At 42.2% G+C, this 117,502-nt stretch overlaps 2 protein-coding genes across 2 annotated transcripts; one reads left to right on the top strand and one right to left on the bottom strand.

Annotated features, from left to right (window-relative positions):
• Positions 1–8,204: 8,204 nt before the first annotated feature.
• On the top strand, positions 8,205–10,753 carry LOC311179790 (exonuclease 1-like; the record flags this gene model as incomplete). The annotated part of the gene is given in 2 exon segments (XM_084247295.1): positions 8,205–10,387; positions 10,391–10,753. Coding segments are annotated over 2 exon segments (2,484 nt in total). The 5' UTR covers positions 8,205–8,266.
• Positions 10,754–43,026: 32,273 nt separating this feature from the next.
• LOC311180155 (collagen alpha-4(VI) chain-like) lies at positions 43,027–117,176 on the bottom strand (the record flags this gene model as incomplete). The annotated part of the gene is made up of 32 exons (XM_084247815.1): positions 43,027–43,269; positions 48,517–48,613; positions 50,185–50,868; positions 52,235–52,325; positions 61,748–62,241; positions 62,327–62,338; positions 63,827–63,863; positions 65,114–65,149; positions 66,272–66,334; positions 67,642–67,704; positions 67,808–67,843; positions 70,060–70,110; positions 71,864–71,926; positions 72,783–72,845; positions 74,244–74,306; positions 83,839–83,904; positions 84,231–84,293; positions 85,680–85,733; positions 87,070–87,114; positions 88,420–88,446; positions 89,428–89,499; positions 92,224–92,277; positions 96,430–96,575; positions 98,588–98,666; positions 99,847–100,181; positions 102,246–102,800; positions 103,156–103,701; positions 104,324–104,947; positions 108,288–108,893; positions 110,084–110,671; positions 111,648–112,250; positions 117,101–117,176. 32 exons carry the CDS (start codon positions 117,174–117,176, stop codon positions 43,059–43,061), a joined length of 6,603 nt encoding a protein of 2,200 aa, XP_084103941.1. The 3' UTR covers positions 43,027–43,058.
• Between the last annotated feature and the right edge of the window lie 326 nt (positions 117,177–117,502).

Here is a 117,502-nt window from a genome sequence, read left to right as displayed (position 1 = left end):
TCATCTATATTAGTTGAATGCCAACTGTCTGAGTCTTAAAATTAATTTAATATATACAATAGTATGTTAATACAAAGTAAAATCTGAAGCCCAGGCTAAAATATCCCCATCATCGTATAAGACTGAAGGAGCCAATGGTAAATTTGTGATTTTATACACAACAAGTAGATGATTATTAATTTTTCCCTTAATGCTGCAGTAGCAGAATTACCAACAACCAACACTGGAGCTGGAGGACAACATTCTCAGCACTGGACCTGCTGGGTTTCCCTGAGGCCCCTGCATTTTATTCCTGACACACTGAGCAGATGCTACTGAAGCCTTTGGAACAGTATACTGTCTGGAAGTATTTTTCCTTTAAAACCTCTTTTTATTCTCTTTGTTCTCTTTACGAAGCCTGGAGTAAAGGTAATATGAATACTGGCAACTGAATGTTTTCTTTAAAATTTTGAACTGAAATAATTAACACTCCCCATTAATAAATGGTCATGAAATGTAAAGAATTCAAAAATAAACCTTTTTTCTTAAAAGGCTCATAGTGTAGGTAGAAGTAACTTTAAGTAAAATCCAGATAATCTCATTTACTATCATGACAGTCAGCCGACTTTCCCTAAAAAGATTTCTGAGACACTAAGCATTCTGAGCTTTGTCTCCAGCAAAAATACCCAGCTGGGCCCTTGCAAAAACAACCACAGAAAATATGTAAACAAATGAGCGGGGCTGAGACTACATTAGGGCCTCTGTGGGTCCTGCAGATTTTTTGCCTTATGGGTGCTTCCACTATAATAACATAAATTTTAATGTTTTAATGTAACTTTAGATACTTTATTTTTTTCTATTAGAAAATATAATACTTTTATGGGGCCCTGGATATTACATTTTTCTCATTTCACTTTTTATTATAACTTGGGTGTTACATTTTGATTCCTCCATACATGCCCATGTTCCACTCACCCTCCACAAAACCACTCCTGCCAATAGCCAATTGACTTCCCTCCCCCATTTCCTCTACCCCTCCCCCCACAGCCTCTGGTAACTGGTGCATTTTTTCATTAAGTCCAGGATTTGCTTTTGCTACATTTTGCCTGTATATGTGGTTTTGGTTATTTATATTCCACAAATAAGTGAAATCATCTGATAGTTGTCTTTCACTCATATTTCTTCTTCCATGAGGAAAAAAATTAGTATTTTTGATCCTAAAAGTTTAAGTTTTTTCTTCTGATTTTTAAAGAAATAAAAGCATTTTATGACTCCCTAAAAGTACTGTAGGCCCATGGCACAGTGTCTGCAGTGCCTGGGGTTGGGTTGGCCCCGTGTGGCTGTGTTCCAATAAAACTTTATTTCGCAGCAGGCTGCTAACTCTGCTCTAATCAACTGTACAAATTTAGTGTTACAACTTTATTATTCTGCCTGGTGTTATTTTTAAAATTAAAAAAATGTTCGCCAATGAAAAATACACAAAAGGCTGATGACCCAGCAGAAAAATGGGTCTTTTTGCACTATAATTATGCCGCTATTACTGAAAAAACTAAGTGGAAATAAGGCTGTCCAAAAACCTGTAGCCTCTCTGACTGCAAAAGTGATGTTGTTTCCATTACACTCACTGCCTTGATCAAGCTCCCATCTCACTATTCTGGGCTTTTCATGTCTTTTATTATCGCACAAGGTAAGAATTTGTGAAGAAGAAACAGCTAAGGGAGCACTCCCAAAGTGTCACCTGGCACCATCAAATAATGTGGAATTTTACAGTGACCTTTCAGAGACTAAGTCTTGAACTACTGTCTCCTGAGAGTGACTTGAAGGATAAGAATTCAAACAGGTCAGCGGAATCTAGGGAGGTACCACTGGGGGTTGACAAAAATGCTGGCAACTGCCACATACACCACCAGCTAGCCCCTTCCTGTAAGACAGGCATGCATCTTATTTGTATCATCTTAAGTATCAGTTTTACCTAATGCCCACAGCCTCCTCCTAAACACCTGCTCAGAGAGAACCTGGCTTGAAATCCTATGGGACTGATATGGGCATCCTCAAAGAAAAATGCAATGCCATGAAAAGCACACATCTCGAGTGAATTCCTGCCCTCCATGTCATTGCTAGAAGGTTACGAGTAAGTGTTCAGGTTTAAAAATTCTTCCCATTTGGAGGGTGATGTGAACTTCAAGTAGGAAAATCACGATATAAAGTCCCACAGAAACAAGGTATTTGTGGTAAATCACGCAGTTCAGTATAAAAGGATGCTGAGCTGGTCCTCTCTGAATACTTATGAACAAACTCTGTGCAGCTAACATCAACATGGGGATATTTACAGTGTCAAACTTTATTTCCAGAAGCTTATAACATTCCTAGCAACAGCTCCCAGTCTTACGAACAATTCCAAAGTTGTTTTCAAATAGAAGTTAGTCTTTACAATCCATGAATAAGTCTTTCAGACGTTCTAACTTAAAGCATGACTACATAATTAAATATATAATCACTATGTTAAGTAATTTCCTGCTTTAACCTATTAATAAAGATTTGGGCCTCCCTGGTGGTGCAAGGGGTTAAGCACAGCACTGTGCAGCTGTCTGCAGCCCCCTGGCTGACCAGGGAGCTACCCACATGGCACAGCAGACCTCTCTTGTCTCGCCTACTGCTCCCCTCAGCAGTGTATTTCAGTCTGTCTGCCTGTTCTGTTCCCCACTCTGTCTCTGGTGAATCCTCTCACCCTGTCCCCGGCTGTACCTCTGGCTTTTACTCCAGTTCTTGTATGCATAAATAAATAAATCTTTAAAAAAAATTCAATGTTGTAACCATACAATAGGTAGGCAACTCTGAGGAGATACTCTGGAATAATACTGGCATCATTCAAAAACATATATCCTGTATTCACCCATGAAGAGGGGGAGAAACTAAGAAATATTTAAGAGATCTGTTTCAAAATCTCAGAATGTGTCAGTAGTGGATTTAATGAGTCAGCAGAATTGATATTTAAGTTAAATGACTGAAGGAAAAGAAGAATAAACCCCCCAGCAAATACACACACACACACACACACACCCCTAAACCATTCATAGAACCTCCATCATCAAATATTTCACCAGTGAGGTTCTCAGCAGTGATGAAGGGCCTGCCCCATAGCAGGCATTTCCAGAACCTTGGGGACAGGTACAGCATAATTTGGGTCTACACAGCATCCCTATTTGTTTCTAAGCGGCTTTCCCATAGCAACCGATTTCTTCTCAGAATTTGTATGAGGTAGCTAGCTCTGGCACTTGACTATTTAGAGAAAATAACAAATTGTCTTTCTCACTTTGATTTAGAAGAAATCTCCAGATCCCTATTTATTCTACTTGTAAAATACATCATGTAAGCTTTAATACAAAGCTCAAAAAATGTCTAGCCAATGTGAATTCTGCTTAAGGATTTTTTTTCAGAACTCACAAAGAAAATACTTATTCAAAATAACTAATCAGGGCCTCCCTGGTGGTGCAAGGGGTTAAAGTCTCAGCACTATGACGATATCACCAGCCACTGTAGCATGAGTTCAATCCCTGGCCAGGGAGCTGACCCATATGGTGCAGCAGCCCTCTCCTGTCTCGCCCGCTGCTCACCTCAGCAGTGTATTTCAGTCAATCCACCTGTTCTGCTCCCTACTCTGTCTCTGGTGAATCCTCTTTCTCCCCGGCAACTCTGGCCTACACGCAGTTTTTGTATGCATAAATAAATAAAAATAAATCTTTTTTTAAAAAAAAGAGAAACAAAATACCTAATCAGATATTCTGGGTTAAAAAAATAACAAAAATTAACTTTAGAAGGAGTACTTAAATACCAAAACCAAAATAATCATGAGGTATGAACACCACACCAGTGACAAAGATCCTGGTTAAAGACATAATATACTGCCAGTCTAGAGATGATAAAAATATCTTACTCTCTCCTTTGCTTTGAAAGAACCTTGCGTAGAGCCTTCCACTGAGTAGAAATTCAGAAATGTTTTTAAAGCCATGAACGCTGCTTTGGGAAAAAATAAAGATCACAATTCACAGTTCGAAACAGAATCACATTTTCTACAATCCAGAGTGTTTCAACAGCCTTACATCTTCATATGCCCCAGTATTGAATGCATTATGACTCATTGTCTATGAATCCACAATTGTTTTTCAGGGGGTAGGGGGTTTCTACATGGGGTGAGGGGAGCAAATCTTAGACTAAATGACTTCTAAGGTGAAAGTTCTTAAACTTTTGCTATATCAGAATCTCCTGAAGGACTTGTTAGAACACAGCTTCCTGTGCCCTATTCCCAGAGATTCTGTTTCTGTAGGTCTAGGATGGGACCCATGAATTTGTACTTTTTTTTTAGTTGAAGTAACACTGGTTTATAACATTATATAGATGTCAGGTGCCTAGTCTTATAAACATCTGAATATAGTACCTTATGTTCACTACCAGAATTTTAACTTCCACCCATCACTATAAAGTTGACCCCTTTTAACCCCTGCGCTCCGGCAACCACTATTTTGTTATTATAATATAAAAGTTTGTTGACTCTTATCATTCATTTGTTTATCTCATGAGTGAAAATTATATGGTGTTTGTCTTTCTCTACCTGACTTATTAAATAAAGCACCCTCTAGTTCTATCTGTACTGTAGCACATGACAGGATTTCATGTTTTTACTATTTTCTGATAGCTGAGTGTTATTCCATCACGAGTATATACCACATCTCAGTCATTATAGAAAACATTATGGTGGTTCTTCAAAACAATTAAGACTACAAATACCACATGATCCAGCTATGCCCCTCCTGGGTGTTTATCTGAAGAATATAAAACACTAACTGGAAGAGATGCCTGCACCCTCATGTTCACGGCAACAGTATTCACAACAGGCAGGAGCGGGAAACAACCCAGTGCCGGCGCACAGGTAAGTGGGTGAACTGACAGTGCTAGCAAGGTCAGGGGACAGAGATGCTGCTGGTCCTTGGACCACACCTTCCAACAGCACTGCTGTCACATCCTTTCCAATTCTAAGTTTAGCTTTGAAGAAATCTGACTCAAGCATTTACAAAATTCCTTCAAGTCTAGGGTTTTAGGGCACCCTGTGGATACAAAATCATTGGAAGGGGAAAGTCCAAGTCACATCTACATATCTGCCCTCAGACCTCCGGTCTGGATCCCCTGCACCCCACACTCACCAAACGAAACTTCCCGGGAACATGGGGACATTCACAGCCCTGGAACTGTCCACCTGCCCTGAGGGCTGCAGCCAGCACCTGCGGAGCAGCTGGAGATGCAGGAAGCTGAGGTCCTGCCACGCAGCTGGAGGTGGGTGCCCAGCCAGTGCGAACGGGCTGGCCCTGGGTGCTTCTTTTAAGCCACGCTGACCAGTGACCCTGGCCTGGCTCTCCCCCAGGGGCTGGAGCTTTTAACTATTGATGAGTTTTCATGTGTGTCCAGAGATGCTCCAGCTGCCCTGCTGGCTTTGTCCACAGCGTCCAGCCCTGGGTTTGGGGGAGGCCGACAGCTGCGGAAAGAACTTGAGAAGCAGTTTCTCAGAAACCCAAGGCAACCCTTATCTGTCTGCAGCTGACTGAGGTCACGGCTGCTATTTGGACTGAGGACTGATTCCAAACTTTACTCAGCGTTTTCCTCAGAGTCACCCTGCAGAGAACCAGAGGTTCCCAAAGAGGGGAAATGTCTTGGGAGAAACTGGGGGGAAGGGGGAGAGCGAGAACCCATGCTAAGCCTGTGCTAAAGGTAGCCGTTCTCTCCAGCAGCGTCCAGGAGGGGCAGGATGGGAAATGAAGCAGGCAACGAAAAGGAAGCTCTGACTCCACATTACGGAGATCTTGAGCGGCACCGTCTATTCACAGCTGAGTGACTTTTTAAAAAAATGTCTGTTTTTCATCGACATGGCTCAGAGTTGAGATATTAGGTGTCAGCATGGTCCCACCTCTTGTAATTGAATTCAGTCTCGGTGTGCTGCTTCCGCCACCAGCTTCTCCAAGCTGTGGTGAAGAGACACCGTCATGACTCACATGATGAACATTTATTAAAAGGCCAGAGGAGACACGAGACAAGAGCACACCCTTGCTCAGCAAGGACCTCTGCACGCCAGGTCTCCCTCTTCAGGAACAGCTTCCGAAGCTGATTAGAAAGTCTCCAAGGAAGTCTCAGAAGGAATGGGGTTGGAAGGATAGAGAGAAGGAAGCTGACTGAGGGCTGTCAGGACTTTTTCCCTTTACTATTATCTCTTTAACAATGAAAACACAAACATGCGTGACCTAAGAACAGGTTTCCTTTTTGTTTTTCATTAATAAGGGGGAAAACAGCTGTCTCAGAAGAGAGTGTATCTGCGCCAGGTCAAATGTGTCCCAGACTTCTGGAATCTACTTAAGCACAATCAGGACACCATATGTTCTCAACAGAACATCCTGAAATCCTGGATTTGAGCAATTTTGTTCAATCGTGGAAGCAGTCTCAGCCTGGACCACCGGGATCAGAGCCCCCAAACCTGCCTCACCTGACCTCTCCCCCAACATTTTTCTATTGTGTTTTTCGCTGCCAAACATGATTCTCCTCAAGAGTCCCCTGAGAAGTGTAATGAGAATCACCAACACAAGAGGCTGTGCTCTTTGTGTACCACCACCAGCATATTTCTAGAACATTTATCAGGAAAAAAAAAAATACTGCAGATGTGAAAGAATATTTTCCCCAATTGAGATGTACCCTCACCTGTAGGGTGACACATCCTTTGTGGGAATGTATCTCAGATCCAATCCAGGTTTTAAGGGACAACAGTGGTCCCTTATAACAATAACCACTAGCCACCAAGTGAAAACAAGTGATGTTAAAGGCTGGAGGTAAAAAGGCTGGAGTCTCGGGGCAAAATATACTTCCAGGTGTCTGAGGCAGCTTTGTATATGCTGTGTCCACACATCTCAGAGTGCAAAGAAGCACTAAGTGAGACATTCTTCCCCAACCATGAGTAATAGCCCAAGGGAGGGAAGGAGGCCTAAGTCACTTCAGGAGAAGGCTGGGGCTCTTTCTTCACAATTAATGAGGTAATATTCAAGTAGAGTGGGAGTCAAAAGGAAGTTGAGTTTTCTGGAAAATGTTACTATGGGAAACTTTTTACTCGCCACACAATTACAATCTAGATTTTATAATATGATATAAAAGTGGCCCAGAGGATCAATAATCTTTTCCACAGAATTCAGTACACTCTTTCTTCTACTTGTAAAACTGAAGAAAATTTTCCCCCAAAGAAACTATAATTCAAAATCTGTCCTCTATGAGGAACTGCATTTATTCTAAGTATACATTAATTGGAGTCTTAAGGTAAACATGTGAAGGGAAGTCTCAAATCACCAAATTCTCAGTTTCCTACCACAGGAAATAACCTAACTGGATTTATTTTACATTTATCTAACTTTGGTTTCACTGTCTTCTCCAGGAAAAAAATATGTACTAAAGAAACCAGGAAATCAGAATTTCAAAATTGTGGAAAGAACACTAACCCAACATACACAATGTGAGTTTTCTGCAGCTGTTTTAAAAAAGGAGATAACATTAGATGAGATAGAAAATTGTGTTTTATTCTGTGCACCTTAATCCCCACTACGAAATATTGATGGTATTTCCAAAAATGTGAAACCCACACAGCCAGAAATATGGGAGATGATTTAAATAAACATGATACTGTCTCCTCACTGCTATCAGAATTAGCAAAAGAAGCAGGGAGGACAGAAACACCAAGTGACTCAACACCTCTGTTAAAAAAGGTTAAAAAGATTAATAGAAGCTCCAGCTATCCTGCGTAAATTGAAATGTCCGGCCCTGCGCGCCCGGCTGCAGCCCGGCTGTGTTCTGCGTCGCCGGCCGCAGATGCTCTGAGTGGGGCGCGTTGGGCACGCGTTTCGGAGCACCCGCCTGCTAGACGGCTCCCCGCGGAGGAGGCACCCGTTTGTGGGACCCAGTTTTTCCAAAGTGAGCAGTGTCTACGTGAATACGCTCTCCGACCTTGCAAGTGTCGACACATAAAATCTCACCTTAATGCTGTGCAGGCACAGGGGAAGGGGTCATCAGGAATGAGCTCGCGGGCCCCCCCTGCACCTGCCTGTGAAGCAGAGGCGTGAAGGGAAATTGCTGCAGTTTCCAGGAGCGCGAACAAGTGGAATACAGTCACTGAATGTGTTGAGAATCTATGAATTTCTGAAAATTGCAAACTGCTGGAGTAAAGCAACAGAGCTTGGATACAGTAGTAACAGGTTAACTTGGCATAATGGGAATACAAGGATTGCTGCAATTTATCAAAGAAGCTTCTGAACCCATCCACGTGAGGAAGTATAAAGGACAAGTAGTAGCTGTAGATACATATTGCTGGCTTCACAAAGGAGCTATTGCTTGTGCTGAAAAACTAGCTAAAGGTGAACCTACCGATAGGTATGTAGGATTTTGTATGAAATTTGTAAATATGTTACTATCTCATGGGATCAAGCCTATTCTCGTATTTGATGGATGTACTTTACCTTCTAAAAAGGAAGTGGAGAAGTCTAGAAGACAAAGGCGAGAAACCAATCTTCTTAAGGGAAAGCAGCTTCTTCGTGAGGGGAAAGTCTCAGAAGCCAGAGAATGTTTTACCCGTTCTGTCAATATCACACATGCGATGGCCCACAAAGTTATTAAAGCTGCTCGGGCACAAGGAGTAGATTGTCTTGTGGCTCCATATGAAGCAGATGCGCAGTTGGCCTATCTTAACAAAGCTGGCATTGTACAAGCTATAATTACAGAAGATTCTGATCTCCTCGCTTTTGGCTGTAAAAGGGTGATTTTAAAAATGGATCAGTTTGGAAATGGACTAGAAATTGATCAGGCTCGGCTTGGAATGTGCAGACAGCTTGGGGATGTGTTCACAGAAGAGAAGTTCCGTTATATGTGCATTCTCTCAGGCTGTGACTATCTCTCATCACTGCGTGGGATAGGATTAGCAAAGGCCTGCAAGGTTCTAAGACTAGCCAATAACCCAGATATTGTAAAGGTTATCAAGAAAATCGGACATTATCTGAAAATGAATATAACAGTACCAGAAGATTACATCAAAGGGTTTATTCGGGCTAACAATACCTTCCTTTATCAGCTAGTTTTTGATCCCATCCAAAGAAAACTTATCCCTCTGAATGCCTATGAAGATGACATTGATCCAGAAACACTAAGCTATGCTGGGCAGTATGCTGATGATTCTATAGCTCTTCAGATAGCACTTGGAAATAAAGATATAAATACTTTTGAACAGATCGATGACTACAATCCAGACACTGTTATGCTTACCCAATCAAGGCATCATAGTTGGAATGACAAAACAGATCAAAAGTCATCTAATGTTAATAGCATTTGGCATAGGAATTATTGCCCTAGACATGAACTGGATATTATTTCAGATGCTACAAGGTCAAGAAAAAATCCAAGTACCCTGGGCATTGAACAAGTGACTAGTACTAAAGGGTTAAATCTTCCAAGGAAGTCATCAATTGTAAAAAGACCAAGAAATGAAGAACTTTCAGAAGATGATCTGCTGAGTCAATATTCTCCTTCATTTACTAAGAAGGCCAAAAAAAATAGTAGTGAAGGTAATAAATCATTGAACTCTTCTGAAGTGTTCATGCCTGACCTGATAAATGGAACTACTAATAAAAAAAACATAAGCACACCATCTACGACAAGAAATAAATTTGCAACATTTTTACAGAGAAAAAATGAAGCAAGTGGTACAGTTGTGGTTCCAGGGACCAGAAGCAGGTTTTTTTGCAGTTCTCCAGACTCTGCAGACTGTGCATCAAAGGAAACAAGCAGTCAGCCTCTAAATGAAACTGCTGTCACAGATAAAGTGACCAATCTGAATGAATCAGGTTGCTTAAATGATAAGCTAATTGATACAAATGTAGCACATAATTTAACTGATCAGATTCCAGATGATATAAGTGGGGTTACTAATGAAGAGTCTCAGTCTTTGAAGACCAGCAGATTCACAAGGACCATTTCACCACCCACTTTGGGGACACTAAGAAGTTGTTTTAGTTGGTCTGGGAATCTTGGAGATATTTCAAGAACTTCAAAATCCTCTCCAAGCACAACCCTGCAGCATTTCCGTAGAAAGAGTGATTCCCCCACCTTGCTGCCTGAGCATAAGATGTCTGATGTATCCCAGTCAAAGAGTGATGAGTCATCTGATGAATTTTATCACTTACATGAAGTGGATTGTTCTTTACAATCTCAAGAAAGCCTAAATACATCAAATCTTTCCCAGTGTTCTAATAAAGATTCAGATTCAGAGGAGTCTGATTGCAATTTTAAATCACTTAGTGATCAAGATAATCAGAAATCCAAGCTACATTCATCTCATTTTTAAAAAAAGGACATACTTCTAAGGAAGAAGATTCCTGAGCTGTATAAATCAAGTTCTCTGGACAGTCTTTCTACAACCAAGATAAAACCTCTAGTACCTGCCAGAGTCAGTGGACTGAGTAAGAAGCCCGTCAACATCCAGAAGAGAAATCATCATGATATTGAGAACAAGCCAGGATTGCAGATAAAAACCAATGAGCTCTGGAAAAATTTTGGATTCAAAAAAAATTCAGAAAAACTTCCTTCTTGTAAGAAGCCAGAACCCCTGTCACCAGTCAAAGATAATATTCAACTGACTCCAGAAACAGATGAGAATATATTTAACAAATCTGAGTGTATGCATGTTCAGAGAGCAATATTTCAATAAATGCAGTCTACTGCTTATTATAAGAGAAAAAAAAGATTAATAGAAAGTAGTGTTAACTAGTCAACATACTCTCTTGTCCCTGTATTAAAAATTATGGACTCTAATACTTGAGTCCATACTCTGTTTATGTTAAGCCCTATTGAGAACAAGCAAAAGGAACTTACCTATTTGCTCCTGGAAACACCCACTGCTAAGAGACAAGACTGTATCTATCCAAAATAGCTTACTTGTTGCTATGAGCCAACTTGTTCAGTAAGACTTACTTCAGTGCCTTCATCTCCTGGCATCACCAACTCTGCCCAAACTCAACCAGTTCTCTGGCTGGCAAACCCTGGTAAAATTCACCCAATCCAAGACCTAAACCTTATCAACAACCTGCCCTGACTTTCCTTTTGACATACTACCAATACTCTGTCAATATGGTGGTCCTGGGCCTCCCCTGGTGGCACAGCGGTTGAGCGCTGGCCGCAGCCTCTACAGAGCCAGTTCGATCCCCGGCTGCCAGTGAGGGTCCCACATGGCACACAGATCTCGCCTGCTGCGCTGGCTGCCCCGCTCAACAGTGTATTTCGTCAGTCTGCCTGTTCTACTCCCCGCTCTAGCTCTGGTGAATTCTCTCACCCTCCCACACTTCTGATTGTACCCAGTGCTTGTGTAAATAAATAAATAAATCTTTAAAAAAAAATACGGTATTCCTCTTTATGGCAATACATCGAATTAACTGTCTTTGCTTGATCTACAGGTTTTTCTGGTAGGCTCCTGGGGGGCTCGGCACTTGACAAGCACACCATTATCAAAGCTTGTTATTTCGGGCCTCCCCTGGTGGTGCAGGCGGTTGAGCGCCTCGCTGTGAAACTGTCTGCAGCCTCTGCAATGCCGGTTCGATCCCAGCTGGCCAGTGAAGGCAGACCTCTCCTGTCACACCCACTGCTCCCCTCAGCAGTGTATTTTGTCAGTCTGCCTGTTCTGGTCCCCACTCTGTCTCTGGTGAATCCTCTCACCCTCCCATGCATCTAGCCTGTACCCCGGTTCTTGTATAAATAAATAAATAAATCTTTTAAAAAGAAAAAAAAAAGCTTTTTATTTCATGCTATGGCATCACAGAGGGTGCTGAAGTGTGCCTGGGGAAAGCAGAGTCAATAAAGGCTTGATGAGAAAGTGACATAAGAGAAAGAGTCCTGAGTTCAGCTGTGGAATGCTGTGGAACACTGGGGAACCATGTTTTATTAGGTTCCTCCTCCACAAAGAACCATTAAAAACAGATATCCCAAGAATTTCTGGTAGAATGAGTGGCAAACTTCTATCTTTCTAGGCATCAAGAAAATCTCACATATGTCAAAGGAATATGAAAAGAAATCATGTGTCCTGGATGAGAGGGGAAATCTGAGGTAACAGAATGAGGCAAATATGAAGGTAACAGAAAAGGGGTCCCCAGGGCAGGCAGAAATCTACAACCTTCAAGCATGACCTCTGATCCACCTAGCAAAGATGATGGCAATGAGCCTTCCCAAATAGGCAAAAACCAATCTCAGTTTTGTTTCTTCATTTTGATTTCACAATTTTCAATAAAGAGCTAACCACAGAAAATGTCAGAATGCCTCAGATCTTGCTTAATAGATGGAACCACGGGAGGTAAGCACACACCACATGCAAGACACAACAGCCACTGCTGAGTGAGGGTGCAAGGTCCCAGAATGTCACACTCCCAGAGAGGATTTAGGGGGTAGGTCAAATTCCATTCATTTTTTTTTTTAAATAGAGGCATGCTTATTTATTTATTTATTTGTTTGTTTGTTTGTTTATACAAGCACTGGGTACAGTCAGAAGCGCAGGAGGGTGAGAGAATTCACCAGAGCCAGAGCGGGGAGCAGAGCAGGCAGAAGGACCAAAGTACACTGCTGAGGGGAGCAGCGGGCGGCAGGAGAGGTCTGCGCGCCATGTGGGACCCTCCTCCGGTGGCGGGGAAGCAGTCGAGGGATCAAACCGGTGCCGCAGACGCTGGGCAGCTTCGCAACCCAGCGCTCAACCGCTGCACCACCGGGGAGGCCCAAATTCCATTCATTTTTTCAAAAAAAAAAAATGCTCTCCCCAAAGCCAATCCTGTTGGGTTATTAAACAGGTAACATTAGAAATAGCAGGGTCAATTTACCTGTACAGTAAATTTTAGCAGAACTGCTGTACCTTGGTGAATTCTAGGTAAACCTCAGTTTTCCTGCTTTCATTTTGTCAGGTTATTGGGATTTCAAGATCTTGATCACATTTTTTTCTAATCATTTAACAAAATCAATTGTGGCTTTTAAAAGTACATATGAAGAGGCCCCAGCAAAGGCATACTGGATCAGAATTCCTGTGGTTGATGGCAGGAATGTGGGTACTTTAAAGATCCAGAGTTGCTTCTTTTGACCAGGCAGCTTTGAACACCTCTATTAAAAAGAAATGATTCACACATCTGAATGCATAATACCCTGATTACAAGCTGTGACACCTATTCACTTTGCCCTAGTTATAAGTAGAATTTTATATTGACCTAAATTTACAAGTTCTCCATCCACCCTTCCTAATAACCAGGTATGGATGAGCCAAATTCTTAAACATGGTTACTGAAAGGAATAAAGCCACAGCAAATTAAGGTGTTTTATGGCATATGTGGTAACCATTAAGACATGATATTCCTGCCCATATATAGCGGAGTGAGGAACAGAGGAGTAAAATACGTAGACAAATAACAGTAACACACTCAGCAGAAAGAAGATAATGGTTGCCAGAGGGAATAGGGAAAAGGGTGGAAGGGGTAGGGGGCAGAGGCAGATGGAGTATAGGCATGGGTGGATTGGTGGAGGCAATTAAAAAAAAATACAACAGTAATACATTACCATATAACTTGACAGAGTAAATATCAAAGTTCTATAAGATTCTAATAAAAGAAGCTAGTCTTACACTTATAGAAACAAGACTTAAGTATAGAGATAACCCAAGGTCAGGTCTCTAAAGTTCCATGCAGAAATTCACCAGGTGGGGCCTCCCCGGTGGCGCAGCAGTTGAGCGCTGGGTTGCAAAGCTGCCCGCAGCCTCTCCAGCACCGGTTTGATCCCCGGCTGCTCCCTGGCCACCAGCGGAGGGTCCCACATGGCGCACAGACCTCTTCTGCGGCCCGCTGCTCCCCTCAGCAGTGTACTTTGGTCCTTCTGCCTGTTCTGCTCCCCGCTCTGGCTCTGGTGAATTCTCTCACCCTCCCTCGCTTCTGACTGTACCCAGTGCTTGTATAAATAAATAAATAAATCTTTAAAAAAAAAAAAAGAAATTCACCAGGTGGAGGAAGAAAGATTTATGGAAAGGCTGATAAAGCACCCAAGTCTTACCATAGTAATTTAGGATGGGCAAATGATTTCACTTTTCTGGTTCTCAGTATCATTCTTCATAAGACTAGGTAATTCCAACCACAGGATTAATTGCTCTACTCATGAAAATTCAATATATGAATAAAGCTGGAAATAAAAATTGTCAAAGCCTACTGGCCAGATCTCTGTGTTGTCTACTCCTCAACTATCTCCCTTATGTTTCCATTTGTATACTTATTAACACCCTTCATTTCAGCATATGCTTACAATAAATTCAATTTCACGCATTTTCAGATTTGTCAGCAATGAAATCTGAAGTCAAATATTTCCATTTTGTAAAAGTGCCTTATATGAACACCATGTTTATCATAGCATTATTTACAATAATCAAGATGTGGAAACAACCTAGGTGCCCATCAACAGATGAGTGGGTAAAGATGTGTTCAAGACACACAATGAAATACTACTCAGCTATAAAAAAGATGAAATCCTGCCACTTGCAACAACATGGATGGATGGACCTACAGGGTATTATACTTAATAATCAGCAAGCAAGTAAAAAAAGAGAAAAACAAACACCATATGTATACAAACATGTGTGTGGTATTTACAGAAACCAAACCAACAGAAGAAATAAATAAAACAAAAATAGCCTCTTAAACTATAAGACCAACAAGTAGCTATAAGTAGGGAAAGGAGCAGAGGATGGGTCAATCAGGTAAAAGAGGTGAGTTGTTTTTTTTTTTAAAGATTTATTTATGCAAGCTCTGGGTACAGTCTGAAGTGTGGGAGGGTGAGAAAATTCGCCAGAGCCAGAGCCGGGAACAGAACAGGCAGACTGATGAAGAAATACACTGCTGAGGGGAGCAGTGGGCAAAACAGGAGAGGTCTGCACGCCATGTGGGACCCTCGCCAATGGACGGGGATCGAACCAGGGCTGCAGAGGCTGCAAGCAGCTTTGAAGGCCAGCGCTCAACTGCCTGCGCCACCAGGGGAGGCCCAAAAGAGGTCAGTTTTATGGTGAAGGACAGAACCGGAATTTTAGGTGTGAACTTAATATAGTATATACATATGTTGATTTACAATGATGCACGCCTAAGTACATAATGTCCAATAAAAAAATTAAGTGCCTTATTCTCATTAGCTGTGCATGTCCACAGTCTGGCAGTAGGAGTTGCATGAAAGGACTATAATTTCTAACCATTACACAGGTATTAATAGCGGTGTCTCTTATTTTAAAATAGGAAATTAACATATCTAGAGTTTGTGTTCTGTATTTTTTACTACGCGCACAAAGTTTAATGCAGGATTATCTCTCTCACTATCAGATCCTCCACCAATCTCCACACTCCAGAAGTCAAGGGTTGTCTTTTTCTTGCTCAATGCTGTAGGGACATTGAGAACTGGGACCCAGAGAACTGCCTAGCTCAGGCACTATCCCAGGTGTAGACTGGCCCAGCCTTTGCCTGGATGCGAAACCATCTCATCAACTGCAGGTTCCTGCTGGAGCCTATACCCTCGCCCACCAGGAGGAGCTGGGGCACTGCTCAGAAAGGATTCCCCTGGGAATAATGTAGTAATTAAAGACTGTATTCCTGGTCAGGGATATTTGGCTGAATATATATTTCTAAGCCAATTAAAAGACTGTAAAATTGCTCTCTATCTTCTATAAAATGGGCTTATTAGCGTGTTGCTTTGATGACACGGGAGAAGACCTAATGTTGTATAAAATGGGCTCACAGTACATGACGATGTAATGTCATGCAATTCTGCTTTAAAACGCATAAATTGCATATACTTAATGTTTAACAATAAACATTAAGCTTTTAATAAAAAAAAAAGGCTATGAAAAGGGCAACGTGGCTTTCACTTACGGGCCACGTCCTCGAGGCGGGGAAGGGGGCAGGATCCCTGGGCCTGACAAGTCGTGGCCGCTTTGGGGACCTAGAACTTGGGGTCTGACCCCAACTGTGCGAAGATGTGGCCTAACACAGAGGGAGGAAGTGGCCTCTGCCCTCCAAGTGAGGTGGCTCAGCTGCGGAGACCCCTCCACACGCGCTCCTGCCTCAAGGACCGGGGCTTTTCGCACATCTGGGAGCCTCACCTCCACGTGCCATTCCCGCGCGCCCGGGGTCCTTAAGGGCTTAGGCCCTTCATCCTCCGCGTCCTAGGCCTGGTCTCACCCCGGAGGGAGACCCGGTGCGAAGCAGGCCTGAGCCCGCGACGTCCAGGGCAGCTGCGCGCTCACAACCCTCGGTCCTAGGACCATCTTCGCACCTGGCATGGATCCCTCTGCTGGGCACGATGAGCCGGCGCAACGTCATGCGGAAGCGCCCGCCAGCCAGGGCGAGTCGCTCCTCCCACAAGGCCTAGCGCCTCTCCGCCACAAGGCCTAGCGCCGCCCCTCCCACAAGGCCTAGCACCGCCCCTCCCACAAGGCCTAGCGCCGCCCCTCCCACAAGGCCTAGCACCGCCCCTCCCACAAGGCCTAGCGCAGACCCGGGCGCCATGCACGCACCTGTGGCGTATTCGCTGCAGCCGACCAAAGCGTCGTCGTCGCAGGCCTGTGACCTGAGGCCGGGGCACGTGGGGAATGTCCCGGCAGGAAGTGTCGCTGGGAAAAGTCAACAAGGTCTGCGGAATTAGGGTAGGGAGAAGACCTGCCGGCTTTAGCTGGAAGCCAAAGTGGAGCAGAGGAACAAGGGATGTTTTATTTATTTCAAGTCTGTATGGGGCCTCCCCGGTGGTGCAGCAGTTTGAGTGCAGCGCTGCGAAGCTGTCCGCAGCCTCTGCAGCGCAGGTTCGATTCCCGGCTGGCCAGGGAGAGGCCCACATGGCGCAGCAGACCTCTCCTGTCTCATCCTCTGATGGCCTCAGCAGTGTATTTTGGTCAGTCTGCCTGTTCTGTTCCCTGCTCTGTCTCTGGTGAATCTTCTCAGCCCCCCACATCTTTGGCCTGTACCCCAGCTCTTGTATGCATAAATAAATAAATCTTTAAAAAAATAAATAAAGTTAGTGTGGCCCAAGGGAGCAGGGCTTAGTATGGCATGCCCCTAGCGTGGGACACCCTCCACCCTGGGCAGCCTGCGAGGTTCCTGCAGCAGCCATCACGGTTTCCTGCTTTGCGGGCCACAGATTTCAGCACAATTTTCTTAGTGTCTGGTGCGAGCCATGCTATTCATGCTGTCTGACAAAGGTCTAGGCATGGAGAAGATTTCTGAAAAGTCAGAAAACTCCATAGCTGGCTCCTGCTACTTCATTTCTGGCAGTTATCAAAACCATGGAAATCTTCTCTAAGCTTCAAAATAACAAAATGAGTGCAATGAGTGCTGGCATTAGTGCCAGTAATGCACACTTCAGTAGTTTGAGAAAAGCACTTTCTAACATGAAACGATTCCTGATAATTCTCTACGTCCTCCAATTTATAATTCTGTTACTATGAGTAAGAGTTCGTTAGAAAGCCACGCTTGATAAAGCTCTTGGAATTGAGCACAGCAAAAGTCCCCCACAAGAGAAAGCCCCTGAGGTGACCCGGGAGGCAAAATGGTCTGAGAAAAACACACCACATACTGTTCCCATGGCATCGGGACCCCTTGGTTCTACATAAGAAATAGAAGGTCTCCCTCGATTTTACAATGCCTGCTTAGCTTTGTTTTAGTTACCTAGCTTGACTGCGTAAATTACTGTTGTGGGTAGCACCTGTTTCTATTTTCTGAATAACATACATCACCTAAGGAAATAATGTAACCAAGCAACCAAGTTAATCATAGACTGGGAAAATTAAAAAAAGGGCTGTGCACTGATTGATGATCAAAAATAAGTTCTGAAACAATGTAAAAGTGAAAATCACATGATTGCCTGATGTGATGATCTAATAAAAAATTTCTGATGTATAAATAAAGGCCTGCTGAGACCCTGAGCAGGAGATACTTGCACCCTTTCAAGTGTCTGTGTCTCTTCATTTCCTCATCCCCTCATCCCTCCACTTCACTGATGCCATCTCGTCCTTGCAGGGACCCTGACACGACATTTTGCTGGAGCCGGCCTCCAGCAAGTGTCCTCTTTTACACTGTTTCCTTTTTGAAACTGTTTATAGTGCTTCTTGTCAAAATTAAGTACCACATTTGTGTTGATTAAAAACCCGTAAGATCTCAGAGAGCCTCTCAGTGGTTACTGCTTCTACTCTTCCTCTCTCAGCATGATTAACTGTCCATCCTCCCCCTATCTTGCTTGAAAAATATTTTCTCATGAATGGACTGGGCTGTGGTTTTTCTCCTTAGCCAGAGAATATTCTGGCTACTTTTCTCGTTAGGAAATTTCTCCCAGTCTCTGGACCTTCATGCGTTTTCCCTTCTATTTGCTAGTATATGTATTTGTTGGTTGGCCTTTTTTTTTTTTTTTTTTGAGATTTCTATCATTCCTAGGGTTTTTGTGTAAAAGATACTGCACCACAGCTCATTCTGTTACAGGGCAGGGAGAGGGGCACCCCAGACCCCGCAAACATGCCTGCTCTAAATAGGTTTTGTCATCCTCTGCATCAACACAAAACATGAGACTTTAATGAAAAGGAATTTTAACACAATTAGGAAACAATACGGGAAAGGCAAAGAATTTAGCTTCTAAATCAAGCACCCAAAGTCACCCGTCCCCTCATGGGTAAAAGTCCACCCAAGCTGGATTGCCCAGAGCAAGGCCCCAAAGCCTGCCAAAAGTCTAAAGCATCCTCCAATGGGGACCCAGAGAAAAGGATCAGAAACAACCAGACAAGTCTAGGAGGAAAAGAGCAAAATCAAAATCAAGACAAAAACCGCCATTGTCACCTCCCCACGAGTCTCTCACCCACGTGTGTCAACCAGTCTGCAACCAAACGGCAAGCCTAGCTTCTTTACATGTCTCTCGGCTCCATGTGCCTCCTCCAGGTCTCCTTCTCACTCTCTCCACCCTGCTTCTTTCCTTCCCCAGGCTTCTCTCCAGCTTCTTCTCTACCCAGATCAGCTCCACCCTCCCTTGGGTGGGGCAGGGAACCTGGAACCTCCCCCTTCCCTGTGGACCACCCTGTTACAATACCACCATCTTGAAATGGTTTCCATTATATGAAAACTCTAACTGCTACTTCTACCTTTGAAAATATCCTGAGTTTTTATTATTGATGCCTTGCAAATAAATACTGGTCTGGACGGCAAGAATCTAAAGAAACCCATATAGACCTAAAGGAAATCAAATATACAACTTAGAAGAAATGCCATATGCTCTTGAGTTGTTTTTTTTCTTCTCATTTTACTTGGTTCTCTTGGGAAACTTCTTCCCTCCTTGATTTATTGAGTCATTCAAATTTATGTTTACATATCTGAATTCTCAATTATTCATTACTGAACTATCAAACATCTGTGAGGCAAAAGCATAACAATTCTGTAAACATGTCCTTAAAGAATAATGAAAAATTTCAAATCCTCAATGTTAATTCTACTTTATACATCCAATTACAGCTTCATACACTAGCAAAGTATCTGGATTTGGAACTCACTGTAATTATTCCAGCTGCATACACCTGAAAATTCTACATTTTGCTGCATTCATTCCTAAAAGGAAAACAATGTCACTGATTAAGGCAAGAAGCAATTGGAAAGAGACACAAAGCAGATGAATCTTGGTGTTTCGACCATCACATGAGCCTACATGATGTCTTCAGTCTGGTGAGTAGGACTTTTTTGTTATTACTATTGTTAGAAAAGAGCTTTAGAATGATTCCAAATGTTTCCCAAACCTAAATGTGTAAGAAATAAAACACAAATGAAATTTATGTTCACCTCATCTGAAATTCCTATGATTCTAACCCATATGCCAATCCTCTCCCAAACTTGGGAGACAATTTATAAAATTTAAAAGAAGGAAGAAAAGTTTAGCAATCAGAGTCAAAGCTTAGGTTTGCATTTCAAACAGGTAAAGTCCTCTTGAGTTCAGTTTCAATTTTTAACAGCCCAGGGAAGCAATTTTGAAATACTGCTTTACAAGATGAAGAACAGAATTCTCTGCTGAGCAGGTGCATCTCAGCCATCACCCACACTAAACAAGGGAGGGCTAGTTAAAGAAAACGACACCTGATTCTGTTTACACAGTGAGAAACTCAAGAGTATTTTGACTGTGCCAATAACATCTCTTCAGAGGAAGATCACATAATACAAAATGTTCATTCGCTGTGTTCATGTGAGGTTCAATAATAAGGTAATCTTCTTGCCATACTATGCTCGTAATTTTCAGGAACCTTCTGATTTTCACAGTAAAACAATAGGGTAAATTATTCATGAATCAAGACAAATCAGGGTCTATTAACTGAACAAACAAGATATAATTTTATGGGTACTCAGAAAAGCTCCATTGCACCTGAATTTTCCTCAAACTAGTGTCAGAAACTTTAGCTCTCACATATGTGAATGATGTTTCATGTTAGTCAGTATCTTAAAAGTGCTTATCAGGTCTTCGGCAATGCTACCTAACGTCAAGAACCTTGTTGCCATGGGGTAAGCATTTTATTTATTTCGTTTTGATTCCACTGAATTCAGCATAGATATAGCTCAAACTTTTCACACCAATCAATCTCTTATTCCCCAATAGGCCATCAACTGTCAATTGAATAGACAATAGTAGCAGATGATATTGTTTCCCTAATTGACATTCCTCACCACTCTTCACAGTGTGGTTCCGTTGTCTGCTGTCTCTGTGTGGCAATATACCCAGTAAACTGACCCTAATCTCAGCTCAGTTTAAGTCATCATGTAATCCTATCCCACTTTCTGGAGGAGATGTGGCCGCCTTCTGAAAGTTGAGTTAAAACTCAATAGCAAAACCAAATGTTTGTTGCTCTGAACATGGAGGTTGTGGGGATTGCTTGTTACACAGCACTATCACAGAAAGAAAAGCTGTTTGGTATGTTGGGTTAATTCCTTCTTTAAGCTCTTAGAATGTTAATTTTCTTTATTACTGGCTTTGTAATTGGTCTTATTTTTTAGGCATCTTTTGGTGTTCATAATAACTAATATTTACCAAATATGTTTTAGAAAATTTAAATATTGTACATCAATTGATTATCCCCCCAAAGCTTTTTGGGCATTTGTATTTTCATAAACTGGTGTGGTTTAAAAAGTTAGGCCATTCTTCCAAGTGGCCTAAGTAGTTAATGACAGAAGAGGCTTCAAATCCAGAACTGTCTCTGTCATAGAGAGAGACTTTAAGCCAGTCATACTCTGCCTTAGTCAAATCTAAGCTCTTTGATGCAAATGTGAAGTCTTGTTTATTTATGTGTTTTAAAATTCTGTCTCCACCCACATCATATGTCCAATTGGAACTAGCAGAGAACCTAATCCAAGAAAATTGTGTATTTAATCATAGGAAGGAAAGAGCAGAATTCTGGTTACTATAAGTCGAAGGATCTTTGGAGTCATGATGAATGACATGCTTGGTGTAGATTTTTTTGAGCAAGTTATTTTTCTTTCTTTCTTTTTTTTTTTTCTTGTGGGACCCTCACCAGTGGCCAGGGATCGAACTGGCGCTGCAGCTCACAACCCAGCACTCAACCACTGCACCACCAGGGGAGACCCAGCAAGTTATTTCTTGAACACTTCTTTTCTCCAAAGAATGGAGAAAGATTTTTCTCCAGCTAAGGAATCAGCAACTGACATCATCAGAGAAGGGCATGTACGTCCCATGATCCTCCATCATCCTTGGGAATTATTCAGGACCCCTATGTCACTGCCAACAGTCTTGCTGATGATGGATTTAGAGAGCATGAATTCTCGACAAGGAGATTGACATTGCTTCATTTAAAGGAAAAAGAAATTATGTCAGCCTTTACCCTAACCCATAGTCAAGCAGATTTAGATCTCTTTCTGGAATTAGGTGTCTTTGTTCAAAATACTAATAGTACAAGTCAAAGAGTATTAACTCAGGAGGGCATCAAAGGATAATGTCACCCAATTAAGAAGTTTTACCATCTAAAGAGCTTTACTCTTTTGGAGGAAGGTACTAAGAACCATTTTATTCACCAACTGTAGCACACACAAGAGTTTATCCTCAGGATCTGTGTCTTCCATCCACAGAAAAATTGCAAATTTAAATTTTATTTTAGTGCAAATTATTCACAAAATGTAGAAGAGAAAAGAAAATGTAATTCAAAAGCTCTCTCTCCCCCTCCTCTTCAACCTCTCTTTTTTTAATCCCTACTGTAATGGCACAGCTTGTAGGTTAAATAACCTGTGTAGGTCCGTAGGAATGGATAAATAAAAGCATCACCAACACACACTTTTTAAAAAAGGATTTCATAAAATTCATTTTCAATAAAACCTAATGCTGGGGCCTCCCTGGTGGCGCAGCAGTTGAGCGCTGGGTTGCGAAGCTGCCCGTGGCCTCTGTGGCACCGGTTCCATCCCCGGCTGCTCCCTGGCCACCGGAGGAGGGTCCCACATGGCGCGCAGACCTCTCCTGCCGCCGGCTGCTCCCCTCAGCAGTGTACTTTGGTCCTTCTGCCTGTGCTGCTCCCCGCTCTCGCTCTGGTGAACTCTCTCACCCTCCCGCGCTTCTGACTGTACCCAGTGCATGTATAAACAAAACAAATAAATAAATAAAACATGCCTCTATAAAAAAAAAAAAACCTAACGCTGGAATATAAATTTGCTAAGTATATTAGTATATTTATCAAGAACAAGCAGCAATCCTCTCAATGATGAAAAATTAAAGACATTCCCTTATAGACAGAAAAAAACCCCACAAGAATGTCTTCTTCCACCATATTAATGCCTAAGAAATTTATGAATATTTTCTCTAATGCTGTTCCTTATGTTTTCACTCTCTAGCAGTACTCAAAGAGCAAGAGTTCTTTATTTTGATAAAGACTAATTTATCAAATTTGTTTATAGATTGTTTATGGTATTCTAAGAATTCTTTGCCTCTCCCAAGAGCACTAAGATTTTCTCCTGTTTCCTTCTAGATTTATGGTTTTAGGCTCTACATTTAGATCTGTTATCTATTATATTGGTTATTACATATTACTTGAAAGATGAATCAAAATTTATATTTTGCATAGGGATATCCAAATATTTCAGTACAAGTTGTCAAAAAGACTATTCTTTCTCCAATGCGTTGCCTTTCCACCCATGTCAAAACCAATTGACCATATATATGCTGGTCTAGTACTGGAATCTTGATATTCCACTGATTTCATTATCTTTATGCCAATACTACACTGCCTTGATTTTTGTAACTTTACACTAAATCTTGGAAGTCAGGTAGTGTAAGTTCTCCAACCTTTTCTTTTCAAAGTTGTTTTGGCTATTTGAGATACTTTGCATTTCCACATATACTTTGTCAATTTCCACAAAAAAAAAAGTTACTAGAATCTTTATTGGAATTCTGCTAAATCTATAAATCAATCTGGAGAAAATTGGAATCTTAAAAAAATAGTGAATCTTTGATCTATGAACACAACTATCACTGTTGAGAGCTTTCATTTGTCTTCGCAAAGTTTTGTAGCTTTCTGTACATGTCTCCCACATCTTTTGTCAGATTTGTCCCTAAGTGGTTCATAATTACAGAAGTCTGTAAATTACATTTTTTAGTTCAGTTTCCATTTGTTATTTGAGGCATAATTTACATATTGACATATAATCTACCTAAAATTCACAAAATTTACATGTGCAATTTGAAATTTTAAAATGAACAGCTGTGTGAACATCACCAACACAGAATATCACCAACCCTTCAAATGTTCCCTCATCTCCCTTTGTAGCCCCACACCCTTGTCTCAGGCTTTTCAAGAACCACTGATTTGTTTTCTATCATTACAGTTTTATTTTGCATAGAATATGATGTAAATTTAATCAGGTAGATGAGGCTTCAGTGTCTGGTTTATTTACTGGCTTTTGGGATTCAGTGATGCTGATAGATGAGTATTTTATTCCATTATACCTGAAAAGTATAGATTACAACAATTATTCATTTCCCTGTTGTTAAACACTTGAGTTATTCCCTCTTTTGGGTCATTATGAATAAAGCTGCAACAAAGATTTGTGTACAAGTCTGCATGGACATATGCTTTTGTTTCTCTTGGGTAAGAGAATGGACTCTGGACTCCACCAGTTATTTTATCAGTGAAAAGTTAGTATTTTATCAGTGCTAGCTAGGTTACTGAAAAGACAAAATGTAAACACTATCAGACTTCCTACCAGATTCAAATGCAAGAAGCTTAGAAGGAGCCCTCCTATCCTAACAAGAAAAAAGCACTCAAAGCTGAAAAATTAACAACTTTTTCGGGCTAAGGTGAAGACACAAGGGCAAACTGTTGCCTCCATGATGACAGAGACATATGTGGGGATATAGAAAGCTGTGGCTTATCTAAGCTGAAGAGACCCACAAGCAGAAACTACCCAGGGAGCAGATGCTGAGGTAGGAGAAGCTGAACTGAGATAGGAGAAACTGAATTGGGGCATCTCAGTGTACAGTTAAAAACTCCAGGGGCCCCTGTCCCCAAAATATTGATGACCAATAACCAGAGAACCCCTGTGTGGGAAGCTGCTGGAAAAATTACCCTGTCATTTTCTAATGGCCTGTGTCTTCCTTATGTATTAGGAAATTTTGGATGTGAAGTATGCTATTACAGAAAATGCTGTGTTTATGGGTTTCCAAAATATTTGGGCAGTGAAGATGACAACAGAGCTCTGGCTAAGTAGTGTGCATCATTAGTCTCCTTAGATAAAACAAATTATCAGAAAATCTCCAAGGACAAGATGAAAACACTAATAAATACGGTAGATAGAATCTGACTACATTAATAATCACTTTGAGTATCAATGATCTAAATGTACCAATTAAAGAGAAATTGTCAGAGAGGATCAAAAAACAAGACCCAAACATATACTGTCTACAAGTAACCCAGTTTAAATATAAAGGCATATACAAATTAAAATTAAAGGGGATGTAGCAAGTCCCTTCATGCCTACAGCCAGCCCCCAGTGCCAGCACTGGTCTCACTGTCACCGGCGACATGGGGCCAAGCTCCTAAAGCTGTAAGTGCAGAATCAACAGTTCAGCAGGGAACACACCCAAGTTAATTTTACAAAGCCAGCATTATCCTCTTACAAAAGCCAAATAAGGACATTTCAAGAGAAGAAAACTACAGCTCCATATCCCTGATGATAGATTCAAAAAGTTTCAGTAAATACTGACAGCATTCAACAGTGCACTACAGGATTGTGCCCCAAGGTCCATGGGACACAGGGATGGTTCAACATCTGCAAATCAGTAAGTGTGATTAATGAAATAATATTTAAAAATAAGTAATAATATAAAATCCCAGGACTAGCTAGTCTCTGGATACCTGCCTGATATGGTAGAAGGAACAGTGCAGCAAGAATAAATATATTTTAACATATGACACAACAATTGAGTCTTATTAATATCAACCTTAGGGCCTCCCTGGTGGTGCAGCAGGTTGAGCGCTGCCCTGTCAAGCTGTCCGCAGCCTCTGCAACACGGGTTCAACTCCCGGCTGGCCAGGGAAAAACCCACATGGCGTGGCAGACCTCTCCTGCCTCCCCTTCTGCTCCCCCAGCAGTGTCTTTGGTCTGCCTGCCTGTTCTGCTACCCGCTCTGTCTCTGGTGAATTCTCTCACCCTCCCGCGCGTCTGACTTGTACCCCAGTTCTTGTATAAATAAATAAATCTTTTTTTTAATAGAGGCATTTTTTAATTTATTTATTCATTTGGTTGTTTGTTTTGTTTTGTTTATACAAGCACTGGGTACAGTCAGAAGCGCGGGAGGGTGAGAGAATTCACCAGAGCCAGAGCGGGGAGCAGAGCAGGCAGAAGGACCGAAGTACACTGCTGAGGGGAGTAGCGGGCGGCAGAGGAGGTCTCCGTGCCATGTGGGTCCCTCCTCCGGTGGCTGGGGAGCAGTCGGGGATCGAACTGGAGCCGCAGAGGCCACGGGCAGCTTCGCAACCCAGCGCTCAACCGCTGTGCCACTGGGGAGGCCCAATAAATAAATCTTTTAAAAAATAAATAATATCAACCTCATTAATTCAGAGTTAACGATACATCATGAATGTTTTAAAGGAAAAAAAAATGTTCTCTGGAACATTCTATTCGTATATATTTCTCATTATGATAATTCTTACCTACTCATTAAGACTGACTCAAGTGATCTTTATTAGGGTATGTTGTTGGTTCAGACAGTGATGTAAGTTTCACTTCATTTTCATTTTAGAAATTCACCAAAGATGGTTCATTTCTTCCTTACATACACCATTTATTACTATCATGGAATTTTTAAAAATGCAGGAACAGTAAGTACAATACTATCTTTAAGACACGCGCTGGATGAAATATGTTTATAGTGTTAACTGGTTATCTTTACTTTTTTTAAATAAATTTTTTTATATTCCCCATACAATTGCAACCCCCTTATTTTGACCCCAATCCCTCCCCTCCCCGCCCCCCCACCCCCCATAGAGTGTCTCTGGTTAATAGTTGTTTGTTGATTTTGATTTTCACTTTCTTATAGTTATTCATTTTCCTGGTCCCTTATTTAAGTTTTCTAGATTCCTGCTATAAGTGAGACCATCCGGTATTTTTCTTTCTGGCTTATTTCGCTGAGCATGATCCCTTCCAGCTCCATCCATGTTGCTGCAAATTGCATGTGTTTATCTTTTTTGAATGCTGAGTAATATTCCATGGAGTATATGGACCACATCTTCTTGATCCAGTCATCTATTTTTGGGCATTTGGGTTGTTTCCAAAGCTTAGCTATTGTAAACAGTGCTGCTATAAACATAGGGGTGCGGGTGCTCTTTGGAATGGATGTTTCTGTGTCCTTTGGGTAAATACCTAGGAGTGGAATTGCTGGATCATATGGAAGCTCTATGTTTAGTAGGTCCAGAAATCTCCACACAGCTCTCCACAGTGGTTGGACCAGTTTTCACTCCCACCAGCAGTGCAGGAGAGTTCCTTTTTCTCCACATCCTCGCCAACATTTGTTGTTGCTAGTTTTTTTAATATGTGCCATTCTCACTGGTGTGAGATGGTATCTCATGGTAGTTTTGATTTGCATTTCCCTGATGACAAGTGAAGTTGAACATTTTTTCATATGCCTGTTGGCCATTTGCATTTCCTCTTCAGAGAAGTTTCTTTATAGCTCTTCTGCCCATTTTTTGACAGGATTATTTTCTTTGTGTTGAGTCTCATCAGCTCTTTGCAGATTTTTGTGATCAGTCCTTTATCATTAGTGTTGTGTGCAAAAATGTTCTCCCAGTCGGTGGGGTTTCTCTTTGTTTTTGTTATTGTCTTTTTTGCTGTGCAGAAGCTCTTTAATTTGATGTAGTCCCAGCTGTTGATCTTTGCCTTCACTATCACTGCTTTGGGTGATGTGTCTGTAAAGATGTCTTTGATGTGCATATCATGTAGTGTTTCGCCTATATTTCCTTCTATGTATTTTATGGTTTCAGGTCTTATGTCTAGTTCTTTAATCCATTTTGAGTTGGTTTTTATGTATGGTGTGAGGTAGTAGTCAAGCTTCATTCTTTTGCATGTAGTGACCCTAACTGGTTATCTTTAAACCATATAATATAGTGGTTAAGAAGATGAGATCTGAAATCAGATAGCCTGGTTCACATTCTCGCCCCTGTACTTATTAGCTGTGTGATATCAAACAATTCCTGTTCCTTAGCTATAAATTAGAGGTTTTGTCAGTATATACCTTAAGAGTATTCAATGAGTTAATAAATGTAAAATTCTTAGTACAGAAACCTATATAAAGTAACACTTGTGGGGCCTCCCCGGTGGCGCAGCGGTTGAGCGCTGGGTTGCGTGCGAAGCTGCCCGTGGCCTCTGTGGCACCAGTTCGATCCCCGGCTGCTCCCCGGCCACCGGAGGAGGGTCCCACATGGCGTGCAGACCTCTCCTGCTGCCCGCTGCTCCCCTCAGCAGTGTACTTCGGTCCTTCTGCCTGCTCTGCTCCCCACTCTGGCTCTGGTGAATTCTCTCACCCTCCCGCACTTCTGACTATACCCAGTGCATGTATAAACAAACAAACAAATTAATAAATAAAAACATGCCTCTATAAAAAATATTAAAAAAAAATAAAGTAACACTTGTGGAAAAAACATTTTTATTTGCTTGTTTATACATGCTATATCTCTACACAATGAGCTAGTAAAAGTGGTTGCTTGTGAGGAACATGGGGAGACTTTTAACACTGTAAATAAGCCTTTATTCCTTTTTTGGTCCATGTAAGTTTATATCTTTTAAAAAATTAATTTGAGAATATATGTAGATTATAGATTTAAATTATATTTTAACTAAATTATAAATTCACAAGATCACTCATGAATTAGAGAGGCTAAATGCTTTAACAGACCCAAACTCAATGGAAATTCATATATTGTTCAAATGTCCCAAGGTACTATATCATTCTTTCTTGCGTTCACCCAGCCCTTCCCATACCTTTGTAAAAAGTCCTTTTATTAAACTCTCTTCAAATTGCCCAATTTGAGGGGCCTCTCTGGTGGTGCAAGGACTTAAGCACAGCACAGTGAAAATATCCCCAGTCAGGGAGCTGCCCACATGGCGCAGCAGACCTCCCCTGTCTCGCCCACTGCTCCCCTCAGCAGTGTATTTCGGTCAGTCTGCCTGTTCTGCTCCCCACTCTCCCTCTGGTGAATTCTCTCACGGCGCCACCCTCCCCGCACCTCTGGCCTATACCCCAGTTCTTGTATGCATAAATCAATCAATCTTTTAAAAAAATTGCCCAGTTTGAAAAAAAAATGCCAAGTTTGAGTGTGCCATCTAAGACTAAGAAGTATGGTTTCTGTCACCTTGAAGGGTAATGGATGAGCCCAATCAGATGAGTTTTGTTTTCTTTTTAACCATTGCTTTCACTCCATCTCGTGGGCATGATCCACCCCACAGGATCTCTGCTAATTGAAAGGACATATACAAAATAAAATAAAATAGAATAATTAAAAAAAAATAAAGTCCTTCATCCATAAGAAAAAAATAAGAGGCATTCTGAGAAGTTATAGTATGTGAAGCTTTTCATAATGCATGATCCATGCAATCATATACATTTGCATGGTCTAAAATTTAAGCAGAATTGCGTATTGGCAAGATCTGTGGCGCAGATTCTAGAGTTCACAATTTAGTCTTATAGTTTTTGCTCTATAATAATAAATTTGTTTCTTGCATTTAAAAAAAAAAAGGACACATACAGCCTTTTGGCTTTTCTATGATCTATGGGTTTTCCCAGCTGTTTTAAGTGTATAACATTGAGCAATCACTTAGAAAATGCTAAGATTAAAGAAGATCGGGCCTCCCCGGTGGCGCAGCGGTTGAGCGCTGGGTTGCGAAGCCTCCAGCGGCCTCTGCGGCGCCGGTTCGATCCCTGGCTGCTCCCCGGCCACCGGAGGAGGGTCCCACATGGTGCGCAGACCTCTCCTGCCACCTGCTCTCCCCTCAGCAGTGTACTTTGGTCCTTCTGCCTGCTCTGCTCCCCGCTGGCTCTGGTGAATTCTCTCACCCTCCCGTGCTTCTGACTGTACCCAGTGCATGTATAAACAAACAAAACAAACAAACAAATAAATAAATAAATAAATAAAACATGCCTCTAAAAAAAAAAAAAGATTAAAGAAGATCAAGATTTTTTTAATGTCTGACATGCTTCCATGATTATCAAGGCAGTACTAAGACACTGTGTGATACGTTCACATATAATACATACTTTGTGTGATACATTTTATATTGTTATTGGTACAGAATAAAAATTCTGAAAGACCTTTTGTTTGGTCAAGAAAAAGCCAAAACTAGCAAGCTGACCACAGATATGAGGCATACTTCAAGTGGCATGGGAGCGGGTGGGGGGCGTGGACAGGGAGGTCAAAACAGGGAAGAGAAGAACACAAGCAAATGTGGTGATAGTTCAAGGGTGATACAGTGGCAGAACTATGGGCACTACACCTGAAGGGAGAAACCAATTACTGTACCAAAATGAACAGCAACATAAGAAAATTAAATTTTAAAAGATGCTGAAAGAGCTATGTGAGTGATTTTTAAAAGCACTAAAGTTGACACTTTGGAAGAGATAGGGAACAGCTGCAAGTTCAACTGGGGAAGATATATCTCTGCAGTATCTAAACTCATGGTGTTTATTTGTCTACGGTTAAATGCTTTTAGTGAGAGAACTTAGAAATGCCAATAGCATGTTGTTGAATATGAGCTGTCAGGAAAGTTCTGTTAAGTTAAGGCTGCAGGCTAAGCTATAATGTAAGCTATAGTAAATCTGCAAATACTGTTTATCTTAGTGAGCAGTATTTTTTTAAAGATTTATTTATTCATGCATACAAGAACTGGGGTACAGGCCAGATGTGCGGAGGGGGTGGTGAGAGGATTCACCAGAGACAGAGCGGGGAACAGAACAGGCAGACTGACTGAAACACACTGCTGAGGGGAGTAGCAGGCGAGGCAGGAGAGGTCTGCCACGCCATGTGGGTCACTCCCTGGCTGGCCAGGATCGAACCCGCGCTGCAGAGGCTGCGGACAGCTTCACAGCACTGCGCTCAACCACCTGCACCACCAGGGAGGCTCCATGTGAATAGTTATTAATATTTTGTGGTAAGTGATTTCATAAACAGACACATTGGGGCAAAACAACACAACGTGCTTGGAGGGGTAGAGGGCCAACTATTCAGTTGGCAGGCTCTGGAGTTAGGATTTTATCAAATACACTGAGAAATCATAGACAGGCTTGGGCAGGAAAATGACATAGATTCATGCACATCTGAAGCAGAATCGCGTACCTGCTTTGTGATAACTAAATGGAGAGCACAGAAGCAGAGAAACCAGACTGGAGACTGTTGCCGTGGTCCAGATAAGATGCGCCGGACACTCAGACTAGAGTGGTGACCAAAACCTTCTATAATTTGACAATGAAACTACTTTGATTGGCAATAGATCTATGTGGGTTATGCAAGGAAGAAAAGTATTAGAGCTGACCCCTAGCTTTCTGGCTTGAGCTCCTGGGCGGACTTCACGGGATTTGTGGGATGAAAAAAAATGAAGTTGTTTATTCATCAAAACCCTAATAAATTTCTCAGAAAGTTGATGTTCGTAATTGTTTTGTAATTATATTTTGTTTCCCTAAACAAAAATCATGATCTCTTCAAGTATCAAAGTTTGCACATACTTGGAAAACAGTGTTAAGTAGCAGATGTCAGCAGGCCAGATCAAAATAGGAGAGGCCAAGACCTCTGACTCAAAAGAAAAATATGAGAAATTAAGGAGGACAAGATCTGCACTGGCTAATGGAGCACGAACTACTCTAGCTGTTTTCTGCCAAACCAAAGTTAGGGAAAAGAGACCAAATGCCATGCTTGTACAGGTTTAAATAGTCCAGGGTTAAGGTAAGGAACCATAATTCCTGTCCTCTTGGTCAAATGAAAATTGATCTTTAAATGGAACTCTACTCTAGAAAGAGAAAAGAGAACTTCCCCACCGTCTTTTGGTCCCGAAAAACCTTTTATGAGATCATTCCAATATCCAGCAATACCACTTAACTCAGCTTAGTAGTTTATAATCCAACTATTGTCTCCCTATTCTGGCCTCAAAATCTGGAAAACCGGAGTGATTGTCCTTGTGACAATAATTTTAAATTAACATTCTTAATAACTAATGGAGCCCAAAGATCAATGTCCCCACATGGAGTCTCAGTTTTTGTTCTTTGCTGTGTCTGAACCATCCAAAAGCAACACCAGCTGCATTTCCTAAACAAAATTCACTCACATTAAAAGCAATGCATTTTGCCAAAGATTTTTTGCACTGGGGATAGAATAGGACTTACACCACACAGCAAACTTACACCACACAGCAAACTAATAAAATTTTTCATTAGATATTATCCTAAAGCACTTGTTCTCTTGCCAGCCACTCTGGCTTTCCTTAGCATTTTCCCTGAAAGGTGGTCCATTTCTCTGTTACCCTGGAATCTGAATCCCCTTTACTGAACTTTTTTCTCTCTGAAGTATAAACCACAACCTATCACAGCTGTTAACAAATGGAGAGCTCCCCATTTTTTCCTCACCATTTGACACATTATTAAAGCTCATAGGTTGTGTTTGGCTTGGTTACACATATACACACAAGCCATCCTTCCATGCAGCCATAGGGACTCTTTTCTCACCACTGATTCTCAGAACCAAGAGCAGGACCTCGTGTGGTAGTCACAAGAATGAGAGCAGATGAGCTCAGGGATGCTTGTGAATTGATAATGAAAACCACAGAGGGCTGACCAGAAAGACAGCAGACACAAAAATGAATTGAGTCACCATTTTCTCAAGTCTCCAAGAATGATACAAAGGAAATAGACACAAAGGAAAGATGTTAATTCGTGGATGTAGAGGGTGCATCTGTGGTTCTCAACGTCAGTGAAGATTAAAACTACTCAAAGGGCTCATTAAAACACAGAATGCTGGAACCCACTCCTCCGATTTCTGATCAGAAGGTGTAGGGTAGAGCCTGAAAATCAGCATTTTTAACAAGTTCTCAGCTACTTCTTACTGTCTGGGATCACATTTAACATTCTTAATGACTAATGGACCCCAAAGATCAATGTCCCCACATGGAGTCTGTTTTTGTTCTTTGCTGTGTCTGCACTATCCAAAATCAACACCAGTTGTATTAGGGGTTAATTTCTTGGAGAATTCTGGTAGGCAAATGGATTAAATTTTGTGTGGTTTCTCCTCTACCCTCCCAGTGTTCTGACTCATGAATTCAGGGCTGTCTTTTCTGTTTTGAAGTTTATCACTGTGGCATTTAGAACCATGATGAAATGTTAAGCAGGACTCAGGAGTCTTCAGACCTTGTTTGTGGAACTTGCTACTTTCTTCTTTCTGCCAAAGTGCATTTAGCAAAGTAAATTTATCACAGTAGTACAGATGATTCATATTTGAAAATAAAATGACTTTGAAATACAGCCAGCTTTTATCCATTTCCCCATGTGTATACTGGGTTTTTTTTTGTTTTTGTTTTTGTTTTAAAGATTTATTTATTTATTTATACAAGCACTGGGTACAGTCAGAAGTGCGGGAGGGTGAGAGAATTCACCGGAGCCAGAGCGGGGAGCAGAGCAGGCAGAAGGACCGAAGTATATTGCTGAGGGGAGCAGTGGGCACGGCAGGAAAGGTCTGTGCGTCATGTGGGACCCTCGCCGGCGGCCAGGGAGCAGCCGGGGATCGAACTGGCGCTGCAGAGGCTGCGGGCAGCTTCACAACCCAGTGCTCAACTGCTGTGCCACTGGGGAGGCCCTGTATACCAGTTTTTTAATAAACCTCCAAATTATAGTCAAGGAACACATCAGGCATCACAACACAATTGCACACGGGACACTTTTTCTGCCGTGTGAGGCAGGAAAAGGAGATGAGGAATATACAAATACTTCCATCGATGAGGTAGCATCTTAATGGTACTAGCGAAAAATGCTATGTGAGTCTGTAAGACCAAGTAAAAATTTCAAACTAGAAAAAAAATTCCTCAGTACAAAAAAAAGGAAACTCCCCCACCTCCTTTTTATTAAAGCATTTATTTTAGAAACCTAGTAATTGTAAATTCTTTTTCTGCCATTTTGAGAAATGGAAATCTTTAGAAAAGCTAAATAAACCTGTCAGTTTTACGACCTGAAAATGTTTTTTTCAAGGATCTCGGAGCCAACTCTGATAAGTAATCACCAAGGAAGAGAGACCCCTCTCTCCCAGTTTCCATGGAAGGGGAAAACAGTAACTTGGCAGGGCACACCGACTCCAAGTTACAAAACTACCTTTTGTGGTAGAGAAAGGAGAAGTTTTTCATTTGGATCAGGGCAGCTAGCAAACAAATGGCAACCCCAATAATTAAGTGAATTTAGGGTGAACTACATATGACAAATGTCTTCTGACTTGAGGACTAGTTATCATTTATCTTCAAAACAGGTATGTAATGGACTATCTCTGCTTGGCTACAAAAGATTGCGGGTGCATATCACAGTCTGGTGAATGCTTATTCAATAGGAACACGGTTTTCTTTCCTGTGTGTCATGGAGAGGAATGTCTGCCTGGGCAGGAAAGTCAACTCTTAATTAAACATCCCTTGAAGAAAATAACATTTCCTAAATAACATTTCCAAAATAACAAGGTTATCAACTGATGTCTGAATGGAAAGCCTAGAAGACAGGGTAAGATGTTGATTGAGAAAAAGAGGGAAGAGGGCATTTCAGACATAAAATTATGAGCCATGCAAGAAAGTGAGGAAGAGTGGGCAAGTCAATTTTGCTGGAGTGGAGGATTGTGCAGCTATTTAGCAAGAGGCTCAGGGAGTGTCATGAGTTCAATGCCAAAGCATTTGTCTTATCTCTGTGCTTATAATCATAGCACAAATGATTAGCAGAACTCTCCAAAGCAGCGACGTGTCAAGTGATGATAAATGACTCAATACAAACTTTATCAAAATTAAAGCAAGCTATTTTTTTGGTGGAAATGGCCTGACTTGGGATTTTATGTGGAAGGCTAAGCAATCTTTAAAGATCCTTAAAGATCCTTAAAGATTTTAATATAGATAATTTAGTTGACAAAATTCTGCTCTCTACCTACTATGTGCCAAGTACTGAGCTAAGCACTGAAGAAATGGAAATAATAAAAGAGAAATGGTGTCTGCATTTGGAAAGCTTACAGTCTAGCAGGTAGGTGCGGGTGTAACACTTGTGACCTCTATTAAGTCTTTTTTATTGTGTCAGGCTTGGAGCACTTACCCAACTTCCAAAGTCAGCATTATTATACAGGTATTTCCCCACTTTTCGAAAGTTATCATCACCACACTTCACTTTTATGAAAGGCCTACAGTAGTACAGGTGTACTACTGTATACACTGTATACACTGAAGTTTTGTACAACCAAGAGTCGGTGCCATTTTTCCTGTTACTCAAGAGTCTCTGTGTCATTTTGGTTATTCTTGCAACATGTCAAACTTTTTCATTTTTATCTGTTAAGGTGATATGAGATCAGTGATCTTTGATCTGTCACTGTAATTGTTTGGGGCTGCACACCCATATAAAACAGCAAATTTAGTGTGGTTTAATTTTTTTAGGATCTGTAGTCGATTGTCCTTCCTTTATTCCTGATACTGGTGACTTGTGCTCTCTTCCTCTTTCCTCCATCAGTCTAGCTAGAAGTTTGTCAATTTTGGTCTCTAGAGAACCAGCTTTTATCCTTTTTAATTCTCTCTCTAGTCTCTAACATTATTTATTTTCTTCTCTTTGTAATTTCCTTCCTTTTATTTACATTGTTTACTCTTCTTTTCCTGATTCTTAATGTAGGTTGTTAGTCCTGGATTTTAAATCTTTCTTCTTTTCTGAGTTCTTACATATCTCAGCTGTCTCTGACTTTTGAACACTGGTATAATTTGACAGTGTAGAATTTGGGGGTCATTTTCTTTTGCCCTTGATACACTGTCAAGATATCACTCCATTGTCTTTGGGTATCAAATGTTGGGGGGTAGTAATCTGAAGTCTGCCTAATGTTTTCATATTTATATATAATTTTACTTTCCAACCTAGGTACTCATGATTTTTTTCTTCCTCCTTTGATACTGAAAATTTTGCCAGGATATTCCCAGAGTCTGCTTTGTTAATTTTAACAAGGACAAAAACAGCCTTTCTATTTCTAAATTGTTAACCACTACCACGTCCTTAAAGTTTACTGAAGGAAAAAAAAATCTCCAAAACTCTTATCTCTTTCCCACATTTTTCATCTTCCTGGTCATTTGCGTTTCTTTATTTTCCCTTGTATTCTGGAAATGTTCCACACTTGTTTTTCTGCCTTCTACTGTCCCGCTATAATAACACTGTCATATTTTTGGATTCCTTTGCATTATTTCCATCTGTCATAATATTCAGACCTTTAAGTGTGCTGCAGAAGCCAATACACTGCATTTTTGCCTTCACCACAACTTCTTCCTTCAGGTACCCACCATCATGTTGTGGAGACTTTCTTTCCTTTTCATCTTTTAAGAAGAAAGCCAGCCACTGTACTCTAAAATGGTGCTCTGATCTTTCTGTGTGAGAAGAAAAAAATCTGATGTTTATTCTTTTGAATCTTTAGGAAAGCAATGCCTTGCCCCTGTGTGGCATTATCTTTCTAGAATACTTTTCCATCTACTTACTCTCAATAGAGGGTGATTACCCTGAATTGGACAACAGTCGAAAGTCCTTAGTGACTTTCACTGTCATCTCAGGTGCTGGCAGCCTCCTCACCTCAGACCTAGATGTGCATGTCAGGAAAGCTTGGACAGTCAGGATTCAATTAGCAAAGCCTAACAGCATTCACTCAGCATGAATCCACTGGCCTGAGACTGCTCTCTTGATCTGACAGTTGGCAATCTTTAATTCGAAGTCAGATGTTTACAGCATCTGTTTCAGGGAACTAGATTATATGGAGCATTAAGCCTTAAGTGAGCACTGCTCCCAGAATTTTTCCTAGCTCTGCAACTGTTTGATGAGTTTCTTTAAGGACAAATAATCCTAAAACATGTGAACCTCTGCCCACCTTCTCCTGCGTGTTGTTGCTAGGAGTTTTAATCTCTAAACAAATAGAAAAAGAAAGGATTCTGGGTTTTGAAATGAGGTTCACTGTTTTTTAATCAGTGACTCCTGTATCCCAGATTTAGGAATGGATCCTCCTCCCTCAATTCTTTGAGGGGCTCTGAACTGTTTATTTTCAGAAGATGGACAAGGAAATGAATGACCTACGATGATGCTCCTTGATCACGCCAGCTCTGATGTCTCTTATCTTAATTTCCCAGGATGCTTGCTAGTTTTATCTTTTTGTTTATTTGGATTTTTAAGGCTATTTTAATAAGATTTTAGAAGGAAAAATAACAGGTCTGACTGGCCAGTCTGTCACCATAGCAACCAGAGCCCTCTGTAATGGTCTTCTGAATACAGTGCTTATTTGGCATGATTCTGTTGATGACTGTGTCACTGGTAAAAATAAAGTCATCAATGTGAAAAATTTTCTAACTCAAAGACTCTTCCACCAAGGCTGGATAATAACACTAATTCTACTACTTAGCTGTTAAAAAAAAAGATTAACTTGCCATTTGTGACAACGTGGACAGAAATGGGGGAATAACGCTAAGTGAGTAAGTCAGAAGGAGAAACACAAATGCCAGATGACTTCAATTAAATATGTGGAATAGAGAAACAAAACAAAGGGTCAAAACCAATTTTAAAAACCCAAGAAATCTGACTGGAATGGAAAGCAAGGCGTGGCACCGCCCCAGTGGACCATGCTGGGGGACTCTGGTGCCTTGGTGGCAAGTGTGGCATGATGACATATACCTCAAGAGTGGGACCCTCATCTCTGAATCACATACAGTGTTATAAAACAACAAACACACAAGGAACTCATACAACTCAACAGCAAAAATCAATCAGATTGAAAAATGCGCAAAGGACCTGAATGGACTTTCTGCCAAAGAAGAACATATAATGAGCCAACATGCAATATTGCTAATCAAGGAAATGTTTATGAAAACCACAATGAGATATCCCCTCACACCTGTTAGAATGGCCATTATCCAAAAGGGGAAGAGATGACAAATGGTGGCAAGGATAATGGAGAAGAGGGGAAAAGGAGCCCTTGTACCTCCTAGTTTACAACCATTATGGAAAATAGAATGGAGGTCCCTCAAAAACATTAAAAAAAAAAGACTACCATATGACCCAGCAGTCCCACTGAGGGATGTATTCCCAAAGGAACTGAGGAGATTATCCGTGCTTCCACGTCTACATATTCACAATCGCCAAGACATGGCAACAACCTAAGTGCCTGCTGACAGATGAGTGGATGAAGAAAGATGCATTGCATATGTACAATAGAATATTATTCAGCCTTGAAAGACAGATATCCTGTCACTTGCAACATAATGGATGAAACTGGGCATTACCGTAGTGAAGCAGACAGAGAAAGAAAAATACTGCATAATCTCCTATGTGGAATCTAAAAATGCCCATTACCAGGGAAGAAGTGGGAAAAAATGTGGAAATGTTAGTCAAAAGGCATAAATTGCAATGATGTAAGATGAGTAAGTCTAGAGACAGAGGTCCACATTGTACTCTGTAAATATGCTAGAAGGGTAGATTTCAGCTGCAACCACCACATGCCAAAAAAATAGTAACCAGGGCCTCCCTGGTGGCACAGCAGTTGAGCACCGTGCTGCAAAGCTGTCCGCAGCCTCTGCAGTGCTAGTTTGATTCCCCACCGGCCAGGGAGAAACCCCACATAGTGCAGCAGACCTCTCCTGCCTCGACGCTGCTCCCCTCATCAGTGTCTTCGGTCTGTCTGCCTATTCTGCTCCCTGCTCTGGCTCTGGTGAATTCTCTCACCCTCCCGTGCGTCTGACCTGTACCCCAGTTCTTGTATAAATAAATAAATAAATCTTAAAAAAAATAACCATATGAGCAGATGAGAATGAAGATGATTCTTTACTGATTAATCATATGCTAACATAAGAATTCTTAGCATATAACAACTTATAAAGTATTTTTGGATGAATAGATATTACTGTCTCATCTACCCGTACAAGTTTCTACATCCCAGCCAGTTCTGAATGTCAAAACCAACATATTTCTAAGGAACTCTTTAAAATACAGCTGAATATTCTGACTTTCCCCTGAGAACAATGATCAAGACCAGGATCCAGTATCGTTCCTTTTAACAGAAGGAATTCTGATGCAACTGCTATGTTCTGAGGAATTAAAAAAAAAAAAAAAGCATGCCTTTAAAATGTGCCCAGTCATAGTTCATAATGAAGAAATTCACTGCCACTTCCATAGAAAATGATTAACTTGGACCAACACTGAAATAGGTCTGTCTTTCAGAAATCAAGGGTCATGTGAAAATGACATGAACTCACATTTCCTGGCTTGGTGTTTCTGTGGAATTTCTGGATTACATGAATGTCCACTTTAATGAATTCATTTGAAGGAAGTAAATGAATTCCAACTCTGATAGAAGAACAGGGCATTTTCAGCAGGCAGCTCCAGGCACCTCCTTCTATAAAAGGATTACAGGCTGGGGTCCTCAGGAAGCCATCTCTGAATACAGACCAGCATATAGGAAATTTGTAAGGGAAAGTCCTTGAGGTTACCATTTGTAGGGAAAGTAAGAAAATGAATTAGGCAGAGAGAGAAACTGAGCTGAGCTGCAGTCCCACCAAAGGGTTCAGACAACCCTCCAGGCAGCTCTGGAGCTGAGATGGCCCTGGAAATGTTCTCCCAAGTTTTGGGCCTAGGCCTTTATGACTCAGTATTGACCAGACACTGGACACATCTGCTATGGAGAGCTATGAATTTTTCTTCAACTGAGGCAATCTTCAATGAAAGGCTAGCTTCCAAGGATCACCTGCCACAGCACTCACAGCCTGAAGGAAATAAAGCATTTATGTCAGAGGACAGGGGCGACGCAGCACCATGAGATCACCATGCTGCATCCTGATTTTGGTGGTGACCACAGCTTTGCTTATTCCCTAGCTTTACCACACGTGTGTTAAATCTCACTTATTTTTGCCTGGTTGTGAAGCTCAGAACAATGGAATCCTCCTCTAAGCATCTTTGTGTCTTATTTCAGCTTATTTCATTCATTTCCATTGTTGTACACCTTGTTTAATGTGCCCCTGCAGGTGCTCCCACTTCACTACTATTGGGCATGTGGGTTGTACAAGCCTTGTTTGTTTGTTTGTTTTTAAAGTGCGATTGTGAACACTGCATGTGATGTATATATATCCCGGGGATTACACATGTGTGTTTCTAGGGTGTGTGCTTAGGAGTGAACTGCTGGTCTAGGACATTTGTATTTTCAATGTTAATATAAAATGCCAAAGTACTTTCTGATTTTCACTCACAACAGACACATCTGAGAGTGCCCACTGATCTCTGTCTGTACCACTGGGCTTGGAAATGCTGCTGTAAGACCCCAAGTCATAGTGACCTACAACAAACTAGATTTGTATTTCTTTTTTTTTTTAAGATTTTATTTATTTTATCTATTTATTTACTTATTTACTTATTTATTTATTTGTTTGTTTGTTTATACAAGCAATGGGCACAGTCAGAAGCATGGGAGGATGAGAGAATTCACCATAGCCAGAGCAGAGAACAGGACAGGCAGACAGACAAAGTACACTGCTGAGAGGAGCAGCAGCCGTGGCGGGAGAGGTCTGCGTGCCATGTGGGACCCTTGCTGTGGTCAGGGATCAAACCGGCGCTGCAGAGGCTGCGGGCAGCTTCGCAACCCAGCGCTCAACCACTGCGCCACTGGGGAGGGCCTAGGTTTGTATTTCTTATCCCTGATGATACACAACTGTAGGGTCACTGCAGGATCTAGCTGAGGGAGCACACACTAGCATTTCTGTAGAAATCTTCTACTTTCTAGATACATATCCATGGCATCGGCAAACAGAGACTGCATTACTTCTTCCTTTCTAAATCTTCTGCTTCTAAATACTTTCTCTAAACTAACTGCATTGGTGTTTCATACATTTAAAGTTATATTATTGGATATATACAAATATTCATGCTTCTTATCATTAGGAAGTGACCCTAGGCCAGCCTCCTGACCAAGAGACTAGCAGCCGATTGTGGACACAGGAGCTGGCCCAGCCCACAACTTTTTTAAATAATAATTACCCAAAACTTAATGCTTTAAGCAACAGTCATCTGTTTAGCCCAGTATTCAGTGAAGCAGCAATCTGTGTTGGGCTCAGCTAGATGGTTCTTTGGTCCACAAGAAAGCTTGCTTATGTCAGCTGCCTAAGTTAAGAGATGAGCTAAAGAAAGAACAATTTCATTTGCATGCAGAATTAAGAGAGACAACAGAAGGGCAAGAGATGTTTCCCTCATCTCCAGGAAGATAGAGTTAAGGTCACCAGGGAAGTTGCGGGGGGCAGAGAAACAGGTACTGAACTCAAGTGCCCCAGTCTTAGTAATTTCCACAGCATCACAAACTCAACAGCAAATCCTCCATTGTATTAAAAATACACCTTTGAGATTATTGAAAAATGAAAGAATAACCTACCATGTGCTCACAGAATGACAAGAATTCAACGAAGGAGAAACCCCAGGAATGTGCCTGGTAGGCATGAGCTCCACTCAGAGAGCTCCGGAAATACCCTTGGATTCATTTTCATGCTTTGATAGATGTCTAGGAACCATCTTCCAAGCCTAATAATCCTTAATCCTCCAGTTTTCTAGGATAAATGAAACATACTGTATGTTTAAAGTACAAAGTCAGTGAATTAACACAAGGATTAAAAATCTCAAATTTTGTGGAATGAAGCAAATAGTTGCCAAGTTAGTTTAAAACACACTGGAATTCCAATTTTATACTACCAGCTGATTCACTGCATGATATTTGATGTCACTTGCCCTTTCTGTGTGTTAATTCCTTCATCAGAAGTACGTAATGCCAATGATTAGTTAACATATCCAAAGAATTTATTCATTTGCATACTTTTAAAGATTTATTTATTTTTGCATAGAAGAACTGAGGTGTAGGCTAGAGGTGTGGGGGGTGAGAGGATTTACCAGAGACAGAGTGGGGAACAGAACAGGCAGATCAACTGAAATACACCACTGAGGGGTGCAGTGGGCGAGACAAGAGAGGTCTGCTGCGCCACATGGGTCACCTCCCTAGCCAGGGATTGAACTCAGGCCACAATGGTGATAGTGCTGAGACTTACCCCTACGTCACCAGGAAGGCCCCAAGGAAGAATTTAAAAACATATGACCTCTTTTCCACTTGACTGATGGGGCACTGATGGCCTGGTGTCTGAAATGGAGGCATGACATCTACAAAGCGGAGTCTTTCTGAAGCAAGAGATATGGAAAGAAATAAATTTTCAAGCATTGTTGAGGGAACACTCTTAAAAGTCTTTAAAGAGAGAGTTAAAAATCAGAACCCAAAGGGCCCTGTGCAGGACACAATTCCAAGGTGAAAAGGCTCACAGTTTAAGGAGACAAATGGGTCAGTGGTATAAATATGATGGGAAAGGGCAAACACAGAAGCGTGTACAAGGCAGCCCATAGGAAATAATGATGAATTCTTTCTTAAAAAGGGATACTCAGAGACATTTTCACAGAGGTAATGAGAGCCACAGATTATGGGTCTGGTAGGTAATACGTGCTCACTGAATTTTTTTCAAATAAATGAATTAAAGGCATCACCCACAGCAGTCACCAAGGGCAAGAGCATGGACAGATGGAACATGGGATTTCCAGGAAGCTATAGTGATTTATTTAGCATCACCTGAATGCTGCCATCTTGCCATGGCAAAGTCACTTTTTTTTCCCACCCCACCAACTGCTGTGCTACAAAGTACAGTGCTGACTGCAGACAGCGGGTGTCACACTTGGGCTCACACCAAGTGGAATCTAGAAAACCTTTATTTTCACACTAAGGAGTAAGAATGAAATTTTGCATTAGATGTCCCTTTCTCCAGACCCCGCTTTGTAGAAACTTCCATGTCATCTGTTGATTTAAAAAAATCAAGTTTCAATTTATTTCCAAATTAGGTTTCACTTACTACTGATACTGATTTTCCTTTGGCTACATAGTCTCCCCACCCCCCACCCCCCAAAAAATTAAAGTAGTATTATAGAGTCAAGTTCATTTAAGTAACTTTCAGGAAAGTTTCTGTTACCTTTCACACTAGAATTAGTCCTTCTCAAGTCACAAATCATCTGACCCAAGTCCTCCCTGGGAAGAAAAATCTTTCAGGGAGTTGAGGAGTCTGACCTCTGAGACTATAGCGTGGGCTTCTTCACTTATGAGCTATGTGGCTGGCTCAGGAATCGTGGTCTCAGGCTTCACCAGCTATCAAAACAGAGGCAGCAGTTGTGACGCTCTGTCACTAGAGGGGCACTGGGACACACTGAGCCTCGCAGTCTTCCTTGGTTTCAAACCGGTTGGCATTGCCCCCACAGCTGCCATACCAGAACTGCTGGCAAGCCTGCTGCCCCTTGTTATAGTACCATTTCAGGATGTATTCCTGGCACTCGCCTTCCATCGGATCCATGGAACAAGGACCTGCAGCAAAGCATATGCAGACAGAGGTGAATTTCCTGCTGAGCATGATAAGAATGAAGAGATGGTTTGGAGTCACAAAGCTGGGGATGAATTTTAGCTTCACTACCAGCTGGTTGTGTGACCCTGAGTAAGTAGCAACCTCTCTGAGTCGCAAAGCAATATTTTTTTAAAAACCCTACTTCACAAAATTTTTGTAAGATATTACATATGTGAGAGGTACAATATGGCTATGGTTATTATTTTTCACAGTATTTAGCATATGGCAGGTAAATCAGATAATGTATAAGCAAATGAATTAACTAATATATAAAGCCTTCTGATACCAAGAACTTGTTGCTTATTGGGCTTTCTTCCCCTTTTTTTTCAAAGCACCTCAATCTCTTGCCTCATCCCAATCCTGCCCTGCTTCTAATGGCCTGAGAAAATCAGCTGGGGCATGGGAATTGTTCTAGGCCTTGAACAGGCATGTTTGAGTTGGCCTGTTGTGAGACTCTGGTGATGAGGGAAATCCAGCAATGAGAGCCCAGGAGAAGGAACCACAACAAATGCGTCTCTAAAACCCTGTCAGAGGCCAAAAAGAAAACAGTCCAATGGTGAACTTTCGACAGTCCTCTACAGATTCAACAAACAGATTTGGGGCTCAGCAAACTGATTCCAAACTGACAAGTCAAAGACCCTTGTAAACAGGCCATTTGCTCTTCCTAGGGACACTTGGTGGCTCTTGCCTTTGGTCTGGGACAGCACCACACAGGGGTTGCTCCTCCAGGATTATACTCCAGGAGTAGCACTTTCCAGCAGAACACTCCACGGCAAGGGAAATATTCTACATTTGCACTATTACCATGGCTACTGACATGGTAGCTATGTGGCTACTTGGCTTTGGAAATGTGACTATTGAAGTTTTAGTTTTATTTAAATTCAAATTATTTAAATTTAAGTGGCTTACATGACTAGCAGTTGGTCACCAACGCAACGGGAAAGTATGGTCCCCAACACACAAATTATCTCTAAGTATTCTTTGCATCCCAGCAATCAGGAAGCTTTAGTTTTAATTTTCCTTTCATCAATATGATACGGGATGACGGGGGTGGGGGGAGCAAATAAGTTTTCACTTAAGCAGTAAGCAGTTACGATTAACTTGTTGCTATTTCCCAACTTTACATTTGGCATCATTTTTACCATGAGTATTAATTTTTGCTGTCTTGAAAGAATCCTGCAGCAGCAGTCAGAAATCCACTAGTGAAAGAAAGAAGATGGGGAGAAAGAGAGAGATGATGGAGTGCCTATTCCTAAGTTTATCTGGTTTGGCTATTTCCTTTGCCTTGGAAATATTTGTTTACTTTGGAATCTAAAAGGTAGGACATAGCTTCAGTATCTTAAAGGCCAATCTGTTTCCTTTCTATGTGGCAAACATATGAATTATCAAGTTTTATTCTCAAAATAACTCTAGGTGGCAGGTAGTCAAGTAATCCCCACTTTATGGTTCAGAAAACTGAGCCACAGAGGGATTAAATAATGTTCCCATGGCCACCATGGGAAACCATCCGGGCACATTCAAAACCATGGGTAATGGATTGGAAGAATAAACATTATTAAAATGGCCATCCTGGGCCTCCCCGGTGGCGCAGCGGTTGAGCATTCGGTTGCGAAGCTGCCCGCGGCCTCTGCGGCGTCGGTTCTATCCCCAGCTGCTCCCCGGCCACCAGAGGAGGGTCCCACATGGTGCGCAGACCTCTCCTGCCGCCCGCTGCTCCCCTCAGCAGTGTACTTCGGTCCTTCTGCCTGCTCTGCTCCCCACTCTGGCTCTGGTGAATTCTCTCACCCTCCCGCGCTTCTGACTGTACCCAGTGCATGTATAAACAAAACAAACAAACAAATAAATAAATAAATAAAAAATGCCTAAAATGGCCATCCTACCAAAAGCAATATACAGATTCAATGCTATTCCAATAAAAATTTCAATGTCATTCTTCAAAGAAATAGAACAATTATTGATGAAATTCATATGGAATCACCAAAAACTCCGAATAGCCAAAGCTCTCCTGAAAAAAAAAAGAAGGGAATGGAGGCATCACACTCCCAGACTTCAAACTATACTACAAAGCCATAATCATCAAAACTGCATGGTATTGGAACAAGAACAGACACACAGACCAATGGAACCTAATAGAAAATCCAGAAATAAACCCACAGATTTAGGTCAACTAATCTTTGACAAAGGAGCAAAGAATATGCATTGGAGCAAAGAAAGTTTGTTCAATAAATGGTGCTGGGAAAACTGGGTCGCTACATGCAAAAGAATGAAGCTTGACTACTACCTCACACCATGCACAAAAACCAACTCAAAATGGATTAAAGAACTAGACATAAGACCTGAAACCATAAAATACATAGAAGGAAATATAGGCGAAACACTACATGATATGCACATCAAAGACATCTTTACAGACACATCACCCAAAGCAGTGATAGTGAAGGCAAATATAAACAGCTGGGACTACATCAAATTAAAGAGCTTCTGCACAGCAAAAGAGACAATAACAAAAACAAAGAGAAACCCCACCGACTGGGAGAACATTTTTGCACACAACACTAATGATAAAGGACTGATCACAAAAATCTACAAAGAGCTGATGAGACTCAACAAAAACAAAGAAAATAATCCAGTCAAAAAATGGGCAGAAGAGCTAAGAGGAAATGCAAATGGCCAACAGGCATATGAAAAAATGTTCAACTTCACTTGTCATCAGGGAAATGCAAATCTAAACTACCATGAGATACCATCTTACACCAGTGAGAATGGCACATATTAAAAAAACTAGCAACAACAAATGTTGGCGAGGTTGTGGAGAAAAATGAACTCTCCTGCACTGTTGGTGGGGGTGCAAATTGGTCCAACCACTATGGAGAGCTGTGTGGAGATTTCTGGACCTACTAAACATAGAGCTTCCATATGACCAGCAATTCCACTCCTAGGTGTTTACTCAAAGGACACAGAAACATCAATTCCAAAGAGCACCCGCACCCCTATGTTTATAGCAGCACTGTTTACAATAGCTAAGCTTTGGAAACAACCCAAATGCCCAAAAACAGATGACTGGATCAAGAAGATGTGGTACATATACTCCATGGAATATTACTCAGCATTCAAAAAAGATAAACACATGCAATTTGCAACAACATGGATGGCGCTGGAAGGGATCATGCTCAGCGAAATAAGCCAGAAAGAAAAAGAAAAATACCGGATGGTCTCACTCATAGCAGGAATCTAGAAAACTTAAATAAGGGACCAAGAAAAAGAATAACTATAAGAAAGAAAAAATCAAAATCAACAAACAACTATGAACCAGAGACACTCTATGGGGCGTGGGGGGTGGGGAAAGAAGAGATTGGGTTCAAAATAAGGGGTCGCAATTGTATGGGGAATATAAAAATAAAATTAAAAAAAAAAAAAAAAAAACATGGGCAATTAATTTCTAAATCTAAGCAGGACCAACCACACCACTCACTGGAAAGTCTCGGCTACCTGATCCCTACCTTTCAAAAGTTACAGTCAAATTCCCCCATATGTCTTTCTAATGTATTTGCTACTTGGCTTAATTTGTTGCTCACATGTAAGAGATGACTTTGCATTAGTATATGCTGCAGTCCTGAATCTATGCTACAATTATTCCAGATGGTTTCAAAATGTTCCTTGAACTTGTAAGAACATATGTGAAGGCGCCTGCTACAAATTGTACACTTTCCCTCAAGCTGGAGAGTGTGTTCACCACCTCTGCCATAGACTACGGCATCTCCACAAGAAAATGCAGACCCTCATGGGGGGCCTCCATAATACTCCATGAAATAACTTTCATCCAGTACTAGATTTGCAAGGAAGAAAGTTGGTCTTTTAATGTTCTTTTAGCTAACTGCTTTAGCTGCATATATGAACTTGTGCATTTGCAAGGAAGGTGCATGCTAACACAGTACAAAGGAATTTTTTTTTTTATGATAACGATTTAAAAAAGACAGAATTTAACTTAAGGAGCAAGGAATAGTTTTTGTTTTTACCACCAGCAGTGCTTGAATTTCTCTCTTTTCCAATGTCTCTTTGTTTGGACATTCCACATTCATTTTCTTCAGCATCATATCTGTTCATTTCAAAAATTTCAAGGTCTGTTGTGGCTTCTCTCTTTTCCTCTAGAACAAGGTCTGTTGTTTCCAGAGTTTTCAGATCATCAGCAGAGCCAGGTATGTCAAGCTGGCTCTGGGCAGACCTGCGAAGAAACGACCATGAGGCACTGAATTACCAAACCGCCAGCACGGAGAGGAGCAATTCCCAGCTGATGGTGTTGGGCTCAGTAAGCCTCAGAAAATGAGCTTGATGCATTTCCTGATGACTGTTACTGCATTAGCTATTTTCTTTGCTTTGTACAGATGTTTGGACAAACATCAGAACATGCTTAGCAAACAAACTATATGAGACAAAAACAAATGCTGAGCTTCAGAGAACAGATTAGTGGTAATGGGGGGCAGTGACAAAAGTAGGGATGGGGGGATCAATAGCATGTGGAAGGAATCCAGACTTTTGGTGATGATATAATGCTGTGAACCTAAAAATAATATAATTTTATCAATCAATGTTACTTTAATTTTTTTAAGATTTATTTATTAATGCATACAAGAACTGGGATACAGGCCAGATGTGCGGGAAGGTGAGAGGATTCACCAGAGACAGAGCAGGGAGCAGAACAGGCAGGCTGACTGAAATACACTGCTGAGGGGAGCAGTGGGCGAGTAAGGAAAGGTCTGCTGCGCCATGTGGGTATCTCCCTGGCCAGCTGCTGCAGAGGCTGCAGAGAGCTTCACAGCGCTGCGCTCAACCGCTGGAGCCACCAAGGGAGGCCCTGTTACTTTAATTTTTAAAAAGGGAAAAAAATCATCTTACAGAGCTTAAACTTGACAGACACCATCAATCAAAAAAATAATAATAATCAGTAATACAGAAAAAATAGTAAACTTAGGGTTATTAATTTTAACTCCCTGAGGTGTGGGGTGAGAGGATGGGGGATGTGGTAGAATGGAAATTTTTCATGTTTGCTTTTATATATGCATGTGCTTTTTGAATATTTTTATACTGGTCCTGTATTACTCAACATTAAGAAACAAGAAAAACCAAACCGTGTCAGAGGTATCAAGCACAGGAGGATCGCCGGCGCTCAAGAACTGGCCTACCTTTAGACAGACAGTCTCCTACAGGGACAGAACTATGGACAGTCTCGGCTCTGCCTCCAGCCTACCTCTTGAGTGCCAACAATGGTCTCAGCCGAGTGTCTCCTCTGCTGGGGCCCCCACATTCATCAGTCAGCTCCGGGGGCGGGTACTGGTTTGTTTCACCTAAATAAAATTTTAAAAAATCATTATTTTTACCATGAGTATTAACTTTAAAATAATACAAAGCTTAAAATAAGTATGAAGTAAAATAAAGCATAAAAATAAAGTACTATCCATTAAGACATAAAATTAAAGATATGAATCAAATAAAGCACAATGTCAAACCCCATAAAAATGAAAAAAACTACAAACATAATTAACAAAAGTAAAACAAAAACAAAAAATCCATTAAGACATAAAATCAGAGATGGAAAATAAATTCAAATGAAGCATAAAATAAATAAAACAAAGTAAGAACATGAAATTCATCCTATTATACAAATTATTTAAAATAAAATCAACATAAAACAGGTATCAACACAAAATGCAACCTAATATAATGAAACGAAAAATAAAATGTAATGAAATTTAATTCCCTCAGAGTCACCGAGCCATCAACAACCATCTCCTACGATTCTCTCCTTTATCTCCTGCAAAGTTAAGGAATCTGCAGTTTAGATTGATTCACTGACCCTTCCAAGATCACACAGCTCATTAGGGAAGAAGCTAAAGCTAGAACCAATTCATTGATTTTTGTATTTCTTAAATTGGAAAGGCACAAATGCTATGTCAGGGCTTCAAAGATGTCCATCAGTGCTGGGTATCAGTGATGCAGAGAAAGACATCCCTCGAAGCTCCCCCAAGGGCATGTCTCACCCACTTATAAACTGAGACACTTTAAGTTCTCGCAGCAAGGACGAGGAAGCATCACATGTCACAACAGGACCCACCCCTCCCACCCAGCAGTTCTGGACTATGCACTGGTGGATGAAGCCCGATCCAATCTCCCTTGTCATACTAGGGACACAGATTTGAGACTGGCCGCCCATGAGTTCGGTTCAGCTAGCTGCCTGCCAGTGAGGACACCAGGTCGGTGGCAGGACATAATGTCACAGCGCCCCTGATTCCTCACTGTGGGTTTCATTTACCCTTCCTGATGTGGGGATCCTGGACTTCGTTTCTTTCTCCCTCCCACTTCCTAGCAGATCCTTGGAGACCTCTGAAAGTAAGTGCCCGGTACATTTGTTACTCACTGACTAGCAGCTGCAGTAGCATCCCATAGTTTTTTGAAAATGCAGAATATCAGGCTCCAACTCAATCAGAATCCACATTTTACTAGGATGCCCAGGAGAAGTGCACGCACATTAAAATTTGAGGAACACTGTCATATATCTCTGGATTCTGGATTGCTGTATAACTGCCTTATATGCAGCACTGGTGCCTTCAACGTCCCTCCATGCCCACATCTGAACGCAGGCTTAACATGGGAGACTGTAACTCTCATTTTGGTATATTAAAAATAATATTCAAGAGGCTAGGTGTTAACCTGATATCTCCTTGCCACCAGATGAGAGGTTCCAGACAAGACACCAGCACTAGGCTTGGCACAATGTCAGGACAATGACAGCTCAGGGTTTTCAGGAAACCGGGGTACTCTCTGAGAGTTCCCAAGGTGTGGAACTGCAGCACAACTCAGTCACCTATTCGCCAAGTGCTAAGTTCTCTAAGTTCCTCTCCCCACCCCACACACTCACTTTTTAGGAGGTTCATGAAGGCCCGTATGAATCCCCGGGCATAGGTCATCTCTGCATCCGAGGTTCCCTCCAGGCGCAAGAAGTGCTGCTCAGAGGGGGCACTGGCCATGTGGGCCAGCTCTGCCAGCTCATGGGTCCCCACACCTGGGCCCAAAGCCAGCACAAACAGAGTGATGCCTTTGCACTTGGCCTCCAGGGACAGGGTCCTTAGCATCTCCCGGTCCCACACACTGGTCTCACTGGCCACGATAACGAAAAGGACCTGTATCCTCCTGGGCAGCGGGGCTGCCAGGAGCACCTTCTCCAGGGTCCACTCCAGGGCATGGCCCAGTGCGGGAGTTCCCTGCAGGGTTTGGCCTGCGGCCTCCAGGATGTGCCTCTGTATCTGTGTCCGGTGGTTGTAGGTGGTCAGGTGAAAGTTCTCGCGCACAGGAGGGCGCCCAGTGCCTGGCAAGAAGCCTGGAGTCGTGTGTGTCACCAGGGCCACGCGCGCCCCATGGAAGGACTCTGTGGGCTGTGCAGCCACCTGCAGATCTTCCAGTACAGTGGCTGCCAGACTCAAGGCGGTGTGGTACACATCAGTCCCAACACCGTGGGAAGCATCCACCAAGAACACCAAATCCACATCCAACTCCAGGGGCCTGGGCCCGGCCAGCCCACATTCTGGAGCTGGTCGGCACTTGTCTGGGGAGGAAGAGCAAGGAAAAGGCAGGGTTAAGCCACACATCACATCCCTTTCCTTCCCTTTCCATATAAAATACATTTCCAGACTCTCAATAAGGGTAGCTGCTGCGGAGCACCACCTGTGGGCTGCTTACACAGCAAGTCAGGGCACAGGATCAGTGTGTCCATTTTTCAGAATAAAGAATCGAGATGAGCCATATTTATTTAATGTTTTTAACCAGCAGGCCATGTAGCTTCCTAATCTCTAGGCTGACAGACACCTGCCAGGCTCAATCCCGACTACAGGCCTTACTGGCTGTGTGACTGTGGGCAAATGACTTTCCCAGGCCTCAGTTTCCTCATCTGTCTGATGGAGATGATGATGACAGTAATGGTACCTATCTTATGAGGCTGCGCGCAAGGTTTAAATCTTAAAAATGAGTTAATATATAAGTGCTTAAATCACTATCTGTGGATCAAGTCCAGAACTGGCCTGTGACCTCCCTTTAGGCAGAGATGGTGCTGGGGACAACCTCTGTTCTACTCTCAACTTACTCCTGAGAGGCACAACTGGCACTGAGTAACAGCTCAGGCTCAGCAAACACCAGCCAGACTTCTGCTCCTACAGGAGAGGAAACTGAAGCCTAGGGAGATCATGTGTCAAAAGAGATGTTGGATGGAGAAGCACTTCAGCATCTGTAACATCATCTAGAAGTGGCAAGAACTGCAAGTGACTACCAAGTGCTCAGAGCCAAGTTCTCCTGGCAATGCTAGGTCTTTGTGTGTGTCAAGCAGGGGGAACAATTAAATCCCCCTATGACTTCACTCAGGACTCTGGTTGTCACAGGCATAAATACGAGCTCTTTGCACTGGAACACAGGTTTTGCACAAAGTTCTCTCTGGCATGTGGGATACAGTGATGGAGGCTGGAGTCACAGAAACACTGAGTGATTGCCAGCAACACAATGGCAGTTACCAGGACTCAGCCCATCTGTTCAGAGATTTTCCCATCATGCTAAGGTGTCACTAAGGAAGGAGCCACACGGCTCCCGCAGGACAGGTAAATGAGCAGGGCAGACCAGCAGTAAGACAACAGGATGGGCCAGGGCCTCTGGAGCAGTAGCAGACACTGGCTGCATCCAAAGGGAGCAGGCACAACTCAGCTCTGATGATGGCAGTGACAAGGGAATGTAATGTTTGTGATTCCCAAGATGATTCTTTCTTCCTAAGAAAAACTGGAAATTCAGATTTAATAGAAAATTCTTGATTTTAAACTCTGCACATACCAAATAAATGCACATCTGTGTAACAGATCTGGCCTGTGGCTGCCAGTTAGTTCATCCTGTTCTAAAGACACGAGTCCAATCAGAAGGGCTGCTCAGCTTACCATAGCAGAGAGCACAGCGGGCCATGAGCTCCACATCCTGCCTGTGTTCCGTCTCCCAGATAAACAGGTGAAATCTGTTGGTTCCATCCATCTAATCCAAACACATACAAAGTTTATCCTTAGCTGGATGAAATTTCAGGTCTTGTTTTTCATGTTTTTCCCCAACTTAGATGAGAAAAACATTAACATTATTTTTAAAAGAAAATGTGTGTGTATGTGTGTGTGTGTGTGTGTGTGTGTGTGTGAGAGAGAGAGAGAGAGAGAGAGAGAGAGAGAGAGAGAGAGAAATTTGGCATTCTATATGACAGAGTTCTTTGGTTCTCTAGTTCTAACCTGGAGGTTGGACTATCATCCGTGAGGGGAAGTGAGCTGTGGGTCTTTAGACTCCCTGTGCGCGTAAAACTCAGCCAACGTCATGATGTGTTGGACTAAGGAGAAGGGACAGGCGCGTTCAAGAATCTGTCCATTCCATAAATCTTTACTGACTGGCCTCTGTATGCAGCATGCAGTGTGGTGGGAGCTACAAACATGGTCAGGCAGACCCTTCCGAGGCAGGGATTTCAGACACACAGCATTAGGATCCAGAGATGGAGATTATAAAGGAGCGCCCCCTAGTGGAGGTGCTTCAGATAGGTCTGGTTTTGACAGATAAAAGCAAGAAGGCATCAGAAAAGGCTTTGCATTCTGTTTATCTCCTTCCTAACCTTTCCAATTATGGTTAATCTAACAACTTTATATTAGCTGAAAAGTAAAATATGAGTAACAATAATAAATCCAACCAAGTCCATGTCCATGACGGTTAGATGATTAACACATCCCCTCTACTCCCCAGGGCCACCGCTGGAGAGAACTTGCCCACCTCCCCTGCAGTGAGGGGGACCACATGACAGGATCTCGCCAGGCATGCAGCCCTCCCAGCATGCACACTCCACTCCGTTGCTCCCTTAGCTCGCATCTGAGCCGGATGCAGAGGATCCAGAAAAAAAGGAGCTGAGACCCTGAAACAGCTGTATGCAGCAAATCCCCCTCCCCCTACACACATACCCAATGACCCACATACACTTGTGACAGGTGGCCCAACAGCCCTTTTCTGTGTTAAGCCACTGAGACATGCACGGGCTTGAATGGTTTCACAGTAAATCTGCCCTGACAGTTGGCAAGATTTCTACTTCATGATGAAGTTAGAAATGCTACCAGTTTATCTCTCTGAGGATTTGAAGTATGGTCTGCAAACAGGAAAACATCAAAGCTTAGCTATGCCCATCTCTGTCTCTACTCTGTCAAGCATGCAAGCCAGGGCCCCCTAAGAGTCCACTCTTTGCTCCTCCCTCTGTGGCCAAGAACAAGCAAGCTCTGGGTCCCCCTCTGGCGGCAAGGTGCTGGCTATGAAAACGTCCTGCTAGGCCTCAGAGACACAGACAGGCAAAGGCTGCTTTAAAAAACTATGCTCCTAACATTTTTGCACCCAACACTAATGATAAAGGACTGATCACAAAAATCTGCAAAGAGCTGATGAGACTCAGCAACAACAAAGAAAATAATCCAGTCAAAAAATGGGCAGAAGAGCTAAAAAGAAACTTCTCTGAAGAGGAAATGCAAATGGCCAACAGGCATATGAAAAAATGTTCAACATCACTTGTCATCAGGGAAATGCAAATCAAAACTACCATGAGATACCATCTTACACCAGTGAGAATGGCACATATTAAAAAAACTAGCAACAACAAATGTTGGCGAGGGTGTGGAGAAAAAGGAACTCTTCTGCACTGTTGGTGGGAGTGCAAACTGGTCCAACCACTGTGGAGAGATGTGTGGAGATTTCTGGACCTACTAAACATAGAGCTTCCATATGATCCAGCAATTCCACTCCTAGGTATTTACCCAAAGGACACAGAAACATCAATTCCAAAGAGCACCTGCACCCCTATGTTTATAGCAGCACTGTTTACAATAGCTAAGCTTTGGAAACAACCCAAATGCCCAAAAATAGATGACTGGATCAAGAAGATGTGGTACATACATACCATGGAATATTACTCAGCATTCAAAAAAGATAAACACATGCAATTTGCAGCAACATGGATGGCGCTGGAAGGGATCATGCTCAGCGAAATAAGCCAAAAAGAAAAAGAAAAATACCGGATGGTCTCACTCATAGCAGGAATCTAGAGAACTTAAATAAGGGACCAGGAAAATGAATATAAGAAAGTGAAAATCAAAATCAACAGAAAACTATGAACCAGAGACACTTTTTGGGGGGTGGGGGGCGGGAGGGGAAGGATTGGGGTCAGAATGGGGCGTTTGCAATTGTATGGGGGAATATAAAAATAAAATTTATTATTTAAAAAAAAAAAAAAAAAACTATGCTCCTTACAGAGCTCTTCACTCCTTCGTTTGGGACTGTGGCAAATCCCAAACACTGTTTCTCAGAATGAGCTTACTTAAAGGAAAAACCCTGTGGGGAAAGAAATATAAAGAGTTGAACTTTTGTTTATGTTAATACAACACAGAAGAAACACATGGGAACTTTCCTCAGTTGAAAGGTGGAATGCATCCTCTCTTGTTGCTCCTACACTAAAAGCAAGCTTAAAATTATGTGTTTCCTGACATAAAAAAATTAAATCAAGACTGACTGAACAGCTACTACATAGAAGTCTTAACATGCCACATGGAGATACAAAGGTGACGCAATTACACCTTCCAAGAGCTTAACATTTAAATGGAAAGGGACAGTTTTCAAGAAAGAAAGAGGTCTAATAACACAATTTAGGACTACAGGAAGAGGAGATTCACTTCTAGGAAAAGGGATACAGCGAACCTGAGGAAGGTAATAGCATGAGTAGGATGCTCACCTTGGCAAAGCAGCAGGGAAAAGACTCACAGTATAGAGGAAGAGCATGTACAAAGGCCCTGCGGTGGATGGAGGTTGTGTACAGCATTTTCTAAATGCCCTCACTCCCCAGAGATTACAGCACCCCCACCTCCCGTGTGCAGCTACACAGCACATCCGGACCTCTGGTTCTCCTTGTCAGATGCAGGAGGCAGACATCAAGAGTGAGTGCAGAGTTGCCAACATTCAACATTCAGATCTGCTCCACATGGTCATCAAATCTGAGTATTCACAAAGCCAAATGAATCTAATTAATCATGAAGAATTAGCAAAAACAGTGGATTTGGAAGGCTTCTGAAGTTATGTGGGGTACCTTTAGGATTATGGATCATACCCCCAGAGTTGTGGGGAATGCTAAGCTCAAGAAACATGGGCCAAATGTGTTATATAACACAGAATGTGCATGGATTTTTAAGGCGGTATGAAAGACTTCAAATGTCCTCCCAAGTTTGTGCAAAGGGGCAGTGTATGGGGCAAGTTCTCTGCAGCCTTAGTGTCAGGAACCCTAGTTCCTTAACAGACTTAAGGCACGCTGGTTCTAGCCCTTGACCTTGGACAAGCCTCTAGTCTCAGTTTTTTCAGTGACGGACCTTTAGGGTAGGAGTCAATATCACTGAGTTATCCTCCTGTTCAACACAGCTGAGTCCTCAGTCCCTGACCTGGGTACTCACCTCTTGTTACCTTTTCTATGTGAGCATCTCAAAGCATCTAACTTTTCCTTCTGTTCTGTTTATGACAAAATAACCAAATTCAGTGGAACTGGAACAACTACAAAACTTGCATCTTTTTCAAACCCTTTCTGTAGAAAAATAATTTTGTGATCATGCTTAAAATGTTAGTTATGGGGAGGAGGAAGGTAGGGAACAGGTGGGGAGCAGAGTGCAGTGGAGGACTGTGGGCACTTTGGTGGTGGGAAAACTATGGTGATGTCACCCGAGGGGTGAAATCCTATATTGTGGAAAAACAAACAAGGATGTTTAATAAATGAAAAATAAGAACTTTTGGTGAATTTGCAAAAGCAAAACTATGGGAATAAGTATACAAAAACACTCTGGAAGTGCACAGGGAAAACTATATTTCAGAATAGCTTTAGTTGGACCTAGTTGTTATTATTAACAATTAATTGCTCTGACTTTGGACTTGCTATCATAGCCCTGACATTGATAATGTGGACCAAGAGACAATTCTTGAGAAAGCTCAAGTGAAGACAGTGTGGGAGGGAATCCAGGGTGAGCAGAGGAGAAAAGGGGGGAGGGTGTCTATGATTCCAATTGCAAACCCCATCAGCATCAGAGAAGGAACCTAAAAGAACAGAAACCAAGCGAGCTGCTTGAGGATCGCTGCTCTACCATAGTTTGAATCAGCACCTTCATTAATTCCCTTTAAGCAGCTTCATTCCTGAATGCAGGGTGTAGTCTGGGGGACTAGTTGTGTAGGGAAGACAGGAGTATTTGTGGAGGCCATTGATTCCCTTTTGTTTAACAGAAAGAAAATATTGCAGAGAATATAGACAACCCTCAGACCTCAGCATCCAGTGATAAAGAAGCCCCCAAGAACTCTTAGCTGGAGAGACCCACAGGGGTTCAATGCACCACCTGCAATACTAACTTGCCAGAGGCCCCTGGACAATATTCATTCCTGCAACTGATTTGGAGGAGGCTCTTGGCTTGGACAGATGGGAGGTGACGGGAAGGAAGGAAGGTTGGGAGGAGGATTTGCCTTGGACAGAGAAAGAGCTAACTAGACTCTAAGGGGGGAGGTTTAGAAACCAGCTGACATCCAGATGCAGTAAAGTTCTAGGAGGGAAAACATGGAATATGGAAGTTAAGCTGAAAAAAAAAGGTAGGGGAAGGAGACAGAATGAGGTAAGAGACATAATCTAGAAGTGACCCCAGGAGTTCAAGTCCAGTTTCACCTCCTGCCCTTTGGCAAGGTCCCACCAAGACTTTCATGAACCCAGAAAACATTGGGGGTTGAGTTGGGCTGAGGGTGTTCTCAGCAGAAGGGATTTGGGAAGCAGGCACACTGGAGGGCTGTGTCCAGGAAAAGGTAGTTTAGAATGTCTGACTTTCCCTTTCCTCGCCTGGGAAATATAAACCTTCATCAACGTGTAGAATAGTACAAGGATTAGACCAACATTCCTCAAACTTTAATTTGGGGATCTTGATAAAAATACAGATTGACAGATTAGATCGGGGCTGGTTCTAGAGATTTAGCATTTCTCACAAACCTGGCACTGATGCTGCTCATTCGGGGACTACATTTTGAGTAGTGAGGGGTTAAGATGACAAGGTTTGTCATTTGTGACAACATGGATGGAACTGGAGGGGATGATATAAAGTGAAATAAATCCGGATAAAGGCAAATACAGGATGATTTCACTTAAATGTGGAATATAAAGAACTGAAGCAAAGGAACAGACAAAGGCAAACCCAAACCAATCCTTGGAATCTGACTTCAGAACTGAGGCCAGCAGAAGGGTAGAGGAGGCCCAATGGGCCAGGGTGCTTTGGTGGTGGGTGTGGTGTGGTAGCATAACATCTGACAAGTGTGAACCTATACTCCTCAGTCACATACTGTGTTATAAATCAATGTTACTTCAATTTAAAAAATACATACATAAGGCATGAAAAGCCTGTAGCTCGGAACTTGAAGGCACTCACTAAATGGTGTTCTCTGATTCAAGAAACAGTCGGCAAGGGGCCTCTAGGACCTCACAAAGATGGTGGTGATAATGGCCCACATTGTCCACACAGAAAGAGTCATGGCAAGGCAGGCACCACGTCTTACAATTCTCACAACAGTCCTATGAGTTTATCCCCACTTTACAGGCAAATCCACTGAGGCCCCAGTGCCAGATGACATGCCCAGATGACATGAAAGACAAAGGCAGAACTTGAAGGCTCATTACCCAATTCCTTCCCTCATTTGCTGATCCTAGTTTGAAGGAAGTAACAGTTATCGAAAACAGTGGCCCACAGGCCTCAGGAGCAGATGATCCACAGTCTCAAAAAGGCTCTGTGTTGACAACCCAACACATTCTTCAAAAAACAGAATGTCCTGGGCCTCCCTGGTGGCGCAAGGGGTTAAGCACTGCACTATGATGAAATCCACAGCCTCTGCAGCATGAATTCAATCCCCAGCTGGCCAGAGAGAAACCCACATGGTGAGGCAGACCTCTCCTGTCTTGCTCGCTGCTCCCTCAGCAGTGTATTCCAGTCAGGCTGCCTGTTCTGTTCCCCACCCTGTCTCTGGTGCATCGTCCTCCACCCCCCACATCTCTGGCCTGTGCCCCAGCTCTTGTATGCATAAAGAAATAAATCTTTTTAAAAAAAATCAAAAACAAACAATGTTCTCCAACTTTTCTAAATTCTGAAATTATACCAAAATTTTTAAATTGCCAAAAAAAATCCCTCTGATCTTCCTTAAGGTTTTCATCTTCTGAAGCTGATTATTTTTGTCTCCATTTCATTGTTTGCATTTTTTTCAGATCAATACACAGATATATGAATTAGGGTCAGTTCATAGATCTATCTCATAGTATTGTTAAAAAGATAAAATGAGTTAATACATGGAAAGAACTTAGAACAACTAAACTCCCTTCCTGTTTTTGACCTTTGAGTTAAAATTCAGCTACTGAAGGAGGTCCAGCCCTTTAAGCAAGTTACTTAACTTCTATGCATCTCAGTTTCATCATCTGAAAAATGGGTCCATAAGAACAGTTATCTCATTGGGCTGCAATAAGGATTAAATGAATCAATATATGAAAAGATCTTAGAACAGTGTGTGGATCAATAAACATGCATTATTTTCCTAGAATGTGCACTAGATTTTTATAAAGAAAAACGACGACTGAAACCTGGCACACAAATTGCCTTTTCTCTATGGTTCTATTTTTTGACGTTAAAAAATGGGACAAGGTCCTCCCCAGTGGTGCAGCGGGTTGAGCGCAGCACTGTGAGGCTGTCCGCAGCCTCTGCAGCACGGGTTCGATTCCCGGCCAGCCAGGATGATGCCCGCATGGTGCAGCGGACCTCTCCTGTCTTGCCTGCTGCTCCCCTCAGCAGTGATTTCGGTCCGTCTGCCTGTTCTGCTCCCTGCCTGCTCTGTCTCTGGTGAATTCTCCTGTGCCTCTGGCCTGTACCCCAGTTCTTATATAAAGAAAATAAATCTTTAAAAAGCAATTTAAATAAAAAAAGGGATGAAGTCTTACGTTTTGAGACACAAAGCAATTTGACAGGGCTTAACAAAGGGATTAGGTACAAATAGTCCAAATATTATTACATAATTTAAGGCTGAAAAGACTAAATAGATGGCTTAAAAATCTTTTTAACATCTTACAGCCTCTAAAAATATTTAAGTGGATTGAGAAAGTTAAGGCATCTGTTTATATAATTGTTTCAAATTGAACAACCATCATTTTTCCACAAGAAGCATGTGAGTGCTGTTCTGAAAAAATAAAATAACATAGACGTGAAAGACAAAAGCCCCACAGTGTCAAAGAAAGCCCTTGAGCAGATAATTCAGAAGAAAAATTACAGGCTATTCCCCGTCTCCAAGCTGGATTCCCCTAAGGATACAGCACAGAGCAGAGGAGGTTAACAACTGCAATATGGCCAGCTCTGAAGAAAAGAGGATTTTCTGAAAGGCCTTGAGAAAGGGGCTGTCGTTTTTATAGTTTCTCTCCTTGCCAAAGTCACCAGCAATGAAGTCATTAGTTATATCCGAGCTGGCAAGCCCCATTTAACATCCTTTCTAACTTGTTACATTTAAGGAACAGAGTCATCTCCCAGTATCTGGGGGGCAAGGATGTGTCCGGGAAATGGAGAGCGGGGGGGGCGGATAGAAATGACAGGACTGAGGCTCACGTATATTTAAACTGGCAGGTTCTTTTCACTTATCTTTACATCCTTTTACTCAGAAGCCAGAGCAACTAAGAGGGCAAAGATATCGCAACGAAGGATCATCCCTCTGTGGATTCAGCAGCGCTGATGAATATTTGGGGGATGTGACTGTATTCTTGTGTTCTCACTCTTCAAATGTTAGGGAAATGCCCTCCTGAAAACAGATAATTACACTTGGAAGGAAGCCTACTTGCAAGCCTCTCTCCATTTTGGAGCTGAGCAAAATGAGATTCAGAAAGATAAAGACATTTTTCCAAAAGCCCTTCAATCATAATAAAAGGAACCAAAGACAAAAACCAAGAAATTTTGTCCATCCTTCCCCCCAGTTTGCAGGCTGCCACAATTTTACCTACTGATTCTCAGAGAAGCACATTCACAGCTGTGTCAGACAAATCTCTCACCTATCCCTTCTGTACACCACAACCTTTAGAGAAAATGAAATGGTCTAACACAACTGACTTCATCAGATATGAAGCCAAACCACTTGACATTTCCCTTTTTGTAAGTCAAAAACAGTTGAATATTGAATATTGATGATGCCACTTGCTCACCTCGCTAAAATTTATAACCAGCCTGGGAACCTCTTAAAAAAGAACCATCCATCATTTTGCAATCCTCCCAGAGATACCATGAGAATGTGTCATATGGGTTTCAGTTCAAAAAGTAAAGTCTGGAGAACAGAAAACAATTTGTGGTGTACAAACACACTTGAACAATTCAGAAAAGTTGTGAAACAAAACAAATTACATGACATAGATTAATAAGGAAAACAGACATTACACTGAGTGAAAGAAGTCAGATACAAACCAGTGCATGAGAGGATACCCAACATATTCAAAAGTCCAGCATGGGCCCAACATGTTGATTGTAACAGAGGCAAGAAGACAGTTATTCTGGGGGAGCATCTGATGTGGGAAGAGACGTGAGGGAAACCATGTGGAATGCTGAGAGAGTGCAGAATCTTGAACCGTGTCTTGGCAATGAGTTTAAACACACACAAAAACCCACCTAGGGGCCTCCTTGGTGGCACAAGGGGTTAAGACACAACCTATGAAGCTGTCCGCAGCCACTGCAGCACAAGTTCAATCCCCGGCCAGGGAGCTACCCACATGGTGCAGCAGACCTCTCCTGACTCGCCCACTGCTCCCCTCAGCAGTGTATTTCAGTCTATCTGCCTGTTCTGTTCCCCACTCTGTCTCTGGTGAATTCTCTTACCCCCCCCACACACACCTCTGGCCTATACCCCAGTGCTTGTATACATAAATAAATAAATCTTAAAAAAAAAATCCACCCAGCTGTGCATTTAGAATCAGTGCATTTTACCCACTATCATAGGAGATGTGATTTTAAAAAAAGACAATCCATGGAGTCCCATGAGACAGTTACGCATGGTGGTTAAGCACAGACCCTGAAAGTAGATAATTTCAGTCTACCACTAATTAGATCTCTGACCTCTGGTGATTGCTTAACCTCGCTAAGTCTTGGTTTCTTCTCTCTGAAATGGAGACATACAATCACACCCCCCTTGTGGAGACTAGGAGATCACTGAATAAGATAATGTTTATAAAGCACTCAGCACTGAGTAAGTTCTCAAGGAAGAGCACTAACAGTAGAGCCCATGAGAAGACCCCCACTGCTACGACACACACAGCCCCTCCCGGGAGCTCCTCCCCCCAACAGCAGCTCCACAGCCCCGTTCCCCAGCAGTTACCCACATACCAGCAGAGCATCTGGGAGGTTGTGCCCCTGCGTGAAGGTGATGATGGTGGAGTGGATGTCCAGGGCACTAAGCTCCAGGATGGCCGTGTTGATGGCATCCGTGTCGTAGGCCCAGCCCGCCTGGAAGAACACAGCCACCTTCCTCATGAGAAGGCCCGAGCGCACACGCTTGAACAAATGTCTTGCCATGAACTTCATGGTGCCCCCAAGGTTCCTGATGCCAGATGACCGTGCCAGGGGGATCGTCTCAATGGCCTGCAGGAGTGCGGGTTTCCCCTTGTAGTCTGAGAAGCGGATCAGGTAGTCCGTTTTGGTACTGTAAGAAACGATGGCCACTCGGGCACCTGTGGGACAGTTACTCTCACTTATTTCCATCTTCATCACCAGAGATAATACAATGTTTTTCATCCTCTCAAAATCCACCTGGGAGACGCCATTTGACATGTCCAAGGCGAAGACCACTTCGGTTGGGAACACTGGGCATTTAGAAACAGCTGGAGGTGATAAAAACACAAATTGAAGATTTTCTGTACTGCCCCTAAACAGGAGAGGACTTGAGTCAGAAGAAATAATATTTACCTGTTGAACAAGCTGCAAGAGAATTGTTTTGGAGAGAAAAGACACTGTTAGTTTATGTTGGCAGTGGCATTTTTTCCAGATGGGTCTTTCAATATGAAAAACCACCTCCTTGGAGATACTCAATCAGAAATTCTACTTGTTATCCAGTACCCAGTACCCCAATTTCTGGCTATGTATTATGGCTGCCCAGAACAAACACTACATTTCCCAGTGGGGGCAGCCATCTTTACCAACTGGATAGTGGAATAAGAAACATGGCAGGGTCAACTTTGAAAAGGCATCCTTCTCCTTTTCTTTCCTTTTCCTGCTGGTTGAAGCCTGACATCAAGAACCATTAGGTGATTTGTGAAATAGCACCCTTGCCCCATTGGCAAATTAAGACAAAATAAAGAGCCCATGTCCTTAAACATCACGGAGTTCCGTATCAACCCTGGACCAGCTACTTCCAGGCTTTGATTTGAGAAACATTTTTGTGTCATTTTTACTGAACATTGAGGTCACACTCAACGCACCCTAAATCTAAATAATAGACCCAGATATTCTGAAGCTGTGCAAATATCTATTTATACACGTTTATATGTCAAAAGCTATATATATTAATTATAAACTATAAGTGTGTACATGAAAGTTAATAATTTTTTGTGGAAAAATGAGGACAAAAATTAAAATTAAACTTAATTCATCACATATATAAATAATTTGTTTTATTTCATTTCCTAAAGGTTGAAGCTTCGGATATGTACTACCCCAAACTTTTCTTTACTTAGTCAGTGAACATCTATCTTTTTCCAGACATAAATTTAGAGCAGTATCTCTATTCTGCTATGTAGGTATCTTATGTTTTTATTTTATGCCAACATCTCTTTGGGGTGAGCATACTTGCACATGTATTTGTGTATATCTGTCCAGATACAGTCCTATACAAATCTCTGTGACTGTGGTTTTTGATATACATTATCCAATTGCTCTTCATAGAGTTTGTACCAATTTACACCCCCAATGGCAATCTGTTCTTTTGAATACACTTCCCAAATTTAGATAGGGATTTTTTTTTTGTCATTGGAAAAATTTCCAATTTGAGAAACTAAATAAGCATTAATTATTTTAACTTGTATTCTTTGACTTGTTGGGAGGTCATTTTTATAGGTTTACTGCCATTTGTATTTTCTTTCTGAATCCTCCTGTTCATAAGAAGCACCAAGATACAGACATTCAGGTGTATAATTAGCACAGCATTTCATGAGCTGCTATATTACAGAATTCTTCTTCATCTGAGATGATGTGCTTTCCCGGCACGTCATTTTGGAGACGACACTGCAGATCACAGACCCAAGGGGAGACTGAGTCAAACATACAAATTTGTAAGAGTCTTTCAGGATGGACCCCCAAACCTCAAACCACCCCCAAACCTCAGTCCATCTCAAAAGTCACTCTGTCCCCAATCCATGATCCAGTCCCACTTCAAACCACTGGTTCCTTTAGCGCCTCCTTCAAACTTACGGCAGTTTTTTCGACTGAACTCAACAATCTCACAAGGCTGTTAGGTAGAGAAAGAGAGGAAAAAGGAAAAGTATTTAATTTGAAGAACAGTCTTCCTCATTCTCATGACTTAAGAGATTGGGCACATGGATGTTATCAGTGCAGATCTGAAGCTTTTTAATCTACAACAGAAACCCCAAGCATTGGTACAGCAGATTAAACTATCCAACAATGAATATTTCTGAAGCCTGGAAAAACTCCCGTACTATAATATTTGCAATGATGCTTTTTTTCTTTACAAACATTTTATAATGAAAAGTATAAAATATATAGGAAGAATACAGAGAACAGAATAAACACTTATGTTTCTCAGTTTTTTTAAAGTGAAATATACCATAGAATATTAACACATAAAGTAAAAGTTTGCAGGGCATATTTTAAAAATGACAGCAATTGTCCCTGATAATTCACTTGAGTTCTGCCGCGGGAGGGGGCACCGCACATAGCTATCTTTCAAAGTCTTCAAGTTGACTACCCTAATAAAATCATTTTTCTGGAAAAAAATATTTCTGGTTGCTGAGGGAATTTTCAAATATTTAATATATTCCACATGCTATCTAGTGCCTATGCTACGAGAGACAGGTAGATAACGTGTACTTATTTTCTTAACTCTGCCTCACGAAGCAACAGATAAAATCTGATTCTGTAGAAGGTTAAAACCAGGACTCTTGGCACAAGAGGACAGAAATGCCTTTAATCTTTGGTCTTCATACTAGCAATTCCTGGAGCATAGCTAAAGAGTGTTTGTCCAGATACCCCTAACACCTCCTAGAAATCGGCTTCTTCCCTTTGGCCCCTTCTTCCCTGATCCCAACCTGCTCTTCGGTTTCCTCCACCCGCCCCCCTTCCTCAATAGGATTTTTGCACTTGGGAGATAAAAAAAATCCCTAACTTCTTAGACTGTTCTCAGGTATGCTATGAGACATAAAGGCCTGTACTACACCTGTGTTGACTTATAAATACTTTACAGGCAATTTTTGAACTTTACAAAAAGGCATGTTGCCAAAAGGTATATCTTTCCTTTCATGTCAACTAGTGTTACTCAAAAACATCCGGATTCCCTCCAGGATTTAAAATATTATTCTAATCTTTATATGTGACTTGGTTATAACATTCCCAGAGTAAAATTTATAAAGTACAAAGAGAATTTTTAAGAGGAGAAACTAAAAAATCTTTACAGATTTCTACTTTGTGAAGGTAGAAAGCTTTGTGAAAAGAATAAAGTCTCGAATTAAAATCTTCACCTACCATCATATCTGTCACACCTTTGGGGCCCTTGACACCCTAGAAAAACAGACACTTGGGATTAAAATGCAGGAATCTGAGGCCCAACAAATTATTGTCTCAGAGTTGGCAAGAGGTTCTAAGAAAGTTGACCACAGCACACAGATCACCATCTGCCCTTCCGTCCTGGCTCTCGAGTTTTGCCTGACCCCTTAAGGAAGGTCGTCAGAGCACCTACTTTGTCCCAGACCTCACAGTCCAGGCGGCCCAGTAGATGGTATGTAAAGATTCTGAGGCCAGGTCATTTTGAAACCATGGTATAGTTTAGGATGAAACTCATAGGCACTCTGAAAGTAGATCTCCCCTGAGTCCCCTTCTACGAGCCGCCCACACTACCCATCTCTGTGCCAGTACTAAACAAGTCTTCACTGGAACCCTCCAGAGGAGAGATTCTCGACTCCAATCATGCTGGGAGAACAGAGATCTTTGCTCTTATTTAGACTCCACCTGGGAGTAATTTGTGACTCTGGGCAGGTCACTATCATCTCAGGTTTTGCTTCCTTATCTGTAAAATGGGCAAAGGTGGTCCTTCTAAGATTTTTGATGCTTTGATTTTGCAGTTTCTGAGATGCTAAATGCAGTGAAAGCACCAGGTTCAGCACCCAGATGACCTACTGTGCCATCCCTCATGTAATTACAGCCTCACCCCTGGGATAAGGCATAGAACAAAGCAACAACAGCCTCAAAATCTTTCCTTGTGTTCCAAAGAGTATTCCAGAAAACTTTAAAAACATTTGTGAGTTTGCGACCTTTTCAGTTAAGATTAAATAAATGTCATATTTTGTTAGGTTTCCCTGTTTTTTACACAAATGCTATTCATCTTGCTTACATTGATAAACTCACACTCCAGTGACTTTTATGTGTCCTCTTATGTATTCGTTATGTGTCTAGACAGACTCATACATCTCCAGCTATTGCTTCCCAGTGTTCAAGTAAAAAGTACATGTATTAAGCAAATACGCAGTGTAAACACATGGCGCTGATGCCAGCAGATTCGACCGTTCCTCATATAGAACCTTCGTGTGTCCCAAACATTCATTGCCTCTTAGAGATGCCTCTTACCTAGTCCTCCACTTTTACACAAAGATTGAAAATAAGAGAAAGGCGAAATTCCCATGTTACCATTGGTCCTGATAGTCCTTGGTCACCTGGAGTTCCAACAAATCCAGGAAAGCCAGCATTGCCCTGAAAATGACCAAACAGGGGAGTAAGCTTCCTGCCTTGAGTAGAAGTCGCTTAAAACTATCAGACACACTTTGAGATATCAAGTTGCCACTGAACCTGAGGCCCAACAGGTCTGCTTATGGGCCAGTTTATCAACTGTGACCAGTGGAGTAAGTCACAGAGGCTAGAAAGAGGTCTCTTTTGGCAAGCCATCTAAATACCCCCATACCCAATTTTAGCCAACACGAATACATACACACACATACTACCAAAAATACTCTTAAAGGATAGCTTAATACTTAGTTGAACCTCCAGGTCATATAACTAAAAGAGTGCAGGAAATCTGCATTGAGAGTCTGGCATCAGAAGAAAAGAAATGATCCTCTACCTCCTTCTGGTTTTTGGTGTCTCTAAACAGGTATATCAGCCATGGGCTCACTGTTCATCTTATAGGTATTTGAACTGACAGAATTATCTGCACATAACTGTTGCCTCATCTTGTATTTGAACCCAGAGAGATAAGCTTAGCTGAGCAAAGCAATAGTCAGCAGCAAGCCAAGTTGGACATAAATCATAACTTTCTTTGTATCCTTGCCATTTTATAAAAATACCAATTACTGGTATTTTTTTTTATTTTAGAAAATACATGTTCTCTTTCCTTTTCTCTTTTCTTCACTGAGTGCACCCATGTCCTTTTCCAAAAAGGCCTCTATGTCTATCAGCTAAACATTACTGAGTAGTCAGCCATCATAGATTTACTCTTTCCAAAAAGAGCTAGCAGTTAATTGAGGTGCTTCAAGACTGAATATTCAGAATCTAAAGGAACAGATTTTTAATGGTAGACGCTACAAAGCGCAGTAAAACTTGAATCAAAGTCCACTAAATCAGCAGTCATGGTCCTGTAGTCTAATCCTAAAATACCTAAGAAATCGTTAACACTTGGAAGAATCTTAAAGCAACAGCAGTGTTTGTTTTCATTGATAAACTCACACTCCAGTGACTTTTATGTGTTCCAAATGCCATCTAAACTTAACACACAGAGGTACCCCAAAACTTGTTTCTTTGAAAGGCTGATAATGCATAACTGAAACTCCAACTTGAATTTTCTGCTGTTAAGATCTGGTGAACTGTATTCACATTCAGAAGGCAAATGAGAACAAGACTGAGCAGAAGTGGGCAGCCCGAGGAACGTGTGGCCCATCCACTGCCTGAAGAGGACACAGGCTTCCATTAGAAGTCCATTACCACAGTGGAAATGTGCTCCTGTGAGCAGACTGTCATGATGTGCGCCTCTGAAGATCTTGAGAAGTTTAATTCCTGGTTCTTACCCTTGTCCCTCTGAGGCCCTTTGCCCCCTTCTCTCCTTGGCGGCCTGGGTCCCCAACTTCTCCCTTAATAGAATCAAAGCAGAATGTTGAGTATAAATAAAAACAAATACAAACTAGCGCTGCATGCTGCATACCGGCTGCCGGGCCAAGGGAGAGCTCTTCTTACTTGTGCCCCAGGATAGCCAGGAAATCCAAGTCCACCCTAGTGTCAGAAATGAGAAAAGGGTTAGTTTAATGCCATGTGACGTAAGTCTCACTCTGACATACCTCAGAGAAAAAGAAGGAACTATAATTTTGAGGAAATAGATTCAAAATATCCAGAAAACTGACTATTGGAGCCGTCATTATCTTGAGCTACTCCCCAGTGATCATATTTTATTTCTGTAATTCACTGTGAAACTGACAAATGGTTGTCACAAATTGATCCCCCTTCTTAAGAGATTGTGTAATGAAACTTCATTCTTAAGCAATTTTCTCTCTTTGTTTAATGAACTGGAGATCTGATCCAATGAAAACCAAGGAAGGGCTACTAAACTGATGAGCCCCAAATACTTCCCCTTTCTCTGCAGTCCAAAGAGAGACCTGGACCCCTGAGGAGGGGTGGCAGTGTCCTCAGTCTCTGACCAGCACACCCCTGGCCCTAGCAGTAGAGGAGAGAGTGTTTTTGTTGCTGTTAGGAGTCCAAGGCTGAGCAGATACTCATTGTTAGATCAAAGACATACTATAAAGCCACTATGCATTCAGCAAATATGTACTTGGCACCTATCCTGTACCAGGCACTTCTCTGGGTACTGGGAATTCAATGGTGAGCAGACCAAAAATTCTGCTACTGTGGAACTTAGCCAACTAGTGAGAAAGAATGAGTCAGGGAAACAAAAATGCTACTCCCAAAGGGGAGTTTAGAGAGAAAGCCAAGCAGATATGGGAGAAAAGTATTCCAGGCAGAGGGAAGAGCAATTGAAAAACCCCGAGGCAAGAGTATGAATGTGGGGTGTGTTTGGGGACCAGTGAAGCAGAATGACGGGGTGACAGGAGCAGGAGAAGAGGTCAGGCAGTTAACAGAGGGGCCAGAGAGCGCAGAGTCTTAGAGGCCACAGTAATAGTGGATTTCATTCTGAATGGAACTGGGAGGCACAGCTGGGCTGAGTCAAGGAGTGGCATAAGCTGGCCATGTGTTTAAAAGATAGTTCTGGCTCTTGCACAGTGAACAAACTAGAATGGAAGCAGGGAGATCAGATGTGTGGCTAATGCAGTAATTCAGGTAGAAAATCATGATGGCTTGGCCAAGAGGACGGTGGCAGCACTGGGCACAGTGATGTGATGCTGCGTCTCTTTTGAAGACAGACTCACTATTATTTGTTAATGAATTAAATTTAGGGGGTGAGAGAAAGAGACATGTGAAAGATGATGTAACTGGGTTGAACTGGGTGATCACTGAGGTCCCCCTCTATACCATCATTTCCCAGATATTTACTAAGAGCTTACTGTGCTTAGGACCTTTTCCTGGTGGATAAAATGGCAGTGGTGCCACCTTGCAGTCACAAGGGAAATGAAAAGGCAGAGAAGCCAGCAGAGTCCTCACATTGTCGTGAGCGCCAGTGAACAACCCAGTGACTTTTTTTGTTTTGTGAGGCAATAAATAAAAAGCAGACTGAAGCACCCAAAACAATAGTGGCTACTGACATCTGATTTGTTTGAAAAGCTTCATGTGACTTCCATGCTTCACAACAACTATCGATGACCCATGAACTACATGTTAAAATACCAACCTCTTATGGGAATGGCAGGTATTCAAAAAGGTTATATTTAAATGCAGTCAGTGAGCACCTACTCTGTGTCAGCCCTATTTCAGCAACAGATAAATGAGTCCAGTGCAATCTTGCTGTCAAGTTCAGAGACTGGGAGGTAGATGTGTGCATGGATAAATTCTAACACAACCTAAAAGGAATGGGGTCACTGTAGAAATACAATGTGCTTCAGGAACACAGAGTACAAGAAAAAAAAATTCTGTGTGAGGAAGTCCAAGAAAGCTTCCAGGGGAGAAGATGATAGCTGAGTCACTCTAAAAAAAACACATAAATATTGTACACAAGAGGGAGATAAAGATGGGCACCCTGAACAGGTCAGAGTGTCAGCAAAAGGCAAGGAGCTGGAGTGCCCAGGGCTAGCGAGCCCAGAGCTGGGGTGGGAGTATCTGGCACAGGTGGAAGATGAAGTAACAAGTTTGATTTTCAAATGAGGGCTTGACAAACTCATCTTTTATTTTGTAAGGAAAGGTCTCTGGCAACTACAACGTGTAATGAACAACATGCAGAAACCATCTGTGGCGTACCACATGGGCAACGATCCTTACTCTAGTAAAACAAAAAGTAAAAACTACAGTCCTTAGTTCAGAACATTCTGCAAGGTAACCCTCACCTTTGTTCCCTTTCTTCCCGGACGTCCATATCCATCTGGACCAAGAGCACCCTGAGAAAATGACACAAGATGAAATACAGTCATCCAGACCATCCCTGAAAGCAGATATATCGGCAGAGCAGGGAGGTGAAGAAGGCAGCAGGGGTTTGGTGGAGGTTTTTCCTTCCTTTATAGGATAAAGAAGTGGCAGGCTTTAAAACTTTAAAAGACCAAGATATAAGCTCTTTGCATTATTTTCCAAAAATCATAACCACCTTTACAGTGAAATCCTGGAGCAGCAAGATGACACCATCGTTTTAGGAAGTCAAATCACTGTAAAAGTTCCCCTTGACTTTACTTTCATTGTACAAGAAACAAACAATGGCATTCTCCCAAATTTGTCTGTCCCCGGGAAAGGTCAGTAAGAATATGTTTTGTGTCACTTTAAATGATAAGATTGTAGTAAAGTTACACAGTGTTAACGTCATCATCTGAATTGAGCGTACATGTAAAACATTACTTGCCCAATACTCCATTTATAGAAATTTTATCCTTTTCTCCCACCTTCCACATTTAAACTTTCTCTTCTTAAGCCTACTCCTTTTTCTTCACCTTGCTAAAATGCAATTTCAGTCCAGAGTGCTGGATCATATACAGAATTGTCAACCAATGTTGCTTCCATTAAAAAAAAAAAATGTACAAAAACTACTATCGGCTTTTCTGCTGCTGCTGAAAGAAATCTCAGAATATGAGTTGTAGGAATATGATACTCTGTCACAAAGCTAAGTCCGGTAAGGTAGTTACTTGAAAACAGTCCTCAAATAACCATTGTACTCTCATGTTCAGAGCCATAACTAAGGTAAAAATATGTGGCCCTGTTTTAGGAAGCACAATCTGTTAAGTAAACCTTTCACGATCCTTGATGTCCAGAGGTTATTTCTATGTTCCTGGATAATCAAATCTGTGCCCTTAAAGGTTTATAATGCTGACTGGATGACTTGTCTCGCTGGAAAAAGTGTTGTGTTGAACACCTGGAAAAGAGACTCGAATGCTTGTAAAACGTCTCTGTCAGATAGAAAAGGGTCACTAGCATGTCCCTCTTCAACAACATGTGAAAAGGCCAAAACATTCCTGAGACATCTTTGGATTCTGTGTTGATAAGAAAAGTTTGATAATCCTGGACTATTTTTTTTTAAGATTTATTTATGCATACAAGAGCTGGGGCACAGGCCAGAGATGTGGGGGTGAGAGGATTCACCAGAGACAGTGGGGAGAACAGGTACACTGACTGAAATACACTGCTGAGGGGAGCAGCAGGCGAGACAAGAGAGGTCTGCTGTGCCACGTGGGTTGCTCCCTGGCCGGCCGGGGATCAAGCTCATGCAGCAAAGGCTTCACATGGCTTTACAGGCTGCATCTTAACCCCTTGCGCCACCAGGGAGGCCCAATCCTGGACTATTTAGATTCACCACCATTCTAGTGATAACATAACACTGAGTTTAATTCAAGAATACTAGAATTTTCTGTTAAACAATAGATACAAATGAGAAATTCAACTGAGAGTCTGGACTGATAGATAACAGAAGGGGGAGATATGGAGTGGGCGGGGGCGGGGCCAGGGGGTGATGGACGGACGGTGTTAAATATGCACCAAAAGTTAAGTATAAATATTTGGTAGTGATCATGATGTAGTGTTTACAGATGTCAAATTACAAAGTTTTACAATTGAAACTGATTTAGTGTTATACAAAAATTTCACCTTGATAATGATAAAGTTTTAATTTTAAAAAGAGAAATTAGACTAAAAAAGAGAAATTAGACTTACTGGTTGCCCTCTTGGTCCTTGTCGACCCTGTGAGCCTTTTCTTCCTGGATCACCAACCTCTCCCTTTAATAATAAAGGGGAAAGATTAAATTAATTCTCCTATGGGCAGATGCAATTTTATGTCATTTTGCTTGGAGATTTTAGTCACTCTTCTCAAGCCCCATTGGCATCCTACAGTTTAAGGCAAACGTCTTAACTCTAGCTTTTTTTTTTTTTAAAGGTATTTTTTTTTTTTAATAGAGGCATGCTTTTTTTTTTTATTTATTTGTTTGTTTGTTTGTTTTGTTTATACATGCACTGGGTACTGTCAGAAGCACGGGAGGGTGAGAGAATTCACCAGAGCCAGAGCGGGGAGCAGAGCAGGCAGAAGGACCGAAGTACACTGCTGAGGGGAGCAGCGGGCAGCAGGAGAGGTCTGCGCGCCATGTGGGACCCTCCTCCGGTGGCCGGGGAGCAGCCGGGGATCAAACCGGCGCCGCAGAGGCCGCGGGCAGCTTTGCAACCCAGCGCTCAACCGCTGCGCCACCGGGGAGGCCCAACTCTAGCTTTTGTTAGATACAGATAACTAACAAATGTAGTCAATATTTTGGTCCTGAAAATTAGCAAAGCCAGGTATAAAGCAGCAGTTAGAGAACTTTTCTAGGTTTGGGTATGTGCATCTGAATTTGTGATGAATCCATGTTTATCTATTGATGTGTCTTTGTTGACTGGTATATATGACCATCTACCTGACCAACTCTCTACATCTCTCTCTGTACATCTTTCTTTATCCATACCCATCTCTCTAGCTCTTAGATAACGCATAGCCAACATCATTACCAACCACATCCAATACTCATGTGAAGAATGACCACAAAGGAGAGATTTGTACAGAAAAACCAACTTGTCATCAAGGAAGAGTGTGTTCTCTGACACTTACCTTCATTCCTCTTGGTCCAGCTTTTCCCTTCGAACCATTTGGTCCTGGAAACCCAGGATTCCCCTGCAAGAATAAAACCACAACTGAAATCACCTCAAAGACAACAGAGTCAACTATCTGACTCTCTAGTTATTACTGAAATGTGCTCATGAATCACCTTTCAATTTTCACATAGTTCACTTTATCCTCCAATATATAAACTGCATAATATACACATTTAGCCTTGGAGTTGGCTGGAGTGGGGGAGTAAGACGTTCAAGAGTTCACATCTACCATGTGCAGAAAACTGGACGGTTTATCTGACAAATAGAGGGAAAAACCATTTGATTAAGAGACTGGGAAGACAAATGCCTGGACTCCTGCCCACTCTGAAAGAAAATATTATCAAATGAGAAAGGAAATTATAAATTAGTCTGGGGTTAGATTTTTTTTAATTTTTTATTTTATATAATTCTTACATCATTTTTCATTTTTGCACAATGTATGCATTATCATTTTGGTTATATTCCCCATACAATTGCACCACCTCCCCCTTATTTTGACCCTAGTCCTTCCTCTCCCCTTCACTCCCCCCATCCCTCATGGTGTGTTTCTGGTTTATAGTTGCTTGTTGATTTTGAGTTTTACTTTGTATTAATTAGTCTTTTTCCTGGTCCCTTATTTAGGTTTTCTAAATTCCTGCTATGAGTCAGACCATCCGGTATTTTTCTTTTTCTTTCTGACTTATTTCGCTGATCATGATCCCTTCTGGCTCCATCCATGTTGCTGCAAACTGCATGTGTTTATCTTTTTTGACTGCTGAGTAATATTCCATTGTGTATATGTACCACATCTTCTTGATCCAGTCATCTATTTTGGGGCATTTTTCTTGACTAAGAGATATAAGCAGGGTTTAGACCATCCTGGAGCTGCTCTTTTGAATCTCCACACTGAGACTCTTCTCCCTGACTTAAATCATGCTCCTCAGATTTCTAAGCAATTTCAATTGGCCTTCCCTTAGGAAGCCACTCCTGATCACCTGCCTTAATCAGGTATGACACTACCATGGGTCAGGACAGGAACTAGAAAGATCCAAGTCTGGCCACTTCCTCCAGATGACTAATCAATTATTCCCTGTGCCTCAGTTTCCTCATCTATAAAATTGGGACAATAATACTTTCATATGTATTAGTGAGAAGTTAATCGTATGTACCCCTTTTATAGAACAGTGTATTCTTGTACTATAGGTTTATATGGAATCTCACATCTCATTGGTTATAATATTCCCACAATATACCTAGAGCAGAAGGGTGGCAATCAGTGTCCACTGCATTGAATTAATTGCTTTCAAAAATTCCTGACACCCACAGATTTCACAGCACTCTACATGGCTTTGTATTATCTGTGCAGGGACACTCAGGTGTATGAATCAACCATTGTTAATGAACAGCTATGTGGTACCTGTTAGTTTTTCAAACCTACCTGAGCACCCAACAAGCCTTTTTGTCCAAAAATTCCTGGTGGTCCTTGCCTTCCTCTCAGTCCCTGGTACAAAGATGAAATTAAAAGTCAACCAATTTTTATAGAACTTATTTTCCATATAACCACACAATCATTAACAGATGCCCTGGCCCATAATAATTTCATTTATCACAGTGTAATCCAGCAGCATCTGTACCCAGAAGTACCCTGCTCCAAAGTCACTCCACCAGAAGCACAGCACATGAGCCCTCAGCTGTGATATTTTAACCATCTCCCCAGCTGAATTTGATAAATATTAAATTTGAAAACATTGCTTTTATAATTCATCTCACCCAAGTAATTTGAAATCCTAAAAGGGGAATGAGAAGGGCTGCTGGGCTATAGGGATCACTTCATTAAAAAAAAATCACCTTTTCCTTATCCTTAACCCTTTTGAAGGGCTAAAGAAAAGAGATGATTTTCCGATTTTTTCAAACTACATTTAAGTGGCCTGATCTCACTGGGTCCATTAGGAAATGTTCATTTTTCTCCCCAATTTATTTAATTTTATTGATTATTGACATTTTAATTTTTCTCCAACTTTTCTGAGAAATCCTTTCCCATTGCAAAATGGGAAATTGATCATGGAGTCTCTACTCATTGTCAAGTATTGTAATCCTCTATTAAACAGACTGCCACACCCACATCCCAGTGGGCAGGTGAGGACGAGAGAGGTTAGTGATGCTCTTCCTCATGGCTCACAACATGGCTGTTCCCCTTGCATAAAGCGGTGTAATAAAGTGAATACAAAGACACACTAGTGGGGAGGTAGGGGTGTCAAATCAGAATTAAGCCACCAAACAAAAGAAAAGGCAAGAATATCTTTCAGTTGCTTTCCCCTCTGTTCAGATACTATTTTCTATTATAAAATAAATATAATCGTTAATACTACTTCAATTACCCATTTCTTTCTCTACCACCTCTGTCAAATCAAATAAAAACAGCAGAAATCATCTCATTGTATTGTCTTACGCTAATAGCATTTTTTAAATTATGGAGAATGATTTAATGTGCTAATAAATTTTTTTTTAAGTTTTTCCCTTTCCCTGAGATACTTTGGAAACAATTGACTTTTAAAAGAAAGATGAAAAAAAGTGTTCCAGAAGGGTTTGCAAAATGACAGATTTGAGTTATGTGTAGAAGATTTCAAAAACTAGTTAGAAGTTTAAATTTCCAGTTATCACTGAATAGTCTAAACCCCACTGGACTGAAGTCCTTGGACCCCTCACCTTAATGAGCTGAACACCAACACCCAAGACCTATGAGCAAACCACCACCATGTGTAATACTCAGTAAATGCTTTGCTGACTTTTCCTGACAAACTGAGTAGAATTTTAGTAGATGAAATACTATTTAAATAATTTGAATTGGCAACTTCAGAGACAATAGTCACGTGCATCAATTTTATAACTAGTTTGCCTGGGTTTGAAGCCCATCTTTCAAACTTACTAGCTGTGAGCCTGGCCAATTTACCTAACTTCTGCATGCCCTCCATTTCTCCCCTCTCAAATGAGGATAAAACACACAACCCACCCACCTACCCCTTTGAAGGGTTAAATGAGTTAGTGTAAGTGTTCAGGATTGTATCTAGGAGAGAGTAAGTGCTCACCAAGCATTATTTATTGGTGTTTGACCTACCCAAAAGAGAGGCTACTTTGTTCTAGGAGGTCCTGGAAAGGACACATCCAAAGATATTTTGATTTATATTAAATCTTTATCAAAGAATCCCATCTAAAATTTCAAACAAATATCCTTTGGTACTAAAAACAAGTTTACTGATACAACCTGTGAGCCTGGATGCCCATGCTCTCCATCATGGCCCTGTCCACCAGATTCTCCACGGATACCCTGTCAAGATGAACAAAACTCAGTGAGTTCACCAGGCATCTTCAGTGTTGCAGGTGAAGGAAGTCTTCCACGCAAGAAGTCGCTTGAAAGTCACAAGAATCAAAAGATTCAACCCTGTGTTTTCAGTCCTCTTAGGATACGGAGTTAGAGAGGAAACGAGAGGGAGAAGTCCCACTTAATTTGGGAAAATATTATTGTCTTTCTCAGTCTTTGTGCATCTCCTTCCAATATCTCACCTAATGATGGAAGCAAAAATATTTGGTTTAAATAACCTAAAACACCTACTTTACACAAAGACCAATTTTAAAAGTCCATCCGTTCCCTTGTAAAGGCACCAGGCTAATGTTCAATGGCACTAAGGACACGAATCCCATTCCAGGAAGCTCACAATGTTGAACACAGCAACAAGTGTGATACTCTGGGACAAGCACAAAGAAAACTGGCTTTAACCCCTAAGGTCTTACAGCATCAAGCTAGCTCTCCAGGAAAATGGTAAGCTGTTCATATGATTCATCTGGTAGCTAATTTAATTTCCCTCTCAAATTAGTATCTTCATTCCTAAATAAAAGATATATTTTCCAAGACTGAGGATACCCATTTGGTATTCCCATTTGTGAACTGATTGTTCACAGATTTGCAAACAGTAGGAAAAAAACCCTTGAGTTCAGAGTTAATCAATAGGTAGATTAATTACTTGTGCTTCTTAAGTATTTTTAAACTATTCAAAGAAATGGGAAGCACTCGTAACAATCATTACAGTTCTATTATTCTGCTCTAAGAAGCAGATGGTGTCACTAATATGTGGAATATAAAGTAACCAAATTAACAGTCAGATAAAGACAAGCTGAAAAACTAACCTTTGCTAGCTGACTACAGAAAAGGGAAAAGTCCCATTTAATTGGGGGAAAATTCAAGACAAGATTATTATGGTCTTTCTCAGTCTGTGTGCATCTCCTTCCAATGTCTCACCTAATGATGGAAGCAAAAATACTTGGTTTAAATAATCTAAACGCCTACTTTACACAATGACCACTTTTAAAAGTCCATGTGGGGCCTTCCCTGGTGGCGCAGCAGTTGAGCACTGGGCTGCGAAGCTGCCCGCAGCCTCTGCAGCACCAGTTCGATCCCTGGCCGCCGGCGAGGGTCCCACATGGCGCACAGACCTTTCCTGCCATGCCCACTGCTCCCCTCAGCAGTATACTTCGGTCCTTCTGCCTGCTCTGCTCCCCGCTCTGGCTCTGGTGAATTCTCTCACCCTCCCGCACTTCTGACTGTACCCAGTGCTTGTATAAATAAATAAATATTTAAAAAAAAAAAAAGTCCATTCGTTCCTTATAAAGGCTCCTCTTAGGATATGGAGGAGCCCTTACCGGGGCTAACACACTAAGGTGCAGAAGGGACAAGAACAAAGACAGAGGGAGCACAATGGTCCATGGCAGTAGAACATGGGTGAGTCAGTGGTGGGTACACTATGTTGGTAATACCCGGTGGGGTACCCCAGTGTCACCTCAGTGATGTCTGGATTTACAAATGTGACCCAAATTTGGAAAGGCACAGAGCTGGAAATTTGTAAACAGGCTGAGAAATGCTGTCTAATTTGCACATCACATTAGTGACAATCACAGTGCCCCACTTAGGGAAACAATGTGGCTCCACACAGCAAAGCTCAGATTCTTTTGCTGTTACTCCAGGTCTATGTGTTTTTATTAAAGAAATCACTTCAGCAAAGCAAAAGCAAGAGCAAAATAAGAAATATATAAAACAATGTTTTGGGCCTCCCTGGTTGGGCAAGGGATCAAGCACCACACTATGAAGCAATTCGCAGCCTCTGCAACACGAGTTGGATCCCTGGTCAGTGAGCAATCCACATGGTGCAGCAGACCTCTCCTGTCTCGCCTGCTGCTCCCCTCAGCAGTGTATTTCAGTCAGTCTGCCTGTTCTGTTCCCCACTCTGTCTCTGGTGAATCCTCTCACATACACCCCTACACACACCTCTGGCCTGTGCCCCAGTTCTTGTATGCATAAATAAATAAATCTTAAAAAAAAAAACCTAATGTTTCATTACATCATTGACCACGATATCTAATTAAATAAGTATTACCTAAATTTTCAACATAAGAATAGTTTAATAAATCACTGTTCTTCAACAGAGTAAGATATAATGTGTTACAATGACAATAGGAAGATTTGAAAACTTAGGAAGGCAGAACATAGAACAGCACATACATTATGGTTCCCTTTATGATGTATGCAAGTAAAAAGTAAAAGAAACACACAAACAGGAAAATAATTCCTGGAGAGTAATGGATTTATGGGCACTTAAATTTTTAATGATTTTTTAATTTTATCATAATTAACAAATTTAAAGTTTTGCCATAGGGTTGAAATATTTTACACATTGATTTTTTGGCCATAGTATCGTTTCCATAAAAAAAATCTTACAAATGCCAGCATAGCTAATTCTATAGACAGTAATAAGCCGTATTTTCCCAAAGACCAAGGTATGCCATCTATCAGAATTTAGCACTTCTTTCAATGGGTTAAATCTTTATTTAGCAAGTTAGACCTTCTAGAATGTAAATGAGGAAGAGCACATTAAAACCACAATGAAGTATCACATCACACCTTCAGAAGAGCTACATACAAAGACAAGAAACAGCAAGTGCTGGCGAGGATGTGGAGAAAAAGGGGCCCTCGTGCACAGAGGTAGAATGATGAATGGGCACAGACGTAAAGAAAACTATATGGAGGCTCCTCAAAAGCTTAAAAACACAACACTGTATGATCCAGCAATTATAATTCTATTATTTAGCTGAAGAACACTAATTCTTTTAAAAAGAAACATCGGGCCTCCCCAGTGGTGCAGTGGTTGAGCGCCACGCTGCGAAGCTGTCTGCAGCCTCTGCAGCGTGGGTTCAATTCCCCATTGGCCAGGAAGAATCCCACATAGCGCAGCAGACTTCTCCTCCCGCGCCCGCTGCTCCCCTCAGCAGTGTCTTCGGTCCGTCTGCCTATTCTGCTCCCCGCTCTGGCTCTGGTGAATTCTCTCACCCTCCCGCGCTTCTGACCTGTACCCCAGTTTTTGTATAAAATAAATAAATCTTTAAAAATAATAAAAATAAAAAATAAAATAAAAAGACAAGCATCCCTATGTTTACTGCAGCATTATTTACAATATCTAATATGGAAACAACCTAAGCCTCTATATATACCTGTGTGTGTATACATATATAATGGAGTATTTATACAGCTGTAAAAATTGCCATTTACAACAACATAGATAAAACCTGAGGCCATTGTGCTAAGGGAAATAAGGCAGACAGAAAAAAGCAAAAACAGTTATGATTTCACTTATATGTAGAACATGAAAAGCAAAACAAATGAAGAACTAACGAAACAAAACTCATAGACACAGAGAACAAACTGGTGGTTGCCAGAGAGGAAGGGAGTGGGGGGTGGGCAAAATGGCTGAAAAAGATCACGAAGTACAAACTTCAAGTTTTAAAATACATTAAGTTAGTCATGGAGATGTAATTACATCATGAAGACGATCGACAATAACATTATTTTAAGACTCTTTATAATTGAGAACAGCGATAATGGTTGGAAAACCATGGAAAATGTTTACTGCCACTAAACTGTATAATCAGAAATGGCTAAAATGGTAAATTTTATGTTACATATATTTTATCCTTCCCCCAAAACCCAGAAAATATGAATCAGTCCACATGACCAGTTCTCCAAAGTTGGGGTTCACTAGTGAACTGCTGACATGCTAGATAGAGCCAGTTTACCTCGGAGTGAGCAAATGACTTTATCTTTCATTTAAAAAAATCAAATCATAAACAAGAGAAAACAACTACTAGGATTCATGAAGATTGCAATGTATTAAATTAGGGAGAGCATTCCTGTTAAAGATGGCAATTTACACACATTTTCTCTGTTCCCAAAGAAAGAAGCTGCAGTTCCAGAATCTATGCCAGTGGCCACAGTGCAGAAGCCCAGAAAGCAATCTGGTTTAGAGGAAGACCGGAGGTTCAGGAGGAATTCAGGAGCAATAACCCTCACACGTTTGAATTCACTGGGAGGGAGACTACTAGTACTTTCAAAGAGTTTTGTGATGACCTAGAAACCAGCACACTGAACACAGAACAAATGGGGGAAGGATGACTCAGGGAGAACAAAAGCTGCTTGGCTGAAAATGACATTTACCAAGTCATCACGTGAAAAAAGGACTGATTTAGCCAAAAGTGGAGAAAATAAGAATAAGTTGGAAGAAAGTGTATGGAAAGAGGAGGGCAGGTTAAAAATGTCTTTATCCCCCATACTAAGATCAATAGAAAACATCACAAACTGAAAACCCAGAAATCATAAAGCTACCTTGTTGTTTGTGAAAATGGCCCCGGGTCCAGAGGGATAGCCCAAGGAGACCAAGGTGAGGGATACTTCTGGACAGCTGGGGAGCAGGAGCAGGAGAGTGGGGAGGAAAACCGCTTTCATTATAGCTTTGCTAGTGCAACTTGACTTTAAAGGTAATACAAGCCTAGCTCTGATTCAACTGAAATAAAAGAATTAAACAACTCAAGAGTAGGAAATTCCTTCCACTTCCTAGAACCATTTAATTTCTCCAAACTTAGTCTAGTCAACTTGAGCCTCTTTCTGCCTCTTTTAGGATAAAAACAAAGGGATAAAATAACTTGAGGCACTGTTTATTTCACATGTCTTAAAACTGAATTAATGATATAAGAAAATATTAAAGAACTGATTTCAAATCCTAACATTTTATGGGAAATATTTCACTTGATGTCAACAAAACTTGTTTAGATTTTTGAGGCTTGGAATTTCTCAATAACCTGCCTTTGCAACACGTCTCGTTTGAAGTCACAGGAGTCCCATCTTCTTTTGTATGTTGGAGGCCACTGTCCCCTCCCACATACACACACACACATACTCTCTGACACAGATATAAGTCAATCTCTGACTTCTCCATCCCTAAGTCATGAGAATAGAAATACCAGCAGAATATGACCAGAATATGTCAGAGGGAAGGCTCTATAAATGAATTTAATTGTTCATTTGTATGAAAATTTCCAAAAACATCATTGCCACTGGATGTGAATCCTGTCTCCACCAACTGATAGTCGTTATGGCCCTTGACAAGTAACTTCACTCTGCTAAACCTGTATTTCCTCTCTTATCAAAAAAAAATTAAATAACCAAATGATGTGCAAAACTCCTTGAGTTTGGAAAGATTTACATGAAGTGATACAATTATAAACATCTAGCACAGCGACTGGTGTTAGATAAATACTTGATAAAACATGATTCCTTCACAGAAATATACCTCCATCCTACCCTCAAATCACATTCCCTTTGTACATATAAGAATTCAATCTTTTCCTTCATTTAGTGAGATCCCCTATGAACCCATGAGGTTCTGCTTCTTTTTGTGGAAAGATCGTTAGCCCTTCTCTGAGCTATTAGCTTCTTTTCACTCTAAGTGAACTATTACAAGTTGGAGAAAGAGCAGAAGCAGCAGCACATAAACTTTTGCTTCTTCACGGAAAGGGTCCCCATAGAAACTTCCCAGTGACCCTCTTGCAACCCTGGACAGTCTAACCAGCACTCCCCCTGACTTCAAAAGAACTATTTAAAGTAACTGTATATGTGGAACAAGAAGCTTTTCAGGAAGCACTAACCTTCAACCCCAGCTGACCTCGTCTTCCTCTTGATCCCTGAGAATAGAAGGGAAACAGAGACCTAAGATGAGGAAACAAGCAAATTTTCACCCCAGTCTACCTACCTCATCCCAAGAGAGGTTATACCTACCTGAGGGCCAACATCTCCTGCTTCCCCCTGAAGCCCATCAAAACTTGAACGTCCCTGAAAAGTAAGAGGTGAAGGGAAGATTGGTTTAGATGCATAAACACCTCTGGATTTATTCTCTACCCCTGCCTGCACATACTGAGAATAGTATCTCTGAGGGCAAGGAGCTGTGCCCTAAGGACATCACGTGCATCACAGAACTGATGTACCCAACCCAGAATGGCCTATCTCTAGATTATGGAAAACACTTCTTAGCTAAACACTGCTACTCAGGCTTTCTGCAGCCTGTATATTAAAAAACAAAAAGCAACAGTCCTCACTGATATATATAGTTTGTTACCTCATTGCCTTCCAAAAAATGGTGTATTGGATTTCTTTCACCCTGGAAGTATGAAAGCATGAACAGTTTTCCACTCCTTCCTGAGATATGAAGTGCTAGGTATTTAATAAAGCTTTTCTGTTCATCAGGGCTCCTCCATCCAAACTGCAACATCTTAATCTGCTCTTTTGGGTCCACTCAAAACTAATCCCAAGGAAAGGCTGCCCCCTCGAGGGCAATCTTCTCATAGCACTTAGTCCAGAATTTCAGCATCCACCAGCAACAAGCCTATGCAGTGGCTTCTAAGTTATCCTAATCTATTGCCAGAATACTTAGTACCCTCCTTTGAACCCTGCACGGGAGTAGAGCTCATGTATAGGAACACAAATACAGTAAGCCATGGCATCTCCTCAGATGACAATTTTTGTTTGCACTCACACTTCGGGGATTTGATGTCCAAGGTTATAACTAAGGCCTGATAGAGAGCTCTGAAAGCTGTGAGCGCGGGGCTGGTTGGTGATGAACACAGCATTGGACAGTCTGTCTAGTGGCCTGGCTTCCTTCCCAGGATTAAAGCCACAAGCAAACCGTGAAACCAAATCTCCAGGTATACCGAGATCGTGACCTTTCATGACGACAAACTCATAGAAACTTTGAAATGACTTCTCTAATCTTCCCACCTTACATACAGATGAGAAAAATGGAGTTCAAATGAGTTAACAGTTGCTGACCCTCTGATCTGTTAGCTCAATCCTACAGTTGACTTCATGGCAATTCACAGGGCTTTCTGACCTCAAGTCACAAAGGGAGCCCTCTGAATGGAGTCTGTCCAAGACAACTGTAATTAACAACAGGGTGAAAGATTCTCCCACAGTCAAGACGACTGTGCAATAACTCTCTTGTTACAAACTGAATTTTATTCAGGATCTGAATATATAAAATGGACGATACCTAAGTTCAATTTGGGGAGAAGAACCACTGTCCTAAGATTTTGTCAAAATCACACATAAATGTGAAAGAGGAGTTCAAAGTTATATACATCTTGCCACACACACCTCATTCCTGAAAACTGGGAATGATGAGCTGTGAGGACAGAGCACTTGGGTTATTTTAATAATTTGTAAGAAGTCATAAATTTTAATGCCTGGGACATAAAAATCTAAAAATGGTTTCTGACATATTAATATCTGTTAGATAAACAAGTCTTTTTCCTTCTGTGGTGTCTTCTCTGTCATGACATTTCTAGTAGAGAGATAGACAAGGATCTTCTCTTAAAAAATGCTATGCAGGTAAGTACCTGATTCACATCTATCAACACTGGCAGTGACAGAAAAAAAGCCAGAAGTGTAATGACCCTAAGCTGCTTTCAAATCAAGACATCATTATAAAATGGGAGAATTTTTAATCTAATGCAAGCACAGGGATATGAATAGGGGTCAGCACTCAGAGCTCCTGCCTCTATGGACAAGGGAGCCCACAGGTCTCGCTAGTGTCCACCTTCTAGGCACCAGTTAGTACCTGTTTCCATGTGCACCAGTGTCTCCAAGACAGAGACCATCTTACCTGAAGTCCACGCCTTCCTTTTTCTCCCTTAGGACCTGGGATGTAACTATCAACTCCAGGATTCCCCTGAGAAAATAAAAGATTGCTTATCTCAAATGGACAGAAAAGAATGGAATTACAAAATGACCTTTTAAAAAAAAAAAGAATATCAACCCTTTCTTTGCCTTGGTCTGTTCAGAAATCCCAAATATCCTATGAAATTAAAGTTCCAAACTTGTTAAGCACCCAAGTTTCCTGTAAGTTCTTGCTCAAATTTCTTATTTGTTGCAATTCTGAGAGAGTCTGAACAGATGCCTCATTACTGATCAGTTGCTTTCTTTTTCCCGTGCTACAGCAAACAGTTCATAGGTCCCTGTATTAAAATAGCAGAAATCCCTCAACCAAAAACTCACAGGATCACCCCTCAGTCCAGGCTCCCCATATTCTCCAGGTTGTCCCGGCGGTCCTGCCAAGCCCTTAAATCACACACACACACACACACACACACACACACACACCAAAAAAAAAAAAAAAAGTGTTACTTTTTAAAACTGTCTATTCCTTGAAGGGAAGAGAACATTACAAGGGAAATGAACACCAAATTAAAAGAAGAGTCTAGCACTTGGACTTTAAAGCATTTGTTGCTATAGAAGTTTGAGACACAAAAAAGAACATACTTTCAATTGAAAATCTGCAATATGCTTGGTCAGGGGTGTGCATGATGTCATTTAACCTTCACAAATCAGGAATTACCCTACTAGCACCTGAGGCTCAGGAAAGTTGGAGCCAGGTCACCTACCACCAAATCCCTTGATCTTTCCACACAGAGACACATGTAAGAAAAAAAAGATTTTCTCCATCAAAGCCATGGGCAGCATGAACCGAGCAAGAGTTCATGGAAAAGAGGAGAAAAGAGAATAAATTCTTTCTGAGTTCCTGACTGCTGCAGACAGAGAACCAGAGATGACAAGCAAATGGTTATATCTTAAAACCTGTCATTAAGGATCCCACCTCAGCTGATGTCATGTACCTGCTTCTAGGGATTGAGAAGGCCGGTATATATCCCACACTCTAAGAGCACTGAAGGGGGAGTCTGCTGAGATAGGGGTCTCAGACACATGGAAATGGAATATTCTCCAGGCTCCCGAAGAAGCCTCCTCATGATGTTACTTGCGCCTTCTCCTTAATCTATCCTTGACCTAACAGGATGGTGAGAGGGAGTTCATTCTCAATTCCAATCTTGCTGCTTCACTTACCAGTTAGGAAAATTTCTTTGAAGATGTAATTTTCTCATTTGTGAAACAGATGTAAAGGAATTAAATGGAGTAAGAATTAAAATACTGAGTGCAAAGCCTGGCATATGGCTGCTATTGTGATTTGCCCAATTTCTTCTCCCTCTTTGACTTAGACACTGGCTTCAGGAGTCACCTGCCAAACCTGTAGCTTTGAACATGTGTCTCCTTTGCCTGAAACTTTCCATAGTGTCTGATAACTCAGTAGAAAAGGCAGAAGTGACTATTTGCAACCTTAAATGAAGGTCTGACTCTACCTTATGGGAAACGAGTAATGTGAACCAAGTTACTTAGCCTTTTGTCTCTTACAAAAACTTTTCATGGCTCCGTCTCTGAGAACTTAGTCTCCTACCCAAGGCTTGTAACCACATCCTTTACTTTTCAGTCAAGAAGTGTCCTTCCCAGCCAGACTGTACTTCTCATTGTCCCGCAAAGATCCCTTTAATATTTACTGCCCTTTAACTCCTAATTTAGGACTTAAACCACTAGATGATTCTTTCCCAGAGCTTATGAATAAACTGTCAAGGTCAGTTTATGCAATAGAAACATGAGTGATTTCTCATACTTTACCCGATTTCCCGTATTTCCTTTTTCTCCAAGTGACCCTGGGACACCACGACTACCCTAGAAAAAGAAAAAATAAGTATGCAAAGAATCTTTGTTATATTAGTTCTACCAGATACTTTTTTCATAGTTTCACATTCTAGTCAAGAATAGAAAATTTCTTTCACATTCTATTTCTAACTATGCAACAGAATAGATGCCCTGAAAAATACACCAGGAAAGGAAGTCAGCACAAATAATAGACAATGAAATCAAACTTGCAATGACTTAGTTACTGGAATTAATGTAACAGAATACAAAATTAGTACAGTTAATATATTTAAATAAGTTAAAAAAAAAGATTACAAATCAGGCAAAAAAAAAAGACCAAGCAGACTGGAGAAACAATCAAGTAGAACTTGTTGAAGTGAAAATTAGAAAAAATGAAATAAAAACTCCAATTAACAGGTTAAATTGCATATTGAACAAAAGAGACCTAAGGATCAGTGGACTAGACACTGGAGAAAATATTCAGAGTGCAATGCAGCAAGACAAGGACAAAGACAAAGTAAATGAAAGAGGTAAAAAGACACTGAGGAAAGAGCGAGAAGGTAGCACTTTCTGTTCAGACTTCCAGAAAGAGATAAAAGAGAACATAGGAAAGATACAAATTTCAAAATGATAATTTGCTAAGGATTTTCCAAAACTGACAGAAGGCACAAATACTCAGATTCAAAAGCCTGATAAATCAAAAACAGGTGAAATAAAAAAGAAATCTACAGCTAGATACATCCTACTGAAACTGCAGAAAACTAAAAACAAGGAAATGTTTAAAGTAGACTGATTTTTTTTAAAGACTGCTGACAAAGGCACAATTATTTTGACTGATAACATCTTAGCATCAAAAATGAAAGAAAAAAGACAATATAAGCCAGAAGAGTATGAAATTACACTTTCAAATTACTTAAAGAAACACTTTTTACCCAAAACCATTTTTTAAGAAAAATGTAAAATAGATTTCAGCAAAACAAAAACCAAAGGCATTGTACCTTAGGCAACAGAAACACGATCTTTTCGTGTTCTTTTCAAGTCATCAGTGATAATAATCCAAGGGTAAAGCTAGTTAAGTATGACTAAAAACGACAATTACAATAACAATGCCTAAATGGTAGAATTTAACCCAAAAAGGCAGAAATAAAATACTAGACAATAATATATAAGATGGGAGGAGGCTGATTAAAGCTAAGTTTCTAGGGTCCTTATATTTTGGTGACAAGGGCAAACATATAGATTAACTTTAGACATTGTTGAGTATGCATCTTAAAATTTCTAAATAAACCATGAAAAGTAGAAATCAACATTATAAATGCCCAAATAGGAGGGAGGGAAAAAACACAGAACGAGAGACTTTCTGTACCTGTTCTCCATTCAAGCCATCAAGACCTTCCTCACCAGGGTCACCCTGTGGAGTAAAGGAAAATGAGACTGTCAGAGACAAGAGGAGCAGGTGTACATGGTTATCAATGCTTTGATGTTTATGTCCTTCCTAATATTTTTTTCAATTGACAGAAGAATCTAGACCTTCCAAATCAACATTTATATATAGCATTCAACTATTAAAACACAACAATTATTTCCTTCTTGAAATAGTCATCAACATTATATAGTGTTTTTCTTGACACTTTCGGATGCTAATGAGAAAGATAAGGAAAAAAATAAACTCCAATTTTGAATGGACCGGAAGACTTTTTTTCAGACATCTGCACTGGGAACAAGTAGCTCTCACAAAACTGAAAGAAACATTTGCTTCTGGTTGTCAGTGTGCTAAGGATGGACCTGTTTACATTTAAAAAGAGTGGCAAATATGGGCCTCCTTGGTGGCACAGCGTGTTGAGCGCTGGGCTGCGAAGGTGCCTGCAGCCTCTGCAGCACCGGTTCGATCCCCAGCCAGCCGGTGAGGGTGCCATATGGTGCGCAGACCTCTCCTGCCGCGCCCGCTGCTCCTCTAAGCAGTGTATTTCAATCTGCCTGTTCTGCTCCCCACTCTGGCTCTGGTGAATTCTCTCACCCTCCCGTGCTTCTGACTGTACCCAGTGCTTGTATAAATAAATAAATAAATCTTTTAAAAAAAAAAGGAAAAGAAAAGAAGGATACCAAACTCTGGACTCAAATTTCATGAGCTATGTGCCACCAGTCCCAGGGTGAATCAGTGGTGAATCAGTGGTCCCAGAAGACAAGCATAAAGCAGCTCTACCAGCCCACACCTGGGCTGTTACCACTGTGCAACCGTTCCCTAGGATAATGTAGAGAACTAAAAAAAATGTTTTGAATGAATTGATTGAGTAAATGGATACTCTACTTCTTAATGGAACATCCAGTCATTCCCTTATGGCGCCAGCTCCTCTCTCACCAGTCCTGTCCTAATGTCCCTCTCTCATTGGAACTCTACCTTGACCACACCTTCCTACCGCAACCTGAAATCAGGACCAACTCTTCCATACCAAGCAATAAATCAGTGGCTTAATGATCAAAGAGCTAGTCAGGCTTGAAAATTATAATATACATCCCTGCACTGAATCTCAACTGCATGTCTTACAGAGAGCTGTTCATTAGCAGGACAGTTTGGCTGTGAATACCATCTGACACCTTCCGGGGTCTTAAAGTTTTAAGACTGACCTCACTTAAGCAAAGGAAAAGCAACAGAACTCAGTATTGTTTCCCAAAGAAACTGTTCTCCAGATTAGGAAGAATAAAGATGATCACTTACCTTCTCTCCTGAAAATCCCCTCACTCCCTAAAATCAAAAAAAGAAAAAGAATTGGAAATGAATGAGACTTTTCAACCAGTGTTTCACTAGGAAACCATACATTCCCTAATTTGAAGAAAATGCAATTATTAGATCTAAATGAAGATTTCTTCTCTGATGACTAAATGGACATCATAGCACTCTGGTTACTACCCCCTCCCCTTTGCACCTTGCAACTATCTGCTCACACAGTAGGGGTGAGCAGGAAACAGCAGTGACTTGTCACATATTATAACAATCACGTTTTCTCCTGACAAGCGGGAAAGGGAATCCAGGAGCAACAGGGCAAACTAACTGAAGGAACAGCTTGTTACAATATACAAAACATAGTCCCTGTGATCCAAAAAACTCTTTCAAGGACTGTGAGGCTGTAGAACATAATTTCTGGCTTTTAAAGGAGATTCTTTAATCCTGGAAGGTTGAGAGGCATTGAATGCAACCACTCTAAATGGAGACTTCATCACGATCCCATTATCCTTTACAGTTTCAGTGTTCTCAAGCTCACTCTCTTCCCAGGGATTTTTTTCTGGGACTAGAGTTTGCTCTACTCCACACAGGAGAGGACGGGGAGTTGATGGCTCCTAGGGTTAATCCCTCAAGCAACAGGATTTGGTGTAAGAATACCCCAGTTCGCACCCTCAAGAGGGATAACACTGGAGAGCATGTTTCACGAGCTCCCAGAGGTTCTCAGCAGGTAAGCTATGTCTAACCACAGTGAAAAGCTAATGGACAACGCACATCTCTTTGAGGTCACCTTCCCTCCCTGTCTAACCACCCTACTCGCGCACCAGTGTGTACTGAGTACACCTCTCAGTCAACTATCTGCACTTGATACCTTTTTTCAGACAATAATTGCAGGAAACCCTCAGTCAGAGAAGAGCTAAGATGCTATAGCTATGCTGAAGAATTATGATTCTCCACGAACTTGGGATAAAACAGAGATGTCATGCAGCTCAAGGTCATACTCACCTTAGGTCCTCTCATACCTGGGCATCCTTCCTCACCTTGGAGTCCAGGAAGACCTTGGGGACCCCTCTCTCCCTGTGGAAGATACACATGGAGACAGACAAATAATTGTATCACCATCCAACCCATTCAAATCAGCAATAACGACCATGGACCAAATTATAACAATAGTATCTTATTATGTAGATGGAAGGAAAAATATATAAAATGTTAGCCCTGCACACAAGAAGTTCTCAACAAATGTTAGCTGTGACTAATGACAGTATCTAACTATATTTGGTGACCTTGGGTAATCTGACTATTTGATTTATAACTAAGGCTTTGATGTGTAACCAATGAATACTTAAAACAACATCTCATACAATACATACATTTTGAAATTATGTAAAATTCATGCATCTGATAGACTGTATTTTCCAAAGATGGTCCCCACAAAGTCTCCACATTCTTCTACTGTAGACCTTGCCACTCCTCTGTCAAGAGGAAGAACCCAATTTGAATCTGGTCAGAATCCAGTGACTCAATGATAGTCAGTAGAATGTGACAGACAACTTACTGCCTGGCTCCTAACGCTGCTCTTCTAGAGACCTAGCAACTTCAGCCTCAGTCTCCTGAATGCTCACTCTCAGAACTGACCTCCATGTGGGGTGCTCCCTCTTAGACACAGCCCCCACACAGCTCCAGCTGGGCCAGGTCTCAGGAGTGGCAGGCTCAAGAGAGAGGAAGCCATCACTGCAATGAGCCCTCTCGGCCACGGGGCCTAATCAGACCAGTGGACACCCCAGACTTAAGAGTACAGAGCTCCCTGCTCGTCCCTTGTCAGGTTCCTCACCCACAGTCTCGGGATGGAATAGATGGTTATTTGCTTTATATCAACAAGGGCTGTTTTCCTGTGGGATTTTTTTTTTTTTTTTGTCTGTTTCGTGGGGTGGAGGGTATGGTAATTCATAACTGGCACATGAGCTAGTTATTTTTCCTTATATACATTCAACTTGAACCTACAAATCCTGGGCCCTATTCCAAAACTCTTCCATTTAAGCAGCTATCTGACATTGAGCAGAACAATCTGACCTGCTTGGCAGGGAAATGACATTAAGAGGACAGCGTATTTTGAAGTCACCATCTCTTGTAAGAAATACAATAAAAAGAAAATGAGTCCTGGTGAAGCTTATCTGCCAGATACAGTAGCCACGACTGGGGCACACAGGGCCACTGAGCATTTAAAATGAATGAAATCCAAACTGATACTTGCTGCAAGTGTGAAATACACATCTTTCTTTAAATGCTGCTTATTGTCCAAGTTCAGACAGCCTGAATGCTCGGAATAATAAAACAACGTGCTAGCCTAAGTGGAGCAATGAGAACATGAATGCTTGTATGTATCAGTCCTTCAAAAAGCTGGTGAGGGTCCTTCCAGTGCACAAAACCCTTTGGGAAGAGGTGCTCACGAAGTTTAAAGTACTTTTCCAGTTACACTAAAATGCTATTTTCTATTTTAACTCTCGTTCTCTCCCAAGCGTACAGCAGAATTTTCAATAGGTCACAGATAGCACACGAGACTGAATACAGAAGCAGATACAAGAATGCAGCTAATAAGTCTGGCATAAAGACATTTGAAACCATGTAAAACAGTGCCACTCTTCTTACTAAGATAATCTGTTGTGGAAAACAGAATTATTTTTCATAAATGATTATGTCATTTATGTGAACATATCATAGGTTTATTTTGTTATTTCAGAACAAATAAATGAAAATTCTCTAAAATTTCTAATGTGGTACATATCAACAGATAGAAAACTGGAGAGTATAAAATATGCTGAGACACAGAGGGCTAAGAACTGTGGAATACACTAGTCAGCTTTAAAATTGACGCCTGTGGTCTCCCAAAATTTACAATTAACTGAAAATGAAGGGGCTTTTTCAACCTTTTGGTATTTATATGATGTGGAAAAGAGAGTCCCTACCGCAGCCAGTCCCCTATCTAGCACCTCTGTCTATGACATACATGTTTCTCCAAAACCATATGATAGAAATAACTTTCCTTTGGCCAGCACATGCCTGGGGACATAGCAAGGTTATATGCAGACGATGGGTATGTGACTATAACACCAGCATCTTTGCATTTCTGGAAGTCAACTAAGTGACCCGCTAATAAAAATAACCTTTGATTCTCTCCAATTCTTTTTTTAAATTTTTTTAAAAAGATATTTTTATTTATGTATACCAGAACTGGGGTACAGGTCAGAGGTACAGGAGGGTGAGAGAATTCACCAGTGATAGAGTGGGCAGTAGAACAGGTAGATGACGGAAAACACTGCTGAGGGGAGCAGGAGAGGTCTGCCGTACTGCAGAGGCTGCAGACAGCTTCACAGCGCTGCGCTCAACCCACTGCGCCACCAGGGAGGCCCTCTCTCCAATTCATTTTTGTTAAACTATTTGCTGACATGGCTACCTCATAAATAGTAACAAAAGACACATAAATTAGCTCACAATTAGCAGTTATTATTACATGCATGTACTTTAGACAATAACCACATTTTCAGGAGTCTCAAATTCATTGATTAAACAATAAAATGACCACAGTTCATCATATGATACCTTCTAAAAGTCTTTATCTTATAAAATTTGATCACCTGACTTTTTGTTATAATAAATGGTCATGTTTACAGAGATACTGAAATGCACTTAAAATAATATAGATGAGGAAAAACGTTCATGATTTAAGTGCAATTATGTATTGCGAAGATTTGACCCATGTCATCATATACCTTCAGAGAAAAAACAAGAGTCAGTACTTACATGTCCACCTTCCTCACCAGGATGTCCAGGTAATCCATTAAAACCCTTCTTTCCCTGAGACAAAAAGAAATTGAAATAAATAACTTGGGCTCTAAATTCATCATTTCTCAAAATTACAGGAAACAGAAATTGTTACTAATAAATACCCTTGTCCTGCTGAGTAAACATTTTATTGAGCACCTGTTAAGTGTGGGGCATAATGGGTGGAAACACAGAATCAAATACTCTTGGTCTGTGTTAAAGTGAAAACTTCAGTACCAGTTTGTCTTCATAGCTGACAAGTCAACATTTTTTCCCCTCAAAAAAACATTCTATTGTGAAAGTCACTCTCTTGTGAAAATCCAAACCAAGATCAGTTTATTGCTAAAAGTTCAGGGGAAATGGTTAAAGAGGACTTTGATTTTGTTTTAGAAAACATCAGTAGCAAAGGTGCTTCTGTGACAGAAAGGGTCCCAAGACAAGGGTAGGACAGGACTTAAGGACAAAATTTTGTAAAATTTTGCTGTTCCCATGAGCTGGTAAACAAAAGTTTAAAAAAAAAATAAAAAAGAAAAACCCTGATGACTTTAGACCCAGTCCCCGAATGCCATAAATTTCCTTGACTTGTTTTTTTGTATTTTTTTTTAACCACTTCTGAGCTATTTTCCCACCACTTATCAAGTTGGCTGGTATGGGAAGAAAAGGGAGTTGCAGACCCAAAAGAAAGAGTCACAGGCCTTGGGACCAGACCAGTTAGTTCACACTGGAGCTGCATGCACACAGCCTCCGTGAGATGCTCGCCTTAGAGACAGTCACAAGCCCTGCATGACCGCAAGGCTCCAGCTGCCTGGTGCCCGCAATGACAAATGGACTCTAGCCAAGCCCAATCTCCTTGACTTTTCAGCCTATAAAGTTCAATCCCTTTAGTCTCAAACTCCAGTCCCTCAAGCCTTTTTTTTAAACGATTTATTTATGCATACAAGAACTGGGGTACAAAACAGAGATGTGGGTGTGGGGGGTGAGAGGATTCACCAAAGACAGAGTGGGGAGCAGAACAGGCAGGTTGACTGAAATACACTACTGAGGGGAGCAGCAGGCGAGTCAGGAGAGGTCTGCTGTGCCATGTGGGTAGCTCCCTGGGCAGGAATCGAACTCGTGCTGCAATGGCTGTGGACAGTTTCATAGGTTGCCTCTTAACCCCTTGAGCCACCAGGGAGGCCCACCAGTCCTAAAGTCTTAAAGGCCCCTGGCCCTAGCACCTCAGCAAAAGTCTCTCACGCCCAGAGAGGTCTCCTCTTTTCTTGTTCTTTTGCCAACCTGCAACTAACAGACCCTACCAAACTGCCCTCCCATCCCCGACTGCGCCACTCATGGAGTCCTCTTCTATCCTGACTAGAGCCCTTTCCTGGCCGGAGCAGGGACTCTCGTCCACCCCTCCCATTCCCAGCTGTTAGAGCAGTGTGCAGCAGCTGGCTTGCTCCCAGCTTATCCCCTGTGTTGATGGAGGGTGAAATCAGACTGAGAGGCCCCATTCCCACTCTCTTCTGAGGACATCACCACCCATATTATTTATGAAAAAGTTGTTTATTGCAATATGACTCTGCTAATTAGTCTCTCTCTCTCTCTCTACATAGCAAAACACATAAACTATTTCCTCTCAAAGACGCTTGGCTTGCCATTTTATAGCCAGATGTGTTTAGTCAAAAACCTGGTCAGTAAGATCTGAGAGCATCCCCCAGCACCCCCAGCAGTGAAGGCACTCTAGGTCACTGCATCCAGAGGGGCCCGGAAGAGGAGGTGGCATCACCTGCCCCATGGCAGTTGCACCCCCATGCAGAGCATCATGTGTGTGCTGGTGGGTGACAGCTCAAGTCGTTCAGAATGTGCCTGCTCATCTACTACATACCTAATGCCTTCTCCAAGGAATGCACCCCCCAGGATTCAATAACTAAGCACCCAGAGTACTGTTAATGGATGCCCAGTGAACCTGAACCTGTGGGATACCCCAGGCCTGGAGCACAACAGCCCCTGCACATGCTCCTACCCTCAGACCAACACCTCTGTCACCTATTTCTCCATGGCCAGTCCACCCTCTTAAAAGACCATGCAGCACAAGTGGCATCCAGAGGTTGCCCATCCTCCTGGTAGGTACCAAGAAGGATCTGAGAGCCCAGCCTGGAAGCCTGCAATGCCTCAAGTTGCAGGGCCAGGTCCTGACCAAGCAGATCTATGCCACGCGCTACCTCAAGTGACGGGTACTGCAGTGGACAGCTCAAGAAGTGCCTGCTAAAGCTGTCAGGGCCATCAACGGTGGTAACCTCTGGACATAATGTTTTGGCAACTCAAGGACTATGCCTCAGAAGCTAAAGGTGAGAACGCTTTGAAATTTTGACTTCTCAGCTTTTTCTGTTAGAATTCAGCGGTTGGTTCATATCTTTGTGAGTCACAAATTGACTGTGCTCTCAGATCTTCTTTCCCCATTGGAAAAATGGGGAAATGTGTCCTCAATGTGCAATGTGGCACTCAGTGCCTGGTCTGCTCCTAGCTGTGCCTTAAGGAATAACTCTGCCAGGAGGTTTCCTGAATGCCTTTTTCTCCTTAAGGAGGCCCAGAGGGTAAGGGGCTTGGGCCTGCCCATTCTGCTTGGGAACACCAGGTATTCTCTAAGAAGTCACCCAGACTCCCTTGGGGGCCCTCTCTCCAAGAAGCCAACCCAGTCCCCCCTCCCCACTTTTCTCTACTGAGCAGCTGACCCAGCTTTCCACACAGATGTTACAGCCAGTGGTGGTGCCTTCTCTCAGGTTAGGTGCACTCAGTCATCCCTAATCTCTCCCTCTTTGAATTGCCCTCATCCCACCCCAAGATGCTCTCCCTCTTCCCCAAAGAAGGATCCATAGAACCTCAAGAAAATGCATGTGCTCTGAATGCCCTCGTGTGTCCAGACCTCAGGCATCCACCCCATTTCCACCCCTAGGGCTTCCATGGTCCCACTGCTACCTCCATTAGCATCAATAAAACCTCCTGCCACCAATGGGGAAAAAAGATCTGAGAGCACAATTTGTGACTCACAAAGATATGAACCAACCACTGAATTCTAATAGAAAAAGCTGAGAAATCAAAATTTCAAAGCATTCCCATCTTTGGCTTTTGAGGCATAGTCCTTGAGTCGCCAAAACAGTATGTCCAGAGGTTACCAATCTTGAATTTCTGATTCTCAGCCTAATATTAAAGAACAACACAAGGGGAAAATATCTAGTGCTAAGATGTAAGAAAATATTTTTCAAAAATGATACACTTTATACTATTCTGAGTGAAGACTGAGCCTCGAAGTTAGTAAGAGCTCATTCCAAATATCTCATGGAAAACCTTACAAAGAGAGTGGAAATAGATGGGCAAAGGCAATGGGTTTGCCTAAGCCTCACGTTTGGAGGTGTGATCACACCCCCACCAAAAAGCAGTGGTCTTGGTGAGAATGAAGCCTGATGAACTGTGAATATCCAGCAACTACTTCTAACAAAATATTCTCCCTCAAAAGTGTTCAGTCACAATTCTACTACCACTTAACTCTACGTAACTGACCCACTACACGAAACCAGTGACTGTAGCATTCCTCAGAGGTTAATGCTGCAGTGTGAATGTCAGATAGGAGGAAAAGTTGTTGGGCAAGTGAACATTCTATAGATAAAACTTCTGAGCAATGGTAAAATCAGTGAAAAATACTTGTCAAGTAAACGCAAGTAGGCAGCATAATAAAGTGGGAAGAATGTGAAAACGGGAGGCAAGCAGACAAAGGGGTTTAAATTTCAAAATGTCTCTTCACAACTGTTACGCTGGTGGAGTCATGTCTCCTCTCTAAGCTTCAATTAATCTGTAAATTAATATTTAATCTCGAAGGTCTGTTGGGAGGGTAGAACTAGAAGAGATGTATCAAGGACACCACACAGGGCCTGAGCTTAGTGGACACTGAAATGTCTTCTCTCCCCCTTCCCCATCCACATCCAGCACACCTCACCTTCCTCCCAAGGCTCCCGACCAGCCCTCTGTATCCATCTTCTCCAAAACACTTTGCAAGCATGTTGCAGCACGTCCTTTCTGCCACCATGTCCTGAAAAACAGAATCCATATCACAATTTTTCCATCTGTTTTGCACTAAAAAGATTCCCTCAAGTTTTTAAATATTCTAAAAACGAATAGCCCTAGTGAAGAGCAACGTAAAACTATACTTACAACTTGCTTCCGTAAGATGCTTGGGAGGGATGGCAGGGTGCTGCTCAGAGGCTGTTTATATGTAAACCCTCTGCCAAATTCTAGCTCCTGGAGTTCTTCTAATTTAGTCACACCTTCCAGGCCAATTAAGAGGAGAGCAGAGAGTCCTGCCAAATACCAACAGGTGGGCAATTTACTTGCGTGTCTTTTGAGGGTTCCGCCTCTGGGTCCCAGATGCTCATCCATCATCCCAAGCTTCCCATGCCCTTCACCCATCTTGCCTCAAACTGCGTTTTGGTTAAAATCAAAACTAGCTCACGGCATGCCTCCGTGAAGAATGGGTCTGCTCTCTTCCGAGGCCGCCGCAGAGAGCTAAGCAGCTAGGTGGGCCCACACATGATGCTGGCGGCTCTTCCACGGCCTCTGCGGTGGCAGCAGCTCCGCTGGCCACGGCCGAAAAGTCAGAATTAGGGGACAAAATGGGGAGACGGGCCATGACAAGAGTAGGGCCTGCAGGGCCTCCCCTGGTGGCGCAGCGGTTGAGCGCTGGGCTGCAAAGCTGCCCACAGCCTCTGCAGCGCCGGTTCCATCCGACCAACCGGGCGAGGGTCCCACATGGTGCGCAGACCTCTTCTGCCGCCCGATGCTCCCCTTGTAACAGGGTGGTCCCCAGGAAAGGGGAAAGTTCCAGGTTCCCTGCCCCACCCAAGGGAGGGTGGAGCTGAGCAGGGAGAGAAGAAGCTGCAGAGGAGACTGAGGAAGGAAGGAGCAGGATGGAGCCAGGAGACCTGAAGGAGACGCATGGAGCCTAGAGACACGTGAAGAAACTGCGCTTGCCTTTTGGTAGTAGACTGGGTGACACAGATGTGGGTGAGACCCATGGGGAGGTGACAATGGCAGCTTTTATCTTGATGTTGATTTTGCTCTTTTCCTTCCGGGCTTGTCTGATTGTTTCTGTCCCTTTTCTGAGGGTCCCCACTGGAAGATGCTTTAGACTTGTGGCAGGCTTTGGGGCCTTGCTCTGGGCCGATCCCATTTGGATGGAGTTTTACCCACGAGGGGATGGCTAACTTTGGGTGCTTGATTTAGAAACTAGATTCTTTGCCTTTCCTGTATTGTTTCCAAATTGTATTAAAGTTCCTTCCCATTAAAGTCTCATATGTTTTGTGCTGATGCGGCGGATGGCAGAACCCTACATAGAATAGGCAGGTTTGTGGGGTTTGGGCTGCCCCTCTCCCTGTCCTATAACACCCTCAGCAGTGTACTTCGGTCCTTCTGCCTGCTCTGCTCCCCGCTCTGACTCTGGTGAATTCTCTCACCCTCCCGCGCTTCTGACTGTACCCTGTGCATGTATAAATAAATAAATAAAAATAAAAATACTAAAAAAAAAAAAAAAAAAAAGTAGGGCCTGCAGGGCTTTAGAGAGACGCCAGAGTTGAGGAAAAGGAGACACAGGGCGCCCTACCTGGCCTAAGGGCGCCACAAGGAGGGTGCATCTTCAAACACCCCTTGAGAAGCGGGCAACACACACAAATGAAACCAAGAAAAACATGGACACCCGAGCACAGAGCCAGCAACGCAGTCGCGATGACGCTACGGTCCCGCGCCAAGCAGCACGCACACGCATGCGCACATACATGCGCATGCGCACACGCGCGCACCTGCCGGAAGCCCACCCAGGACTGAAATTCAACCCATCACCGACTGGCTCGCTCTTCACCAACCAGACCTGGGTGGACTTGAAGCCCTGTATTGCAGCGTGGGCTGGCGTGTGAAGGCGCCCACCTTCCTTTGTGTATAGAAGCCCCCCACCACCTCAGGCTAACGCTGCCGTGCTTCCTGGGTCCGTGACCCCAGGCTGCAGTCCAAAAGCCCCAAATAAGCAATGCCTTTTTTCCCCCTTTCCAGCTTGACCGGAGTTGGTTTCTTGCTTAACAAGTGGCATTTGGTGCATCCTGCCTCTGTCAGAATGACCCTTCTTCGCAGTCAGGGATAACGCTCCAGGGCTTGTCAATACTGAATGGCCCCCTGCTTCATACAAAGAGGCAGACATGTGGGCTCTGGCTCCAGTCACTGGGGTTAGCATAGAAAAGGCTAAAAAGAGCCCAGTGCCTTCTGAAAACCTGAAGGCGTATCTCAGCTTCTGTGGAGCCCACGCTGGGCAACGCTATGCACATACCTCTGCTGCGGAGAAACTCGGATGTTTCCTTCAGCCTCTCTAAATTATCATCCAGTCCATCTGTAAACACTATAAGTACCTGAAGTAAAGGAGACAGGGAGCAGGGAGAGAAGAAAAAGGGAAGAGGGGAGTGAAAGGGGAATGGAGAAAATAAATACTGTAAATTGCACGTTCCTTAAAATGCAAGGTTAAGCTTAGCTTTTCTGGTATTTAGTCTTTCTCTGGGTTCTGTTTTACACGTGTATGTGTTACTTTATTACACATTCACAGTTATTTCAACCTTCCCCCAACCAAAAACAAAAACTAATAGTCTGTTCACTTAAAAACACCTTCCTGGGCCTCCATGGTGGCGCAGGCAGTTGAGCGCTGCGCTGTGAAGCTGTCCACAGACTCTGCAGTGTGGGTTAGATCCCCGCTGGCCTCGGAGCAACCCACATAGCCAGCAGACCTCTCCTGTTTCTCCTGCTGCTCCCCTCAGCAGTGTATTTCAGTCAATCTGCCTGTTCTGTTCCCTGCTCTGTCTCTGGTGAATCCTCTCACCCTCCCGCACATCTGGCCTGTACCCTGGTTCTTGTGTAAAAAATAAATAAATCTTTTAAAAAAAAACACCTTCCAAAAATTCTTACAATATTCTTCTTTATCAGTGTAAAAATACCAAATAATGCACTTTCTACAATTAAAATGTTATGTGTGAATATTCTAATTTTAAAGGAATCATAATAGTCAAGAAATAAATCCATTGCATGCATGATTGAAGGATAATATAAAAGTAACTTTCGAAGTTTGGGGATATCATTTCCTAATATGTCATGAAGGATCTTTTCATCTCTGTGGATTTTTGTGGCTGTATAGTTCTGGGGCACCAGGAAGTGACGAGATGGATTGCCGAGTAAGCAGTTAGTTGTCACCAAAGATGGTTCAAGGTAAAGAAATAATGAGTGACCATAAGGAGCTAAATAATCTTAAAATATCTTCCAAGTTGTTTTAGGAGAGATTTATGCCACAAAAGAATATGGATTACTAAACTTAGGGCAACTTGAGGGCAGGGACTTTATCCTTTAGCTACACCTTACTGACATTCAACAAGGAATCTCTAGAACTCAGTATATATTTGTTGATTGAATGAGAGCACACCTCTTGTTGGTCTTTACTGAGCAAGACTGTAGTTCTCCTCTATTCTACATAGAATCTCCTATGAAGACAGTTTGACCTCAGTCACAAAAGTCTTATCCATAATATGAGTTCTCAGCATTCATTACCTTGACTTTAGCAGTGGAAAATTGGAGAGCACTTTCTCCCAGGGACTTCAAAAACTCCACATCCATATAGTTGCTCTTGGCAAACTGATTAGCCAAGAACTTCTGAATGATCTCCTCACTGTACTTTTCAAAGCCTGAGTCAAAGATAAGCTGGTCATTTGAGTCAGGAGCCAAGTAGCGGAACTTGGGGTTGACCTCACCAGAAACAATACAGCAGACGTTATAAACAATGTCCAAATGTTGCATCACTTCTGGCAATAACCTTTGAAGCATCTGTTGAACTTGCCTTGTGGGAGTAGAGAGATCAATTCCAACAGACAAATCAATGTCACACCCTTTGAAGATGGAAGAGAGGGGAAAAAATCAAATTAGTCATCTATAAATGCATAAGCAAGCTGAGAAGATATCAGCAAAACTGACCTCAAGTCAACCCACAGAAGTGTAAGTTAAATAACTGTTGTCATTTAATCAAGGGGATGGTTTGTTACCCAGCAAAAGCTAACTGTTGCATATATACTCTTTCATACCTCTGTGCCACTGCAGAGCCTATTCTTGCTACTTGAAGTGTCCTTTCCCATACCCCCCACCCCAATCTGGTGAACTCATTACAATTATCCTTCAAGTAGCAGTGCAAATAACCCTCAAGTTCCCGCTGACTATGTCTCCAGCTCTTCAAGTTGGCTTATTAAATTCTTCTGCATGTCTATTGTTTCTTTCCTTATACTTCTCTCCCACTGAACAAGGATTTCTTCATAGTAGGAACTGTGTCATCTAATTTCCCACTGCCTAAAACAGATGCCCAGTACAAGTTTGACAAATGAATGAAGGGAATATAAATGAGCCTTAGTCCCTTTCTGCATGAGCTGTTACTATTTTCTTCTCCCCTGGAAGTTCTCTTCCTCACTCACCACCATACATATACTTTGTTTCAGGGGAGCATATTAGAAAAGATAAGAACTAACAATTACCCCCAATTTTCTGTTTTAGGCAGTGGAAAAGTATACTATAGTCTAGTATGCGATAATAAAGTATAGTGTAAAGATGAGAAAACAAAGCAGAGAGAGGTTCATAAATACATGGAAGTCATGGAACAGGATTTGAAAAGCTGGAGCTAATTTTCTATTTAGGAAATTAATATTTTTGTTTATACCATGTTGTGCCATTCTATGACATACTAAGCTATTCTGTCTACACAACCCTTTGCTGCATTGGCCTATATTATGCTTCATGACTCCAGACTTTACCATTCTATACTCTATACTCTTCTTACTACCCTCCTGCTGAAAGTGTGGTTTCAGAAGAGCAGGATCAGCACCATCTAGGGTTTGTTAGAAATGCAGAATTCCACCCCTGACCTACTGAATTGGAATCTATATTTTGAAAAGAGGTCCAAGTGATTCAAACCCATGTTAAAGTTTGAGAGGTCCTAGCGTGCTCTCCTATACTTTACCAAAAGGCAACATAGAACAGTACTTAGAACACAGACTGTAGAAACAGATGGCCTCAGGTTCCCAGCTGTGCTATTTACAGAGCCCAATTGCCTGCTATTGCTGTGCCTCAGCTTCCTCCTGTGTAAAATAGTACCTATTTCATAGGTTGTGAAAATTTAATTTGTGAAAACCTTGGAACAACCCCTGCTGGGAAAAAAAAATACAAGAGCACCGTCTAAAAGTTTGCTATTTTGACTATAATGGATTGTGCTGTAGAATCTCACTTCTGACCTCCTCACCCCCCCCCCCCAGGGGTAGGAAGTGAAATCATCCAGGCGGACATTCTCTGGATCAGTAGTCCACTAAAAGGCAAGACTTGGGAAAAGAGCAGAAGAGCAGGTCCAAAATGTCAGGGGGATGAGCCCTTGCCTCTGGACCTTGCTTTTTTTGGATAAAAACTTGAAGAGATAAAGTGGAATTGAGCATGACCTGGTCCTAGGGAGGCAACAATGTCGAGAGACCCTTGTACAAACACATAGAAAAGACAGTTGTTCTACTTCATAAAAGAGATTGGCTAGCTGGTACTGTTCTCTGCTGAATTTCCCTTTCAATATGTCTAAATCTGCAATAAGTTGTGTTTACACATTCTGACTGGTTTATCTATCTATGAAGAATAAAGGGAAGAGTTGTCAGGACTTTGTAGAGACTGAGTTCAGGCTGAGTTCAGTTTCAGGAGAAGCTTCAGGCCACCGGAGGCCAGAGGAAATGGCCATGGGAATAGATGACAAGAATTCCCAGGGGAAAGGAACCCCAGGGTCAGGAGTTCAGGTCAGCCACCCTTCCCTCCCATGAGCTCCCCTGCATCCACCCGCTAGAGGGGTCAGTCTTTCTTCCTGTTGAAAGAGGCGACAACATCACTGACACCTAAGATGGGCTTGTAGATCTTATAGCAAATCCTTTGTCACTCACCTTGTGGAATGCAGACCCTATAAAATATTTCTTTCTCCAAGTTCTGCAGGGACTCAAATTTTTCTTCATAGTACACTCTGCTCTGGTCATTAGTAATCTCCAAAAGCTGAGAGTTTTGGGCTTTTCCCACCCCGAGAGCAAAAATAATTATGTTTCTGTCCCTCAGCGCCTTGGCTGGTAGAGCCACATTATCCTGGGCGACCCCATCTGTGATCACAATCAAATATTGATGAATGCTGGGTCTTCCTCCCCTTGAACTGTCAAAAAAAGGCAGAGTGAAATTCAGAGCTTTCCCGGTGCGGGTGCCATCATTCAGTTGTTGAACGTTTGAGATGGCTTCGTGAATGTCCACCTTAAAGGAGTACTGATTGAGCCTGAATTCCTCTTGGGGATTTGTGCTGAACTGCAAGAGGCCAATCTGAATTTCATCAGGACCAATATTAGACAGATTCACCATCCTCTTCATAAATTCCTTCATCTTTTCAAAGTCTCTGGGGGAAATGGATTCTGAGCCATCTATCAGGAAGATGATGTCAGCTTTCCTGGTCTTACAGGCTGGGGGGCAAGAAGTGGAATGAGCAGAACATTCACTCAGAGTCTGAAGCCAATTAATGACAAATTCCCAAGGACAGTCTAGTGAGGCATGTCCACAACATGAAAATATTCTTAAAGGGAGTGACAGGAGAGTTCAATGAAATAAATTGTCTGTGACTCAGACCAGTCTCAAAATAAGACACAGCTTTATAATAAAGATATAAAACATGACCAGCTTGGTTCATTCTAGGTCATGGTCACTGTGTCCCACTCACTTTCAGATCAGGGAATCCACCCTTCAAGAAAGAAGCCTATTCAATTAGAGTAGACACATATATTTGGAGAGATAGAGAAGCTAAAGAAAAAAAATTCTTACTTTCTGAGAAGCAGATGTCCTGTACCACCTCTTTATGGATGAACTGCAAGGAATCAAACTCATAGACAAAATATACCTTGTCGTCAGCTATTTCCTTAAGTTCGGTAGTGTTTGCGTTTCTGATGCCAATTGCATAAATGCTGACTCTGCCTCCCCTCAGTGCCTCTGCAGCCTTAGCCACCGGGTCGGAAGATTTACCATCGGTGATGACAATGAGATACCAAGGCACATCTTGGCGAGCAGTGCCTGTGAAGACCTGAGCCATGGTATGCAAGGCCCCCCCGGTCATGGTGCCGCCTCCCTTCTGCTGGATGCCATCAAGGGCTCCCTTCAGCCCTGCCACACTGGAATACTGGTCAAGTAAAAATTCAATTCTAACTCCCTCTGAGTACTGGACAACTCCAAACTGTACTCTGTCAGGCCCAACTTGGAACATCTTTATCATCTCATGCATGAATGACTTCATTTCAAGGAAATCGTCTGGGTAGATGCTGCCAGATCCATCAATAAGGAAGTAGATATCTGCCTTCTCCACATACACACAACCTAGGCAAAAAGAAACAGCAGTGACCCATTAGAACAAAGTATGAGAAGGCATGTAGCCTGAGCCCTGTCCCCACCCATCTTCCCTTGGCATTCGTGGTTTCCTTGAAAGTCAACCGCTTTCTGTGAAAACACCTGTGCCTCTGTAAGGACATTCTTTGGCCAGGAGCATAGATCAGTCTACACACTGGGTGGGATGACTTTGGGAATAGAAACCAACCAATGATTGACAGGAATTGGTGAATAACTACCCAGGTTCCTTTGCATTTTGGGTAGGACAACTCCAAGGTGACTTCTACAAGGTTTTCCTGAAGCCCCAGCAAAACTGAGCCCCAGTCACCTTCAGCCATAATGTGCTCTCTAACTCAGCCTGTATTGGTTGCTTGTCCTCACCCTTCTCGCACCCACTTACCTACCCGTGTCCCCTGGGGTCACCTTCGACTTGTGGCAAGCTTTCAAGTCTCAGTGGCCCCGCTTTGGGCCAACCCTATTTGGCTGGGCATTTACCCATGAAGGGATGGGTAACTTGAATTGAAATAATTCAAGTATAGAAGACAGGTATATGGAACAAGAAGAATAAAGATTGCTTTAAAAAAAAGACTTCATTTGAAAAGTTTCCTCCTACCTTCTTGTAGGGCATGGTCTGTCCTGGAAACAGAAGCCCCTCTACCCGTAATCTCAGGGCAGAGCTGGTTCTTAATGGTTCTTTCCACAATGGAAAGTTGCAGAAAGGATTCCAGTTGGGTGACATGCTTCCAAGGAGGATATGATGCTATCTTCTCCAGGTCCTTATTGTCTGAGGCAAGCTGGGTGCCCACCACATAGATGGTGACCCCCGCTTTGCGGAGGAGAGAAGCAGATCTGGACACGTTGTCGTGAGAGCTGCTGTCTGTGATGACCACGGCCATCTGCTGGACCCCATGCCTGCTGCCCTTCTCCTGAATGAAAACTCTTTTCCTTAGGAAATCCAAAGCAGCACCAGTCTTGGTCTTTCCTCTTCTTCCCCTGTAGGTTAACTTGTCTAAATGTTCCAAGATTTTGTTTGCATTCTGAAAAGTATCCAGTGAAAACTCAAGATGTGGTTCTTCACTGTAAAAGACCAAGCCCATTCTCACCACATCAGGATGGATGCGCAGAGAGCTGACCGTGGTCTTTAAGAAATTGACCACTTGCTGGAAATTTGATTGCCTAGCCCTGCTAAACTCCTCAATTAGGAAAACTAAGTCAGTTGGAATAGCAATCAGACATGCTACAAACAAAACCAGAAAGAAGGGTGTTAGCATAAGAACACAGTAATAAAGACCACTCAGTCTATATATGTGTATTATGCTATATTTTGTATGCTAACATTTCTAGTATTACAAATGGTACTAACAGATATTATATTAACTTTTGTTATTATGTTGTAGGATTTAAAAAACACCTGCATGACCATCATTTGACACGGTGGATCAAAGATCACCACAGGGTAATTCCTAGCTCAAAATTTTTCATGGAAAGTGTAAACACATCACTTATGAAATATATGAATATGTGACCACCTGTAACAGGGTGGTCCCCAGGAAAGGGGGAGGTTCCCTGCCCCACCCAAGGGAGGGTGGAGCTGAGCAGGAAGAGGAGAAGCTGCAGAAGAGACTGAGGAAGGAAGCAGGATGGAGCCAGGAGACCTGGAGGAGGCGCATGGAGCCTAGAGACACGTGAAGAAACTGTGCTTGTCTTTTGGTCGTGGACTGGGTGACACAGATGTGGGTGAGACCCGTGGGGAGGTGACAATGGCAGCTTTTATCTTGATGTTGATTTTGCTCTTTTCCTTCCGGGCTTGTCTGGTTGTTTTTGACCCTTTTCTGTGGGTCCCCACTGGAAGATGCTTTAGACTTGTGGCAGGCTTTGGGGCCTTGCTCTGCGCCATTCCCATATGGATGGACTTTTACCCACGAGGGGATGGGTAACTTTGGGTGCTTCATTTAGAAACTAGACTCTGCCTTTCCTGTATTGTTTTCCTAGTTGTATTAAAGTTCCTTCCCATTAAAAAGTCTCATATGTTTTGTGTTGATGCGGCGGATGGCAGAACCCATTTAGAATAGGCAAGTTTGCGGGGTTTGGGCTGCCCCTCTCCCTGTCCTATAACACACCCACAAGGAAGTGTTTTAAGATTATTTTTCCATTCATCTAAGTCCATGAGAAACATTTAAGTCTTGTTTGACGTGTTTATTTTTCTAGCTTCAGGAGTCCCTGGATCAAATTCTCTTTTACAGGCCTGAAACCTCCCTGATACAGTACATTTTCCTCTCTCTTGGTGAAAGACAGATAGCAAAGTGTGACTTGTAACTTGTGTACCCTTTTCTGATAAATGACATGTCATTTCTACAGAAGCATCATGAAATGTTGCAAGTGTCTTTGGAAAATTGTCTAAAAATTGGGGTAGATGGTTATTTCATTTTGGTAAAAGAAAACCTTCCCTTTAACCTGGCTTAAATGAAGTAATGGAGTTAGTGATGCAGAAATTCCCTTCTAAGGGAAGTCTAGACACCTCCCTGCCCTCTTTAGGCAGTGCCTGATGTTAGGAAACCTGTAGAGGTCCAAATCTGCTTTGATGCATAAAAAAAGAAACCTTCTAGCAGAAAGCGATAACCACATGTGCAGAAAACTGTGCATATTGGTATGTAAACAGCTGAATGTTGAGAATTTTGTATGTAAACAGCCGAATATCGTGAAACAGTGTGTAGAGAAGAGAATATGGGGGCAACAGAATAACCTTTGACTTATTTTTGGTCTCTCAGTGTCCCAAAAGTTTCCCTTTGGCCCTTTTTAAATAAAAGAACAAAAAACCAATCCTAGATTTAAAAAAGAGGGTGTTGCCAGGATTTTGCTGAGTCTAAAACACCTTCAGAAACTCCAAGCCTCTGAATTCTCCTTCTTCACCTGCTGCTACTGTAACAGGGTGGTCCCCAGGAAAGGGGGAGGTTCCAGGTTCCCTGCCCCTCCTCAATATCGGGGTTGTCCTATAACACTACCAAGTGCTGTTATTCTCCTTTCCAGTTTTCTCCAGGATTCATCTGCTTCCTCTATATCAGTCACCACTGGGCTGGGCACAGACATCCTCCCTATGTCCATCTTAAAGTTTTTCTGGATCTGAGGTGTCTTATGCAATCCAGTCTGCTACTGAAAACTTTTTTAAAGACTAATTTGGCCCTGATGGAGGCTGAGAGTGAAAACTCTGGGATGGACAGATCCAGAAACTGGGTGGGAGTGGGGGTAGAAGAGATTAACATAGTTGTTAAACCAGCTATGGAAATGAAAAATCCAGAGGCCTCAGACCAGAGGTTGGGGATATGGAGATTGAGGGCCATTACAGAGAATCGCCAGTCATTGCATATCAATGTAGTCACACCCTAGAAGTGATTAACCTAACAACAGATAAAACTTCACAGAGGAATGAACCTCTCCCCCAAAAAAGAACACTAACAGTACAATTTGTGCACTGGCAAGCAGCAGCTCCCCTGCCTGCCTGTAGTAACAGGGGTTTCTTTTTCACAAAAGCTTTTCCTTTGCAAAATGCTGCTCTTCAGCTCACCTGTGACTATGCAGATGTTTCTTTTTACAAATATTTATCGTTTGCAAAGCAGCAACTCTTTCTGCCCTCTTGTATCTAAACAAACATCTTCTCCTTTCCTTTGCCTAGTAAACCTGTCCTTTTGATACCGGAATTGTCAGGCCTAGTCTCCCAGCCAGGAACAGATCCCAGGCTGCAGGGGCAGCACTGAGTCCCAGCCACTAGACCCCCACGGGTTGGTGTCTCACGAAGCCGCAGCAGGAACTTCGCAGACGCTCAGGCAAGCAAGCGAGAAGAGGCAGGTTTGTTTAAAGAAAGAAAAAGTTTATTGAGGAGAAAAAGAGCAGAAATAAAGTGGGACTCCCAGTCCAGGAAACCAGGCCTGGGAGGGGCAAGGAAGCCAAAGTGGAGTCGTGTCTCAGGGAATATATACCTTTTTTCCCTCATTATTCTAAAGCTCCACCAGTTTCTTTGTGATTGGTTAGTTCTCGGCTGTCTCACGTAATTTGCTACTGAGTGGGGGGTCTTCACATTCCTTATCTAACAGCTTTCTCTTTCCCCATTTGTTGCATCTTTATCTTTATGGCCCAGTCCTCTGGATGGACATCCCTGCATTGAAGTTAAACAGCTGCCCTTCTAAGTTGTCCATAAATTAAACCACTCTCCATTTCTCCAATCTCCGCCTCCCTTTACCACCTGAAGGAAACCAGGACCAGCTTTAACAATGTTGTCCTTGGTCCTGAGATATTTGTTTTTCCTAGTGGAATGGGTTACATTCCCTTGGTTGTCCTTATCTCTGAAGCCTCCCTAAATTCTTCAGAGGTCCCCTCCTGCACTGTCACTAAAACTACTTAATTTCTAGCTTGCCCTGTGTCTCACTTTCAAAATGCAGCCTTTGCCTGCCTGTGTCTGTGCAAACATCCTTGCCTCCTTTTCTGGGTAAACCTGCTATGTGCCCCTGAAAGGGGAAATCTGTCGAACTCTATTCTTTCATGCGCGCTTCCAGCGACTCGCACACTTCAGGATCAAGTCTTACCTACAAGAGCCTCCTGCTCAGGCGCAGTCCTGGTCTCTGGCTTCCCAGCGCCCTGGATCATCTCACTCACATCCTGCATCATCTGTCTGACTCCGTCTTGTCCGTGCATCTCATAGACAAGGGATGGGGACCCCATCTCTTCTAGTTCTTGCCTATCAAAGTCCTGTACACCCACAGACATAACCCTCACACCTTTCTCCCTCAAGGTCTGTGCGGCATCTTGAACCTCATCCACAGATCTGCCCGAGGTAAGGATCACTGCGTACTGTGGGGTGCCCAAGAGAAATCGGCTTCCCGCTGCCTCCTGGAAGAAGGTCTGATGAAGGTATCTAAGAGCTTTGCCTGTCCTTCGGGGGCCACCCCTGAGTAAAAAGTGTTCTTGGATGTGAGCAATCATCTCATCCTTGGTCTGGTAGGTATTGAGCAAAAATTCAGCGTGACCTTGACCACCATACTGAGCCAGTCCAATCTGGTACTTGTTCCTGCCAACATCCAGCAAGCCGATCACTCTGGAGATGAAAGTCTGCATCCTCTGGAAACTGGTCTGTGATGTGCCCTGTGAGGTGTCGGCAAGAAAGACCACATCTGCATAGGCCTTGGTGAATTCTGGAACAGAATAGAGAAGAGGAGCAAAAGCCAGAAGAAACTAAGTCAAATTGTTAGCGGGAAAAGGATGTCCTAAAGCTAATTCCATACATAATTACATACGGGGCTGCTCCGTAACAAAATCAAGATCTCATGAGAATTGAACACAAGGAGGATTTTGGTGGTGAATGTAAGACGGAGAGATGCTTACTTATGCAACTCTGAGTAGATGGTCCTGCTACCTCCTCTGGAGAACACTCCCTCAAGACTTCCTTGCATTTTACCCTGTTACCATAATTGTCTGCTTTATCAGACTAAAGTTTCTTTCAGTTCTTCTTCTTCAAACAGTGGTGGAGGCAAGGTAAACATGCTGAGAAGTTACTTTGTACTGGAGATATGCATGTTAGGAGTTGGCGCCTCAGTTCCGTCCGGGGTTCCCAAAAACTACACGGAGCCAGAGATGCAAAAGCAAAAAGGCTTTATTGCTAGCTTAAGCTAGGGTCCGACTCTGCCTGGTGTACTGACACAGCAGTCTCATCAGGTTGAGAGAAGGACCCCTTTAAGGGTGACAAGCTGTTTTTTATACTCTGTTGACAGCAGAAAAAGGGGACCTTTCATATCAGAAAAAGGGGACCTTTCACAACAGGGACCAAGTTTAATCTGATTGTGTACCTTTCTTTGGCAACCTTTAAGTTTTGTTTATCCTTGCCTTGTGGAACTTGTGGTTTTACCCTGAAACGAAACTTGGGCTCAGCTGTGCTCTTCAAAATGGTCGTCTTCCTTAAAATGGCTGCTGTCTCGCTATGTTTAATCCTTCAATATCTTACATGCATCCACTTTATCTGATTCAACTCGCATTAAACCATCCTACTAAGCAAATATTATTATCTCCATTGTGCAGATGAGAAAAGTTGAAGCAAGAAATGAAGCTGCTTGTTCAAGCAAACCTAACTAGAAATTGGCACTGGCAGAATTAAACAAACAGGTCTTCCAGCCCCCAAGATGCATTCTGTTTCCTCTGCTTTTCGACCCTGGAGAACTCCATCCTTCGATCCCCAGCTCAAATGTCCCCCTCATTTAGGAAGTCTCCTGATTTCTGCAGTGATAGCAAATTGCTCCATCCCCTGCCCTCCCACAGCTCTGTGTTTATTCTGACTCCTATTGCACTGAGTCATCTGTGTTGAACTGTTGGGTAAGGATCAGTTTCTTACCTTTTATCCTTCCCTCCACTGCCGAGCACAGAGTCTGTAGAATCCCTCCTGAGAAACCCTGCAGGATGTTGAAGTTCTTGGTGTTGAAGAGAAATTTCTCAAATGGCTCACTGGCTATTTTTTGCAACTCCTGGACATCCTGGACATTGATCCCTACCACATACACAAAAACCCCATCTTCTTTCAATGACTCTGCTGCCTCCTGGACTTCATCACTTGACTCCCCGTCTGTCACCAGAATAACTATTTGTGGGATCCTGTCCTTGGCCCGGCTGCCAGCTGCCTCGGTCAAATAGTTGGTCCTGACAAACTCCAGGGCACTCCCCGTGTTTGTGCCTCCTGTTCGGTAGGGCAGATTCTGGATCTGCTCCAGGACCACGTTCTTTTGAGGGTACTGGTTCAGTTGAAAGGCTGGATAGATGTTATCATTGTACTGGACGAGTCCCACTCGGACCTGGTCACTGCTGATGTCCAGCCCCAAGACGACAGAGTGAAGGAAGTTTTTTACTTTCTGGAAGTTCTGGGGCCCAATGCTAGTTGAGCTGTCTACTAGGAACACGATGTCTGCCAACACTGCTTCTTTGCAGGCTACAGGAGGAGAGAGGACAAGAGGGATGGGGTCAGCAGGTCTTCACTTAAAATTCTTAGAATCAATGGAATCTAACGGGATACAGAAAGGGAGAGCAATGCCAGGCAGCTCATTCTCAGTGGCCCCTGATCTACTGATACCGTCAATCATGAAATCCACTTGGACAATCCCTGGAATCTCATTAAGAAGAAAAATACTTGTGTAAATATAGCATCCCTAGGCAGGTGTGATCAGCCAGGAATAAAATTTAGATTCAGAGAGATAAAGTCGGGCCTCCCCTGGTGGTGCAGGCAGTTGAGCAACGCACTGCGAAGCTGTCCACAGACTCTGCAGTGCTGGTTCGATCCAGCCAGCTGGCGAGGGTCCCACATGGCGTGGCAGACCTCTCCTGTTGTACCTGCTGCTCCCCTCAGCAGTGTATTTCGTCAGTCTGCCTATTCTGTTCCACGCTCTGTCTCTGGTGAATCTTCTTACCCTCCCATACATCTGGCCTGTACCCCGGTTCTTGTATAAAATAAATAAATAAACTTTTAAAAAAAAGAAAAAGGACACAGAGAGATAAAGTCACTTATTCACGATGACAGTTGTAAAGTGGAAAACTAGGATTTGAACCCCAATCTTTCTTCACCTTACAATTCTTCTGTTCATCAGCACATGAAACCAACACTCAGACAGTCAAATAAGCAAACTTCCAGGGAGCTCTTCTGCCCCTCCCCACCCCCAGCTCCCATCTAAGCAATATAACTAAATTAATCTAGGAATAGGATCATTCGGGGGGAAAAATCACTCTTCCTTCAAAATGGCTTCATACTACACTCATACATAGAATCAGCACAAGACTCACAGCATTTACAAAAAGAGTTGCTAAATCTTTGGGCAGTGATTGCAGTGGAGCATAGAGTCCAAATAATGGAACTTTGCTATTAAATTAAACATGGACACAGGTGGAAAATAAGAAGGGAAAGGTCTCTGTACCTGGAGAGACGTGGTCATCAGGTTGAGCTGCCTTTGCCAGCGTGGCACAGAGCTCCAGCAGCAGCGCTGGGGCCAGACGGGTCAGCGCAGGGAAGTTAGGAATGAAGGAGGTGAATTTCTCTGGAGGACTATTCGCGATCTCCCTGAGCTCCTTTGATGCCGCATCTTTGATGCCAACAGCATACAGCAGGATGCCTGCCCTTCTAAGCGCCTCAACAGGTTCCCGCACAGGGTCCTCCGATGCTTGACTGCTGATCACCACAGCGATCTGAGGCACACCCTGGCTGGCCCGGCTCCCGTTTTTCTCCTGGAAGTGAGAACTTAGAAGGAACTGCAGGGCCAAACCCATCTTGTTGCCCCCGGGTTTAAACTGAAGCTTCTGAATATGTTTCTTTATTTCGTATTTGTTGTGGTAGGTGGAAAGCAGGAACTCTGAACGGGGCATGTCATTGTACAGGACCAGCCCCACATGGATGGCCTCCCTGCTGACGTTCAAGCCAACTACTAGGCTGCTCAAGAACTTCTGCATGTAGTGGACGTACGGGGTCCTGATGTTGGTGTGCACCAGAAACACGACGTCTCCCACAGAGGCCTCCCTGCAGACTAGAGAAGAGAGACAACTTAAGATAAAATACAGCAAAACTGTCTACTGGCTACTGGCTAGACTCCATCTCTCTTAATTCAGTGCCTTTCTATCCCACGTATCTACCTGCCTAGCCCTCTGGTATAGCTCTCTGGCTGAAAGCCCAGCACACCATTGTCTCCCTTAGCTTCCTCTTAGTCACCATCTACCCTGGCTCACCTGCCACCCTCTGTTCCATTCTAACAGACATTTGACCTTTCCATTACATCCCTGACATGGACCCTGCGCACATCACTTCAAATGAATAAAAGAAACCAGTTTTCTATCAACAGAGTACACTACTAGTGTCCCACCTAGATCTGCTCTGCCAGTCAGCACAGATGCTGCAGCTGCTGCAAGTGCAATAGTAAACTGCTTGTGCTGGAGACCTTGCCCAGAGACCCGGCCCTGGTTGAAGGAGGGCTCGTCTGAAGACCCTCAGGAATTCACCCCGCCACCTAGATGGCCAATGTTTGGTCACCTGGGGATACAATCACATGCCCCCCTCCCCCTCCAATTGTAACTAAAATCATACATGGAGCTATTTCTGCTCCTGCATCTTTCAGGGCTCAGGCAGAGTTGATTTTCTCAGGTCCCATCCCTCATCCCACCACCCCATAATCATAATACATGATTATGATATATGTATTTCTCACTAACCATACCCTGTCTTACTTCTTTCACTCCCTTACGTGTTTATCCTAAACAGTAGGGGTATCCCCTAGTTAGAAGCGTCATGTTAGGTCACTTCATTTTTACCAAGCAGAAGACCTCTTTGAAGACCTCCATTAGGGCCTTTTTTGCTAAACAAAAGAAAGCTGAAGAAGGTTTTTGCTTTTATGACAGAACCCCAAAATAGCATTCAGCCTTTTTTTGCAGCAGCTGTGATGGAGGCAGCAGGGCCCTAAGCAGGGAGAGTGGCCCCGCCAAGGCCCTTCTCCCAAACTACTTTATACGGGCTGTGTTTTTATCATTCCTGTCTTTACCTTGTGTTACTGTTATTTTAGATGTTTTGTTAGTTGGTATATGGTAGGTTATTTTGGGGATATGGGAATATTCAAAGATGTCCATGTAAATTAATGGTAATTATTTCCTTACTTTAGGTTGCGTCCATTTATGGAAGTTTTCCCCATGATACCCTAGTTTCAGAGAGTGTGGGAACCCTATCATCTCTCTAAATAACACAGTCACAGATCCCTTGGCTCAGATTGGTGTGGCTCATATTTGTCCTTTGGCTCCCTGAACTCAAGCCTCTACTGTTTTGTTTGTTTCATAAATCTCTGTCAATTTAAATACGATCATGGTGAATGAATGCATCCCTGGACACTAATCATTTGCCAATGGAATGTATCCATTTGACATTAATCATTCTTCAAGAGATTTAGATAAATTTTATGGACCACCCATTTAAATATCAATTTGAAAAAAACATAAAGCATAGAAAAACCAAAATAAACACCCATTTTTACAATACAAACTTGGCAAATTAAAGAATAAGCAAAAAAAATTTTAAACAGCTTGTGTTGTGACTTCTAAAAATTTTAAATTGACCACATTTTAATTTTACTTGCTTTGAAGGTACAGGCTTTAAAACATATTTGTTTCTCCCAAGCAACTTGTACAATTTCCTGCCATCAAGGAGCACTAATACGTATTTGTTGAATTTAACCAAAGAATCCGTTCACTGAAATAATGTCTGTGTTGTGAAACTTGCCCTCAGCCTCTTTAATCCGGGGACTTCAATCCCAACTAGCTTCACCAGTTAGAGTATCCACCTTGGAAGGCTTAGAGAATGTCTGCAGTTCTCAGATTATATCACTGTAGAACAGGGGTTGACCAGATGACCTGGTCCCTTCCAACTCAAATTTTGCTTTTCTGTGGCAAGAGGTCAAATGTGGACCAAACACAGTATGTAGCCACCAAGGAAAAGAGATGATTATGATACATGTATTTCTCACTGACCACCGTGATTTCTTCCCCTCACTGCCTGCCCCCACCCCCCACCCCGCCAGCTCCACCATTTGCTTATGGGAGGAGAATACTTAAGATTGGTGATGAGAGAGAGGAGAAACAAAAAAGCAGAAACCACTTAAAGATGGTTTCAGCTTAAAGCAGCTGACAATCCAAAGGATAATTATCCCACACTGGTTAAACACACCTCAAGTTTGGTTTTGTGCTAGGTGGGTTAAAATGCTGGCCCTGCACTATCTCGAGCTTTCTCTCTCGCCCTCTCCATGTGCTCTCTCTGTTCCAGCCGCCTCAGTGCTGCTTCTCTAACTCTGCACCCTCCCACTTACCAGTGCAATTTCCTCCATTGAATTCCCTTTCCCTTCCTTTCCTTTTCTTCCCTTCCGATAAAATTCCCATAGAAACATATTCTGTTATCTAGGTTTATAATCTAACATTCATCAGTGCACTGATTTGATTAATGTCAAACTCCCCAATTGGACTATGAGTGCCGTGAAAACTGATACCGCATCTTTTCTTTGTGTATCCACCACCTGAGTGTCTAGACAGTGCACCAAAAAAATATTTGAGCAAGGGAATTTTGGGGAAAAGGGTAAGAGGAAGAGGGAGGGATAAGACATCACTTACAATGACAGAAATCTTACTCATTAAGAAAACCAAATAGGGGACTCAGAAAATTTCAGAGCTGAAAATAATCCTTTGGGAGAGTCAATGCAATACTGTAGCCACTATATGTGGTCACTGAGCTCTTAAAATGTAGCCACTATGATAGAAAAAACTGTTTCTAATTTTACTGAATCTTAATTTATTTTAAATAGTCACGTGTGGCTGAACAGTGCAAGTATAGAATAAAGAATCCAATTCATCCATCTCATAGAAAAGGAAAGATGGGGCCTCCCTGGTGGTGCTCGGGGGTAAGAATCAGTGCTGTGAGGCTGTCGGCAGGCACTGTGGCACGAGTCTGATCCCTGGCCAGGGAGATACCCACATGGTGCAGCAGACCTCTCCAGACTCGCCCGCTGCTCCCCTCAGCAGTGTACTTCAGTCAATCCACCTGTTCTACTCCCCACTCTATCTCTGGTGAATCCTCTCACCCTCTGCACCTCTGGCTTACACCCCAGCTCTTGTATGCATAAATAAATAAATCTTTAACAAATGAAAGAAAGGAAAGGAGAGGCAAAGTAATTTATGTAAATCCATTCAAAGAGCCAGTATAAGAAACCAGGTCTCCTGACAGCCAGTCCAGCCCTACACTGCCAAAAACAAGATTAAATCAAAGGTCCATACTATGGAAAGGCAAAGTCTGCATGAGAGTTTAGACAGAGAAGGGCTGGCGAAGGTTGGAGTACTCCAAAGACACCACATTCATTTGTCATTCCTAGAGTTCTAAGTCCCACCTCTCAGCAGTTTGCTAATCTTGGTCACAAAACCAAGTGGAGGCATGATGATTGAAAAGGCAGGTTTAAGGCCCTGTAAGCTATATTTCCTTTTCCACATTGCTTTTCCAAGATGAATTCCCAAGTTGCATTTCCAAAATTCAACCCTATTAAAAGGAGAGAATTCAGGGGGTGCTCCAGGGTTGGCTGACCACTTCATCCCCTAATGTCTCTTTTGGAAGAGACCAAACATAGACTACAAGGTGTTTCCCCTTCCAACCAAGAGAAACCAAACATCTATAGAGTATTTTGCAGGCAAATAAATGCTGATTCTTTTATGTGCAACTTGAATGACGCATGACACTTTGTCACAATTATATACTGTCACTTTCTTAACCCCTCCACTAGGACTTTGTCATTTTAGAAGATGTTTGAAGCATGAAAAGACTGTCAACAGCTTCTGTTCCCAAGGGAGGGGTGTCAGAGGCACCGGGGAAGATTTAGACAGCTTCATGTTTGTCCCCAACAACAAAAAAGCCGTGTAATTGTATCTGAATATTTAAACGTCAACATGGTCTCAGTGGGGCTTCGAGCTACTCAAATGATCTTGTCTTGATGGGACTTTCATCTTGAAAAGTCCCAACAATTTGTTAAAATGACTGCCCCAGATTGCCGAGGTGTCACTGGCATTTGGTAAAACACCCACTTGCGGTTAACAATTACCCCTCAGAATAGCTCTGTCAAAGGAGACACAGCAAAATATCAATCAATTGACAAGTCCCTGTTGACAGAAGCGCTTGAGAGGCTGGTGACACACTGGGAAGGAAGCTGTTCTTTCAAGAACTCATTTTTTTGTTGCTTGAGGATAAGCTTGAGGATAACAAGTGCCTGCCATTCATCAAAAGTTTTAGCTAAGCTTTGGAAACAACCCAAATGCCCAAAAATAGATGACTGGATCAAGAAGATGTGGTACATATACACCATGGAATATTACTCAGCATTCAAAAAAGATAAACACATGCAATTTGTAGCAACATGGATGGAGCTGGAAGGGATCATGCTCAGCGAAATAAGTCAGAAAAAAAAAGAAAAATACTGGATGGTCTCACTCATAGCAGGAATCTAGAAAACTTAAATAAGGGACCAAGAAAAAGAATAACTATAAGAAAGAAAATATCAAAATCTACAAACAATTATGAACCAGAGACACTCTATGGGGGGTGGGGGGCGGGGAAAGGAGGGCTTGGGCTCAAAATAAGGGGGTTGTAATTGTATGGGGAATAGAAAAAATAAAATTTAAATAAAAAAAGAACCTAAATTAAAAATTTTTTTATAAAAGCTTTCAAATAAGAAGTTCTCTCTAAAAGAATCATTTCCCTTTTGCTAATGATAAGGCTCCTGTAATGTTTTTCTTTTAAAACTATTTTTCTTTCTTTCAATTGGTTCCTGGAAAGAGCATTTCTGGTTTCGAAAATGTGACACACTACCAATTCTCTGTGATGTGATGAATCCAAAACTAGCTGCAAGGAAGCTGATGCTCCAAAAAATCTTCCAGGTCTCCATTCTAGATCTGCACCTAAAAAGGAAAAGAAAGCACCTAATTAAAATGATGACTTCATGCACTTCAAAGGGGTGCATCATATCCTATGTTTATCATACCACCATGGTGTGAATTTTTTAAAAATGCAATTATGTGTTTCCCCAGACCAAGGGAGAGTTTATAAAAATAAAGGATGTGTTGCCACATTGTTTCAATTGTGCAAGAAAAATGGTTTAGCTGACCCAACTTGGGAAGAATTTTGTAAACATCCAGGGTATATACCTCAGATTTCACTGTTTAAAGTTTTCCAGCTGTGGCTATAAAGAAGAGTGCATATAGGGCATGGGGT

The sequence above is a fragment of the Talpa europaea genome (genome assembly GCF_964194135.1).
Source record: "Talpa europaea genome assembly, chromosome: 11".
NCBI lineage: Eukaryota > Metazoa > Chordata > Mammalia > Eulipotyphla > Talpidae > Talpa > Talpa europaea.
The sequence above is the reverse complement of the archived record's forward strand: the minus strand, read 5'-3'. Positions and strand labels throughout refer to the sequence as shown.